Source organism: Pipistrellus kuhlii, unplaced genomic scaffold, assembly GCF_014108245.1.
Source record: "Pipistrellus kuhlii isolate mPipKuh1 unplaced genomic scaffold, mPipKuh1.p scaffold_m20_p_15, whole genome shotgun sequence".
Classification (NCBI taxonomy): Eukaryota; Metazoa; Chordata; class Mammalia; order Chiroptera; family Vespertilionidae; genus Pipistrellus; species Pipistrellus kuhlii.
In genome coordinates this window covers 39,697,799-39,841,977 of record NW_023425460.1, presented here as the reverse complement: position 1 = coordinate 39,841,977, position 144,179 = coordinate 39,697,799, and positions in this window count along the sequence as shown.

The window sequence follows — 144,179 nt, the reverse complement described above, 5'->3', positions numbered from 1 at the left end:
TGTAGGGTTTGTCTCACAGGCATTTTAGTAACATGCAGATCGGCTTGGTTCTCTTGAGGCTGTTTTTAAAGCTTATTTAAAGTCATCTTTACTCTGGGCTATCATAGTCTTATTACTAAGGTGTGACTCTGTTAGTGAGTGGCTGCCTCCATTTTATTGTTGGGTTAAAAAAAAATTAAAGGCATTCTTCACCTGTTCTTCAGCAGTAGAAGGCCTTTGTGGGTTCTGGGAGGGAGGCATAGTATTGGTCTCAAATGGGGTGTGTGCAAGTGAGTGTGAGTGTGTGTGTATGTGTGTGTGTGTATGTGTGCTCCTTCCCAGAACAATTCATTTTATACCCCCAAGCCTCCTCCTGGGTTTTTTGTTGTTGTTATTGTTTTAACAAAGTCTCCCCATTTCCCAAGTAGCCTCAAGCAACAATTAGTTCTGCATGTCATTTCTGAATCAAATGGTAGGTCGGGTGAGAACTGTGCAAGCAGTTGGGAAGCAGATGTAGCCGGAGGAAAAGTCACTCCCTGTGCTCAAGGAGAGACCCAGAAGGGGCAGAGGGGGCAAAGGTGGGTGTACGGCCTGGTGTATGGCCCAGAGCTCTGACATAGGAGCCAAAACAGTGGTGACCACGAGGCAGACAGAATAATGGGCCCTGAAGATGGCCACACCCTCATCCCCTAGCACCTGTGCATATGCTACCTGACATGCAGAAGGCACTTGGCAGACGTGGGTAAGCCTCGGGACCCTGAGATGGGAGAGTCTCCTGGCCTGTCAGGTGGGTGCAATCTAATCACAGGAGGAGCCTTACACGTGGAGAGCTTTCCCGCAGGTGGGGGGAGCAGGGCTGATGGGAGGCAGGTCAGAGAGGCGCCTTGCTGCTGGCTTGGGAGGTGAAGCTGGGAGTCAGGAGCCAAGGAACACAGTGGCCTCTGGAAGGTGGAAGGGCAAGGAAACGGATCACCCCGAGAGCCACAGAAGGAATGCAGCCCCGTGAGACCCGTGTCTGACCCCCGTAAGTCACTACATTTGTGCTGTTTTAGTTTGTTAGCATAGGAAACACATGCAGCCCGACTCCCACTCTGCCTCTTCGAGCCCTGCCGCTTTGGCCACACCACTGAATCAGGGTGAGCTTCTGTGCCTTCCTTGGTAACAAGGGGACCTTCTTATTTTTCTTAACCCTAAACCCTTCAGGCTGGCCAGCCTACAGGGACAGGTGAAGTCAGCACCATGATGCACCAGTGTGTGGCTGAGTCAGCAGGCAAGGCCTGCCTGCTCCCCTCTGGCCTCCCTGGAGGACAGAGGCCGCGGGTCTGCCCTCTCAGAAGCGGCCCGTCCCCTTCTTGCCAGGTCTCACACATCTGCTTCTGCTCAGCCCAGCGGAGGGACAGATACTGCTGTCCATCGGTGTCACTGCCGCTCCCGCATACCCCACACAGTGGAGCTCCGCCCTCACTGCTGGCTGGGATCACAGCCTTTTAGAAAACATTTCCTACTGATTCTAGAGAGAGGGGAAGGGAGAGGAAGAGGAACACTGATGTGAGAGAGAAGCATAGATTGCTTGCCTCCCATGCACACCCCAGCTGGAGATTGAATCCACAACCGGGAACCGAACCAAGGACCTTTTGGTGCATGGGAGGATGCTCAACCAACGGAGCCACCCGGGCCAGGGCCAACAGGGAGCCTTATAAGAACACAGAACCCCAGGCCCCTCCCTGGACCAACTGAGTCAAAATCTCCTCGAGGCCCTGTGAACTGTCATTTTGCAAAAGAATGCAGGGAAGTGTGGAGAGCTGAGAGTTTAGCCTGTATTCTTCCAACTCAGGTATGCCTCGTTTTATTGTGCTTCACAGGTGCTGGGTGTTTTAAAAATTGAAAGCAAGACCCGCCAGCAGCACAAAGATTACAACTCGCTTCGTGGAGGTGACCAGGAGCTGGGCTGCAGCATCTCTGAGGTGCGCTGGTGGTTATATCATTTCTGTCTCATCTGGGGCATGTCCTCTGATCTTCCTGGGCCTCGTGTTTCCCATGTTTCATCTGAAAGCGTTGAACTGGTGAACTCGAGGGCTCCTTTGATAACTGAGGATCTTCTGTGTACAATGGTGTCTTCCTTTTATTTTCTGAAGGTGCCTTGGGATCGTATCCCGTCTCAAGGCCATTGTCTGCTCCTGGTGGCAGTCAGCTGCGCTCTCTGTGCAGGGCTGTCATTGTAGATTGGGGACCTGGGTGGATCTGAACTAAAACGGTGACATGGCCCAGAATTCATTGTGAACTATGTAGACACGCATTTAATTCTTTAAAGGGTAAAAGAAAAAGCCATCAGACATTCTGATGTACAGCCAGAGGTGAAAACCAGTGCCAGGCGTGGGAGATGTTGGGGGGCAGGGATGGGGTGGGGTGGGAAACCAGATGACAGAAGAGTTAACCTGCTCCACTTGCAACAAGGATAAACCCAACCCGCTCTGCCCACCTCCTTAGGTGAGTGTGGACTCTTACCAGGCCAGCCTCCTAGGACAAAGTGGTCATGGTAAGAGAAAGATGAAGCCCAGAGAAATGTGACTCCTTCAAAGTCACATCTCAACCCCCCCCCCCCCCCCCCAATAACCAGAGTGTTTCAACCAGTCATGCCCATTGTATCAGTCAGGATAGGTAAAGTTGTGCTACAGTAACAAACAAACCCCAGGTTGCAGTGATCCTATATAATAAAGATGTAACGTGCAAATGGCCATTAGCCATGAAGCGTAAGGACCGGATCACAGATCAGCAGGAGGATGGGGCAGCAAGCTACAAGTCTGTAGCTGAGAATTACAGGAGGGGGCAGGGCAGCAAGCTATGAGGGAGGGGTGGGTGAAGAAAGAGGGAGGGCCTAGAAGAGGGTGGCAGCGAGCTACTGGCACACAGATTCGTGCGCAGGGCTACTAGTTCAAAATAAGCAGCTGCATTTGTCACTCTTTCTACACATTCATTATGGGTTGGCAGGAGCTTCTGTTTGTTGTAATCATGGAGGGACCTAGGCTGATGGAGCAGCCATTGTTTCAAATAATAATGGTGTCTGTGCCAGAAAGAGTGAGAGCTTTGGAGAGTCTAGCACTCTAGTCTAAAAGTCACACATGTCACTTCTGCTTACACGCATTGGTAGGAACAAATCAGGAGGCTCTTGCCAACCACATGTGACAAGAATATAAGAACATACAAACCTACCATGTGCTTGGGCAGCAGAGAGCTAAAAATACTTGGCAAAGAGCGCTATTGTCCATTTCGGCCATCCTGTAGGCCCCAGTGCCCTCTAGGCTACACCCTCTACAAAGCCTTTCCTCACTCCACAGACTGCATTCCGGAAAGTTCCATTTGACTGGCACTTTAGCGTGCCTTCAACTCTCATCTCTCAGCGTTTTGTACATGCCAGGATTGGCGCTTCGTCTTTGAACCTCTGACACCTAGCACAGGCTGGGGTGCTGAATCAAATGGGTACGGAATAAATTAATCCTGCTTCCAAATGCACATGACACTTTATTTGTGTAACAACTATAATGCGCCAAAACTATTTAAGTTAAAAAAATTATTTAATATTTAAAATATCCTTTAAAGTCTATTACTTTCCTCGATTTTATAGTTGAAGATACTGAGGCACAGAGAGGTTAGTCGCTTCTCCAGCATCACAAAGCTACCAAGGACCAAGTGGTAGACCAGGGACTTGAACTTGAGTCGTCTAATCCGAGAGTCCAAGTGCATAATGACTTGCATCCTGCTACGTCTTAGTCCCACTCTGTGATTCTAACCTCACAACTCAGTGCTCCGCAGGCCTCCACCAGGGCCCCCTCCTTTTGTGGGGAGATTCCTAGATTTTGTAAACGTCCCCCTTCCCATGTTCCAGCCCCTTCCTTGCGGGGCTCGCCCGCTACAGATCTGATAACTTCCAGGAGAGCTGGGAGGTGCCGAAGATCATTATTTTCCCGGTGACAGTTTTGCCCAAGGCTGGCCCTGGAGCAGATAATCCACCCAGAGCAGGTTGGTGGCTCCGGCAGCTCAGTGCTTTGCGATGCAAACCACGCACAGTCTACGGGGCATGTGGAGCAGCACCTTCTAGAAATCCGCCTCCAAGCACCTCGTGGAGTCTTCGCTTCTTCATTTCAAGTGAGGGCCTTCTAGGAGTAGTCCAGCACGCTACAAGATTATGGGTGAGATCCCACAAGCATCCTGTCCTCCCAAAGTGGTCACCTGGGTAGTTGCAGGTGGCTTTTCTACCGGAGCCCCCAGGAGGCTTTTGTCCCTGACTAACAAGTCCTCTCAGCTTGGGCTGCCTCTCCCAGTGGGAATGGCATCGAGCTTGCTTGCCTGTGAGTGGCACACTGAGCTGGGCTCCCGAGGACACTTTATACGCTGGAGACTGGCCTCACTCACTCTCAATGAAGTGCTCTTTCTAAAAAAAAAACAAAACAAAACAAAACAAAACAAAAAAACTTCCAGAAAGATTCCCAAGAATTCAAAAGTGCATTCGGTTGTGCTCTTTGCAGAAAGAAAAATTCCCAGTTCCAACATGAGTTTCAGACGTGACTTTGACTCTACTTTGGAGCAGGGGGAAGGATGTCAAAGGGCAGGGGGATGGGAAAGAAGAAAATGGGAACTTGGGAGCTTTTGGGGGACTGGTTTGTTGGAGGAGATGGCCAGGGAGCACCTTGCTCTTGCCTGCAGTGGCCACAAGGTGGCAGCATTTCTGAATGTTCCAGATAGGCCCAGGGGAGCCTCCCAGGGCGGAATGCCTTGGCATCCAGTCAGAAGCATATCCTCCCTTGTGTTCCGGAGGGTTAAGAGTCCCGACTGGGATGCTCTCACCCTCAGCCAGGGTCAGGAGAGAAGAGGCCCAGAGCAGCAGGCCTGGATCTCCATGGTGCACAGTCAGCTGTTTCAACACAATCAGCATTGAACCCAAGAGCCTGTTGGCCAGCAGCCACCATGGATGTTGGGCGGGATTGTCTTAGAAACAAATGCTTATTTGGCCAGATGTTGTGTGGCGGCCAAGGGACTTGGTAGTGATTTAGAAAGTCCATCCTTACAGAACTCAGTTTGCATGTTCTGGGAACTTTGTTCTGCAAAGCATTCAGGTTTTTACTCACTTCCTGCACCATCCTGCATTCATGCCATCATTTGGCATGAGACAGTAGACAGTTTTTGCTAAAACTCTTTCTGGAATCTGTCCTATGTAACCTCTTTTTCATTCCTTCATCAGTTGCAGTATTTATTGAACACCCTACTATGAGCAATGACTGTTCTGCCATCATAGAACTCACATCCCGTCCGGTGGAGAATTACTTAATCACAAGTATAAAAAGTGCTCTGTAGGGAACGTGTGTTATGGCAGGGATTCTGGGAATCTCCACCATTTATTTACTAGTTGCTGAACTTGGAATAGTGAGGCAAGGGTCTGTGCGTGGTCCCTGAGGTTTTGTATAGAATGGTTATGAAGATTAAAGAATTAACTTATGTGATGGTGCCTGGAATATTGTCAATGCCAAATAAATGCTGCCTGCTGCCTTTATTGCTGTATGCCGCTCCCCTTCCCCACTACACCCCCTCCCCCACTCCCAGCCTTCTGGTTGGAATGAGGCTGACTCCATTCACAGCTCTGAGCATGGGCACATGACAGGAGCCGACCAATCCCTGCACTTTGTATCCTGGAGGGGTGGTTGTGTCAGAGATGCTTATGTATCCTCAGCTAGAACAGTGGTCGGCAAACCCATTAATCAACAGAGCCAAACAACTACTGAAATTTCTTTGGAGAGCTAAATTTTTTACAAACACCCTCAAGAGGCCAAAGAGCTGTATGTGGCTCGCGAGCCGCAGTTTGCTGATCATGGAGCTTGACCAACAAAGAGTTGATCCTGAGGTTTTGCTGGAATTTGGAGACAACACACTCTCTTCCTCCGGAGTTGCTAAGCTGGGAGTCCATTGACCTGGACCCCCTGGCGGTGACCTCGCCCCTTGTAGGCAGAGCAGCCTGGGACTGAGGCCAGCACAAAGGAAAGCAGAGGAAAGAGATGGTTAGACCAAGATTGTTGGTGACATCTTCTCCATAGCTGGATTCAACTGTGGACTTCTCCAGTTGGTGCTTTTGTAAGATCAAGTTGAGTTACTGTCTCTGAGACCTGAAAGCATCTTGTCCAATGTGGAGATGATCCCAAAATACATCCGGAAGTTGGGTGCCGAGCACACAATGGAAATTTAATTTGAAATGTTTTTAACACTTAATATGGGTCATAATTGTTTTGTGTTATAAATTATTAAAGACAGAAGAGAAATGTTTTTAAAATAATATTTTTATTGATTTCAGAGAGGAAGGGAAAGAGAGAGAGAGAAACATCAATGACGAAAGAATCATTGATTGGCTGCTTCCTGCATGCCCCCTATTGGCAGAGCATGTGCCCATGACCGGAATCAAACTCGGGACTCTTTGGTCCACAGGCTGATGCTCTACCCACTGAGCCAAACCGGCTAGGGCAACATAAGAGAAATTATGCTATGCCTATATTATATCATGGGGAAAAGAAACAAAACTAAATAAATATACTCACAATACTATTTTTTAAAAATCCCAAGTATCTCCTTCTCTGGAACCAGAATGATCTGAGTTTGAATTCTAGCTCTTAGACAACTATCATAACTGTGATGAGCCTCAGTTTTCTCATCTGCAATATGGCGATAATAAGAGTAGCTGCATCATTGGATCATTATAGAAGAGTATCTGAAATAATAAGAATACTACCAGGCCTTCTTACAGTCCTATGAGGTAGAAACTGAGGGGCAGAAAGAGGAAGTTACCTGTTCAAGGTCAGTCAACTTGTAAGTGGCAGAGCTGAGATTTGAACTTGGGCAGTGTGGCTCAGAGCTTCCACTCCTGATCCCTATGTTTACTATCTCTTGAGGCTCAGAGAAGTTGACTAACTTGTCCAATGTTACACAGCTCATAATATTTTACACTAAGCACTTCTCGTGGAGTCTGATACACAGTAAATTTCAGTGAATATTAAGAGCACAGAAAAAGGAGGGTGCTAACCAGCTGATGGCATCTCAGGGAGGGCCATGTCTGCAGTCGGGGGTGGGGAGGATGCAGGAGTGGGATTTCAGAGCCCCGATTTCAGACTTTACTATCATTAACCTGACATGTGACCTTAGACTAGTCACTTGCATCTCTGGGTTTTGCTTTCTCCTATGCAAATTGAGAGGAGCAGATGATTGCTCACCAAAGGTTCTTCCATTGTCACCATCTACTGGCCCAGAGAGGCATTGGTCATAAGCAAGGTGATAAGGCTGCATGGCCTGAATATGGAGAGCTTTTTTTTTTTTAAGGTGGCTGGACTGGAAGCCCTAGTCTCCCTGCCCCCTTCTGTCACTCTGAGGGGCCAGGGCTCCATCCCCAATGCTCTGCTCTGCTTCCAGCTTGGGTCTCCTTTTCCAAGTTTTCCGTCTTTCTCTAACCTAGGACATTCCCAATATCAAGGGAGAAAAGTGACCAAAGTTGGCCCTTTCTGAACCAGAGCAAAAAAAAAGTCCCAGGCTGGTCCCTTAGCTTCCGCACATGTCTAACCCACAACCAACTCCCAGCCTCTTGACTGAGCATTTTAAAAGGCTTTAATCACATCTGAAAATGCTTCCCAAATAGCAAAAAACTCTCCCAGGAAAAAGTAAGTGTTCTAATGAGCTAAGTGTAAATGAATTGAAACCAGATGGATTAAATTTCCCCTGAAATACGCTCAGCATTGACCGTTAAGGACAAATGCTTTGGGACAATAGGGGCTGTGGGTGGAGGGGCTGAAAGCCTGGGTCAAACTTGAAACTTCCTCTCTCCTCCTCGGCAACGGAGCCATCTGTCCCCAGTGTGCCATGCCTAGAGTCCCAGGCCCCTGCACTCACACCAGTTTTCCACAAATGAACAGATCATCTTAGGCTGGAATTGAATGAGACCTCGCAGGGAAAATTCAACAACCAAGGGCATCTGTTTGGGCTGTTCTTGCTGTCAGAGTCTCTCTTCGGAAGGAGGAAAACTTGTCCACAGTGGTACACAGCCTAGAACAAACAAGTCAATTTGCTCATCCACTCATTGAATGTTCGCTGAGCACTGAATCTGCATCAGAACCTGCAAAGTCCTGGGAAGGAAAGAGGAATTAAACAGTCTCAGCATCTCTGTCCCCACTGCCTCTGCCGCGAGGTCCCCGGCCCTGTTGCTAATCCTTAGTGGGTCTCCCTTGCTTTTGATGACACGAGCTCTCTATTAGACCAGTTGGGGAGTATTTTCTCAAGGCTTTGGCTGAGGTTGGAAACATATGGATGGCAGCTTATCTTCTCTTAGAGCCCAACCATGTCCTGTTTATTTATTAGACACCATCTCCTGCCAAACACCAAGGCAGCCTCCTAATCAGTCGTCTTATTTATCCACTTCCAATCTGCTCTCCACCCAACCACTAGAACAATCTGCCTGGACCTCAGATCTGACCACATGACTCTACTGTGCAGAAAGTCAGGGCTCCCAAGTGTCTACACAGTTAAGTCAAGCCCCGTCGGATGGTAGACAAGATCTTCTACAAGACTTGGCCCTTACTTACTCTCAGACCTTTTTGTTTTACCTCTCCATGCTGGCAGCACTAGTGCCTGGAGCTTCCATTCCCATTTATCCCATGCTTTCTCATCTCTCTGCCTTGTTCATGCAGAATCCTCTTCCGTTCTTTGCTGCACTAACGGAGGCTCCTGTGTCGCCTTCCTGAACTCTGTTCTAAGAAATGCTGGCTCTGTGAGATGTTGGAAGACTTTGCACCATGAAATAAAGGGTCTCATGGCCACAAAAATTTTATAAAGTGCAAAGCTTGAAAAAAGTTAAATGGGCTTTTTCTTACAGGACTTCTCAGAGCCTTTCTGTATGCTAATGTGCACTATGGCTCTCCAAGACAAACCTCCTTTGACCCCAAAGTTCTGTTTGTCTCAAATATTTATTATCACCTGTTGTTGAAGGAAACTGTCCTAGGCAGGAACTCAGTCTGCAACCTTGGGAAAACTAGTGAGTTTGTTCTTTCAAAGAATATTCATTGAGTATTTGTGTCCAAGTGAAAGCAATGCAGAGGCAAAGAGGAAATCCAGTGCCTTCAGTGGAGAAGATCAGTTCTTCATGATGATACCTTCATGGCTTCTTGTTCTCAAGGAGCTAGCAGGAAATACATTGGACAAAAACACAGCATTTCCCAAAAAGCTGCAAAGGAGACTGCTAGCTTCCTGCAGGAGAATGCCTTTCTGGGTGACCTGGTTTGTATGGTGTGCACTGCACTGCCAGCAGCCTCGGTCATTGGGAGAATCTAGTGAAACGTGCCATCTCAAGTAGGTGGGAATGGAGGGGGTGACCTCTTAGAACATCTGTAACAGCTTGTTGGTCTTCTCCTAACTCTTTTCTCCCAAGTTGCATCTCTTGGAAGATGGGCTCACTCCCCGGGGGCTCACCCTTGGCAGGAGCAGGGTGGGTAGAGCTAGTGGCACTCCCACCGCCGAGGCCAAAGAGAGGCAAATCCGGGGTGGAATCAAGTCCCCGCGTTCTTCCATGGGACCCATCATTCCAAGTGGTACCATCATTCCAAGCGTCTACCACCAGCTCTGGAGCACCACACCCTTTGCTACAATTCACACTCACAAGCTTGACCCCCCAGGGATCATGTGTTTTGAAATTAAACGAATCCAGAGTTCACATATGTTGCCTGAATGTGACATTGTGTAATGTTTTGTTGTGTTTTTTCCTCCCTCCCCTGACGATCCGTACCACTACCCCCTTTAGAAACCCAGTCTCATTGAGTGGCATAAAAAAAAAACAAAACCAAAAAAAATTCCCCACGTCCCCTTAGAGGGGAAGTCCTGGGGAGCAGGAGCAGAGGAGAGGTTGTCGCCTGTCAAGTTCAGCAATAAAAATGACTTTCTCCTTTCAGTGGCTGTTTCCTGATGTGACTCTGTGATCAGTATCAAATGCTCGGTGGCAAGGTTTCTGTAGAGCCTTCCCAGCTAAAATAGATTGAACCTGCCCGCTGCTCTTTGTGAGGGAACAATAGACGTAACAATAAGGAGCTGCTATATTGTTCACGCGTGAATAGCCCTGACCGAGGTATTGGCTGTGGGGCCCTGTAGATTACCTGCCAGGAACGGCCGGCCCCCTCCATGGGGAAAGGCTGTGCTACAGGCCAGCGAGCCAGCGGTGCAGTCTGTTTGGAGGTAACGAAGCAACAGGGGCTTGCAATTCACGGCCTTCTTTCGGAAGGGTAGGGAGGCCTGCTTTTGCCTCCAGCCTAATTGCACAGCCTGCGGTGTCTCCTGTTGGAATGTGTCTGCTTTGGGCATGAACTGGGGGGTTAGGGGGCTGGAGGGAAGGGGCAGAGGGTGACAAGCAAGGTGGCTCGGGGGGCTTACTTGGGCAAGCTCTGAGGGAAATGAAACCCATGTGTGTGGTGCTTAGCATGGGGCTTGGAACCAGGCAAACAGCGGAGGCCAGCTGGAGGGCCAAGTGCTTCTTGGGAGTCCCCATCTCCAACGTCCAACAGGGGGGAGTCTCTTTTTCTTTATTTTGTTTTTTCTCTTATGGTTGACATTCAATATTATATTTGTTTCAGGCGTACAGCATAGTGGTTAGACAATGATATCATTTACAAAGTGATTCCCTCTCCCGTCATTCAAGGACCCTCCTGGCACAGTACACAGTTATTATGTTACTAGAGGCCTGGTGCACCAGATTCGTACACTTGGGGGGCAGTCTCAGCTTGGCCTTTTCCCTCTTGCAGTGCAGGAGCCCTCAGAGGATGTCCAAATGATGGCTTAGGCCCGGGAGCAGGTCTAAGCCATCAGTTGGACATCCTTAGTGCTGCTAGTGAGGCAGGAGGGACACATGCCATCACCACTGTACTAGCCAGCTGCGAGCCTGGCTTCTGGCTGAGTGGTGCTCCTCCTGCAGGAGTGCACTGATCACCAGGGGGCAGCTCCTATATTGAGCATCTGTCCCCTGGTGGTCAGTGCATGTCATAGTGACTGGTTGTTCTGCTGTTCGGTCAATTTGCATATTAGCCCCTTATTATATAGGCCTGATGGACAAAGATTTGTGCAAGAATGGGCCTTCCTTCCCCTGGCTGCCGCCTTTCCCCTTTTACTCCAGCCCTGAGCCCACACTGCTCAAAGGCCCGGAGCATCCCACCCCCAGCCACTCAGTGCCTGTGTATGCAAATTACCTGCCATTCTTAATTGGGTTAATTTACATACCCACTCCTGATGGGTGTTGTGAAGGTATGGTCAATTTTTTCATCTTTCTCTTTTATTAGTGCAGATTCCCTATGCTATACTGTGATCATCAGAGAGTCCTGCTATGTGGCTGTGGATTGGGTCTCCCAAACCCCTAGCTGGTACACAGTGGTGCTGGGGTGGGGGTGGGGGGAACCCCATAGGCTTCAGATCCAGTCCATCTGAATCCTACCCACTGCACTGTCACTTACCAACAGTGTGACCTCAGGCAAAGTACTCAGCCCCTCTGAGCATCCCTGGCTCATCAGTTAAACAGGGGTGTCATTACCTCCCTGCAAGGCTCCTGCAAAGAAAATATGTCCCCAGCGTGGGGACTCCAAAAACGAGTATGGCAGTCACTGCTGGTTCACCAGCACCTCCCCTCCCCTTCTCCCTCAGGAACACAATCCTGATTTTGCTCAGGGCGGCAATATATTCAACCAAGAAAACCCCCATCTCCCAGAGCTCCTTGTGGTTGGGTGGCTTTATGAGGTAGTTCTAGTCAATCAAAAGTGGACATCTGCTGGGTGAGTCTTCCTAAAAAGCTATCATTTTCTCAGTTAAAAAAAAAAAAATTTCACAAAGGTTTGGCCTTTGCCCCTGCCCTCTTCTTCCTCCCTGGAATGCAGCCGCAAGGCCTGGTGGTATGGGAGAAACCATGAGGACCAAGTCCACGTGGTTGCTCCCACAGAAGGTGTGGGACAGAAAGAGGTCAGGTGGAGGGACTAATAAAATTGTGGAGTGGCTGTATGTGTCTATACCACCTCTGGAGCCTCCTGCCAGGTGAGAACGATAAGTCTTCATGCTTTTACGCCACTTTTAATTCAGCTTCCCCTTATATCTGATCACAACCTCTAAAGTTTATAGTCGATGGAGCCAAATATCAACAGTACAACGATTGAAATTTCTTTTGAGAGCCACATTTTTTTAAACTTAAATTTCTTCTTACGCCACTTCTTCAAAATAGACTCGCCGAGGCCATGGTATTTTGTGGAAGAGCCACACTCAAGGGGCCAAAAAGCCACATGTGACTCGAGAGTTGCAGTTTTCCCACCACTGGTCTAAACGATGCGTGGTGATTATTACTTCTTGGGGCTGGCAAAACCAGCCTTCGGAAACTTCCTAAGGTAAGGGGAAGGAGGACACTGAAAGACAGGCCACTCGGTCTCCTATTTCTGGCCACCTTCCGCTTTACCTGTCAACCCACCTACCTGAGCTATTTATGCTCATGGTCTTCCTTGCTTAGTATGAAATCAAGGCTTCCGGGGACCTGGAGTTAAATGAAGGGAGATCAGAGGCAAAGACAGCCATGCTACCCTACCAGTGCCCATCTGCATCAAGTGATCAAACCCAAGAACAACAGCGGTGCCTGCATGAAGCGAGAGCCTGCTCGACTGGAGCTGGAGCTAGAGCTGGGGCTGGGGCTGGCTGCAGTCGCCTGGCCGAGCACAGGGAGTAAATGTGGGGACCCACAGGCCAAACATCATAATGGTTTGGACAGCTTCGCCCCTAATAAAGAAGCCTGTGCTGAGTTCTCATCCCCTGGAGAAATAGCCGAGAGTATCGGACTTGTCCAAGGGACTTGTGGGGACTGGGGAGAAATGTAGGCAGAGGCGTAGAAGATGTCTTAGCTGACATGGAGATGGGGCCCCTTGAGCCTGTCAGAGAGGGAGGAGGGAGCCCTGTAGTGGTCTCTGAAGGTCAAGCTCCTGGTCCGCAGCGCTGGGCAGCGTGGCACAGGGGCCATTTCCCCAGGGCAGGTCGTGGAGTGAAATGAGTCACAAATGAGCAAATCCCCGGGAATGTTTCGGCTGAAACTGCCAGTCTGACATCCCTCCTAATGGCTGACAAATGTCAGGGTGACTTGTGTGCTTTTTTTGTTAATTGAATTGGTTAATTAGGTCCCAGAGGCCTAGCTGCTAATTATGAGCTGCGGCCGAATATGAGCTTAAAAAAAGAAAGAAAAAAAAGAAAAAGAAAAGATGCAAGAAAGTTCAAACAAAAGAGAAAACACACACACACACCACACACACACACACACACACACCAACTCCTTTGTGTTCTTTACAATCTGTACTGTTGCCAGCTCTTCATTTTTGACCTGCCACATGCTACCACCTTCTTGATGTGTTCAAAAAAAAAAAAAGGAGGGCAAGAAAAACTCCAATTCCGTCTTTTCCCATAAAGAGCAGCTGCTCAGTCAGTACCACGTTCATTAATTTTCTGCCAATTAGCAGGAAACAAAAGGGAGCCGGGGGAGGAGGGAGGAAAGTCCAGATTCGCAGCCTGATGCGGTCCTTGTGAAGACGGAGTTTTCAGAAGTGACCCACACATCGCCTCCTGTTTGGGTAAAGAGGGGGTGACCGTCCACCAGGCCCAGCAGTGACTTGTGGATGTCTGAGAAAACTTTTCTGGAACCTTCCAGAACAGGCCCGGGACACAGAGCAGTCTGCACTGCCCCACTAAGAACGAACCTTCCTCAAAGGGAGATAAAGTGCCTTGCAGCTCCTGGAGGCCTCCAGAAACGGAGGGGAGTGCCTGCAGGAGAGAGTCTCGTCTCCAAGAATACCGCCCAACCCCCAACCACATGTGCTTGGCATTATCTTGGTGATCGCTTCCAATTAGGGGAGGGCATCGAAGAAAGTTGAAAGTTCCAGCTTCATCCGTCCGGTTCGCTCTGCTCCTGGGAGCTGGTGAGTCCCAAATTGCTGATAAACTGATTGGCATTCTTTGGTTGGTGGGGGCATGGACAGGACAAGGAGGTAACTGAGGCAGAGGGGCGGGAAAAGAGAGGGCCTTTGGAGCAGAGATATCTAGACGGGTAAGCTGCCCAGTATGGCGCCGCTTACTCTCAGAGTCTCAGGCTGGCAGAGTCTGGGATTTTGAAAGCATGTGGCCTGAAGCCTGAGACTTGAAGAATGTGTGTGACCAAGACCACATGGGGTCATCGTCCCCACGGATTTAGGTGAACTTGGCTTCCAGTCTGAGTTCCTCAGTCTGCCCTCCCAGCTCAGCCCCCAAGCCCAGAGCCCTGCTCTCAGTTTCTTCCACTCCCCAGCCTTCTCCTGGGGGTGAGGCCTCAGGTTGTCCCCAAGCTGGATTTTGGTCCCTTGCTGTTCCTCAGGCCTCCAATCGTAAAGGTTTTAACTTTCCCGGAGACTTGAGAGGGAGGGGCTGTGACCCACACAGCCTTCTGCCTTCCACTTGGCTTTCCTTCCGACACTCCAGCACCTTTCATTACCCCTTGCCCACCCCCTTCCTAGGACCCCTCAACATGTAGACTCTGCACCCGACTCTGTCTGACAGTCACTGAGACGCATGCATGGAAAGCTCCAAGGAAAGAGAAAATGTGCATGTTTTACAGTGATTCCACTTGAATCCCTGCATTTTTACCAGCAGATGTGTGTGTGTGTGGTGTGGTGTGAGTGTATGTGCTTGTGACTATGTGCATGCACCAGCCAGTGTTGAAACAGCATCTCTGATGGCCTTGTAGGAAATCGTGTAAAAACCTGTGGGCCAGTCGGTGAGGGTGAATATGCCGGGAAGGCATGTGGCATGCTGGCCAAAGCCATGGCTACTACTCTGATGGCCAAGGTACATGCACTTCTGGCCTTGACACCTCAAACCAGTTCCTTTAATGCCTTTGAAACTCATGTTTTCACCTCCAAAAGGCAACTAATAATACTAGGAGCACCGGTCTCCCAGGGCTCTGCTGGGGGAAGTGGGATCAGGTGGGGAAGCGGTGAGCGCCGCGCCTGGCATGCACCAGGCACTCAGAGCACCTGAGTTCATCCGGGCTTCACTCTCTCACTCTACTCTTTTAAAGTCTGAAGTCCACAGAAACATCAGCTACAGCAGGAACTTATCATCAGCATCTTCCACCTGGTTTGCTTTGCTTATGTGTAAATAATTCTAGAATTTCTTTTACGTATTTGGCAGAGTGATTTCTGCCATTCTTTCTCTGAGAGACTAAAGGCGTTTTTATGAGTCTGAAGCTAGAGAGAGATCGAAATTCTCTCAGAGTTACGTTGGGCGCCGCTCTACCCGCTCATGTAAGACTCAAAGGAAAAGAGGTTTGCGTCATAAGAAGTTGAAGGTCTGCATACCCTCTAGCGCTTTCTACAGAATCCAACCTAGGAAGGACCGGCCTCCTGTGCTCTCTGAGAGAGGAGCTGTTTGAGTGTCTGTGTTCAGAGCAGGGAGCCCAGGGCCTCGGTGGGTGTTCCCATGCCTCTCTGCTAGAGAACCCCCCCAATTTGTCCCATGTTTCTTTGCTTTGTCATCAACTGACAAGGAAGAAAATTTGACTACCCTGGAAAGTAGGGTGACACATGTGGTTGTGTGCCCAGCCCTGTGGGGATCCTGGGGACAGTCTTTCTCTGATCAAAGGAGGAATGTTCCAGGCATGTTGGCACTCCTCCTGGAAGGTAGGGTTTCAGTTGTTTATTTAGCAGAGTCAGGGTGCTTGAGGGAGGTGGTATCCAGAACCCCTCACAGGTGCATATGCTCAGGAAACCATGGGGCCTCTGTGTGCACTGACTGTGTACGTGTGGCTGGGGTCTCTGAAGGCAGAAGTCATAGAAACACAAGTTCCTCAGTCACTCAGAGCATGAGCCGTGGGACTCGATCTTTTGGAAGCTGGACTCCCATGTGGGAACTTTAAAAAAAAACAATATTTTAATGAAACTGGTATTTACAAGACTTAATACAAGGGAAAAGGTATTGTGTAGTAATGGCAATTCTTAATACAAATTATTAAGCATAGTTTATATCCATGTGAGAACTTTTTAAAATGAAGTCCTGAATGAACCACGCTGCTCCCCACAGATTACATTATGGAATACAGAGGGAGGAGGATGTATAAATGATAATAAAACAGAACTAAGCCCAGCCGGTGTGGCTCAGTGGTTGAACATCACCCCATGAACCAGGTGGTTGCAGTTCAATTCCCAGTCAGGACACATGCCCAGGTTGTGGACTGGGAATTGAGGGCTTGCAGGGCTTGCAGGAGGCAGCTGATCAATGATTCTCTCTCATCATTGCTGCTTCTCTCTTCTCCTTCCCCTCCCTTCCTCTCTGAAATCAGTAAAAATATAAAAGCAACAACAATAAATCCCATAGGGCTCTGTGACCATTGCCCTCCAGAGGCACAGCCTGAGTGAGATCAGCCATGTTCTCCCATCCTGACATCTGCTCCTGGGATGCTGCCCTTCCCAACTGGGGCACTTTGGAACCCAGGCCTGAGAACAAACTGCTAAACATGCTTCCTGCAGATTTGCAAAGAATACTGCAGAAAGAAGGGGGGTTTACATCTCTCCACAGAAGAGAGAAAGCAACAATGAGCATAAGAGAAATAGCATGCACTGAGCATCTAAAATATGCCGGTCCATGGATTGCACATTTTCACTTATTTCTCAGAGAATCTTGAGAGGTTGGTGTTATGAATCAGATTTTAAAGCTAAGAAACCAGAGCTCAGGAAGGAAATTAAGTTCCAAATTCACTCCGCTGAGAAGTGGCAGACCTGGCGATTGTAATAGTGATAAAACACTAATTTAACTAAAATAGCCAACAGAATGGAGCAACAGTTAATACGTATGTAGGAAGTGTTTCTTAGGTCCAGATACGAGGCTACAATGGCCTTAAGTGTTTAATCCCATTGAGTCCTCAAACAGCTTTCCAGGTTGGCATCACTACTAAGTCCATTCATCAGATGGACAAATTGAGGATTAGAGAGATGGTATGAACTGAATGAAGGACAGCCAGTAAGTTGCAGAACTGGAGTTTGAACCCATGTCTGTCTGCCTCCATAAACCATTGCACCACACATTTGACCCTTCACAGCTTACCAACACACTTTTGGACATGTTAGCACCTTTCACCATTGAGAATGATCTTTTTTAGACCAAAAAAGGGAGGCCAGGAGAGCTTCTGACTTGTCCCAAATCACACAGCTGCTAACACATTGCAGGCAGATCCTGAGGGTTCTCATGTTTTCTTATTACACATATTTTACATAACTGTTAAGGGCATGCCTTAAAATTAAATACCCATTCCATGTTGAAGTATGTATTACATGTCCTTACAAGCTAATATCTTTTTAAAGTATGATACTTTGTAAAACTTTTTTTGTCCTCATTCAATAGAAACTTATCTGGCCACTGGGTAAAGCTAGCAATAAAACTACTGATGTTCAGCCGAAACTGGTTTGGCCCAGTGAATAGAGCTCGGCCTGCGGACTGAAAGGTCCCAGGTTCAATTTCGGTCAGAGTCATGTACCTTGGTTGTGGGCACATCCCCAGTAGAAAGTGTGCAGGAGGTGGCTGATCAATGTTTCTCTCTCATAAAAGTTTCTGGTTCTCTATTCCTCCCCTTTCTCTCTGTTAAAAAAAAAAAAAAAAAAGAAAGAAAAGAAAAGAAAAAGAAAAAGAAAAGAATAGAAAAGAAAAGAAAAGAAAAAAAAAGAAAGAAAGAAAAAGAAACCCCTGGTGTGCAATGTGTTAAATGTGGGAGCCTGGCTGAAAGCTGACTCTAAGTCCTGACCCCAGGAGGGCCATGGCCCTGGGCATCTGCTGGGAAAAGTCATTCTTCCAACATGCTGACTTTCTCCTCGGTGAGGCTGCCACAGGAAGCTTCTTCCATCACCAGCGGGGATCGATCCCACAGGGGATCGCTGAGTGACTCAGAATGGGAAGGAGGATGGCCATCCTAGAAGACAAAGACAGGTGGGCCGAGCCCCTTCCCGCTGTGGCCTCCTCCCCTGGTCCACGCACATAAGCCTGGGTCTTGCCTGTGCACTGAATATTGACCTGCTCCTATTGATGCGACACCTACCGGGTTGCCTTTCCTTATTGATAACCAATGGTGGGGCCTAAAGTTCAAACGCAGCTGGGCGGCTCTCATGTTGGTAAACAGCATTGATGTGCATAAATGAGGACGCATCCGGCCCTCGGGATTAGACAAGGACTGCGGCTGAACATGTGGGAGATGAAATCCGGAAGCGGCTCATTAAAACTGGGCTGGGAATGAAGCTGTAAATGGTGGCCAATTAATCCAAATGCCTTCCAATCCTAGACACCCCAGGACCCCACATCAGGTTTTCCCAAGCTGGTGGCCAATAACGCTGCCTCCCTCATCCCTAGGATGAACGTGGTTGGAGGCTGCCCTTGCTTCACCCCCACAAAGTCTTATCGGCCAGCAATCCCGCAGCGAGCTCTGGAAGAGCAACAGTGTCTGAGAAGAATGGATGGTCCGTGGGAGAAGATGGACATCTGACATCACCATGTCCACCCAGCACCGTGGTTGGCAAACGACGGCTCGCGAGCCACATCTGGCTCTTTGGCCCCTTGAGTGTGGCTTTTCCCCAAAATACCAGGGCCTGGATGAGTCTATTTTGAAGAAGAGGCATTAGAGGACATTTGTTTAAAAAAATTTGGCTCTCAAAAGAAATTTCAGTCTTTGAACTGTTGATATTTGGCTCTGTTGACTAATGAGTTTGCCGATCATTGGCTCAGCATATTCTGATGCAGCCTAGAAAACACATGCTTAAACTTTCAAAACCAAAACATTAACAAGAAATGGAAATAGCAACGCTTCCTCCTCGACTTCATGAGGGTCAGTTTCAAAAACAAGACTAGACTTAGGAAGGTTCAAGGTCACTTGTCCTCATTACTTACTAATTTTGTTAAAAAAAAAAAAAAAAAAAGTGTGTTTTCCATTGTCAGGGCTCAGCCTCAGTAGGGCCATGTTGAAATGTCCCCTGACCCAAAGCAGCCCTGTGCCAAGGTCCCACTTCACTGTAGGAGCAACCTCGGTGCGATGGGGCAGCAGCCAGTGGCAGTTGGGATAAAGAACCTCTTACCCAGCTGATTCCTCGGGGGAGACACCTTAGGGGCCCTGACAATAGGGAGGTAATTCAAGCTTTTGGCCATGCCACTGTCTCTCCTTTTTACCAGCCTTTGCGTGGCTTCCTTCGAAGCCAATAAAAATAATGACAGACATTGCTTCAGGACTTACTGCGTGCCAAACACAATCTTAAGCACTTCGCATGCATTACCTCATTTGATTTTCATTAAAACCCCAAGTGAGGGAGCTGAGAAATAAGTAGGCGGTGTCTTTGTCACCAGGACCTTGTTTTCCTAAGCCATCTCAGAGGCCGGCGAGCAGTGTTGGTTCTGTTTTTTGAGACAAAGGACAGGAGCCTCAGGGGTGAAATGATTTGCCCACAGTCAGAGGGGGACACCTGCAGGGAGCCCTCTTCAGGGCACCCGGATGCCCTACTTTTGAACAGATGGGGTGGTCCCCAGACCCCATGTACTATCCTCATCTTCACCCATGGTCAACCAGGGTCCAACATGCTCCTGGAGAATATTATTAGACTGGGAGCGCTGAGGGGCTCTCCAACTTGAGATTGTGCTTTGAAGAATAAAACCAAGTGTTTGAAAGAGCAAAATGCTGTAAAAATGAATTGGGCTGTTATTCTGACTAGAAGAGTTTTTCCCCAAGACAGACCCCAAGGCCACTTTTTCTCTTGGCTGATCCCAATAAAAGCACCCTCCTGGCTTGAGGGGCAGGGATCTGTGTTTTTGTAACCACACGTAGGATTTCTGGGAGCAAGAGTGGGATTCGGAGAGAGAGAGCAGGCATGTTCAGAGAGTGAGTGGTATCATGTTCCTGGTTTTAGGTTAGTTCCAGGACTGGGATGCTTAACTCATGTGGTTTTTCAAGATTAATCATAAGTTACAACAAGCTACTCCCCCTTGGGGTATTTCATTTGCATCAATTTCCTCTCCCAGAGGACTGAAGGGAGAAAAATACCGCTGCACAGCTTTGGAAATGAGCTGCTTGTCACTCACTCGCTTGGAGTGGGATTTGGATCTAATGGGCTTCGCTCAAGAGCTCTGGACCGGGTCCCCATCAAGCAAGAGACGTGCAGCTGGACCAGCCCCGCCTGCCCAGGCACTGGAGTGAGGAAAGCCAGTGGAGGGCAGCTCAGGGGTAACATGAGCCCTGGCTTCTGAGAGCCATCATTTATCTACAGGTCTCCAGGCACCTTCAAAACTAGGCATGTAGCCCTCCATATGCACTTGAGGATGGAGAGTCAGCCGGCATGCCCCATTCTCTGTGGAAAGGAAGGCTTGTGGCTGTATCGTGGGGGAGGGAGCTATATGTGAGGTATTCAGGGTCCTCAGTAGTTCAGGTGGGGCAGCCCACTGGGAACAGACCTGGCTTGGAGTCGGTTGACTGTCTTTCTGAAGAGGAGCCTGTTGTCCAATTGGATGTTATGTACGAAATGGCACAGACTGAATGAGGTCAGTGTCCAGTGTCCATGGGAGCTGGATCCAGAGGATAAACAGGTTGCCATGGTTCTCCAGGCACAAGCTCCGTACCATCTAAAGGAGGACCTCAGCCAGAACTCGGGGGTGGTGGCTCATCAAGCCACAGGAACGGCTGAGGCTCAGTGCTCCAAGAGCAGAATGGCGGAAGACTGCCATGGGGACCAGGAAGGCAGAAGCTATGTCACATGGGCTTGGACAGGGTGAACACAGCAAGGTCAGGTCAAGGTTGGGCTCCTCTCCCTGGCCCCCCTCAGGTCTAGAGCAGCACAGCACATTGCTGTCCCCTCCTTCTGACTGGCCAGAGACTGCCATTTCTTCCTGACTTGGGCAGACTGACTCTGCCAGGATCTGGAGAGATGGATCATCTCCGGGGTACCCTGGCCTGCCAAGATTGTGTGCCAGTATCTGGGGTGCTGACTGAGGTGTCACTGCCAAGTGATGAGAAGTTTAACCAACAGAACTTCTTCAGGAAGCAATATGCTCAACTATGTAGCCAGGGGAAGATCGAGGGACTTCATAAAAGCCAACCTCAGGAAACAGCTCATTACTTTATTACTTACTCTCCCAAATCGACCATTTTCTGTGCTTCACCAGATTAAAGTTTGACCATTCACAAACCCCAAATCCACCAGACAATTTTTTCTCAGAAAGCTATTGCATTGCCTGCTTGTCAAAATGAAAGCATTCGGTGTTGGCCTATTATTCAAGAGCAAGGGTTCCTCTCATGAGCTGGCCCACACCTACCTTCTCCCACCATCTCCCATCCTACCTGTGAATAGAATCGGTGTACCTGCCAGGCCTCGAACACACAAGGTGGGGTCCCCCTCTGGACTTCTCTGATGCTACACACTTGCCTGAAGTATCTCTTCATCCCCATCCCTACTTTTTTTTTTTTTTAATATATTTTATTGATTTTGTACAGAGAGGAAGGGTGAGAGATAGAGAGTTAGAAACATTGATGAGAGAGAGTCATCAATCAGCTGCCTCTTGTACACCCCCTACTGGGGATATACCCGCAACCAAGGTACATGTCCTTGACCGGAATCGAACCCGGGACCTTTCAGTCCCCAAGCCGACGCTCTATCCATTGAGCCAAACCAGTTTTGGCCCCATCCCTACTTTTTATTTTCCCAATTTCTTCTCATTCTGAGCTAATTTGATACCACCTCCATGACCTTAATAAATTGAGAGTTGCCTTAGGTGTATTTGGTAGGGCTGCCATAACTAAGTGTCACAAAAGGGTTGGCTTAAACAATGAAAGCATATTAGCTCACACTTTTGGAGGCCGGGGGTCTGAAATCGAGTGTTGACAGAGTTGGTTCCTTCTCTCCTTGGCTTGTAGATGGCCATCTTCATGCTCCCATGGCATTCTCCCTGAATGCAGGTCTCTGTGTCCAAATTTCCTTCTTCTATAGGAACAATCGATGTATGGAGTTAGGGCCCACAAAAAATATTCTCATTTTAATTAATTCTGTAAAGACCCAGTCTTTAAGAAAGGTCGCTTTTGAGGTACTGGGGATTATGAATTCAACCCATAACAAGAGGCATTCCTGGTTAAGACTGTACAGCTTCAGTCCATGGTCAGAATTATTTGATTTGGTGCTAATCAGGGCTAAATGAAGAAGAGACCTGTGGGCTAAAATAGGCATCAGGGCACTTGAGCTACTTTCTTCTAAGAAAGCAAATGTTCTATTGAGGGCAGAAGGTCTAGATCTTGTCTATGGAGGGTATGTTTTGGAAAACATATCTATTAGAATAAACTAGGCTTTGTAGTGGTAACATACAGTCCCATAATTCCAATGGCTTATAATCACAAAGATTGGCTTTAAAAAATTACATTTATTGTTTAAAGCTGTGGTCAGCAAACTGCAGCTCGTGAGCCACATGCTGCTCTTTGGCCCGTTAAGTGTGGCTCTTCCACAAAATTCCATGGCCTGGGCAAGTCTATTTTGAAGAAGTGGCGTTAGAAGAAGATTAAGTTTAAAAAATTTGGCTCTCAAAGGAAATTTCAATCGTTGTACTGTTGATATTCGGTTCTGTGGACTAATGAGTTTGCCAATCACTGGTTTAAAGTATTATGTAAGTCTCCTGGTTTAAAGTATTATGTAAGCCCCCCCCACCCCACCCCAGCACATGCCCTCACCACCCTACTGTCTGTGTCCATTGGTTATGCTCTTATGCATGCATACAAGTCCTTTGGTTCATCTCTTATCTCCCCTCCCCTTCCTTCCCTCTTAGGTTGGACAATCTGTTTGATACTTCTCTGTCTCTGGCTCTATTTTTGTTCATCAGTTTATGTTGTTGATTATATTCCACAAATGAGTGAGATCGTGTGATATTTATCTTTCACCAACTGGCTTATTTTGCTTAGCAAAATGCTCTCCAGATCCATCCAAGCTGTTGCAAATTAGTAAGAGTTTCTTCTTTTTTACAGCAGTGTAGTGTTCCATTGTGTAGATGTACCAAAGTTTTTTAATCCACTCATCTGCTGATGGGCACTTGAGCTGTTTCCAAATCTTAGCTATTATAAATTGTGCTGCTATGAACATAGGGGTGCATAGTAGTATATCCTTTCTGATTGGTGTTTCTGATTTCTTGGGATATATTCCTAGAAGTGGGATTACTGGGTCAAATGGGAGTTCCATATTTAACTTTTTGAGGAAATTCTATACTGTTTTACACAATGGCTGTGCCAGTCTGCATTCCCCCCAGCAGTGCACAAGGGTTCCTTTTTGTCCACATCCTCGCCAGCACTTGTTTGTTGATTTGTTCATGATAGCCATTCTCACAGATGTGAGATCATACCTCATTGTCATTTTGATTTGTATCTCTTGGATGATAGTGATTTTGTGCATGTTTTCATATGTCTCTTGGCCTTCTGTATGTCCTCTTTCAAAAAGTGTCTATTTAGGTCCTTTGCCCATGTTTTGATTGGATTGTTTATCTTCCTTTTGTTAAGTTGTATCAGTTCCCTATAAAGCTTGGAGATTAAATTTAGGTTGGCTTCTTATCATGCTATATGTCCACTGTGGGCCAGCTGCAGCTCCCTGTTGTCCTCACCATGGGACCAATTGATGAAGCAGCCTCTATCTGAAATTTTGCCAGCTTTATGGCAGGAACATAGCTCTTGGAGCTTCTTCTTGGACAGAACTCACATTTCATTGGCCAAATGAAGTCACCTGGCTAAGTCTGGTGTCAACAGGTGGGAATGTATAATCCTCCTGTGAGGAGAGTCATTGCAAGGAGAAGCCCTGAATGTGGGCAATCGGAGGTCCAATCTACCACTCAAACACAAGCACCAAGGACCTCTCTTTAAGAGAACCTCCTTTCTGTGACTTTGGCATGTCATTCACTTCTCTAGCCCTCAGTTTCCTCCTTCCTTAAGTGGGAACCATAATACTTATCCTACCTTCCTTACAAGTCCATTGAGAACATTTACTATGAGACTAAATATGCAACTGCTTGGCATATGAATCTTACAGCACTCCAGGGACAAAAGGCAGAAACCTACCATGTTGGAGACAGCAAGAAAATTCGAGTTCATGTCATCTGCAAAGTCAGGTGGCCAGTAACAACCCAGGTCTTTCTCCTAAACTCCTAGAATGGAGTGCAGCCTGTTATGGTCGCCTGGTTCAGCAAGGCAGTGCCTAGACAACAGGGAGGACTTGGGAAGGTGAGCTATTTTGCTGGCATGTGTGCCAAGTCACCACAGTGGACACTCCTTTTAAACAGCCACCCTATCCATCCACCTTCCTGGTTAATGCAGGTCCAAACATTGGACCATATCAAAGGAAATAAATGGAATGACATGGCTACCTGCATTTTTGCAGCTGAGGAAACAGTCTTCAAGATATTAGGCAACACGTTCAAGGTCACAATAAAAGCATAGCATCACCTTTAAACACTTTATCTCCATTAATATGTAAATCCTTACAACAGCTGTATGAGGTGGGTGCTTTCACCATTCCCATTTCACAGAGGAGGACACTGAGGCACAGAGAAGTTAAATAATTTGCCCACCATCACACAACTCCTGAGTGGCTAGTCTAGGAAGAGCCCTGGGGTTGGACATCCTAAGATGCATTTTCTCCCTAATTGTTAACATCTCTGAAGTTGGGATGTATCTTTTACTCAATGGCATATCATAGTTGAAAAGTCAACATTTTTTTTTTCTTAGTGGGATATAAAAAAACGATACATCTTAAAATCGATGACATCTTACTTGGAATCGATGAAATATGAGACAGGATTGCTTCTCGACTTGCCCCTCTCCACTTCCCTTCATCCATTTTGAGACTTAAAAATGATTTTTCCTTCTGGATGGAGGGGAAATGAGACATAGATCCCATCATCATTCCTCCCCCTACCAACCCCCCTCCAGCCCTCTGGGTGAACATGCAGGTGATGCTGACAAAACTCAGCCAGTTGGAGCGCCAGGCAGCAAACGTGGCTGTGTAAGATGGGGTGTTTGGGAGAGAATGGAGCCATTCCAGCCTGCACTTCCTGAGGTCAGAGCCACAGTCAGAGATCCCGGCACATGGAGCCCATTTTTGCTCCCTGGTGCTGAACGCAAACCCATTCTCTGATGTGCAGAGATGAAGCCAGGAAACACGAGTAGGAACTCAGGGGCAAATGCAGGAGGCACAGTCTGAGGAGCTGCCGTTACTGAACAAGATGCGAATCTGTGTCCATTTCTTGGGGGGTAAATACTACCACATGTTCCTAAAACTCTCACATCATTTAGTCTGCGCTGACATGAGTCCCCTTGGAAGAGTTAGCATTTGGTTAGGTAAACGTTTCCCCTCTCCCTCCACGGTTCTCCATCAATATCTTGCAGATGTTGGAACAAGCCGATGACTGCCTCCTTTCCCACACTGGAATGCCGGTCCGCGGAAGAATGCCGCCGAGTTTTCTGGCCGCTGTGACCCTCAGCTAGACAGGCCTCCTACATTCTCTTGCTTGTGCATCAAGACTGGCTGCTCGCTGCCAAGTATTAAGTGCTTGTTCCACAAACCTGGTGTAGATTATCACTTCGCTGTATAGATGTATCTAATAGAATTAAATAGTTGGCTCCTGACCAGTAACAGATGTGCTACATATAATGCAATAATAATGAGATAGAAACCACCATGTAATATCGAGGGAAAGAAGGGAAGGTGACTTGCCTTTCTCAGGTTGGGAAGCCAGCTTGGAGGAAAAAGAAACTAGAGATGATGGCTGTGTGCGCCGAATGAGCTGGCTTTGTGTGGATCTGATTCCCCAAGGATGCCTTTTGCAGCCCCATGCACGACCATGGCATGAGAGGCAAACAGGATGGGAATGGGATGGTGCTGAAGGTGGATTTATCCAGCTCCTTGACCACCTGCTCACTCCCCCAACCTGATGCTGCCCAGCTTTGGGGGGCTGTAATGAGATCATAATGGGACACACTCTTATAGGTAGCTCCAGGTGAGGGATGGCCAGCCAAACCTGAGCTCAGGTGGTCAGCCACGTGGGCAGGGAGAGACGAAGTGTAGACAACGATAAAAGGAAATCAGACCACTGCTGGGCAGGCCCTAGTGTTCTCAGGTGTGGGGACTCCAGGACTCTCTCCTGATGGTTGTGCAGTTCCAGAACCTTCCTCGTGATTGGGATGAGGTGGTCTCCAGGACATCTGGTCTCTAAGAATTGACAACTCTGGTTCCTGAGATTGCTAATCAGGAGACCCAGAGGGCAGTATGTCTATAGTGGAGGGTAGCCAAGCTCCACCATGAAGGTCAAGAGGCAGCCCCAGGAGTGGAATTCAGGCTATAGAGCAGAGCTTAACGCGAATTCAGACTTGGGGTTTTCTGAGTGGTTTGATCTGTTGCCATTTCCTCTGTCTTCTTCCCCCACTGCCCTCCTTTTTCCCTACTCTTCAATGTTAATGTCTCTATCAATTGGTTATTGCTGAGTTTTTCCCACAAGTCAGTTCGGCAGATCTGAAGGGCCTCCGCTGATTTGGCAGGTCTGTAGTCACCTGGCAGATGGGCAGGGGACTGGCTGGTCTAGGATGGTCTTAGTCCTCCTCGCTCTTCAGCTCTCCAATAGGCAGACCCTGCTATGTTCTTATGGCAGTCTCAGAGTTGCAATGAAGGGCAAGTCCAATTGGACAAGAGGGTTGGTGGTAATAGACATGCACTTTGAAACTTCCACTTGAACCACATTTGCTAGCATCCCATTTGCCCAAGCAGGTCTCATGGCTAAGCTAGAATCTGGGTGAGAAGGGACTACAAAGTTACAGGGCCTCAGTGCTCAGCCCCTAAAAGAATGGGTTAGACCACATGTGTCAAACACAAGGCCCGCGGGCCAAATCCGTCCCGCCAGGCCTTGCAATGTGGCCCGCACCGCGCTGTCATCACTGCACTCCGCTGCGTTTCCATCACAATGACAGTTTATGACTGTTCAGTAAACCATTCGGCCCGCGATTTAGGCTGGATTTTAGATTTTGGCCCCTTCTCTGATTGAGTTCGACACCCCTAGGTTAGACACAGAAAATCTGGGTCTAAGAGCATAGCAGACTGACCCAGAGAGGCTGGGTAGCAAGAGATGAAAGATGAAGATGAAAAACAGACTTGGTACAGAGAGGAGTCCAAATAAAACAGGGGCTCCCATGCCCTGGTCCAGAGGTACAACTGAGGCCCAGATAAGATGGGGCAAACAGGTCCACTTTGTCAGAGGAACAAAATCATGAGTAGCATAGGCAAGCAGTCCTAACAGCACCAAAAGGATCAAGCTCAAAAAGCAAAAGGAAATCTGCTAGCACATAATTGCTCAATGAATATTTGTGGCCCAACTGGCCAGGAAACTATTATAAGAAACCAACAGACTCTCAAACAAAGATTTAGAAACAAGGGGAGTCATTGAAGCATGAAGCATATTTGTAAGAGTGGAAACAAACCAAATATTCAACAATGAGGAGATGATTAAATAATTTATGGCACATCTATATCATGGCAAATCATGCAGCTATTTAAAGTGATGTTTTAAATTAAATTTTTATGACTGGAGGAGAGGCTCACCATGTAATTTGAAGTGAATAAGCAGGTTACAAAAAACTGCATGCAATATGATGCCAAGTAGGCATAAAATAAGTGTGGGTTTAATAGTGGCTATAGATTTTTGTATCTTTATACTTTCTATATTTTCTAGGTTTCCCATAATGGGTCTATATTTTCTTTTGTAAAATAACTTTTTATTGGTTTTCATAGAGAGAAGAAGGAGAGGGGGAGAGAGAGAAACATTGATGTGAGACTGAAAGGTCCTCTATTGGCCCACTTTGGATCAAGCCTGCAACTCTGGCCATATGCCCTGACTCATCATCAAACTGGCAACCTTTCAGTGTATGGAACAATGCCCAACCAACTGAGCCACACTGGCCACAGCTATATTTTCTTTATGATTATAAAAATAATTGAAGTTCTGCAAAGAATGTGGATCTTAATTTTAAAACAGGAACCAAGTTATTAACTTTTTGTTAAGTTTCAGGCACTTTTTATGTACTCTCATTTACTCTTTTGTATTTTCCCTGGTAGCATTTTCCATGTGTCATGAGTAGTTGGTGGTCTCTCACTTCTCCCTCCCAACAGGAGGGCAGGGATTTTGCCAGTCTTGTTCACTGAAGTGTCTCTGGCACTCACCACAGCTGTATAGACAGCAGACCCTCAGGAAATGTTTGTTGAATGAATGAATGAATGAATGAATGAATGAGTTAAATCATGCATAGGAAACTCCTTTCCCCTTCTCCTGAGTCAGCTAGGATGTCCTGATGTATCAGTATTAGGAGCACCTTGATTGATCTGCAGAGAGAATTGTTAGGAGCAACTTTGATTTGTTAGCACTCACTGCCTCCAATGGTATGGATCACCTGTTGGGGACTTAGCATGGTACCAAGCACTATGGTGAATAAGATAGAGTATGTTGCAGATAGGACATTCATGGGAGCAAAGCAGGGAACACGAGCATACAACACAAAGAAAGGCTCAGTTAAATATAGCTGCTGCCTCCACCTTGAGATGTATCATCTTTGAGAAACTCAAGAACCAATAAAACTATTCTTGGCCTTCTATGTCATTTGGGCACAGAACCCAAAACCCCACACATACCCTCTCAACCAGTCTCCTTACAAAGGACACATGTCCCTGATTCCTGCTCTGCCTTCCACTTCATGGAACCCCATTCCATCTCGGCCTGTTCTTTGTCTCACATACAGGTCAAAGCAGTAACTGTTCTACTGTTAGTTACTATTCTAATAGTTATTCTATTCTTTCTTCATCCCTGTCTGTATCGCTCTTTTCCTGGCCCGTCAAGGAAACCTTTATTTCCATCTTCTTGTCTTTTTCTTCCCCTTGGTCCTATTTTTGAACCTCTCTCCTTCCCCTTAACAAGTCTCAAACACCACTGAAAAGCCAAGAGTCAGTGACAGGAAAGAAAAAAGAAAATGATTAGCAAAATTAGCCACAAAAAGCACACTCACTGTTTGAGGTCCTTGAAAGTCCCCCCAAGATTCACATCACAATCTTCTCACTGTTGTTTAACTCATCCTGCCTTTTCACACCCACCAATGCTTGAGACAAAGAAAATAAATATATTTGCACCAGAGGCTTAATTGGCCCCTTGTTTCTTTATAAGGAATCTTTCTCACTACTTTTTTTTTAAAGCACTTCCAAGTGGTATTTCACTTTGTAATAACAATGGCTCCTGTTCATTGAGCTCTTTCTGCTGCCCAGGCAGAGTGCCACCAACAGAGTCTTAACTGAATTCTTTTATCACCTCAACAACCCATGAGTGGGTGCCATCGTTATTCTCCATTTCTCACAGGAGAAAATGTAAACTCCAAGTGACCTCTTCTTAGACGGTCTGGTAGAATAAATACCATTCCTAGCATTATTTCTGTCAAGAAATATATATTCTTGTTCCAGGACACTAATACACATACACACACACACACACACACACACACACACACACACACAAACAAACACACACACACACACAAAATCTGCTTCTTAGAGGAAAGAAGAGTCAACATATGTGACACCTTTGTCACTGTGCAAGATTCCCATGCTGGTGGCTTCTGGTGGTAGCTCAATAGATTTGCCTCTGGGTATGTGCATGCTCTTGTCTCTCCCCACCTTTCCCACCCCTCCCCAAGCCACAGTGATCAGTCACAAGGTGAACCTGTAACCTAAGCTGGACCAATCAGGTCCTCCCAGAGGATTTACAAAATTGAAACCAGGTGGAAGTCCTCTTTGGCCCACCTCCTATATTATCACTGAAAGGCTGTGACTAGGAGGATGCTGACGCTGTGGAAGGAAGAGAGGACAAGGCTGGAGGACAGCGTGAGGCCAACGAGAGAACAGCGGAAACTAGCAATGACAGTGAGGGAAGGGAGAGAATGAACTGGAGTCCAGTTGACCCCAAGCTCTTCATTCGGTTTTGTGAGCTGCCCCCTTAACTGTTTCCTTCGTTTTACAACTGAGGAAACTGAGCTTGGGCAGGGAAGATACTTGCTCCAGGTTATGCATTCAGCCAGTGGCAAGGCACAGCCTGGAGCACAAGTCCTGGACTCCCCACCCAGCACACCCACGTTCCCCGGGGACACTGGGCAGGAACACACCCAGGGCTGAGAAGAGGGTCATGCTCTGTGCTTTTGGTTATGCCCAAGGCTTAGTCATCCGTGCTCAGCTCACGCCCCAGCTCCATGCCTGCTGCCTGCCTGGCTCAGTGGCAACCCAGGCAATGCCTCATTAACTGGATCCACCTGTGGGCGCTTTACTTAATTATCTCAATTGGAATGGACTCAAGACGCTGGAGTTAATATCCTTCCACTTTCTGAGAGCTAATTATCACCTGTGGCTTGGCCCCGGGCGCAGACCGAAGGAGTCACCAACCATACTAGAAATGTGTTGACTGGGGAGAGCATTCTCATTTGGATGGCAGAGGTGAGTTAAACATGACAGAAGGTCAGAAAGCATCTGGGGTCCAGTGCCTGCCTCCAGAGATTAGAGCCTGGAGCCCCGGGTCACCATTTCCATCAGCCGCTCGCTGGGCGTAAGGCAGTGCCCGGACTTCCGGGCCTGGAAACAGTCTGTGCCAAGCCCTCCTCGGCCATTGTGGCAGCTCTCACAGCTCTGAGGGTATTGTCACCTGCACTTCTGCCTGGGGAGAGTCTGATGGCTCGAAGGTGAAATGACCTGCCTGCGTTTCACCGGGAGGTAGCTGAGCTAGGATCCAAACCTGAATCTGGTCCATGTTGCAGTCGGGTTTGTCCCTTGCCCCCTCTGCTCAAGATGGGGAAGCGATTACCTCCTGCGTGCCAGGCACCGTGATCTGTTTGGGAAATATAGAGATCCATTTGCTTTGTATCGATATCTATTTCCTTCATGGAGGTCACATAAGGTGTTTTGCTACTGAAATAATTAGATTGTCCTGATGTAAGAGCAAGGTGCTGTGCCTTAGCTGGGTGGCTCAACAGGGTCTAGGGTTCAATTTCTGGTCAAGGGCATGCAGCTGGGTTGCAGGTTTGATCCCTGGCCAGGGCACGTGCAGGAGGCAACCAATCAATGTGTGTCTCTCACATACTCTCTCTACCCCTCCCTCTCTCCTTCCACTCTTAAAAGAGTAAGGTGCTGTGGAGAGCATGTAGAATGTGGCCTCAAAAGGTGTGGATCTGATTTCCAACTCAGCCCCTCCCTAAACGTGTGATCTTCCATAAATTGCTTACCTTTTCCAAACTCGCCCCTCCCCACCAATCATGGACCATGGAGCATGAAACTCGTCCCATCTGCCCTGTCTGTTTCATGGGATCTCCAGGAGCTGAAGTCAGATAACATATGTGAAAACTCTGTTTGGAAATGCATGGCTCTGTTTGTTGTAGGAACTATTGGTATTGGATGGACTCCAAGATTGACTTACTCCTTAAGGGGACAGAGGCTTGATTTTAGCATCATTCACATGTGAGAGGTCCCAGCTGACAAAGTGAGGCCCAGAAATGGGAAGGGGGCCCCTCGCTTAGGAATTCTGTCTTCTGCCTTCCACAGTCCCAATGGTCAGCAGAAAGAGTCCCTCTGTACATCTTTAAAATGACCTGCTGGTTCATAAATAAGGAAAATCATAATTTACTTACAGACTTTGTAGAGCTAGGATTTAAGACGATGTCCTCCTGTCTCTGCTGGGAGACAGTTCCAAGGGAAACTCTTGGTCTTTTCAGTAGCATGTGTCATTGTTACTCATTTCATCACTTATCATGTGTCAGGAGAGTATTTGGGGGGTGCCCTATAGGCAAGAAATCGGATGCGGGTACTTCGTCTTACAGAGACAGAGCTATAGGTACCAATGTCTGTTTTTCTGCAGAAGCTCTTGACATAAACACCTAAGGAGGCCACTCAGTCAGACCACCTATACTCAGGGTGACCAACTGGTCCCAGTTTGGCTGGGACATTCCTGGTGTTACCCCTGGAAGTCCTGCCCCTCAGAGTCTTTTCAATCCTGTCACACAGGGACGGTTGGTCACTCTACCCACACTTCCTGCCTCTGGGGCAGACAGCACCATGGGGCTGAGTCGGCTCTGATACCCACCAAGTGCCCCAGACCTTCTCTGTCCTGTGGGGTGAGTTATTTATCTTCTCTGAGCCTCAGTTTCTCTATCTGTAAATGGGGATAACAGCAGAAGCTGCCTCCTAGGTCCTTGTGAGGAAGAAATGAAGGCATGTGGAAGGTACTCCATACTGTGCAGGCACATGGAACTACATACTTCATTACTGTCACTTTCTGGTGCTGGCCTTCAGGAGCTCCAGTCAGGGAGACAGGACAACTGTCTTCAAAGGCACTTTAGTTCCTTCTCCCTCGCCTCTCTGCGTCTCCCTTTCTGGTTTTACTTCTTGCCTCATGGCTCCCTGCTCCCTAGCTCTGCCCCACTGTTTCTTGTTCTTCATCCAAGGATGCATGATGCTGTTTCTCTCTCAGCGCATTATTCACTTCTTGGCAGAGAGCACCGTGCTCATAAGAATTAACATTTGGGTTTTATTTACTGGCTTACAAAGTGCCAGAATTGCATGGGGGATTCAGTTTCACAAACTCTTCTTGATGGGAAACCAATGACAAATTGAGAAGAAGGGGTCTTGAGGATCAAACAGCAAGCCCTTCCCAATCCTCGTTTGAAAACTTGGGCCCGGCTGATTTATTGCCGTTCCAGGAGTAGTGCGTGGGAGGGACCAGGTCTCCCTCCGGGGTCCCCTCGCTGACCACCAGATTGAACAGTGAGCCCCATTCCCAGCCTTACATGAGATTAGTCACAGGATATTTCATTTTAAATCCAACGGAATGTTTTCCGAAATCAGATGAGACTCTTTCAATGTTTATGGCTATTTTGCTGGAATTCTCTTTGGCTCTGGGAGGGATTTGAAAATTAAATACATTTCCTTTTGGTGACCTGGGGCCCGAGCTGGAGGGAGATGAGGCCCTAGGCTTGGGCCAGCGGTTACTTGTCAGGCTTGTTCCAACAAGTCTCTCCCATTGGCCAGCCTTGCCAAGCACCTGCAGCTCACCCCACGGCCAAGCCAGATTCCCCTTCCATCATCCAGCCTGCCTGTATCCCACTGAAGACACACACAAATGCTTTGCAAAATTAAAAAAGGTGGGGTGAGTCCCAGCCATTTGGCAGAGGAGTGGAAGGATCACATGGGGCTTCCTTTTCACTTCAGAACTTTCTTTTTTTTTTTGCCTCTGTAGTGGATAAAAATATAATTTTTTTTTAACCAAAGTAACTGTGGTCAGAAGTTGTAGAATTTGTTTGATAGTAGATTATTAATTCACTCGTTCTTCACACAGATGAAGAGATGAAAAGGGAGATGGTCATGATGGAGAGATGAGGTTATGAAGACATGAGATGTTGGCCAGAGAAACATGAATAACTGCCTGAAATGGACCCTGTTCTCCAAAGCCAGCTGTAGCTTCCCTGGAGGTGGATGAAATCTTAAAGGTGTGTTTTTCCCCCCATTTTATGATTTCAAGTGAGTTCTATTTTAATTGCTCATTTCTGGGTCTTCCCTTATATACTTGTCATCTGTGGATTGTAGAACCACCTCAAATGAGAAACAATTCAGACTCTGAAGCCAAACTCCTTGGTTTGGAATCTAGCTTCAGCCACTCAGTAGCTGTGCATCTCTGGACAACTTACTTAATGTCTTTGATCTCAGTTTCCCCAAAAAATGTAGATAATGGCACCAGCTACTTCATGGGGCTGATTAGAAGAATAAATAAAGTATGTAAACTGCTGAGATATGTCCCAGCAAGCTCTGGGAAAGAGACTGCTATTATTAGACCTGATTTAATCCAAAAGGTTGACATCACCACAATTTGCGTTTCCTGTAGGGTTCTATCTACATAAGACTGAGTGCTCCTGGGAGCATCCTAGAAGCAGTTAGATGAGCAGGAATTGGGCTTAGATGAGTGTGTTCCCTCTGAGAGGACAAAAGCTCTGACAAAGCCAACCAGAGATAGAAACATTTGAATAAATTCTTGGTTCTTTTTTATCAAGTGTGTCCATTAGGATGTGGTAGAGTCCAAATAATATTGATAGGTAACTCCATTCAAACAGGCCTGAATACTTAAAGAATGTTATATCCCAAGTGCAGAAAGTCCAGAATTAAGTTGGGCTTTCAAGTTGATTCTGGCCCATTAACTAGATCAGTGGTCAGCAAATTCATTAATCAACAGAGCCAAATATCAACAGTGCAATTATTGACATTTCTTTTAAGAGCCAAATTTTTTAAACTTCTTCTGATGCCACTTCTTCAAAATAGACTCTCCCAGGCCATGGTATTTTGTGGAAGAGCCACACTCAAGGGGCCAAAGAGCTGAATGTGGCTCTTGAGCTGAAATTTTCTGACCACTAAACTAGATCATCAAGAACCCATGTACTTCCTGCCTTTCCTTCGATCCCTATGGAGTTGGCAGCATCCTAGGGCAGGCTTCTCTCATGATTGCAATACGGCTGGCAATAACAATCAGGGTGAAGTACTTTGCTTCTGTGTCTATTAGGAGACACTTTCTAGATATTCCCCATTAAGATCTTCTTAGAAGCCTCCAGTCCATCTCTTCCTATATTGCACTGTCTTCAATTGAGTCACATACTTGTTCCTGAACCTGTCACTTGCTAGAAGGATGGGATTACCCTTATAGCTGTGGTCATCACAGAACAGCACTACTCTGACTCAGGGGTAAACTGAGTAGATGTGAATACTGGGGAGTCAGCCTCATTATCCACTATTCTGCAGGTTAGGTGCCCCCCACATTAGATGGTAATTAATGTTCAAAGTTGTAGGACTTTCTGTGAGTTTCAACAAGTTCCATGTTGTCAGTTAATTGTATAGAATGCTCTTCATGGTAGAATTGTTAGGAATGAAGTCCTGAAGGGGAGATTTTCAAAGATATTTCATGGTGAACATGAGATGCACTGTGTGTCCTCTCCATCCCAAAGCCCACAGTTTTGGCATAAATATCATCTTGGATTAGGCAAAATATTTTGACACCCTTCCCAAATTCTTCCTCCACATGGACAGTTAAGAGCAGGGGTTACTTTTGCCTAGTTCAGTGGTTGGCAAACTCATTAATCAACAGCCAAATATCAACAGTACAACTATTGAAATTTCTTTTGAGAACTGAAAAGGGACTCCTGTGCATGGGGCACAAAGTTCCAATTGCACTGTACGTGCACTCCGGCACGCGGTACTTTGTGGAAGAGCCACACTCAAGGGGCCAAAGAGCCCCATGTGGCTCGCGAGCCACAGTTTGCCAACCACTGGCCTAGTTCACCATTGTATTCCATGCTGCCTGGCCAATGACATTTATTGTACATATGAACAACGCCCCAAAAATTCTGGGCGAGCCATTTTTTAAATTTGTTTTGATGCTCTTTGCTCCTCTTGCTCTGAATGTTCTAGCTTGTTCTTTCTGTTCCTTTAGACACCTTGAAACGACCATTTACTCTAGTACTATAATATTGTTCCATTCTTGAATAAAAGTTTTTATTCATTTATTGAGCACTTACTATATATCCTGCCTAGTGCAAAGCACTTTACACGTATCACTTCATTTAATGTTCACAAAATCCTACAAGATAGGTTTATAGGTGAAGAAAACGACATAAGAAAGGCCACATAATCTATAAACAGAAACAGAAGAGAGACTCAAGCCCAGAGGGGCACCAAAGCCTGGCATCCTAACCATTCTCTGTACACAACCTCTGTATGCCTTCTCAGACTTCCAGAGCCCACAGATCCCACCTCCAATGATGTTCCCTTGGCCTGGGCTCTCCTATTATTTCTAATATCCATGTGTAAGTCTCACTCCCTACATACCATATACTCTGAAGACTAGAGGACTGTTTTTATACACTATTGTGTCCCCTACAGTCATCTTGGCAGAAATCCTTGTCTTAAGTCATTTGCATTAAATTGCAGCCTGGGCCTTTGCCCTCTGGATGGCCCAACTGAAGCCAATGTGTGGAGCCTGTGAAGGTCCCTCCGGGCCCAGCCTGTGTATATTCTATGACTTGGCCAATCCAGCTTGGAGCCAGCCACTGCCGCAGTCCATCACTACAGAGCAAAGCTCAGTGTCCATCTGAATAAGCTTGAAGTCAGCCATGGGATCTCAAGATGACTAACTTAGCTTGGTTCTCTTCAACATAAGCTCAGGGACCCTGGTCTCTTGGCCTTACTTTTCTGCCTCATGCTGTCCATTGTATTTATGTGTGCATATGTCTTTCAAACTAGGGAGAAGCACCCAGGCTATCAAAGGGCATCAGGCTACTTTCTCCTCCATTAGTCAAAGAATATACATGCATAACCCATAGACACAGACAATGGTATAGTGATGGTGAGAGGAAAGGGGGGATAGAGGCGAGCAAAGTGGAGGTAGGGGAGGTGCTCAAATAGGGATATCTGTAATAGAGTCAACTATAAAAATAAAGCTAAAAAGAACTGTAGAAAACTTGACCTCTGGCTAGAGGAACAAGAATGAAACCATTTACAACTGCTTATTATGGGTTGTGCCTTTCAGGCACTGTTTTAAGAGCTTCAGGCTGGGCCACACACACACCCCACCCCCACACACACACACACACAATCTGTTCAGCATAGGCCTGACCACTTGTTCCCAAAGCCCAGCCAAATTTAGGGCAAGTGTGTGGCCACTGATGTATTGAGCCAACCATTAGAGAATCTGGCAGAGCTGTGGGCTGGCTGAGTCTTCTGGAAACCAAAGCAGTTGCTACCATCAGAAGACTATGGGGCATTAGCCATAGTCTTGGGAGAGAAAAGCTGATAGTAAGGGCAAGGGCAGAATTACCAGCCATAAGGATGGAGAAGGCAAAAATCTCTCTGTCACCAAAGCAAAGTCCCCAGCTGGTGCATCAATTGAGATTGTGAAGCTTTATCTGGCTCTATCTGGTAGATCTCTAAGTGAGTTACTGCCACCTTCTCTGCTGTTTGTTCTCTCTGATCTCATCCCTTACCCATTCCCCCTATTTCTATATGGGCAGAAAAACCAAGGGTACAACACACCATTCTCTTCTTGGGTTAGTACCCAGGTTCCTTATGTTCAATGCAAAGCAAGTTGAGAAGATAGAAAAATATAAATAAATAAAAAACAACACAAAAGAAAATGGTTTCAATAAATCCAAACAGCTGAGTGATCACAATAAATATGAATGAGTCAAAGCCACACATTAAAGGATAAAGACTTTCAGATTAGATTTTTTAAATATTCTATAAACTGGCTTTTTGGTACTTAGGAGCAATACCTAAAATAAAATAACACAAGAAGGTTGAAATGAAGGAGAGATAAAACAGGCTCACAGACAATGGGGAAGTAGAAAACAGAGAAAGGGTGCCTACCAGCCGTGTTCCAGCTCTTCACAAAACAATATATTTAGGAAAAAAAAAATCTTCAAAGTGACTTGAAGGAAAGCATTTTGGGAAATTGTGTCCTATTGGGATCTCCAGGATAGACTCCCCATTAAAACTACTCCATACATCAGACCTGTTTCAGACCATCACTCTAGAGAAAAACTCAGTGTTCATATGAATCAAGCATGAAGTCAGCCATGGTATCCCAGGATGACTGGCTTGGCTTGGTTTCCAGTAAGCTCGGTGACCTATCCCATCCAAATTTAGAAGTTAAAAGAAGCACAACATCTCTTGGGTGGACTGTTCTATTCATCTCCTCTCTTCTTCCAAACAATGGTGAAGGTGTTAAATTAAAAACAAGTTGAGAAGTCTCTCAATGCTTCTTCCCAGTACCACCCCAGAAAATAGCTTCCAGCTGGCCATTCTGTGTAATTCTCCAGGCAAAAAGGTCATACATGGGCCATGAGGCCAATTTTGTGAGTGGGCCAATTGGGCTGTCTAGTGAAGCATCCAAATGAAAGCAGCTCTAAGAAATTTGGTGCTGACCCAACAGAAGAACTAGTTGGCCAATCTGTGTGCATGAAGGTATTCCATAGATAGGTCTCAAAAGGTTTGGAAAAACCCCTTAATATTGTTTGCATATTATGATCCTATGAGCTCCCCCACTCTCCCCGCCCTGGCTCGGGAACAGAGTTCATAACGTCCAGCACATTTCCAAATGGATTCATGACCTCAAAATGTTTCAGAACTATTAACTGGTATAGTAATTTCAAAATTGGAATGAGAGTCAGTGCCCTGCTTCCTGCAAAGGCCCACATGTCAAGACTTGGAGTCCTACTGCAGTTTATGGAGCAGAAGTATTCCCAAAATTGGTAAAACTAAGCATAGAAGTCAGCCCTCATCAATAGGGGTCAAGGGAACTATGGTAAGGGTTTGAGGAAGGTGAGGGCTGATGCAGGCCTCACAGCAAACCAAGCCTGGATTGGTTTTTCAGTGGTCCCCTTCCCAAATCACTCATGGGAAAGCAATTTCAGGCTGCTCAGTTAAACCAATTCCATAAACTTCACCTTGAAAAAATGGGTTCATTGGTAGATTAAATTTGGGAAATGCTCATCATTATTCTCCCTCAATGAAGATTCACAGTATACATTTTTATTATAAAGGCTCTGACAAAGCCTTCAGTAAAGAAGAGCATTTAATTGAATTTAACCCAGCATTTCCAAGAGTTATTTGTTCAGACTTTTCTCCTCCCAGAACCCCTCTTAGCATGGCACTTAACTGGAATTCTACTGCACATGCTTGGGGAAATGCAAAGAAAGTAAAAAATCTAGAGCACTTCTTGGCTTTCTAGATCTACCTTCTGGCTCTTCTTTTCTTCCCTTCTAGCCAAACTTGGTGTCCATTTTAACCCCATCACACCTTGCCCTTCCCCAGTACCACTTGCCTCTTTTAGCACTCTTTCCGCATCCTCATGATGCTCTAAATTTTATCCATTGTCAGTCCCAGTCCACATCCCTCTTTCTTTCACAAAAACTTCCCAGTAAAGAGCAGATGTCAAGTTAAAAACATGCTTGGTGGTGGGAGAGGCCTCGGCTGAATTCCAACGAACCCCAGATATTCAACAAAAGGGGCACCAGACATTGAATAAGGTACTGGCACCCTGAAAAGTTTCCTAGGTACCCAGGAAAACTTGGGATGAGTCCTGTGTTAGCAGAGAGATCTGTGGTTGGCCAGGACTCCAACTTCAGAAGAGTCCTTTGCTGCAGAAACCATAACCGCCTCTCCCTCCACAGCCCAATGGCACAAGACTTTGTTTCTTAATCTTGGGATTAAAGAGCGGGCACTAACACACCCTTGGGTCTGTAAGTGTCTCTTGTCTTAAGAGGACCCAAAGCAGCATAGCCTAGTCCTCAAGGTAGTAGCATGGCAGCAAAAGATAGCAAAAGGAGTGATGCAAACCCAGGCTCATGCCCTGTCTTGACCACTTCCAGGCTGTGCAACCTAAGGGAGGTTACTTAATCTCTCTGTGCCTTAGTTGTTTAGTTTCTAAAATGAGCACTAACAGCATTGGCATCATAGGCCTATTGCAAACATTGGACGAAATATAAATAAAAACCCTGCAAAAGTGCCTGGCTAATATAGACACTTGCAAGTAGCAATTGCCATTATTGTTATCATCATTATCTATCTACATCTATCTGTCTATCTATATCTATCTATCTATCTATCTATCTATCTATCTATCTATCTATACTAGTAAAAGGCTAAGTGACTGGCTACCCAGACATCTGACTGACTAACCAGCTGGTACATATGACACACTCTGGCAATTTAAAAATAAATGTTGACTTGCACATCTGCGATACATATAAAGCTCTCACTGGTGCCAATAGCATGCATGTGTTTTGATCTGTCATTGTCGATCATGAATTTGGTTGTTTTTGTTAACATTTCTATTATAGAGAAAAGCAATAGCGATATTAAAATAATTCTTCTAATTCATTTCCTTTCAATGTGCACAAATCTGTGCACTGAGTCACTAGTCACTATATAATGCCCTGGTTGAGAGTCAGAATACCTGAGTTGTAGGGCCAGATCTACAACTAATGTTCATCCTGGGCTTGGAACCCACTAGATCTCAGTTATCCCATCTGTAAAATGGGAGTTCTACACCTCCTTAGGAGAGTGTTATAGATTCAAATGAGATATTGAAGTACTTTTGACAATGAAAACCTCTAAGCATTGTAAGACACCATTAGGACTGAGCAGGCAACCCCCATATGCTATGCAGGTCACCAGCTAGTCTAGACTCATCCTCAGCTTCACTAGTCTTATCTCTTTCCAGCTTGTCCTTCTGGCTGAGATTCTGGATTCAAATCACTTGCACCAAAATGTCTGATATGGCTGACAGGACTTCCTTTGCTGTGGCCCAGCCTTGGAGCATCCTAAAGAGACTTAAGAGATGACAGAAAATATTCTGTTTCCAGAATATTGGAAAGTTTCATTTTCATTAATTTCATGTTGTGAGCTGAACACTAGGGTCTTTAGAATAATTCCAAAAACCGACCTTCTGAGCAAGGCATACACAAGAACGAGAAAAATGCTTCCTATAATTTATTATTATCATTATTACTAATGTCTGTTGTTCTCATTCTTAGCAAGTATTATGATTATGATCACAACAGCAAGCATTTACTGGGAGTCAGGCACTATGCCGAGAACCAAGCAGGCATTTATACATTTATTCTTTACAACAGCTTTATAAGGGATACTGGCATCATGCCATTTACAGGTGGTGAAAATGACTCTCAGCCTGATACTGGCCCCATAACAAGGTGGGAGAGAAGGGGCCACAGTCAGAGAGGAGAAAGCAGGCCCCTCTGATGCTGTCTTTCTCCTCCGGAAGGTGTGTGCCCAGGGAGCTAGGCTTCTGTTTTCTCGTGGAGGGTCCCTTGCATCTGGACGTAAAGCAATGGCAGGGAAGGACTCAGGCTAAGCTGGTCATCTTAGTGCCAGGACACCACTTGGGAGATTACCGAGGATTGGGAGATTACCAAGATTACATTGCTTTTGTTATATCCTTTACCCTAAGGATAGGGTGTACAGATAATCATACTCTTCAGCTCAGGGCACATCATCAGATTGATTGATTCATTCTCTGGTTTTAGTTCTTTGGTTTGATCCTGGTTTTCCATTTCCATGCCTCTCCTCCCATAGGCAGTTCTTCTCATTGTTTAATGTGATCTTTTTCTTTTCCAATCTATGTTTATTTTTTGTGCATCACAGCATCTTATCTAACTTCCTGCAAATTGCTTTTCTTTCTTTTTTTAAAAACTTGGGATCATATTTTTAAAATCCATCTATGTTGATGGATATATACATACACTGAGTCCATTCAATCAAAAAACTGAACAGTTCCCATGAGGAGAGTGAAGACAAATTAAAGGGCAAGTCAATGCAGGAGTTCAAGAGAACAAAGAAGAAAGTTCTACCAAGTGGAGCAGCTCTGTGTCTTCTCCCCAGCTACACACCAACCTAGAAACCCACAGACACCATATTCAACATCAACCAGAAAAAGAGGAGGAAGGAAGGAGTGAAGGCCAAACACAATGGACACTCACCCAGTCCCTTCTGCTCTGACAAACCTAGCTCTTCAAGGACGTCTATGGTGACGGGCCTCACACAGTCCCATGCAGGTTGCACTGCAACGTTGTCAGAAGGCACGTGTGGCTCTGTGGCTGCAGGCCACTTCCCCAGAGAGTCAGAGGAGAGTTCTCCTCACGCCCTGGGCATAGAGACTTGGCCTGAGGAACTGCTGAGGCCGGAGACAGGGTTCATCAGATGTCACCCAGCCTTTGGCAGCTCTTCTTGCCTTCTCTATATCTACACAGAACCAGAGGAATGGCTGGCTTTTTAATAAATCAAAACCAGTTTCATTCTTTAAATTGAAATTTCACAGGTCATCAGCCTATCCTATGGCCCGCTGCCCTCAGAGACGATGGAAAAATAATTGGAATCATATGAGCCAGTTCGATTAGAAAAGTGAATGTGGTTTGGAGTGAAGGCCTGGATTCCCTGCCCTTGGTCAAGTTAGTTAACTTGACTCCCTTCCCCCTTCCCAAAGCCTAAACTCTTTAGAGATAAAGCTGCCTTAGTGCCCAGGGACATTATTCCAATCTAAGAGGCAAGAGGTAGCCTGCCTCCCCAGAGACCAGGACAGCTGAAATGTGAAAAAAAATCCAGCCACATAAGGAGTTGTTTCCATGCCTTTGACAGGTGGCTACCCCCTGCCCTCTACCCCAGCCTCACCCCCAGAAGTGACCAGTTGTTTGGGTGGGCTGGAGACACAACAGTAGACAATACAATTCCATTAATGACCCCCAGGATCAGAGTTTGCCATGATAAACAATTTCATGTTTACAAAGTAGCTCCTGAAATGATGGTAAAGGAGACATGGGAGAGATTGTAAAGGGTTTCCTAAGTTTCTCTGGACATTTTCTGGGAGATCTAATGTATGGACCCTAATTCAGCAGCGACTGTGTCCAATCAGTCAGGATATGGGGAGCTGTTAGTTTGCTACGTCCCACATAGATAGGCAGAACCCCAGAAATCCTCTCTTTGACTAGATCCTACACACTCTTCTTGGATATCCTAAGCTAACACACAAAGGAATGCATGCCAGTAGCTAAGAATGAAACGATCATGACTCCTTTTGTGATGTTTCATCCAAAAGGTTTGGAACTTCTGCTTTGGAAGTTGAATGAACCTTTAATTTGAGTGGCCTTTTCTAAGTTCTAAGATATTCTTCTCTCTCCTGAGACTCAGCTACTTACAAAACTCCCTCCCCCGCCCCCCTTTCTCTAACCCTAGGAACCCATCTATGTGGTCCTGAGGGCTTGAGTGGCAACCCTCCTTCACTGACAAGAAGAGATTCCCCTGAGACTCGGCATCTGACTACATAGGAAAACAACTTGCCTTCAAAACAATCACAAGTCAAGCATCTTTAGCACCTTGTAAACCTGAAATCAGTTGGTGAGTAGCCACAAAATTTGCCCCCTAAACTTTCCTGATAATCTCGTATGACCCAACAGCTATTCTCAGGACCCTACTGAATGCAGGCCAGCAATGACCTCTAACAACATGGATCTTCACAGCCAATGTGTCTCAGAGCCATGAGTGGCTTATGCCAGATGTGCATGCAAAACAGAGGTGGTAAAATGCTGAAGGGTGTTTTTTTATAGCTCTTGTTAAAAATGTTTTCCCCAAGACCTGGAGCTATCTATTGCTTTTTTTTTTCCTTTTGCTTTTTTCTTAGGCTTAGTGAGGTGAACTGCCTTTCCCCCATAGACCTTTCCTGCAAATTGCTTTTCAATAATCCCAACACAACCCGATGGCAGCTGTATTCTACATGACAATGCAGCTCACAAATGCATCACCTGCAATTATAACTCTGGCTTTGATGTAAGACCAATTTAAAGATAGAGAATCTGGGTCTAATTAAGGCAGCTCCAGCTCAGACTGATAAGGGCCACCTTCATTGCAGCTCACAGGAACTGAAAGCCTTCCAAACACTCAGGACTCGGTTGGGAATATATCCCCGGCATTTCAAAGCACATTTCATTGTAAAACAGGATTCTGGCCTCTGCATTGACTTCCATGGACTCATTAGCGATTTTCCCTTTCTATATTTTGTCCATGCAAAGTGCATTTTCCCAAATGGGCAGGGGCCTGGTTTTAGAGGGTTCTTGTAGGATCCTAATCTGTCAGCAGCTATCAGTTCAACCCTCCCTCCCCCACCTCCTGGCAGAACAATCAGCCAGGAGACCTCCCTGCAGAAACATTCTCGGTGTTGGAAAGAGACAATGACAAGGGGGAGTCCCATATTGGAAGATGGTTGCTCCGGGACAATCCTAGGATGTCACTCATGCTTAAACTCTCCAGTGGCTTCCACTGCTTCATCGTAAAATCCCCTATCTTTGCCATGGCCATCAAGACACTGAAGAGCTTGAATCTCATCTGGGTGTTCTGCCGTATGTCAGCCCAAAGGCCTTATTTCTTTTTTCCTTCTTTTCCTCCCATTTTTTTTTATTAAGGTATTATATGTGTATATATCTTACCATTACCCCCACCCCACCCCACTCCCATACATGCCCTCACCCCCCAGCATTTTGCATCCATTGGTTATGCTTATATGCATGCATACAAGTCCTTCGATTGATCTCTTATCTTCCCCACCTCTCCCTAACCTTCCCACTGTAACTTGACATTGTTTGATGCTTTACTGCCTCTGTATCTATTTTTTTGTTCATCTGTTTATAATGTTCTTTATTATCCACAAATGAGTGAGATCATGTGGTATTTTTCTTTCATTGACTGGTTTATTTCACTTAGCATAATGCTGCTTTCCAGTTCCATCCTGATAGCTGTAAATGGTGAGAATTCCTTCTTTTTTATGGCAGCATAGTATTCCATTGTGTATAATAGATGTTCCATGATTTTCTGATCCAGTCATCTGATGGGCACCTAGGTTGTTTCCAAACCTTAGCTATTGTAGATTGTGCTGCTATGAACATTTTTGTTCCTTGACCCCAGGAGATTGTTTATATTTGCTGTTCTTTCTGCCTGGAATCTTGTTCTCTCTGTTCTTTCCTGGATGGGGCCTTCTCATTATCTCAGACCCAATATCACCTTCAGGACAGATCTCCCCCCTCACACTGTATTTACAGTAAACCCATCCCTCCCCAATTTCTTCCAGTTTCATTCCCTGGGGCCATCTTGTCATTCACATTTCCAATTTGGGAGAGTTGCTCTCAGTAGAGCTCCATGGGAAGTTCCCTGGTACCTAATGCAGCATTAGTAGACACTCAATAAAAATTTTTTTTAAAAATGAATGAATGGGAAAAAGACCAATGGCCCCTAGTTAATGGGCTGGTACTTTTATGCAAAGCCACTATTCCCAGAGTTGCATAGAGTGTAGGGGGTTGGAAAGAGGGAGCTCAGATGTCCCTGGTCATGCTACATCCTCCTATCTAAGGTCATAAGTGATTGTTCTCTTGCCAGGATGTCACCAGTGATGAATAGTCTCATTGGCCATAAGAGCCCATTTTCTGCAAAGCTGTTTTGAGTCCTCATGAGAGGAACTCCAGAAGAGATATTTCTCCAAAGCGCTCATGGCAGTGGTTACTCACTTAACCAACCCTCCCTGGCAGTGAGCAGGATACAGGGGAGGCTCCTTCTACTCAAAGGGTCATGAGGTCAAATTTAGAGGCATAATGAAGAAGCTGATGCTGGTGACCATATCTGAAATTTATTGAATACATACCACGTTACATGCGCTGTGTCAAATGCTGTACATGCCTTATTGCCATTTAGTCCTCACAACAACCATAAGAGGTAGGTACCTAGGAGGTTGTATTCCCATTTTACAGACAGGGAAATGATGCTCAGAGAGGTTAAGTAACTTGCCCTGAGTCACACAGCTAGCTCAGCTAGCTCTTTGGTAGTCCAAGTCTGGTTCTACCTCTACCTGCTGATTCACTCATCCCTATTTTGTCTCATGTTTAGTCTGCAGATCGCAGAAGCCAGGCATGGATTTCCATGGTTGTCAGAAGGAAGATTCCAGAGCCGAATTGGATGTTTCTGCTAATCGGTGAGCATACGATTAATTTGCAGGCATCAGGCAGTTTGGTGCCCTCCCCTACCAGCGCTGTGCACACTAATGAACTAAGTCTGAGAGTAGAGGCAACGATTATGAAGAGACGGCTGGGTGGCTGGGCCTGAGCTGGGCCTGGGGAGCCCGTGGCTGACCCCGGCAGGCCTGCTGTGCAAATGATTTCACACTTAGGCAGCTCAATCAATTGGGTGTTTCTCTGCTTAAAAAAATCACTGGGATAAAATGCCTCCTTCTCTATAGTCACGGCATGTTCTAGGCCCTTCAGGGGGCCTTTGAAAGGGCTGGTTTTGTATTTAAGAGTAAAGCGTTGTTATCAAGAATTTGTAATATATTCTCCAGCCATTGAGAGATGACACTCCTCTCAGAAGCTCCTGAAAGAGATGCCTCTGAAGGGATTTAGAGGCGCCCCAGGGAGGTGGGGGGGAGGGGAGTTCAGGCTCTTGGCTGAAGAGAGGCAACTCTGTGATGGGGTGGGGGGGAGGGGGTGATGTCAGAGGGTGGAGGGTTGCCTGGATTCAGGGAAGTAGGAGGGGGCAGAGCACAGAGCAATGGGCTCCCAAGGGGGTGGGGGGGAGGGGCTGTCCCCAAACAGGAAGCCCAGCTGGTGAAGACTGTGTTGTCAACTGGGGGTACCTGTGGCGGTGCTTCTCCCTCAGTGCCCTTAGGGCATCCTACCTGCCTTTGCAAAGCCTTTTGCAGGTCCTGACTCAAGGACAGTGTGGCCTCCAAGGCAGAGCTCTACAGAGCAGGACTCAGGTAGCTGACCGTGATGTTTTAGGGGGTGGGGTGGGCATTGTTTTCCCCAGCGCCTATGTGGGAGGTGGGGGTACACAGGCTGATTTGTCCTCGGGTGTACAGGGCCACCGACACCCAGTTCCTCCCTGAAGCACCTTCTTCATGGACTCGAAGGGAAGGAGCCAAAGTGACTGAGCCTGCCAAGCTGTGGCCCCTCGGTGAGGGTGGAGGGGAGATGAGGGCAGAGGGGAGGTGAGGGCAGTGGGGAGAACGGGGTGGGGAGATCTGGAGAACCCAGGGCCCTCGTCGGAAACGTCCTTATGTTTCATCCCCCAGGGCTGTGGTTGGCAAACTGTGGCTGGTGAGCCACATGTGGCTCTTTGGCCCCTTGAGTGTGGCTCTTCCACAAAATACCACGGTCTGGGCGAATCTATTTTGAAGAAGTGGTGTGAGAAGAAGATTAAGTTTAAAAAATTTGGCTCTCCAAAGAAATGTCAATCGTTGTGCTGTTGATATTTGGCTCTGTTGACTAATGAGTTTGACGACCACTGCCCCAGGGCACTCGGAGCTGACCCACCTGTGCGTAGCCGGAAAAACCAATTTGGGCAAATAGCCAGTCAGTTAATGGTGAAGACCCAGACAGAGTTAAAATACTTGTTTTCCTGGAGATTCTACTCAGTGCAGTCAAGGTGATTAATTCTCCTTCCCGAAAGGGCTATGGGAAGCAGCATCCTATTTGTGAGGTGTCTGTGTTTCTGGAAGTTTCCCCCAGCCATTGTCTGCAGGGGAAGCACTGTATTTCCCACATTGAAGGCAGCGGTCTATTCTTGCTTCTTTTTTTTTCTTTTTTTTTTTTTTAGCAGAAAAACTTAGAGAGGGGGAAAGCCCATCCGAGTGCCACCGCCCACCTCTTCTCCAAACTCCCTCCACGCCAGGAAGGAAGCATGGGCAACTACCAGTTTTTCCGCACGCTCCGAGCAGGTAATCTGATTGCAACATTTCACACAGTGACCTGAACCCCAAATTATAGTTTCTGATCTTAAGGTCCATCACTGAATTGACTGTAATCTTCATTTAGAGGAAAATAGTGGTAATTATATATTTCAATTGAGTTTTTGAAGAAAAATATGACTCACAATCATTTGAAAAGATGAATCTTTGCCTTTTTAATGTTTTTATCTACTTAGTGAATTTTCCAAATGAACAGCTCATTTCGTGCACCTGCACAAAAAATATTTAATAACACATAGTGAATAATTGTAAGGAAATATAAAGACAGGAAGTAGATATAATCATCCCACAGATGGTGGACACTGTGTTGACATAGGAGCAGGGCTGTGCCTTCCTCTACAAAGTGAAATAAGTGACACAACTATCTGTGTGTGCAAACCCCTCTCCAATATTCAGATAATGCGAGCTGCAAAGTGCATTTTCCCAAATGGGCAGAGGGCCTGGTTTTAGAGGGTTCTTGTAGGATCGCAGTCTGCCAGCAGCTGCCTGGCTCCCAGTTAGACCCCCTGGCAGAACACTCAGCTGGGAGCCTTGGCAGGGTGGGGGTGGAGAGTGGTGGGAGAGTGGGGCTGAGGGGGTGAGAGCTGGCCTCAGAAGGTTATTGATGTCTTCTGTGCATTGGAAATCTCTTCAAAATGTCTAATGCTTCCTTTCCAGGATCGTTAGCTGAGTCTTCAGGAATATTCAATACTTTCAAGGTAGGAGAGAAAAGAGCCAAGTCAATGCCCTTGTCCCAGCCCCTATTCATATGGAAACCTTTTCAACACATAACCACGTTGTAAATGACCCCTCCCGGCCAGGGCCCTCCCCCTGCATGAAGAATGGAGCCTGCCTGACATTCGGCCCCTGCTCTACATGGGCTTCCCTCTGCCCCGGGAGGTCTGCTGTGCTGAGGGCAGCAGGACACAGTGCACACAGCACGCTTACCTGATGTGTAGTGTCATGCAGCTCCTGAGCCCCACACTGGGCAGAAGGTTCATGGTGTGAGTGACACTGAATTCAAGATATGTCCTTGAGAACTTGAAAATGCTCAGGTGCCACCTGTCCTCACCCTGAATTGGCCCTCCATGGTGTGTTAGCTATTCTACCCCAAGCTCACTGACTGTGCATGAGTTTGGACCTCATCTTCCAAGTACATTTAGGTAAAAGTTTCCAAGGTGACCCCAGAATTTCCCTTCTATCAGACTGTATTAGTTTCTAGTGGCTGCTATAACAAGTGAGCGGCTTAATTGGTAACAATTCTGGAAGCCAAAAGTCCAAAATCAAGGTGCTGGCAGGACCATGCTCCCTCTGATGAATCAGGTGAGAGTGCCCACCTGCCGGCAGTTGCCAAATCCTTGGCCTCCCTGGGCTCCTACCTGCATCTGGGCTCCTACCAACCTCTGCCTATGCCCTGTGTGTCAGTGACTCGGCCCGAATTTCCTCTTCTTTTAAGGCCAGTTATTGGATTAGGTCACCCTGACCCAGTAGGACCTCATCTTAACTTGATTATATCTGAAAAGGCCCTGTTTCCAAATAATGTCACCTCTATGTTGTTAGAGTTTAGGACATTAGTATCCCTCAAAAAAAAGATATCTTATTCAACCCAGTACAGTGACTACATTTTTCTTCCATGGAATTGTGGGTTTTCGAGCAGAATTTGGCACTTGTGTTGACTTCAAGGTGACCACAAGCAACGTTAAACTTGTGCATTTTGTCTTTCAGGCCAAGGGGAACATTAAGACACTCCTGCAGAGATTTAGGACTTCTACCAAAATCAGTGAGTAACCTCGGACAAAACTGCCACCATTCTAGAATCTTCTTCCGTCCTCTACTTGACAAGGTGAGGAGTAACTCACTTTTACATAGCTCCGATGGGAGACGCAGGGTCACTTGGGGCTCGGGCACTCAGCTGGCCAATCCTGGCTGTGGCACCTTGAGCACATGGCTTCGTCCCATGGCACTGGGGATGATGAAGATAAAATAGTGCTTGTCTCATAGCGTTACAGTGAGGATTGAGTGAATTCTTAAGCAACAAGTACTGTTGCGTTGTGCCTGGAACTTAGTAAGGGTTGATGAAGTTTAATAATAAACCTCTGCTTATATCGGAGGTTATATTGGGTCTGAGAGCATGGCTCAGTAGATTTCTGCAAAGTTGGATTAATGTTATGACCCCAAGACACATCTAAGAAATTGGACAGGCTCTGCTGCCCATAAATTTTCTGAACACTTAATGACATTCAGTGAGCACCTTCCATGGGTCGTAATAAGAGAGACAGCTCCCAGCTGGTGTCGAGTGCTTTGCATTCCTCATCTCTCTACACAAGAAACCTAAAAGATAGGTCCCAGTTTTATCCCCATTCTACATATGTGGACACTGAAGCCCAGAACATTTTGGAAACTTGCTCAGTCATGCAGCTGACCCTGTCGCCCTAGGCTTCCACTTAAGACAAAATTAACTCTTTTTCCCAAAGTTCTACTGCTGTGGGATCCCCAACCTAAGATAGAGAAATTCTTCCCTTGCCTCAGGAGATAAGATGACCATGCCAAGAGCAAAAAAGTTCGGGGCAGAACCCCACCTGACACACACACCTGAAGGAGAAAGGCCCAGGTGCCATGAGCTCTGCTTATTCCTCGCTGGGAGCTTGCTCTCCTGCCTCAGGGTCAGTGGGCCTCACTCCCCATTTCCTTTCCCAGTCTTCTCCGCCAGGGAGGAGCCGAAATCATTTCCAGACCCTCCTCACATTACAGGCTCGGGGGCACCTGGCAGCAAACAGAAAACATACACACAAATAAGAGTGACAGCTCCCAGCCTGGAGAGCAGGCTTCTCCCGTTCCCAGGCAGAAACACGCAGTGGTGTAAGCTGAGCCTTCCGGGGTCACAGTTGGCCGTTGGGTAACCCCGGACTCTGTCTCCTCCCAGCTCCACACACAAACTTTGGCACTGCTGGAACTAATGGCCCGAACGCCAGTCAGAGCCTGGCAGCCATCTGGGGTGTACACTGTCACCACCACTGGGAAGTCTGTCACCCTTCTCTCTGGCAGCCACAGAACCAAGGAGGTGGGGGAAGAGGAGGCCACCCGTCTGCAATTTCACCTCAAACCCAGAGATACCACCGCGTCTGGCTGCCCACCCTCCCGACCCCAGCATGCTCACGCATCCTTGTCCTTTTTGCCTGGCTGATGGCTTTGACATAACCCCACCAGAACGCTCAGGGTCTCCAGAGGCAGGGCATATGCTACCAGGCAGTAGGGGAGGTACCTGTTCAATCAAGAGGTTGGACTTCCACCCAATGTGTTGACTGTTCTTCTGCTGCTTGGGCAAGTTCTCAAATATTCTTTAAGCATCAGTTTCCTCATCTATTAAATGGGTATAGTACCATCCTCCCGGCATGAGAAGCAAAAAAGTGCCCCTAAAGTACTCAGTACAGACCTTGCCACACTCTAAATCACATGTGTCAAACACAAGGCCCTCGGGCCAAATCCGTCCTGCCAGGCCTTGCAATGTGGCCCTCACCGCACTGTCATCACTGCACTCCGCTGCGTTTCCATCACAATGACAGTTTATGACTGTTCAGTAAACCATTCGGCCCGCGATTTAGGCTGGATTTTAGATTTTGGCCCCTTCTCTGATTGAGTTCGACACCCCTAATAGACATTATTTTCATCATGATCATTAGAAGATTAATCAGTGCTCATGAACTTGGAAAGGCCAGTTGGCTGCAATTTGGGGGTGGGAGACGGAAAACAGGGCCCAAAGAGCCCAAAGACTCATCTTTGGTTTCCCATGACTTTTCACTTTTCTGCTCTGGGCTGTGTGGGAATGGGGACATTATAGCACCTGGTCTGGGAATGGGAGTTAAGAGAAGATGAGTATTAGAGAGGAAAAAAGAGAAACTGAACTTCCTCAAGGCCTGGCTGGTGCCAAGTGCTGAGCTAGAAATTAAGATGCTCTTTCATTTAGGCCTTAAAAGCCCAGCAAAGCAGTAAGGTTACTTTCGTTTTGCAGGAGAGCCACGTCTCTCAGCTGGCTCAGTGGTTGTGCTGAGAGTTGCACCCATCTCTAGCCAACCTGGGACTTTCACACTATGAGGTAGACACAAAGGTGGCCGGGAGAAAAGCTACCTCCCAGATATAAGCATCAACAAAGGTCAGAGTTGCAATGTGTTTCTAGCAATTAATCTAATGCTCCTTTGTTAGAGAGGTTAAGTGACTTACCCAAAGACACACAGCGAGCTGGTGACAGGATGAGGACCAGAGCCCAGATCTATAGCATGTTGAGTCACTTCAGAGACTCTTATCATTCAGGAATACAGATCTGGTTTGGAAGAAAAAGAGATCTTTGAAATGTGCAGGAAGAAAGATCCAAGGCTGTCTTGGTGAGAAGTTGAGGGGCACTATCCTTAACAGGCTCCTTTTTTATCCAGCAGCAGGAAGCATGCCCTCCTGGAGAGCACCTTCCTCCCTCTGCTCTCCACGACCTTCTTCATGACCTTCACAGCCCACTCTGACAGCGATGACTGTTTCCTGATCTCAGTTCTTCGGAGAGAAAGGATCAAACACCTCACTTTCAGGATTCATGAACCGCTGTTGAAAGGGTAATAGACCCCTGAAAATGTAATTTTTCAAGAAACATTTGTGCCTTAGAAATATACCTTGTGTCAAGAGGCCACATCATTTGAAATAACATTCTTGCTGATCCGGAAAGGGTTTTGGTAGCTGTTGCTGAGAGCTGTGCCCAGAGAAAGGGGTTGGGTTAAATGCTCCTTATTCAGCTCAGCTAAGATCCCAGCCTGGGTTTGCTTAGCTGCCTTCAACTTGAATTGTTATTGTAATGATGACAATTCTTCACAGTAGTAACTATTTTTGTTTTTAATATGGAGAAGGGACCGTGACTTTTCTTTGATTTTCAAATCGTCTGTGTCACACACACACAAAAAAAGCAAAAATCTGAGAAGCACTGCTTAGGTCTTGGCATCTACAGGTGGTCTTCCCCCCCTTCCTCAAGCACCCAACCCAGGACTTACATGGGGTGTCCTGCCGTCTCACAGAAAAGGTGCTGGACTCCCTATGCACCTCCTCTGGGCCAGGACAGCATGATTCCTCACGAGTTACACATACTGCCACCTTGCAATAGCCACTAGAGCAAGAAAATCACCTTCAGGTACAACCACTATGAAAAAGAGTATGGTGGGGTTCCTCAAAAAGTAAGAATAGGGTTGCCATGTGACCCAACAGCCCCTCTATGGGTATCCCCTTAGAATTTTAAGAACATTTATTCACAAATATATATGAACCTCTATGTTCATCGAAGCATTATTCATGGTGGCCAATACTTGGAAACAGCCAAAGTGTCCTTCAGCAGAGGACTGGATAAATATGTGGCACACATACACAATGGAATACTACTCAGCCCTAGGAAGAAATGAAACACTGCCATTTGCAACAATGTGAATGGATCTTGAGAATATCATGCTAAGCGAAATAAGTCAGTCAGGAAAAGGTAAGAACTGCATCATTTCACTCCTATATGGGATATAAAACTGAAACTAACAAGCAAACAAACAAAACAAACTCATAGACACAGATGACAGTATGGTTGTTACCAGAGGGAAGGGGATAATGAAGGACAAATGGGGTCAAATACATGGTGAAGTAGAAGATCTGATTTAGGTGGTGGCCACACAATGCAATATACCAATCGTGTATCACAAAATTGTGCACTTGAAATCTTTATAGTTATTAATCAGTCACCTCAATAAATTTAATTTTTTTAAAAAGAGACAAAGAATCATTCCCTCTGCTCCCTCTGTTGAGTCACATGGCTGCCCAGAAGACCACAAACTTTCACTGATTTGACCAAGTAGGTGGATAGAGTTGTGGATCCCAGAACCACAAAGTCTGGAGGACAAGTCCTCAGCAAAGGTCACAGCTTGGTCCCAGAATCAGGGGATAACTTGGTATTAAATGCAGAACCAAAAGGGTGTAGGAGACAGAAGTAGACAGGAAGCATCCCTGGCTTTTTGTGCTAAAGGGAAACATGCCACAATCCACCAAGGTACAGACTGGTCCTGCGGATTCTTGCTGAACCTGTGGACTTCTCCATTTTCATCCCCAACCACTCAGCAGATGATGCTAATGAATGGGTAGGTTTCGAGCTATAAGGAGGCAGACAGCGTGTCGCCCGTGGCACTTCCTTTTTGGCTTCTGCTGCTAAAAATGTCCAGCCTAGGTCACTGCCCAAGTTTGAAAAATCTACTAGGCCACAGTTCCAGAAAGGAATGACTCTCCCCCACCTTGCTGCCCACTTCTATCAGATTATCTTGACTTCCTCCTTTTATTGGGCCAAGCTAAGTCCTTTAAGGCATAAACTTCCTCAAGCCATTGAGGGGGAAGCTGGGAGCAAACTTTAAACTGATGGTCTATTTGTAATTTTGTGCATTTAAAGTCTCCAAGAGATTGACAGGAAAATGAGTTTTCCTAGATGGCAGAGCCACCCCTGGGGACACAGAAAGCCCAATATAAAAGGAGGCTTCTAGCCCTAACCAGTTTGGCTCAATGGAAAGAGTGTCGGCCTAAGGACTCAGGGGTCCCAGGTTCAATTCTGGTAAAAAACATATACCTTGATTGTGGGCACATCCCCAGTAGGGAGTGTACAGGAGGCAGCTGATTGGTGTTTCTTTCTCATCGATGTTTCAAAGTCTCTATTCTTCTCCCTTCCTTTCTGTAAAAAAAAAATATATATATATACATATATATATATATATATATATATATATATATATATATATATATATATATATAATTTTTTTTAAAGGAGGCTTCTTGGCCAAATATTGGTTCCTTCGCCCCTGAGCCATGGTCAGGTGTGTGTGCCAACATGTGACACCTGTTTATGCTTAGAACTTGGTGAAAATGGTTGGTTCTTCCTCCCCCAAGAGTTAAAACTTATTTTCAACTTTTCATTAAAAACAACTTCCTCTCTAATGTCCTAATTATCTGAATAAAGGACGAAACCCATTGGTATGTTTATACCAAGTGAAGATCATAATGAATCACACTAAATTCTTAAAAATACTGGTAAGAAATAGCTTGTTCCTGGATGAAAGAAGAAATTTAAATATGAATCATGTAAATTGGGTTTCTAACTGGGTTGAGATCTCAACATGGGTACCTTTATCCCTGTACCTGCCCCACCAGCATTAATTTGGACCTAATCTTGCCTAGCCTAGGGTTTCCATTCTGATAGTTTGGGATACCTTTTCTAGAAAAAAAGAATCTGGAGAAGGGATGTTCCCAAAGATGGCATTTCTGCTCCATTCTACATGTATCTTTTCTGTGTTTTTTTTTTTTTCCAGCATTTCCTTCCCGGATGTGAGACAAAACACCAGATGTTAGCACAGACCCCATTCCTGTCCAGAAAGCAGGCTGAAGACCGTGACCTCTTCAGTGGTGGTAGGAAGCGGGGTCAAGAGACCTCAGTCAGCTTCCCAGGATAGCCTAGGATCCCAGGGCAGCCACGCCCAATGCAACCAAGCAGTGAGCAAAGAGAATGCAAGCAATGCCAGGCATATTCTAACACTTCTGGTTTCTAGAATGCTCTCAGATGCAGTCTGGCAAGGAGGCACAGAGCCCAGCTCTCACCTGAATGTTTTTTGTGTTTTTTTGTTTGTTTGTTTGTTTTTTAATTTCCCTTTACTTCATGTGGCTCAGCGAGTACCTCCCAACTCAAGTTTAGGGTTATGGGTCTTTATATCTATGGTCTCAAGGTTTGTGACCCCTAAAATAGAAATGTTGAAACCCTAAACCCCAAAGCAAAGTTATTAGGATGGAGGGACTTTGCAGGTGCTCGAATCATGAGGGTGAAATCTCATGAATGGGACTGGTGGTTTATAAAAGAGATTCCAGAGCAATCCCTCAGCCCTGCCATGTGAGGATACAAAGAAAAGTCTGCAACCCAGAAAGGTCCTCCCTGGTCTATGCTGGTGCCTTGGTCTCATACTTTCAGCCTCAAAAACTGTGAGAAATAAATTTCTGTTGTCTATAAGCTACCTTCTCTGTACTGTTTTGTTACATCAGCCCAGTTGGACTAAGGCATTTACTATCATAGCCTACTGAGTTATCACCTCACTTTGTAAGCTGGTCCCCAACTTGGGGAGTGGACTCCTCTAACATCCTCCTCATAACACTTGAAACTTAAAACAAACAAACAAAACAACCAATAGCAGTTTATAATACACATTGAGAAGTCTAAAGGACACAGTTCCATTCCCCAGATCCCCAGTCTGAGGGACGCTAGAGAGAACAGACTCTCCACTAATCCGCTACCCACACAGGAAGAGCCTGCCTCCAAGTGCCAAAATAGAAAAGAACGCGAGCACCCATCATCCCCCAACTGGGATGTTTCATTCTCCCCCAGCTTGATTCCGGGTGTCCGGAGCTCAAAGCGATGTTGATTATTTCTTTTGTAGGACAAAGTGGCCACAGCCACTTCCCCACAGCTCTGTACCCAGCCCCCCAAGGCACCGCCTAAATATTTATCATAGCGTAACATGGGGTCGTTTTGAGTTCACTAGTTTTTCTGTTGCTCACCGGCATTTGATATGAGGAGGGAGTGCCGTGAATGCTGTAAATATTTACAGAACGATTGGATCAGAGAGCCTGGCTGTGGTTCCAAAGGGCTCTCACAGGCAAGGCAGACACCCGCGCACAGACATCGAGTGAAAACAACACAGGACTCACTGGAGCGGCTACCACAGACGAAGATGGCCACTCCTAGAAGCTTAGCTGCATTTCTATCGTGGAAGCTCCTTTAATTATTAACACACAGGAGGGTTTACCACTATTTAGAGTATTAAAGTTAATCATTTATTTAGCACAGTCGCTCCCAAAGAGTTCAAGATAACCTTTATAATGCTCATTAAGCAGCAACTTGTAATAATTAGTACTTGTCCCCTTTATGTCTTCCTGGCTGGACCATGGACGTCTCAAGGGCAGGGCCAGTATCTGACTGGTTTGCTACTCCTACTGGTGCCTAGAACAATCTTTTACATAGAAGGCATTTAATACAGATGCATAGATTGAACACATCCACTTAGACCTTTACTTTTTATTTGACTTTCAAAGATACACAGGCCAGATATTAATTTGAGGTTTAAGCTTAACTAGGTTACGGTCCTTAATTTTAATTATTACCTTCAGTTTTCCTCTCAATGGTCAACTTTGGGGTCTTCTAGAGAGCCTCAAGCAGAAGGTAGGAGGCCTGGTACCCTTTCTGTCACTCGGTGTGACTTTGAAGAAACACTTCCTTTGAGCATTTACCTAGAATTCTTTGTTTGGCGTCTTTGGATCCCCTAGAGATCCCTGGGTGGGCTTCAGGGTCTATGAAACCCTGACCTGTCTGTGCAAATGTTCCTTGACCCAAATGTGCACTTTGGTCTGATGAGAAAAAATCTATAGCTTCACCCAGAGTCTCTAAAAACTCCATAAAAAAGAAAGTTAAGAACTACTCTGTTTCTTTAATAATTGAGGGTGGTGGTGGAACAGGTTAGTTAAATCAGGCCTGCTTGGCATGTACTAGTAAGTCCAGGCCGCTTGTACATGTGCCTCCACTCCTAGGCCTGGACACCTTCTCCAGCCCACACCCCTTCCTGAGGTTTGCTCCCACCCTGATATAGAAGACCATCCTCTTCTTCCTGCTTCATCCTCCTATCATCCCTCCACACAATTTGATGACTATGTGCTGGCTAGGACTAAGAACCTGTGGATTGGTCATCACCATAGGCCTTTCTAGTTCTTAGTTCAAGTCTATTCCCAGCCTTTTCTTTCTCACCTTTATCCAAATGCATGGTATTGTACAAACTTTTTTGCTACATCCTAAAGCAATATTTTCTTCTATCTGGACCTGCCTTCAATGCTGGCTTTGGAATTCTTTTCAAAAAAAGAAACACAATTGTGTCTCTAAGATTAAAAGATTAGTGAGTAAGGTCTACTGCCTCCTTCTGTAGAGAGCCTCACTGAGTAGAGTCAAGCCCGGGGCCCTCTCAGCCCAGAATTCCAGCCAGGAATTAGGTGATGAAAGGGTTGGGGGACACATTAGCCCCATTACTAGTAGCTTCTAGTGCCTGTATGAAAGCATCCATTTGGTAAAAGTAGTGTTTATCTTGACCCTTCTGCCTGCCAATCAATCATTAGGGCATATTTCCTTTAAATCCAGACTTCCATTTTTAAGACCCATTTAATGGGACTGCATCAAAATTAAAAGCTTCTACACAGCAAAAGAAACCTTCAACAAAGTAACAAGAGAGCTCATATTGGGAGAACATATTGGCCTATGGGTCATCCGATAAGGGGTTCATCTCCAAAATTTACAGGGAACTCATACAACTTAACAAGAGGAAGACAATCCAATCAAAAATGGGCAAAGAATCTAAGTAGACACTTCTCCAAAAATAGACATACATAAGGCCAAGACACAAATGAAACAATGTTCAAAGTCACTGGTCAACTGAGAGATGCAAATCAAAACAACAATGTGAGAATGGCTATCATCAACTAATCAACAAACAACAGTGTTGGTGACGATTTGGAGAAAAGGGAAACCTCCTACAATGCTGATGGAAATGCAAACTGGTGCAGCCTCTGTCGAAAAACAGTATGGAGTTTCCTCAAAAAATTAACAATAGGACTCCCACTTGACCCAGTGATCCAAATTCTAGGAATATATTCTAAGAAACCTGAAGCGCCAATCAGAAAAAAAATAAATAAATAAAATAAAAAAATAAAAATTATATATATATATATATATATATATATATAGAGAGAGAGAGAGAGAGAGAGAGAGAGAGAGAGAGAGAGAGAGAGAGAGAGAGAGATTCCTATGTTCATAGCAGCACATTTTACAATAGCTAAGATTTGGAAACAGCCTAAGTGCCCATCAACAGATGAGTGGATTAACACCTATGGTACATCTACAGAATGGAATACTATGTAGCTATAAAAAAGAACTCTTACTATTTGCAACAGCATGAATGGACCTGGAGAGCATTATGCTAAGTGAAATAAGTCAGAGAAAGATAAGTATCACATAATCTCATATGTGGAATCTAATGAACACCATAAAATGGTGAACAAAAATAGAGCCAGAGACATAGAAGCATCAAACAGACTATCAAATGTCAGAGGGAAGGCAGGGGATGGTGGGTGGGTGGGAAGAGATCAACCAATGAACTTAAGTGTATACATGTATAGCCCATGAACATAGATAATGGGGTGGTGAAGGCCTAGGTTGGGAGTGGGGGTGGGCTGTGAGAGGTCAATGGGGGAAAAGCGGGACATGTGTAATACTTTTAACAAATAGAGATTTTTTAAAAAGAATACATGGTTAACAAAAGGAAAAATGCAATGACATTACAATGGTGGTGGGGATTGGGATTGGTGTGACATTTTTAAGATTATCAGCTAACACCTTATGTAAATTAACGCTTTAACAAGCACAGGAAAATCTGCTACTTAGATTTCTTGACTTCTGTGGACTTTTGTTTTCTCATTTCTAAGATGAAATGGTTGGACTGTATTAAACAGATAGGTTCCTACTCCAATGTAACTCTGGTTGCCAAGACCCATGCTTCCCAAACTATTGTATATATAGATGATCCAGACATCTTGTTAAATGCAGATTCTGGGATTGGACTTGAGATTACACATTTCTGTCAAACTCCCAGGTGATGCCAATGCTGCTGTGCATGGGGCACTTTGGGGAACAAGTCCTACTAAACTGCAGTATTGCAAAGATCCGAGGCAAGTCAGGGCCCAGGAGGAAAGACGGGAGAGATTTATTAGTGATGTCTGTCCAGGAAAAGAGGCAAGTAGAGAACTGGCTGTGGAATGTAACACTCCTACTAGATGCTTCTTAAACCATCAAAATCTAACACAGTCATTTACAAATTTAATCTCCTGACCAGCAATAGTATAACCTGAGAACTTGTTGGAGGTACAAATTCCTGGACCTACTGAATCAGAAATGAGGTCCAGCGATACGGAGGTTTACATGCCCATAGGTGATTCTGGTGAACATGCAAATGTGAGAACCATTGATCCAACATACAAATCTTTTCTAGAAATGCAGGCTATCGCCAAAGTCAGCAATAAATACAGGTTCCATATACTTAATATATGTCAATATGCATTGAACACCTCCTATATAAAAGACCATGTTCTAGCCATGTGTGTCCCAAAGGAGGAAAGGGGTCCAGATAACAGAGTTGTGCTGAGGCCCCAAATACTCCTTCCTATATATCCTGTTATTTATTGTAGCGCTCTGATAAAATCATTAAATGTCTATTAAGAGAGTGCTTCAAGTTTATTTTGTCTCCCCTAATTAAGTTTATCTTCCAAACAACCAAAAGTATATCTGGTCCATGTTCATAAAACTGACCAGGATTTAACACAGTAGCATGATCTCCTTGTCATTCTCACACCCTTAGGAAATGGACCAGATGAGCCTTGAACAAAATTCTGTGAGTTAAGTCTCCAGCTTGACCAACTGTTCTTTCCTGGTCAGACTGTTTCCTTGTTGCCTAGACATGTTACACAGCTGGCCCCAGAGAGAGTTGGATGCTAAAACCTTGGGATCAAAGTAGAGTCTTAGCCCACAGGAGGTTAACCATAATAGTCCTACTACCAGGGACTCCTTCAAGTGAAGAAGGAAAAATTGTCTACACATCGAAAAGTGGGAAAGAGCTCCCTCTCCTTCTACCCCATCTCTACAACTCTGGGAAAAGTACTAAACATCAAGTCAAACAGCACTCGAGTGTGAAACAGATTATGATTCACAGCTGGAGGCAAATAAGTTGCAATTCTATCCAATTACACCAATTTAATTGGGTGTTAAAAAATCTAAGGTCCCCCAGTAGTTTCCTGGCCAGACGGTATCTGCAACATGGAGAAGCAACACCTCTATTTGTTAGGAATTGTGATTTGGGGCCGAGGAGAGAAAGCCCAACATATTGCTTAGCTGAGATCGGCAGCTTTTGACTTTGAGGGTGAATTGACATCTGGTTTGGGGGTTGAAGACTTCAGGGTTCTTCTCCTGGCCTTTCAAGAGCACAGTTTGAAGAAGGGGTCTGCAAGTTCTTTCACTCCAGTGGTTATTAGGAAAAGGCCAGTGTTCAGACTCTCTCCCTCACTTCTTACAAGTCTAAAACCAACCCCCAAATTTGTGAAAAATTGGACATAACCTGAAGGCCCAACTTTAGGAGAAAGATTGAGTGACTTTTACATTAATATCAACAATGGCAGCCAGAACAAATGCTCATGAAGAATTACTAATAACGTGGGGGAAATGCCACAATATAATGTTAAATTTAAAACATAGGATACAAAACTGTGGAATGGTATGCGAGTCTAAAACAATGCCCAAAAGGCATAGAAAAGTAGCCCACACTAAAAAGTGATGTTCACTTAATGATTGATGGACAGGCAATGGTTTTTTTCTTTATTTTTCCAAAATTCCCACAACTTCATGTATTATTTTTATATACTAAAATAAAAACGATTACATTTAAAAAATTTCTCCTACTCAGATGTGCCATTTTTATCTATTCTCTGTACTTGCCTTGTTCATTATTTCCTACCTGATTGCTCCAAGCCATTCCCTTCCCCTGGCACTCTCCCTGCTCCTCTCTGCTTATCCACACCTCCTCCACCCTTCAACCTGTTGGGTTTTCTGTTCCTCCATGGAAGCTACTGGGACCATCCCAGTCATGGAGTAGTCCCCTTCTGAGCACCTGTACCGCTATGCCATCCATACCATGCTTGAAGCCTTGGAGCTTTATTGTCAATATGTCATCTCCATGCCCAGTCCATTCCCTAGACCAAATACCCCCAGAATCTCAGCTCATTAATGATTCCAATGTGTAGCCAGGAGTGAGGACCACTAGTCAAAAAAGTCACCTCTTATACATAAAGCAATTATTCCTATCTTGGGTGACTATTACTATTAATATAGAAGATATATATATATTCATATTCAGCCAACCAGCAAACAAATGCACTAGGGGACTTACTGCTACCCAGACTCCAACTAGCCTTTTGGTTGTTATCCTGCCACTTCTGATAGAAGCAGACATTAAAGAATGGGGAGGGGGCTGGGGGAAAACCTTCTGTGGGAAAAAGAAGGTGAGATTCTTCTAGAATTTGAGATTGAAGACTTTCAATGCGGCAGATCTCAATTGGTAGAATTTTATGCAAATGACAGCCAAGTGGCCAGCTTTTGTAGGAAGGTTTTGTGCCCTTGAGTGTGGTCCCCAATCCAAGTGGAAATGAGTGGCCAGGGTCACTGCAAACACCTGGGTCTTTGATCAGCCCTGAGTGCTGGAACCAAGGGCCAACACAACGCTTGTGTGTCGCTCCTTCAAATTCCTGCAGGTCAAAAACCATGTTTCTCTCAGTGACTGTTTCTACCCTGGGGCCATTCAGGATCACCTCGTCTGATGCTGCCCATAGCCAGCCCTTCTGGAATTGCGAGACACTAACTAGACTTGATTTTTCGGTTTTTCAAAAACTAGTTTGAAAAATATCACCTGGGACAGCCCGAGAAAGATTGCCAGGCTGCCTGCTCCCTGCAGTCCTCAAAGAGACAGGGCAGCCGCCAGTCATTGTCAACTCCCTGCTCAGTCTGTGACAAGCCACAGTGTAGGGCGGAGAAGGAGGGCCACCCCAGGCATGGGGCACTCGGTTTCCCTGAAGGTCCCAGTAGGGAACTGAAAATGGGGCCAGAAGAGAAGAGGGGACATAGGAACTGCAGGGACCAGCAGCTTCAGGTCTTTCCTCTAAGTTCAAGTTCTGCTTCAAGATCCTCAGATTGTAGGGAGGCAGTGGGGTGAAGAAAGCCCAGCCCATCATGACACACGCAAAGCACTCTACCTCTCTGAGTCCCAACCCTCTCCTCTGTGAGATAGGGACAGAATCCTCCTTGCAGTGGTTGAGAGGGTCAAAGGAGGTCACAGATGTGAAAGCGCTCAGCAAACTGGAAAGCACTGGAGATAACCCACGGATGACTAGCATTACATCTCTCTCCGCCGGGACAATGGCTCCACCCAGATGTTGAAGGAGCCAGAGCTCCAAAGAGCTCCGTGATCTCTCCACACCTTCCTCAACTTAAACCAGGAAGACAGCTTGTGAGCCCCTGATAAACAATCGCTGACGGCCTGATTCATTTCCCCACCACGTGCTGGAGTTCTTTCCCGGTGTCTGTTCTGTATCAGGGACGATGAGGAGGGGTGGAGGGAGAGATCAGTGGCTTGATCACCTTTAATTGTCAGGCTGAGGAGCTGGTTGGGCTGGTGACAAAGGACGAGTTAGGTGCGGAAAGCCATCCTGTGTGCTAAGCCCAGTTCAGAAGTGGGGTTGACCTCCTTGGTCTCTTCACTTGATGCACAGTCAAATGAGGTGACAACACACTGCAGAGGGCAGACAGGGGCTGGTCTGTGCTTTCCCATCTGGTCTCATTTGTTCATTCTGGGGGGTTGGGGCCTCCAACAGACACACAGAGAACAGTCCTGTCGTCTTGAATCAGACAGTGGGCCACACTGCGCCCGAGTACGTGTGAGATTTCACACATGGTCACTGGAGGAGAGCCCTCGGCATATTCACATTCTCTGAGAGGGTTTAGACTTTTAAAGGAGGGAAAAATAGACATTTTTCAGGGTGTGTTATAAAGCAAGGTTGGTTTTCCACCAGCATGGTATTGAAGAAGCACCAACAGCTGAGGCAGGAGAAAAATCCGACTCAATCCACCAGGGTTGGGAATGCCCACCTGGTTCATTCAAGAGGTTCTCTTTCCTTACTCACTCTGCCTGCTATTATCTCACAAGACTTCCCTCAACAAGACTCAGCGCAGCATGGTATCCATATGCTGTTTTTTAAAACCTGCCCTGGGTAATACAGAGTCTATAACCCACGTTCCAAGAATAAAACAAAGTAAGTGCCTTGAAACAGGAAGGTGACCATTCAGCAAAGATGACTATTTGTACTTTCTATGTTACTTAACTTTTCACAATAAGCACAAATTGCTTGACAAAGACAATGAAATAATTTTTTAAATGGACACATATCTATATCAATAATGATAAAGCAGCTGGGGATAAGAGGTTTAGATGAGAGCCAGAGTAGATAGCTTTGTAGGGAGGACAGCTATCATTGCCCACTTCCTCCCAACTTTGACCTGTGTGCGTTCTCTCATTCCGTATTATTCTTCTCAGGGGTCTCAGCCGGCTTTAGCCATATTGAAAAGTGCCACTGTGAATTAGCGAGGAGGCACTCATGAAAATGCTAGAATGTGCTAGTGTTGACCAAATATTTCCACAGATGATTCCATTTAACAGTTCCTGCAACCCTGTGGGTTGGCAATTATTATCCCCTTTTATATGGGTTGAAACTGAGACTCAGAAATTCAATTTCCAGTTCTTAAAGTAGAGAGGATCTAGAGGAGCTAGCCTGGTAGTGAAGCTTGCAAGCTCTCTCTCAAGGCTGTCTAGGTTCAAGTCCCAGCTCTGATACTTGCTTTTCTAACCTTGAGGAAAGAGACTCAGCTCCCTCATCAGTAAATTGGGGATGATAATAGTAGGACCCACTCAGCAAGGTCATCATAAAGACTGAATAAAGAGATACATGCAAAGTATTAGTCTAATGCCAGATGCTCAACATATGTCAGCTCCCTGAACTTGGGGATTATTAAGTAGAAATGCAGTTCAAGCTGTTCATATTTTCCATTCTATTTGGATTTTCTGATCTAGCTTGTTTTTTAATCCACATATGATAGAACCCAATAGTCACGGTATCTCTTAAAGAGTTCTCTTCAGACCAAAACCTGTCTTTCTCAGGGGTGAGAAATTGGGCCCAAACTTGCTTTATTACAATGATGTAAAAATGCCTTCTAGTGTATCTTACACAGCTCCTGGGAAACAAGCAAAGGCCTACAAACTCCTCCAGATTTTTGCAAGATCTCAGTTAAGTGAAAGGGGACAATGTGGATGCACCTTTGTGAGTGGAAGAAAACACTATTTTTAATAATTTCATCACTGGGGGAAAAGTGTGAGAAAAAAAAGCCTGAACAGGAAGAGGGCATACACACTGTGACTAGTAGTTTTGCCTTGAGCGTGTGGGTGGGAAGTGAGGATGGAGATTTTTAATATTTGTACATTTCAATAATGTTTCAATGTCTTACCACAGATACGTATTATTATGTAACAAGAAATTAAAAGGTGGCCCCATTCCTAAGCTGGCTTACAGGATGTATCCTATAGAAACAGCCCTTAGGCCCTTCTCAACATAGAAACGCTAACTTTATCCTTAAAAGTCAGCTCAAGTTCTTAAGAGAGTTGATCCTGAGTTCTCATCACAAGGAAAACAACAACAACAACAAAACAACAACATCAACAACAACACATGGTTTTCCTCTCTTTTTTGGTATCTATGTGAGATGATAGGTATTCACTAAACTTACCATGGTCATCATTTTACAAAATATGTAAGTCAGGTCATTATGCTGTATACTTTAAACTCACACAGAGCTATATGTCAACGATACCTTGGCAAAACTGCAGGGAAAAAGCCCCAGCTCAACCGTAAATTCCTTTGGGAAGCCCCTCCAGATAGAAGTCATTATCTCTTCTGTGATCCAACAGCCCCTTCCAGTGTCACCGCACTTCATTCATTCAGCCTTTCATTTGTTCAACCACTCGACAGAGGCCCTGTGCACACCGCCCCGTGGGGAGTTCTAGAAAGCAGAGATCAGCAAGACAGACGAGGTGCGCACTTGCGCGGAGCATGTTCTGGGAGATCAGCAGTGATCCCTGCCTGTCCTGGAGTCATGAGCTGTCCTTTGGTCCTGGGCCCTGATGAAGGCGGGCCGAGGGAGCGCATATGCTCAAGAGACTGACCTAGGCCAGTGGTCAGCAAAACCATTAGTCAACAGAGCCAAATATCAATAGGACAACAATTGAAATTTCTTTTGAGAGCCACATTTTTTAAACAAACTTCTAATGCCACTTCTTCAAAATAGACTCGCCCAGACCGTGGTATTTTCTGGAAGAGCCACACTCAAGGGGCCAAAGAGCCACAGGTTTGCCGACCAAAGGCCTAGGCCATGAGGCCTGGGAAGGTTTCTCTGTGTGAGGGACCTTTCAGCTGGGAACTGGGAGGTGAGGCGCAGCATTAACTAGGTGAAAGGGTGGGAGGAAGACCAGTTAGTTGCCTTTGGGTCTAAGCACCCAGGCAGGCACTGAAATGAGAGGGAACAGAGCTCAACAAAGAAACTGGAGCAGCCAGAACCAGCCTGCCAGTGCATGAGACCCTGGAGAACGGGCTAGGATGAGATCAAAGGAGAGGCAGGGGCCTGATCACAGGATGCTTTGCAGAATATGAGCTTTCAAACCTTACCCTAAGAACAGGCAAAAGCCATAGAGTGATTTACCCCATGGACTCATGGGTCTCCTTGTCTGTCTTTGTTCACCTCCACTTTGACCAGCTCTTAGCTCAAAGCGCCTTGAGAGTGTGGGTGACAAGGATGGTGATTTTAATTATTTGTACATTTCAACAATGTTTCAATGTCTAGCAATTAATGGGGGCCTAATAATTATCAATGGGATGGCTGAGCCAAGTCATCCTGAAGAGGAAGATCTTGCAAACAAAGCCCGTGACTGTGCATCTCACCTCCCCCCCCTCCTCCCTTTTGCCACCACCCAACGCCCCCAGCTAAGGCCTGCAAGCTCAGAAGTTTAAAATCCCCACAAAGAAGGAGCAGTAGGACATGAGATGCAGAGCTACGCCATTCCTTCCACTTCACAGGCCTTCCAAAATGTTCCCGACTGGCAACAGATGTCATTATCCTGGCTTCTGAGACAAACAAATGAACCGAAATTGGCGACTCGGGCCGGTAAGCAATTGGTGAAGGCCACCCAGCAAAGCCACGGCTGCTCTGAACATCACCTCTTGGCCAGTTGTCAAAGACCGACTCCCCCCACCAGCCCCCTAAAATATGTATTTATGGGCTTAATTGTGTGCACTTGCTTTGGGCTCCAAGAGAGCGGGTACAGGGGTGCCTTTTTAGTGCTGCACAAAAATGAAAGGAGACTGGAACCATCCTGCCCTCAAACCAAATGTCAAAGCAGTTGGATTCCTCAGCGGCAACCCAATACTTTTTATAGAACGGGAAGCCAATTGAGAAATCATTTAAAAAAAAAAATTAGAGTTGGGAAGGACCCCTGAGCTCACGAGGGTCAAGTCCCAGGAGCTGCGGCAGGATTGTTCCCTGTGGTGAAGGGTCTAATGTTTTGTCCGCTCAAGTTTTAAATATATCTCCCAACAGCTCCCCCCTGGGGACGCCTCTCCACAGGGCCATAGATCTTGCTGTCAGGGCTCTTTTCCTGCTATTCAATCTCACTTTTCCTTGCCTCCCCTCATCCCATTTGTCTTCAGCAATGATTTAGACAAGAGCGTGCTGACGTTTGAAAACAAAAAGGCCTGTCTTTGCCTTCAACTTCATTTTCCAGACCCCTCTACCTCTGGAAACTTCCAGATCTGGGAGGGAGAGAAAGAAGGGAGGCAAGCAAACCAGCTGACATTGGTTCTGGAAGAAGCCATTGCAAAGGGCGAAACCCCAAAGCCTTGAGCACCCCCGCCCCCGGCGGTGGGCACGAATAGAGGACATTCATGCGCCCCCAGTGTGCGGGTGACTCAGGCCTGGCTCTCAAAGGTGGAGGGGACCCGTCACCGGTTTCCTGGGCAGCCCAGAGTTTAACAGCCTCTTGGCTGGGACAGAAGGTGGCAGCAGAGCACCAGGCTCTGTGGGCCGAGCATCCTCCTGGATCAGGCAGCAAGTCCCAACCATTTGGCGTTGAATGGACAGCCAGGGGAAGCTGCCCTTGGCCAAGGCTGAGCTGTGGATCTGGCTGGTCTTTTAACACAAACCCCAAACAGTCCAAGTTCTGTGAGCACAATCTATTCTCTCCCGAAGAACATCCTGCAGCCGAACTTAAGTCCAAGGCATCACTTCAGTCCTAAATAGGGGATGCTAGTCCAAGCTGACCGAAACGCATGAACTTGGCGGCTGGTCTGGTGTGAGCGGAGAGCAAACTGCTGCAGGTAAAAAAATGTGGGGGGTGATGCATTTCTGTCCTTTATTCTCCTTAGCACTGAGCTACTTATTTCTGCATTTGTGTCCAGAGTTCCGGTTTCTCTTCCTTCACTCGATTTCTGACTTACTGGGCCGTGATGGCAGGTGGGCTTTCCCAAGCAGAGACCTAGAGAGTAAGGAAGCATTTCTGACTTGAGCTAGATTCCTGCTGGGGAACCAATGAAATGTCTTACCTACCAGGGAGAGAGTGATATTTTTTATTACTTTTAATTTCAGGCCCTGAAATGGCTTCGGTGATCAGAACATTCTTCTGCTTAAGAACCTCAAGGCACCCATGGAATGATGCTTTTGATTATATTTCATTTATAATGGGCCCTACTCATCAACTGCCCTCCAAGGATTTCCAGGGGCCTCAGACTCTGGGGAGGGGTGTGAGGGGGGGGGGGGGCGAGGGGGGGAGCAGCACAGAGAAATCAGCAAGGAAACTTTCTCCCCACTTTTCCTTATCATTCTGGAACCCTCCAGCTACTTTGGTGAAAAGTCTTGCTTTGAGAAGTCAGTAAACTGATGACAACAACAACAACAAAAAGGGCTAGAAGAATTATAACAAAACAATTTCACTGGATTCTCAGTCTGTTTAAAGCACAACAGTAAATCCCAACCATGCCTCTTCCTCATTATGATGTGGGGATAGTAGGGCCTCCAAAAGGCTCATGAAGGCAACATGAGAGAGTGGGGTTTTATCTGTAAATGCAGCCGTGGGAACCTTACCCAGAGTTCTCACTGCAGTTTGCTTCCTGCCTCCTTCTCTTTTTTAAAAGAATTAGCAGGAGGCAGAAAGGCTTGGAAAGGAGTTGGGGGTGGGAGTCCAAATAGGTTCTTATGGAGAAGAAGAAAATAAAGTCCAATTCTCCCTGAAATACAATTTATTTATCTTTGCAACAAGGACAGACACCCAAAAACCCAGAATCGCTCTCGGTTGAAACCAAATACTAACAGGCCAGCAAAAGAGCTAAAAGCTCAAATTAGGAGTCGTTCCAATTCCTTCCCACTTGCCATGGGGGTCTTTGCTGAGGTTTATTTTTTATCCTCCTTTCTTTTTTCTTTTCTTCCCCCCCCCCCCCCCTCTGGCTTGCTTGCTTAGCCAGAAGGTAATTCTGAATGTTTATCTGAAGCACCTCCCTAATATTCTGAGGGGACTTTTCTCTCCAGCAAAAGTTCCCCTGAAAACAGGGGTTATTTCAAATCCCATTCAATAATGCCTGGCATTGAGTCTTTTACTAATGCGTGGGCTTTTTTAGTGGGACTGATAAAAACTGACATGTAAACCATTCTCAGCAACAACTTTTGTAAAGCATGGTTCAAAATCAACATTCATAATTTTTTAATAAGCCAGCTACCATATTTGCTATTATATGAATGTCTGTGAAAATAATCTTTCCTGCTTTTAAATAGTCCCAGGAGAGCAAAAATGTTTATCTTTATTGTTTATAGCCTGGTTAAATACCACTTTATCATATGATTCAAAATTCAACAATATAATTTAGCGGTCGGCATTTATTTATTTAATGAAATGGGAAGCGTTTCTTCAGAGTTTGTCTAAATTTAAATTTGCTAAGCAACCTCTCTTCCTTCCTTCCTTCCTTTCTTTCCTTCCTTCCTTCTTCCTCCTTTCCTTTCTTCCTTCCTTCTCCCTGCCTTCCATTCATTTAAAAACTCATGAACTGAATGATGTTGGGTTTAAGAGGACTATAAAAATTCAATTTCCCTTCAGGAATGGAGTCGTATTATTGGAAATGACCAACTTCCTTGGCAGGTCTTCGGGGAGAATATCTACGTAACTTTGACTGAAAACACAATGTCCCAGATAAAAACATAGTCCGTGTCTGCACTGGCAAAGGGAATCGAACCTATTACACCATGAGTAGAAGCACGGATGCAGGAATGAAGGAATTCACAGGCAGACACGAAGCAGATTCAAAACACTCAAAGCACCCAGTTCACCGAGGCTCTGAGTTACCCGGACAACTGTCTCTCTTGTCCCCGAGAAACTCATTGTGCAGCTTCTCCCCTCCTGCAAGAGGACAGATTGCTATTCTCTGGGAAGCAGCACTATTTCAACCAACAAATTGAAACAGCACGTTGTGTTTCACGGTTTCTAAACTGAACACAGGATCCAAACAAAAACAGGGGCAGGAGTGGAACTATAATAAATGCAAAGGACAGTCACCTCATCCTTCCGAATATGTGATCAAAATTAGCTGCCTTATTTGCCCTACTCTCATGTTTGAATGTATACTACCAAGTCGCTAACCTGTCATTATGTGCCTGCAATGATCAACTTTTCAAGGATTCTCGTTTTAAATACAGGAGTGGATGGAGTCCCAAGGCTGGGAAGTGAGAGGGAGGTGCAGAGGGCAGAGAAGATTTGCAGGTAGAGCTCAGTATCCCTCCTTGCTACCCTCGATTGCTAGAGCAAGGGCTGTGCGTGGAAACAGTGCCAGTTTGTCCCTTGCATTGAGCAAAGCTAAGTTTTTCCAGGCTTCGCTGAGGCATTTTTCTCCCCAATATCTGCACGAATTATGAGGCTGACTTCTAACCAGATGTCGGGCACTCTGCCCTTCCTGTTCGCTCTCAGTGCTTCGATGTTTAACTCACCATGCCCCGCGTGTCTGTCTCGTTTTTTAACCCATTCTCATTTGGGGGTTCAAAGGGAATTGGGGTTTCTTTTTAAGTCACTTTGATTTTGCACAGTTTCGATGAACAAATCCATGAAACTCCAGAAAGAATGTTGGTAGAATTGAAGCAGGGAGGGAAAGGAAGAGCGGGGAGAAAGCAAGGCAGATGATTAAAAAGGAAGCCGAAGTACAGTTAATGACGAATTTTCCCGAACAGACTAACGGCTGCTCACCTAAACTGAAACCATCACTTGGGGAATTCTTGGGGCAACGCCTCCTGGGGTGCTCACTCTTGAGGAGACACATCCATGAAGGGTTTTGCAGGAAGCCAACTCAGTGTTAAAGGGAGACACACCCCGACTTTTCACTTGAACATTCTTATTAAAAATTTCCTCTATCATCTTTCACATATACAATTTCCCAAGACAAAGAAGGACTTTTTAGGGTCGCTGGGTGCCCATAAAATTCTGTCTCAGAGATTTTATGAATAATCATAAAAACATCAGTATCCATCAGAATCACGTTGGAAAGGGAGAGGCAGTTTTTCCTAAGAGCTCATTCAAATAGTCGGAGATGGATGTTAAAATAAAAAGGCGGTTGACTTGAGACTGATGAGGGGTTGGGCTCCGGGCTTCTCTCCCATCCACGGCCAAGGATGTGCCATCTGGAAGCTAGTAGGAATTTGCTGGGCAGAGGCAGGTACCCACCACCGGAAGCCAGAAGCAGCTCCATGCGACGGATGCATTCTGACCTTCACCATTGCAGGCTGTGCATTCACCCATGACATGGAGAGCAGGGATGGGATTCGGGGTTCAGCACAACTCCCATTCTCATCTGGGGGTTCAAGCACTTCATAAAAATGGCATGAAGATAGGTTCCTTGGGACCCTTAGCAGCTTAGAATGAAGTGCTTAAAATGACTATTTGTTCCCCAGCCAACTGGAAGCATTGGCCCAAGAGCCCTCACGGGTTGATTGTCAGTTAAGAGCAACCAAAAGAAGGAACAGTGAAATAATGATGGCTGCACAGGGATTTGTAGGGCATTCTCCTTGGCTCACCTTTCAGAGCAGGTTGCGTGCGTGATCATGATCTTTCTTCCCTCAAGTGCCCCCCTCCCCTTTTCTTTTCACATCATACCTTACACCCTGCAGTCAGGCAAAACGTGGATCAGAGAAATTCAAAACTCTGATGACCAAAATTTTACGAGGGATTTTGAGCCATAGAGTATAATGTACAAGGCAATGGCCCCACCCAATAGGAGAGTTACTAAGACGTAATCCATTGATCTAATAATCCACCAATATCCAGGCAGCATGGGGTGGCCATGAGGGCATGGGTCCGAAGTCAGAGAGATAGAACTCTGTAGCCATTCTGTTATCTCCACTTTCTCAACCTTCTGGCACCTCACTTTCCTTGTGTGCAAACCATAGAATGATACTGTCTTTTTTAATGGCTTACTGGGCTTTTCAGAATCTAATCATGGAAAGCACCTGACATAGAGCCTGGTATCTAGTCAGCCCTCAGAATATGCTATTGTCTTCTCTTAATCACACTGAGAAGTGTTTTGTGATTAGTTCCTGTAACAAAAATGGTTCACTAACGTGGCTGAAAAACAACATAAACTGGGGAAACACATATCCCCAGGTGCTTTGAGGAGTGAGACCCAGAAATCTTCCCCAGGTCAGCCTAATGCAGCTCACCTGACCTAGGACCGCAGACCACTACTCTGCCCCATCACTACAAATGATGATGATGAAGCATTAAATGCAATCCCTGTCTCCAAGGGGTTTGTACTCTGGTTGTGAAAACCAATACACATAAACTATCAGCATAAACTATGCACAAACAATGTGAAGTAGGATAGAATTGAGGAGTCACTTGTAGGACATCACAAATAGGCACTGAAGAATTTCAGAGAAAGCAGAATCCTGTTCATTGGACTATAGCAGGAAGACCTCAGAATATTGGGAATCCTATGGTGTCTTCTATGGTGAAGATTCACAAAAATCAATGCAAAATTTGGCATGTGTGTGCATGTCTACTTTTGGTGGGAGTAGTAGTTTTGGTGACCTTCCCAAAGTGGCCCATGACTTTCCAAAGTTGAACACTGTAATACTTGTGGTTGACATGATTGACTACTTACTATAGCCAGCCTGCCCCATTTTACCTACGTTATCTCGTGTAATCCTCACAAACATCCCTGAAAATTGTTATCTGCATTTTACAAATAGAGAAGGAAAGGGAGGACCAGAGACATTAAACATCTCACCCATGATTACCTAGTGTTTTAGACAGAATGCTTGTGACCTCCCCCTTTCCCCTTGAAATTCATATGTTGAAATACTAACCCCAATGTGATGGTAGTTTGGAGGTGGAGCCTTCAGGAGGTGATTATGTTTAGATGAGTAAATGTCATGAGGGTGGTGCCCTCATGATAGGATTAGTGCCTTTATAAGAAAAGACAGATTTTCCTTCACTACAACTCTCCAGGTGCACACACAGGAAAGGCTATGTGAGGACATGGTGAGAAGGCAGTGATTTTCAAGGCAGAAAGAGAGACTCATCAGAACCTGAATCTGCTGTGGCCTTGACCTCAGACTTCCAGCCTCCAGAACTATGAAAAATAAATGTTTATTGCCTAAGCCACCAGTCCAAGGAATTTTGTTATAGCAGACAGAACTGACACAGATTCCCAGCTAATGAGGGACAGAACTGATTCACCCCTCCAGCTCCAAGGCTCATGCTCTTATGGACTCTACTTTCATGCAACATACTGTGATTTGATACTCGCTCTATTTCTAGAACCTCTGAATTGTATGGCTCGGACTTGGAAGAGGAAGAGAGGAAGGACCAAGAGCTACTCTCACTCCTTAAGAACCAACACTCCCTGAGTTAACAAGGCCAGTCTGGGTGCACTCACATCTCCGATTTGGGTTTCATTCATTCACTTGGGATTCATTCATGTACAGAGAAATTTATTCTTACAATAAGAAGGCATATAGTACTTCTCCCAGCAAAGTTTCCCTGTTATCCAATGTCCCTTGAGCTGTGACCACAAGGTCAGGTAAGCAAATATATTCACTGGACAAGTAATTACTGTAAAAGTGGTTTGCCCAAAACTGTTCTATAGGATGTAAGTTCTTGACAAAGTTTCTCATTCCCAACACTTTCTCAATTGCTTTATTTTGAACATCAAGGAAGAGTCTGGGGAAAGACATATTAGCCTGAAGTGACCTCAACAGATAATAGTTGGTGGGGAAATGGAGACCGGAGATCAATTTTAACTTAATCTGATAACATCAAGTGAAAAAATAGAGGTAAAAATATTTAGCACAGATTTGGTTGTTATTTCTGAAGATATGACTTCATCATTAAAAATACTGAAGGTATTTTTAACCCTCACTTTAAAAAAAAAAGCATATTGTAAGTGGTGACCTTGTAGAGATCATAAATATCCAATTATAGGACCATTGAAAAAGCCTCTGGGGCTCAGAATAAAATTTTCAGTAACAGTATCTCACATGGACTTAAAGTGCTGTGTCATGAACAATTTAGAACTAAAGGTGATATACAATAAGGAACTGTGTTTGATGCTTCAAAAATGGCTTCCGTGACAAAGGCAAATGATAAACATGCACTGCAAGAATCCGAATATAATTATTTCATGACCTGTACTTAAGAAAAAGAAAATTGGGGAACATGGTATTTCTAAGTGTTGATACTATTTTATTTGCTATGCAATAAATGCCATTAAGCATGGAAGTAAACATCTTACTATTTCATTAAAGCTCATCTATTCAAGTTGGTTTTCTCTTTGGAAAGAGAAACATTGACTCATCTCTGGGTTTGCCTTATACTCAGACATTCGCTCAATTGAAGTACCTACTGTTTTCAAGACTCTGTGAGTCACTGTGGGTAATCCATGAAGCACATGCTTCTGATCCTTGGAGAGTATGTGTTCTCTGGGGGAGATCAGACAGAAGAAAGAGCAGCAGCTTTCACAGAATTCAGTGTAATCTGGCCCCAGGTAAGTGGTTCAGATGATGTGTTGAAAGGAGGCAGGACGAACTTGGAGGGATGCCTCCAGATGACCTTCTTGAAACTCAAATCAGATGTGTCACTTCTTACTGAAATCCCTAACGTGGTTTCCAGGGCCACCATGGTCTGGACATCTCCCTCCTGCCACCCCCTAGATTCACCTCTTTTTCTTCCGATCCCCATGCCTTGTCCATGTTTTGGACAGCCTCACCCCCACCTCCAGCTTTAACTCCTCCAGCTATCCTCCCCAGCTTGGACTGTGCCTTGCCTTTGTTCCTGCTCTTCTCTTCACCTATCCCTCTGTCTTTGCAACTTGTCCTCGCCTCTCTACTTCCCTCACAAGCTCCCTTCCATTCTTCAAACTTTAGCTCAATCCCCACATCTTGAAGCCTTCCTAGACCCCAGTTTTGGTCAGGTTCCTTAGTTTCAGCTCTCGCAAAACTTTGGTCTTTTCCTTTAAAGTATTTCTCTTCATTTATGCTTATGGAATCAGCAGTATCGTGGTTGATTGACGTGTCTCTCTCCCTTAATGCTCTAACTTTATTGAGAACAGAACCTTCATCCTTTCTGACTCCTCATGGTATCCCCAAGGCCTGACCCATACTACATACTCAGTGAATAGTTGTTGAGTCAATCAACAATTAATTGAATGTGTATTTGTGACAACCTTCTAGCCCGAGGCTTATTATTACTATCTGTATTATATAACAATAGCTAAGATCCAATGGCATTACTATAAGTTAAGCACTTTGTGTGTATTATCTCATTTAATCCTCACAAAACCCTATGCTCTAAGTTGTTGTTATTATTACCCTTGTTTTTCATATGAGGAATATGGGACTCAGAAGATAAGTAGTCTGGTTAAGGTTGCATGTATACTTACTGTGTGGAGAAGCTGGGTCTAATCCCTGTTCTGCCTAACTCTAGAATGCTACCACTATCCTATATAATAAAAGCTTAATATGCTAAAGTGTCCAGTCATCTGGTCAAGCAATCAAAGCATAGTATGCTAATGGCATGCTAAGGCTGCTCAACTGCTTGTTGTGATGTGCACTGATCACCAGGGGCAGACTCTCCAACTGGTAGATTAGCTTGCTACTGGGGTCTGGCTGATTGGGACTGAGGGAGATGGGCTGGACATGCCCTGGAGCCCTCCTATAGTCTCTCCTCAGCTATCTAATCTCTGATGTCCCTCCCTGGCCCCGATCCTGCACCAGTGGGGTCCCTCAGCCTGGCCTGTGCCCTTCACAATCCAGGACCCCTCAGGTATGTCAGAGAGCCAGTTTCAACCTGATCCCACTCAACACAAAAACTCCCCCCTGGTGGTCAGTGCACTCCCACAGGGGGAGCACCACTCAGCCAGAAGCTGGGCTCATGGCTGGTGAGTGCAGCAGGGAGCCGGCCTAAGCCTTCAGTCAGACATCCCCCGAGGTTCTCCTGGACTGCAAGAGAGTGCAGGCTGGGCTTGAGGGACCCTCCCCACCCCGAGTGCACATATTTATTATATTATATTATATTATATTATATTATATTATATTATATTATATTATATTATATTATATTATATCTCATCTATGATACTCATTTGGAGTCTACACATACAATCTGGTATAAGATCTACTATCTCTAAAAAGCTCTTCATCTTCACCCTCTGCCATTATTTCAACTGGCTTCCCATCATTTGGTAATTGATGTCCTGGCTGGCAAAGTCATTCCTATTATTTATAAACATATCTAATATATTCTTTATATTACTCCCTTATTGAGTCTGAATTAAAACTCCCCCACCCCCAGGGGCAGGAAATGCATCTTTAGATTCTTTTAAATTAATGTATAGTTAACATGCAATATTATAGAAGTTTCAAGTGTACAACATAGTCATTTGACTTATATAGCTTATGATATGATAATTATGATAAGTCTAGTAACCATCCATCAACATACAAAGTCAATTCCAATATTATTGACTGTATTCCCTATATTATACACTACATCCCTGTGACTTATTTATTCTATTTCTGGAAGTCTGTACCTTTTATTTCCCTTCACTTTTTTCACCCACCTCCCCATAAAGGTAGAAATGACATCTGGCAAGTGCTGGACTCACAGAAGAGACTCACCTATCACTCCTGTATTGGTTGATGACATCCAAAGGATTTCCTTAGAACTACTCAGAATTGAAGCATAAACCAGGGCTATATCTTATACACTTTTAATGATTTTACTTTCTCCAGAATTTCACCCACCTCTTGTCTCTAATGGGCCATACATATTTTTAAAATGCCATGCGCTTCCTTTCAGCCACTAGCAAATATTTGCTGGGTGCTAGGTGCTGGCCAGATCCCACCCCTTTCCTTCACCTAACCCCACCTGTAGGCTGTAGAAAGAGACTCTGGTCCAGACGGTCCTCCATCTTGGGCATGCGAATGGCTTCATTGTCTCGCTCAGGCCACCAGGGGACTCTGTAGGAAGCCCCTCCTTCATTAACTCCACTAAAAGCACCGAGTTACCACAGCCATTAGCCTTTCAGCCTCACTCTCAGATGCCTCCCCAAGACATAAGGGAAACCCAGGAACAAGGCATCTTTGCAACTACAGAGGTTTTATGTGAGATCAAAATAGCAGCAGCACTTCTTAATTGTAAAACAACAGATCAAGAGAAGAAGAATCAAATAAGAAATGGTAAATATTCCGTAAAGAGCACGATTAGAGGAGTTCTTGGGCAGAGAAAACCTACAGCTATCTTTATACCTACTGAAATTAGGCAGAAGCTCTAACCACAAGGATGAAATGAAATAATGGATGCATTATTTCTAGTGGGACTTGCATCGCTATTTGGCCTAATTATTCGTGATGTTTCGCCCATCGTCTAAGAAGCTTCTTCAGAGGGAAGAAATAACAGTTTGTCTCCTTGAGAACAGAGAACAAAGGGCCTCGGTGCTCTCCAGGAGCTCGCCTATCATTAGGAGGAGAAAGGATCTGTCCATTAGCAGGAAATCCCCTTGGAAATCTTGACTATCTCCCCAAATAATCTCTCAGTAAACTGCAAATGCTCACAAGAAGGAAGACAGAGAAGCCAGCGGAAATAGGAGAGAATATGCAGTTTGCATAGGCCAGAGAAACATCCCTCCCACCCTTGCTCTATGGTGACCGGAGCGTGTCTGAGTATGTGTGTGAATATGTGTGAGTGTGTATGCATGTGCACTATACCTATAAAATGAGAAAAGGAAGCATGTCCCCACTGTTGCTTTCCTAAATTCCCTCTAGCCACTGGAGTCTAGTGTAAAGGTCTTGGTTTGGTTAAGAACAATAGAAAACCCACAATAACAATGGTCTGAACAAGTCAGTCTCTCTTCCTTGCAGCCAGACGAACCTTGACAATGACAATGTCTCTGTGTGGCCGTGGGTCTGAGCAGGGGAGGCAGTCAGCTCCACGGTCTCCTTCTTCCCCTAGCTTCCTGGACAGGGGCAAAGCACATCTCTCCTCAGGACTGTTACATCCAGGGCTAGAAAACCCATTAGGTCGGTTCACTTTTAAAGATTAAATTGTTCTCCTTCCCTTGCAACACATTTTCATTAGATCTTGGCCCACCCAGGGGCCCCACACAGTAAAGGAGGGACTACTGTTGGAAATTTTGGATGGCAAAGCAGGTCCTGGCAGAGATGTTTTGGAGCTGGTGGGCTATCCAAGTGGCCCTCCAATCACCCCTTGATGTAGAGTTAGACTTGGTGAATAGAAATCTGGGAATTCCTGATATCATAACTTGCTTGGTGGTAAAGGAATCTTATCATCATGATCATATTTCTTATGTAAACAATTTCCACCCACAAAATGAGGGGCTAGAACTTGAGTACTAGATGTTCCAGCTGTACCTGGGATTTTTTTTTTCTTTCTTTCATGTATTTCAAATACTTAACACCTGAAGAAGCCACTCGTGTGTATCAAACCCACTGGCCATGAGTTTGACATGCCTGCACCAGATGAATGCCTCTAATTAACAGCTCACCTATCTAAACCAGGATTCTGAGCAAAATGATCTAGATTGATCTTTTACTCTCTGGGCCTCAGTTTCCTCTTTTGTAAAACAAAGGGGTGGTATTAGAACTCTCTTCCAACTTGGAGGTTGTATGAATCGAATCTTCACTTTCAGAGAGTGTAGGATCACCTAGGGTAGGGGTGATGAACTCAATCAGAGAAGGGGCCAAAATCTAAAATCCAGCCTAAATCGCGGGCCGAATGGTTTACTGAACAGTCATAAACTGTCATTGTGATGGAAACGCAGCGGAGTGCAGTGATGACAGCGCGGTGCAGGCCACATTGCAAGGCCTGGCGGGACGGATTTGGCCCGCGGGCCTTGTGTTTGACACATGTGACCTAGGGGTTACTGAAGACTGAGGGAAAGAGTTCAAATGTTAGCACTGCCACTTCCCAGCTGTTTATATCCTGGAAATATACCTCTAACTTTACATCACAGTTTCTAATCTGTAAATGATAGCACGTACTGGCGGAGGTCTCCCAGGGGCTAAATGATCATCTTAAGCGCTTAGCACAGTAAGCTTGACACGTGGTACGTGTGCAACGGGTGTTAGTCATCCAGGCGCTAGTGACCTCAGGTCTCCCTGAAATGCATCCATCCTGCAGAAACTAACATCCACCCCCAACACCACAGGACACACTCGCAGACTGACCTGTCATCTTTGATAAATGTTGCTTTTATTAATTAACTCTGTGTGAGGAAAACGCTAAGGCAAAGGAAAGAGGGAGTAGGAGTGGGGGTGGCTGAACTGTGAAAAATTCCCAAGTTATTTCCCAAATAACCTGGCTTGGCTAAAAGAAAGGGGGAAGAGAATCCCTTCGCAAGCACATATCATGTTAATTTTCAAACCCGAGTGCGCATTTTGATAAAAATTTAATCCGTATGTTTCTGATTCTTTTGCACTTAACCTATCAAAGCATTTGTTTGAAAATTATTATTTGATGTCCAATAAACAGTCTTTCCTGTTGGTTTTCCCATGCAGCCACCTGGGTGACAGTTGCCTTAAAGGCAAGTGGCTCCAGTGGAGACTCAGGTGCCTCCTACCTACAGTCCTGTGGACCAACAGTCAGCCTTACACCCTTCTCCTCCCAGCTAAAGATGATTGGGCTGGGGTGGATAACTGACCTGGGTGGCCATACATAGGCATACTGGCCACCTCTGAATGCTGCTGGCCTTAAAAAGATGAGTTTATCTCTCACCAAAAAGAGAGACAATTTATCCCTCTCTTTGGAATTTGAATGAAGAGGGACAGAATGAAGGTGCCAGTGAGCATTGGGTCCTAGAGCTGCATAGCCATGGAAACACTGGGCTAGGGCCATTATGGACTGTTTTAGTGTATTCCCCAGAAGTAAACCCTGAGTCTATTTGGGAGTGGTTCCAGTAAACACTGGTCAGGGAACGGGAAAGAGAGAAGGAAAGGGAGCAAGCCAATCAATCACATTTCCATGAAAGGCAACTGGAGTTTCATCTTGTTGGGGGCTCAGAGAGCCAGAGTAGTGCAGGGGCCTCATGTGTCTTGGCCAAGAGGTGAGGGAGCTGGGAAATTTACCTTCTGACTCCTGTCAGTTATTGATTGAGGACTGATCCCTAGTACTCTTGGTCTACCCAGTAACAAAAAGTCATGGGTGCTAGAAGTTGAAACATGGACTATTGTGCCCAGAAATGTTAAGTGTTGAGGGTATTTGAGTAGGGCAGACAGCATCACAGCATGGGCTTGCCTGCAGGCTGAAGTTATGATGGACAGGTAGAAAGACAGTAGAATAGGGTAGAAGCAGCAAAGGCATAGAGACAGGATGTGTGAGAGATTGTGTGGAAGAGAGAGTGGGGAAGCAGGCATGATGCAGGACATCACAATGGGTTTTCTGTGCCAAACTCACAAGATGATATACATCCAAAGGCAGTGTGATCAGACACTAAGGCTATGTAATGAGTCATGAGATTTAAGCTCTAGAGACATCCCTCTGGTGGACTGTGGTGGATGGATCCTGAGCGCACTGTGGGAGGGGTAGTAGCCAGAGGTCAGTCAGACCTAGTGCACTGTGCCAGGAGCTATGACGAGGGCTGGGTTAGCTCATGGCTTAGAGAGATATTTGGAGTGTACAATTTTCAGGACTTCCAGCTTTGGGGAGTGGGAAGAGGAAAGAGATAGTACTCATGGAGAAAGCTCACAGGGTGACTCATTGGGTGCGATTCAGCAGTAATTGTAAGACTTTTCTTGGCCTCCATTGTGGAAATGGTCTAGTCCATTCTTTCATCTGGAAACAGTGGTCATACATAGAGCCCCAACTTGGTTCTCAGGGCTCAGCCAAGGAATAGAGTAGGTTGGGAAGGGTCTCAGGGAGAGGAAGGGGTGAAGCAGGATCCAGACATACCTGACTATGGAAGTGTTCAACCTTTCTATGCTCTGCTTTCCAGACCTCTTAACTTTCTGGTCAGAACCTTATAAAGACAGATACCAATCTAATGCATCGGCTTGGTCTCCTATCTCATCCCCATTCTATGCATACATTGTACTCCAAACTAGACTCATTGCTTTTCTACTTCATACATCTTTTTCAGGCCACCCCTACAATCCAGATAGCCTTCCACATCCTCCAAGTTCCAGCCCCATCTCCCTCCTCCATGAAGTCAGGCAGATAGCCTTTGGGAAACATAATCTTGGCTTTCCTTCTGAGTAGCCTGGGAAGTATGGTGAAACAGAAAAATCTCTGCTCCTCTAGAGGCCCAGGAAGTAAGTGCAAGAATCTGGAGATACAATAGGTAGCACCTACTGGGAAAGGCTCCATTCAAAGTAGGAGAGAGAATCTGACTGCCATTTTGTCTGGTCCTGCCTATATAAGAGGGCAACCAAGGAATAAGGTCATAAAGGAGGTGGGCACCCAGACTTACATCTTTGCCTAGATGTCACATAATGGGCAGAGGTGGGGAGGAGGTAACACTTTCTAAGAAACCCAAGGAGCTGTATGCAACCAGAAGACAAATGTCTCCGGTGGTGAGGAATGGGCTGGAGGTTAGGTCTGCCCAGAGGACTTCAGGGGACCAGAGACCACCACTTGTCCATGTCTCATTGTGAAGCAATGCACAAGGGCTGCATTGCAGGAGGCTCCAAGGCCCCTTCCCGGGCCAAAGTGGAGCAGGGAGGGTGGTTTCTTATATGTTTCCAGCCTTGCTGTGGACAATAGACATGCTCAGCTTATTCTGACTGGGAGCATTTTCTGGGAAATCACACAGATGATCTTTCTTGCCCACTACAGGATAGTCAGAGCAGGATGAAGTAGAATTGAATACAGAATTGAAGGTTAGAGGGTCAGAAGACCTGGTCTTGTCTTCCACCATCTAGTTCTATGGCTTAAGGTGAGTCTGTTTTCTCCTGTGTAAAACAGGCATGCCAAATCACTCACCTGATTCACTAGAATAGAAATAAGTCACATTTTTAAGTGTGATAAAAAAAAGACATTGTACCAATAGATCTAGTTACTGACATTATCCAAATATGTGTGTGATTATAACTAACCTCTCCCCACATTTCTCTTGCAGAAAACATATGTGTGCATGCATGAATACACCCATATGTATGTGCATCTATGAGGACACTTGCACATGATACCATGAAGGTTTTTGCATAACCACTGATGTGCTTGGGTTCCAACTGAAAAGTATCCAGCCCTCCAAATATCTCCCCAGGGCACAATCTGTTGAGGAGTAAGGCTGAAAGTTTTATCACTCTTCCTTTAGCAACCTAAATTTCTTTGGGCCTCTCCCAAGTCAAGTAAAACAGTCAGAGTAAAATGCTGGCTCAGCATTTTAGTTTCTGTGAGGACATGTGCCAACACACTATGGATCACGCTATGGATGCAGGGAAGTTTTCAAACCAATAATGCAAATGAAAATAAAATAAGTTTGGGCAAGCAGCCTGCTATGTTAATATTACATTCAATGTCATGACCTACCTTTCCCTGAGAATTATTGCCCTTAGAGGTACTTGTTGGAAAAACCCAACATCGCTCTCCTAACTTGGAGATTTTAATCCTTGAGCTTGAAATCTACCAGATGCAACATTTTCAGTGGGGCTTCTTCCAGCCTTCATTTGAATGTTAATTGCAGTCCTCTTTGCTTTTGTCTCACTTTCCCTTCCACTTTTCACCATGTCTATTCTATTTTCCTGGCGTAGATTGAAATGTCTGAACAGAAACAATTGTTCTCTGTTCAGGGGTGTCTAAACCTGTTAAAACTCTTTCCAAATTGTAAAATCTCATCTTGCTCCCAACTCCAGTCCACCGTTCTGGTGCAGTAGTCCCAGAACAGGTTTTGTGAAGGGAAGCAGGCAAAGACAATTAATTAGCTCCTAAATGCATTTAATAGTAAACCTGGGAGGAAAAGTGGAAAATAATTGAAATGGGTGAGGACAGGAAAATGCTCCTTCTTTGGGACTCTGGTCCTGCTCTCAGGAAATCATGGCAACATCACAGAGGGACCATGTGATAGCAATTCTGAGTGGACTTAATAAAAAAAGAGCTGATCACTACCCCCCCCCCCCCAAAGAAATAAAGCAAAACAGAACAAAAACATAAAGAGCAATAAGGCTTTCTTTCCCCCTCTGCAAGAGCCAATGAAGTGGCACCTTCTTGGTCAGGTCTATCTGACTGTCCTTGAAGACAGCTCTATAACAAACCACCCCACTTAGTGGCTTAAGACAACATTTTATTTAGCTCACAGTTCGATTAGGTTGGCTGAGAAGTCTGTAGGGAGCTGGGTCAGTTGGTGTGGCTGGTGACTCCCATGCACTGTCATAGTCAGCTGATAGGTCAGCTGGTGGCTGGGTGATCTAGAATGATCTCTCTTACATGTCTGTCATTGACAGGCTATTTGCTGGGTCACCTTGGTTCTCCATGCAGCCTCTCACCCTCCAGTAGGCTAGCTCAGGCTCATGTGCATACCAGCCTCGGGGATCCAAGCCCAGCAAAAGAGAGGAATATCCAACAGGCAAGCAATTTTCAAGTCTCTGTCTGTTGCACATTTGCTAATGCCCCAAGTCTAAGCAAGATTCAAAGAGCGGAGAAGCGGACTACCTCTTCCTGGGACATCACAGGGCAGTGGACATAGAGAGGGGAAGATTTATGGCCCTTTGGACAATTATCAGATCATTTCCATACAACTTACCTTGCTCGATTGTCATGGCAGCTCAAAGAAGGAGCATTCATTTTCATATTATGACACTCACAGTCATACCACTGACAAGTGGCAGAACTGGGGTTTGAACTCAGCCCTGCCTCACCCTAATGCCTGTATTTCTAATCATTAAGCTTCGTGCCAAACCCAAGTACTAGCTGGTTGCTAACAGGTTGCTCCTCTGAAAGCAAGGCTGTTTGGTGTTTTTCTGTTTGTTTTTTTATGTGGATAAGCAGCAGCTTCAGTCTATGTTTATCAAATATTTTCAGAATATTTTGCAAAGATTATTTTCATTACCAGTTCAATAAAACCTCAGGCCCCAGATGTGGTTAGCCAGGCTCTCTTCTCCTGAACTTTTAAGCCCCGAGGCACTTTATGGTAATGTAACCTCAACTCCTCCGACTCCTTAGTGACATTCCTTCCCCCTTGTAAAGAGAAAGGATCTCCTTTTTGAAGCCACAAAATTCTGCAGCAGGTTCCTCCCTTGGAAGAGACAAGACTCAGAAAATGAGCCCAACTCTCCTTTCAAGACCCACGGGGCGCTCAGGGCCACATCCAGGATGCTGCCTGTTTGCATAGATAAGTGGCCCTGAGAGCCCTTTGCGTTTCAGACAGATTGTGAACCTTGCAAAAATGAAATCAGAGCCCTGGCGAGCAGTGCCTTAGAGCTGGTCTCAGCCAGTCCCTGCCTGCCATCATGGGTTCTCCCCATTTCTGATTCCAATTCCTCCTCCTTCCTCCCGTGGTCCTCCCTTCCTCACTGTGCCCTCTCAGCAGCTCTGACACCCACTCTTTTCTTCATTAGAGAATCCTTGCTTCTCATTCTTCCATTTCCACTTCTTATCATCCAAACATCCTCTACTCCTCATACTTCTTTATTTTTTTGGCTGAGGAATGCCATTTTGCAATAGAAATGAGCCCCAAAGATGCCTTTGGCTGCAATTTGAAAAGATGAAGGACCCACAAGGTGAACTCAATGTACTTGATGAATCTGGGAACTGTTTAATTTGAGGGAATAAAAACATTGTTTTCCTACTTACATATATTCTAATTCTACTCTGAAGTTTCCCATTGAATAGAAATGAATTTATCTTCATCTGACAATTTTATGACCCAAATCAGCCAGCTCTGCCCATTTATCTGATTTAAAATGCAGCCAGAGTACAGGACTGCTTTAACAGAAGTCCAAGTCTGGCTGACAGTGTCTGCCATCAACATCGATTTTTCATAATATGTGAGCTTCCCCAGCGTGGCTACCCCGGCCTCCTGGTTAAGCTTACATCTTGAATGACCATTACTCAGCAATAGCAAATGATTCAGTAATGAAAACAAGTGCTTGGTGCGTGTTTTTTTCCTTTTCAAAGATTTATTAAAGCTCCTCAGAGGCTGTTTTTATAAGACCCAGCCCTTCGAGTGGCTGACCTTAAAAATGTGTTTATCTAAGCTATATTCTCCAAAACATCGACCAACATGATAAATAATTTATTTAACGCTTCCTTAAATATTACTTAGTTTGGTTTAAACCCAAAGTAGAAACTTCTTCTCCCCAAAAGGAACACTGTCTCATTTTTGTATACAATGGAAACATTTGGGGACAAATAAAAGAAATGGAGTCTTTTTCTCAAATTCGGGCTCATTGTGTGAACGCTGGTGAACCCAGGGGCTGCAGAATAAATGCTGTGAGGTTTAGGGGGTTAAATTAGAAGCTCGGACTTCATCAATGACTCTATGCTTATTTCAAGCATTTCCTTATACTGGTGGGAAATAAATACCCACAAATAAACACAGCAGGTGGGGCACAAAGGGATGACCCACAGAAAAACACCCCCCACCCACATGAGCAACATATTGTACTCACATTGACAAAAGTTCTTTCCCCCCCCTCCCCCCCAGAGGTTTTGGTAAATGCTATGATGGAAGCCTCCTGGAGGAGAATGTGCTAAATGTTTTCACTCCCTCTGCAGAATTATCCTTCAATCCATAGGACTAGCAATCCCAGAATTCCTAGCCTTGGGCCACCAAGACAGTCGCCCACCAAAGCTAGACAATCAGATGCCACTCCCTGGGACCCTGATTGGTCACGTCGCAAGGGGGATCAACCTGGGGGGATTATAATCCTTAGGCATTTTTTAAAAGAAGCAACAGGAAGAGGATGGACATCATTCTTTGAATCACAAAGTTAGACTCATAACGGGCTACCCAGAAAAAAAGCCCAACTATAGAGGAGGAAAAGGAGCCCATGGAGAAGCAGAACTGAGCCTGGAGACGGCGATTTCTGACAATGCTGTGTAAGCTCCCGAATCCAGCCAGACCTGACCATAAATCCCCCCTCTTGCTTAAGCTGGTTGGAGCCAGGGTTAGTATGTCACCTCTAATAACCTGAAGAGTCCTGACTAATCCAGTGATTCACCGATGAGACAAGAGGGGCCCTCGGGGCATGCTTGTTTGTTTCTCCCCAGCTTTCTGTTGGTAGCTTAGAGTTATGTCTTTCTTAAATCCTAGTTTTAGGGCTGCATGTGACTTTTTACCCTCTCTTTTCAGTCTGTATGTGTGAAAAGTTTCCTATAGGATAAGGGTGGCAGGATGCCTGGCTAGATTAAGCGAAGCATGATGACTACATCCCATAATGAGCGAGTCCTAAAAGCATTCTTGATTTCAGAACTTATCTTCAGGTGAACATTAAATATGGATGTGTGCTCAATGACCTAGGAATCCCTCACTCTAAATACAACTATCAAACTAGTCCATGAAGGTCCATTTTGGGTCCGGCTAAAGTTGTACCTAACACCATAGCATGGTTACCCTTGGAGTGACTGTTGGTTGCGGGCTTTATATGGACAGTCTCATTAAAGTCTCTCAAAATCCTGTGTGCTGGACACTGTTCCTATCGCATTTCACGGTAAGGAAGGGATGCTCAGAATGGCTCAGAAATTTGCTCAAGGTCACACAATGGACGAGTTGTGAGGCTGGATGAAATTCTAGGTCTGTGGTATGCTATGTCTCTTGCCCCCAAACCTTGGCCACTTTGCCAAGAAAGTAAAAAGCAGAGGGGAAAGCCAGAGAAGATGCCAGCTTTACCATCCAAGATTCAGGAGGTGCTTCTGGGAAGAGTCATTGGTGAGCAAAGAACATTGGATCTGGACTTGGACTATTTTAGACTGACATCATGGTTCTGTCACTTTCTCCCCATGTATTCTTGGATACATTTTTTTTTTAACTCCTCTAAGCCTCGTTTCTATTGTTGTAGAGCAAGCTAATTGTACTCTAGTAGATAATCTCTAAATACAACTTCCCATTTGTATAGGCACCTGTCATTCCTCAGATCAAGAGGAGAAGCCTATTTCTCTCTCTTGGACTACGGGGTGAACTTGACACTTGTTTGGACCAACAGAATAGGAAGGAAGTGAATTCTGGGACTTCCAAGACCACACCTCAAGCTTCTGCTTCTTGTCCCTTGGAGCCCAGACTCCATGCCATGAGGAAGTCTGGTGAGACTGGTGAATGATTAGGAACATGGAGGATGAGCGATCATCTTGAATGTTTAAGTCCTGACCAAGCTCCCAGCAAAATGCAGCCTCGTGAAAAACTCTAAGTAAAACAGAATAATCAGTGGAACCACAGAACTGTGCGAAATAATAAATCTTGCCATTTCAAGCCATTACATTTGGGGGTGCTTTGATATGCAGCAATGGAGAACTAACAACCCTACCTCCATGGGTTGTTGAGAGGATAAAACAGGCTCACATGTTTAAAAGTAAGACACCTAGAACAGTGCTTGGCATTCATACCTTCAGAACACATTTCCTGGGCAAGAACTTTGTGCCCAACATAATTTGAGGCAACTGGGATGCTGAGGAGACAAAGTCCCTGCCCTCTTGGAGCTTACATTGTAAGAGGAGGGATGATAAATATGCAAAAATAAGGGATCTCATGCTAGGCATGACAATGGCTATGCAGAGTTGTTACCTAGCAACTGTGCATTGTTTGTGTGTGCTGCTAACCGCCGTTGGTTCATGTGCCATCAGTTCATTAGAAGACAGTGAAGCAGGGTCAAAGGTAAGCCTGAGAGACAGAGGCTGGTTGTAGATGGTGTGAGCCACGCTGAGTGAGAGAGCTGAGCACACATCTGACAGGTATGGAGCAGAGACTCTTCCCCAGTGTGCCCATGAGTCCTAGAGCTTGCACCCATCCCCACAGTGTATCTGTTTTCTGTTTTCATCTTGTTTTTCTCTCATTGACCAAGAGCTCTCCTGGGCAGATGGAGGCATTTCTCAATGGGACCCTCTGTACTTTGGGCAATTGTTGATACCAAGTAGGTGCTCAGGGAACATTCACCGATTGACTGTATGAATACACAGTGTGACTACCCACTACTCAAAGCCTGGTTAAAGTCCCAGAACTAAGAAGCAAGCCCAAAACATACTCTCTGCAGGAGACATGCAGAACAGCCCAGCTCTCGGCTTCACAGTAAGTTTGTTGGTGACTCGCCTGTCACATGACCCCCACACTCATCCTGAGGAAGCCTGCCTTACTGGGACCCAGTTTCTGGGAATAGCCACCTTCCTCTCACACATACCTGGGCTTACCTCCATAACCATCACTAAAAGTGAAATACCTCCACACACCTACAAAGCCCACTGAGGTGTAGGATGGGGATCTCTAGGGATGGGAAACCCTGGGGGACAGGGGCTCCTCCTTCACCAGACACCAAACTGCAAGTCGCAGAGAAAAATCAGTGGGAAGGAAGCCTGAGAGTGGAGGTTTCTCACTGACGGAAAGCCCCCACCCCCCAAACCCCCTCATCTCGCACTGGAAACAGCATCCCAGTTTGCAAAACACCACATCCCATTTCAAAGACAACACCTTGTGTGTGCACAACCACAGGCCAACAGGGTGTGTGTCCCCTTCTTCCCTTCGCCCCAAACCCCTCTCCATTCTTCGAGAGACCAGACATGTCCTCCGAGTGGCAGCACACTCCTCCAAGGGGCCTTGCTGTCGGCTGCTCTGGGAGAGAAAGCCCGACGGAGCCCTCTGTCTCTCCCTCTCTCCCCGCCTCTCCTCCAGCTGCTCCTGGTTCAAGCTGCTGCCTGCCCCGGCTAATAATGCCTTGTCACGCAGCGACAGAATTATGGTCTCACACTGGTTTCACATGTCACAAATAATCGCGCTCCTTGCGCATCATATTGAAGTTGTCAGGACTCTCTTACGCCTGTAATTTGTGTGAGTTGATCATACTTTGGTAAATCAGCAGGTCACGACCTGCGCCCTTTAGCCCCAGTGGCTGGCTGAGAATGACCTACAAATCTCGTGACAGGGACAACAGAGAGGGGATGAACTGTTCAATTGCTCGTGTCTATCAGCTGCCAGGGAAAAGCGTGCTTTCCTTTTTGCCATCGCTTTAAATGAACTAACGTGGCACCTGATGTCATCCTGTCTTAATTTCTCCACATCTGTTTTTTGCCACCCCCACCCCCTACATTTTTTTAAGCACTTTGGGATATTCCTAATGCTTTTTTTCTTTACCACAAGACATTTTGGTGCCAAACCCAAGTGTCTCTCGTCCATGTGTTTTAAATAAAAACCTCCAGTGCCTGCGATCAAGCCAGTAGACCTCACTCTGTGTCCAGACCAACTGCACAGTGTTTCTCTCTTGCTCTCGCAGCGGTTCGGCCCCGCTGGCAGCTTTATGAGCTCCTTCGCTAACACTTTATTGGGTAACACGTTCACAAATAGTATTCCTGAGCCTTTGTTTTCATTAAAGTACAACGTGTATCATCAAGTTCATTTAATTCACTGTTTCATATTTTATATGCAGTATCGCTGACCGAGACCTTCGGTAAGTAATACTGGAAAGAGGCTAATGAAGTTCAAGCTGCTTTTTATTACCTGAGATCTTCCATAACAGGCCTCTAAAAACAAGTTAGTGAAAAAGAAGCAAGATGACCAAGTTCTGGCCAGGCTGATGTTCTGCAGATACACCAGTGAGGTCAAGAAAAAAAAATGGTTTTGTGAGTCTCTCTCTGGGAAGCTATTGTATGTTAGGTGCCCAAGGACTGGTTAGCTCTCATCTTGGTTTAAGAAAGAGAAGATGGCATGGCTGTAGAGATGAGTGTCTACTCAGATGCCTTCCCTTTCTTCAGCAAGCTACTTCCTCCCCTCCCCCCACCATAGACAGTAGGCTGGGAGCTCCAGAAGGCAACATTTGATTCCCATCCTTAGATGCCAGGGAGTGAGGACCATGCCATCTGCTGATGCAATAGCAGGTGTAAAGGCAACGGGAGAAATGGAAACCAAATGAGAAAAGCTCTCAGTCCACACAATACAAGGCATGTGCCTTTAAATTCTGAAACATCGACTGAGGGGACATGGACCAAGGACAATTAGCAGCACCTGCAAACAATACAGAGTTGCTGTGGAGGACACAAAGGCAAGCTGTTCCACTGTGTTGGTCACTTCATCCCTCACTTCAGTCGTCTGGTTCGCACACCAGGAATGGCTCTCAGCACTGGAAGGCACTTCACTTCTGGATTGATTTACCTGCTAATCATCAGGTTGGGGCAGGGCATGGGCTGGGAATGGGCTGGGCCAAGAAATCATAGTGTTCAGGGCATAACTGTAAAAAACCGAAGGCCATGTTCATAGCAAGTCCAACGTGAATGTGGGTGGTCAGTCATAGGCTTTAGATTTCCCTTTCAGCTCCTTTGTTGAAAGGGTTGAGTAGGAAGGGTAGACAGATAGACATTCAAATCCCAGCACCACCTCCAACCAGCCTGGTGACCTTGACCAGTTACCTAGACTCCCTGGGTCTCAGTTTCCTTATCTGCACAGTATTTGTCACATAGTCGGTGCTGAGCATATCTTAATTTTGTCTTAGTCCAGATTCTCATTTGTGAGCAGAGGAGCTTACTGGCTAACTTAAGCAGAAAAGGGACTTATGAGATGATCTTGGGCAGCTCCCAGCATCTACAGGACACCTGGGAGCTGACATGAACAGTGAGCTGGAACCACAGGAGGCTGTAGAGCAAATAACATAGCTGAGGTCCTGCCTTGGGCATTTTCTGGTTACTTGTTACCCTTGGCATACAACCATTGCCCATTGGGTGCCACCACTTTGCTCCAGACTTCTCTAGGGACCTCTGCTTTGCTCCCTCCTCATTCAGAATCCCAGGTGGCACCTCTGAATGGCCAACCCCAGGTCACATGGCCACAGCTGAGCTGCCAGAGGATGACAAGAAGAGAGAATATACTTAGAAACCTTGTAAGACGCTCACCATGGCTCAGTGAATTCTTAGCCAAGTATTGGCCTCATTCTCATTTTCTGCATGGAGCTGGGGAGAAGAGAGTCCAGTTTGAGGCTTTTCTCCCAACCACTTTAACATAACACACTTTTTGGTTTCCTTTTCAACCGAGGAAAGGGGCAAGCCTACAGCCAAGCAGTCTGATGGGCTTGGCCAAAGCCACTTAAGAGTACAAGTAACTGGGTTTGAAATGAAAACCCACGTAGCTCTAATCCCCATTAAGGGGTGTCCATACCGGCTCATGGAGTGATGCTGGAAAAGCTGCAGGGGAAAGAGGAGAGCTGTGGCTTCCCACAGGAGCCGTGAGCACTGCCTACCAAGTGCAAGGTCACATGTGTCACTGTGAGACAGCGCTTTCAAGAAGTGCCTTGGCTGGAGAAGCAAAATGGCGATGTGGCCAAGTCCATGAATAAAAAGGAAATGAAAACGTATCTGGAAGTCACAGTTGCACACTTCATTACTGAGCGGTCATGTTCGAGGCACCAGGCTAAGTGCTCTCGTGGCATTATTTTACTTAGCAGTCAAAATAAATCAGCGAGATGGCTATTACTGTCCCCATTTCACCAATGCGGATGTGGAGGTCCGGAGGTTAAGAGCGTGTAACATAACATGGACACAGACATGGCACGAAACCTGGGCTCGAGCTCTGCCTTGAAAGTAGAAATGCCCACAGATGTCTCTGGGTGGTGGACTATGTATGAGAAGACGCAGGAATCTGAGGACACACTATCATGGATACTCAAGGCATGCCTGATGATCTCATAATCTCAAAACCGGTATTGTTTGGGCTGAGGGATCAAGAGACAAAGAGCTGAGGAATATTTCATGATCTGGAAACTTTCAGTTCCTTTAATATGAAAATGCTCGACATTAAGTATTAAAGATGTAAGGATTCAGAGGTTGCAGGAGGCCAAAGAAGATTAAGAGCTGCTTTCCCCCAAATGAAGTGCACAGTGTATCCATTACAGGGCACGGAGACTTCCCCTCCTCCACCCCTCCTCACTTAATAGAGAAAACACTGAAAACTTTGAAGAAATGCGTTCTTTGTTCTTTAAGTTCCATGATTAATTAGGTATAAGCCATGTTTCAAAACGTTTCGTCATTTATTTGTAATTCTCCCCAGAGCGTGTACAGTAACTTGGCTCAGAGTGCATAGATTACATTGCAAATGCTCCTCATATGCTGGAACTTTTTATGTTTCCTTCCCTTCCCTTCTCTGCTTTCCCCTGGAATACTGGAGTCCAAGAACAAAGCTGGATTTAACCCGAGAGCACAGCCTGCTCTGTATGGGTCCCCTCGGCCTATCAGTAACCCCCAGGAGGGGCACTGGAACTGGAAACAGCCAGGGGGCAGCCTTGTACCCACGCATGGGTGGACGCTCAGGGTTGCTCTGGCCCCCAATCAAGCAAAGATGTGCATTTGCTGCAAGACCACCTTCATCTCTCCATTTTTGTCCACATTCCTCTCCTCAGGACTAGCCCCCCAAGTATAAATACTGAGCAATGTATGATCACGTGGAATCCAACTGCGGGGCCCAGACTCAACTGTTGGAGCTTCATTATTCTGATTTGTACAACATGGGTAATAATAACCTCAGTCCATTGGGTCAATCCTAGGATTTAGTACACTGCTTCATTCAGAGCGCTCTCTCCATGGATGTTTGCTGTACATTATTATTGTCAATCAGGTCCAACTCCCTACCCAAAGCTCGCTCGCTCTCGCTCTCTCTCTCTCTCTCTCTCTCTCTCTCTCTCTCTCTCTCTCTCACACACACACACACACACACACACACACACACACACACACAGGCTGTTTCTTCTTGCCTTCTGTCAACTCACTATTGAGGCAACCGCTCACTTTGGAATATCTTTGTTTCCATATCTTCCCTTCCCGTCATTCTTGTCAAAAAGAATCCTCCTCCTTTCATGCTCAGATTAACTACCCTCACTTCCTCCTGGAAGCCTCACTGGTGGTGCCAGGAAGAAACAGTTGTTTACCCTGTGTGTGGCATCCTCACTTTGCAGACTATTAAAGCTAATTAGATGCCTTGGTCACTCTTATGGGCTTTGTGTGGAAAGGCAAAGTCAGCCTGTCTTCAAGCATCATTGTTTTCGGAGCTGCCAGGGTTGAGAACAACTGTACTAGACTAAACATAAAAATAACCCATGCACTTTCCCCTGGTCTAGCCTGAGAGGCATTTTTGTTTGTTTGTTTGGGGACTTACAATGTACTCGGGGTGTTTAAATGACTCTTAAAAAATTAAACCGATCTCTTTTGTAGAATTCTATAAAGAGTAAATATAGAATGTTAAAATTCTCCAGATGGCTGAAATTAAGAGTATACTCTCTTAAAATGTGCAGCCGTTGCCATATTGCTGGACTACTTTTGCTAAGACCCACTCTTGCCCAAATGGAGAAGTGTAGATGGGCTAAGGTTGCAGTCTCACATAGCTATAAATGCCGTGGGACCCAAGAAGGAAAGACTTTATAAGTGAAGATGCCTTTGTCAGCTATTCCCATGGTGGTCAGAATATTCTAGGCTTATGTTTGATCTGGCTGGATGGCTCAGCATGGCATTGGTAATTGATTGGTGCCTGGTGTTTCTACCAGAGAAATGAGAGGGTGTACAAATAATATTGTAGCCCCTTTTGTCCATAGTGAAATGTCCCGAGATGTCCAATGGATGCCTGAACTGCAGATCCTACCAACCCATATATATTCTAGGTTTTTTTCTATGCCTAAATACCTATGACAAAGTTGAATTAATAAGTTAAGTATAACGAGAGACCAACAATAATAACTACCCTGTTTCCCCCAAAATAAGATAGTGTCTTATATTAATTTTTTCTCCCAAAGTTGTGCTAGGTCTTATTTTCAGGGGATGTCATATCTATCCATGCACTAGGTCTTATTTTTTGAGGATGTCTTATTTTCGGGGAAACACGGTATTAAAAATATAACAATTATACTATAATAAAAGTTAGGTAAATGTGGTATCTCTATGTCAAGATATTTTATTGTATTATATTCATTCTTCTTGTGAAATGCTACAATGCCTACACAATCAGATGAAGTGAGGCATTGTGATGTAGGCATTGTGACATAGCACTAGGTCACTATTAACCTTCTGATTATATGTCAGAAAAAGGATTAACACTAGCCCAAATTTCTTTTTCTGTCATTACAATTTCACAGATAGAAGATTTCTTCTTACCATGGATCTTAGCAATCCAGGTTATGATTTTTATTCTTTCCTTAAGAACTTTCACCTTTGTACTGTACAGAAGCACTTTATCACTTCTCTTTGGCATATCTGAATGGCCAGCAGCACTACTCTTCCACTTTGGAACCATAACTAAGTAAAGTAAGGGTTACATGAACACCAAATTTACTTGATACAGTCTATCTGATGGCCTAGATCAGTGGTCGGCAAACTCATTAGTCAACAGAGCCAAATATCAACAGTACAACAATTAAACTTTCTTTTGAGAGCCAAATTTTTTAAACTTAAACTTCTTCTAATGCCACTTCTTCAAAATAGACTTGTCCAGGCTATGGTATTTTGTGGAAGAACCACACTCAAGGGGCCAAAGAGCCGCATGTGACTCGCAAACTGAAGTTTGCCAACCAGGGGCCTAGATGGCTACTAAGTAACTTAACGGGCAGGTAGGGTATGCAGCTTGGATACATCAGACAAAGGGAGGATTCATGCCCCAGGCAGGACAGAGAGGGACAGTGCAAGATTTCATACCCTACTCAGAATGACACGCAGTTTAAACTTATGAATTGATTATCTTTGGAATTTTCCATTTAATATTTTTGGACCGCAGTTGACCTCTAGTAACTGAAACCATGGGAAGCGAAACTACATGTAAGAGGAGCAACTGTATGCAGACACCTGGAGAGAAATGAGCCGTCCACCAACCAGACTTTTGGTGGGATAGCTGGAGCACTGATAATAACAACTTGCATGAGTATACTATGCATCCGATGGTTATGGTAGCAATGTCCTTATGACTATTTTTATTTTTGTACCAATTGTCTAACTGCCAAAATCCCATTTTGAATATGGGGCTACTTGAATGACCTTCTTCCTTGCATCTTAGATATACTTCTACAAGGAAGATCCTTGGGGATCAAATGCACCTCTCCGGGGTGTTTTATGAAAGACCCTAGAAGGAAACAAGATGCCCGAGTTGGTGTTTCAGTCTTTGGAGAACTGAGAACAAGTCCTGAGAAACAGCAAAATGATGCACATATAGGCCCTATAAAGGGAATGGAAAATTACTCATTCTGATCAAGTTCAGTTTCTTATTTCAGAGGGAATTGGGGGTAGGGGGAGGGGGAAGAGGAGGAGGAGGAGAAGAAGGAGGAGGAGGAGGAGGAGGAGGAGGAGGAGGAGGAGGAGGAGGAGGAGGAGGAGGAGGAGGAGAAAATAGGATAGCCAGTTAGGACTAATTGCACGGGTAGTTTCAGAGCCTACAAACCCCAGGGATGCAAATGATACTCAAAGCTCTGAATCTTCACTATAATGCAACCGGTCACACCAATAATAATTGACTGATTGCCACAAGTCTGCCCTCGGTTTGACTGCCCTGGCCATAGCAGAGATGGGCCAACAGATGGGAGAGGAAGGTACAAGCTTTGCCTGGGTCACATGAGTGCCGCTGGTGAGGTAAGGAACCAAGGAGCCCGCTTCTGCCAAGAAGTTGATCGCCAGTATTTATTTGGGTGCAAACCAAAGTAGAAAAATGGGAAAGGAGGTCCTTCATGTAAAAGAACCTCCAAAGCTTTACAGACTGAATTAGGTGTAATCCTTATGGGATCCCTAACAGCTCATAAATAACTTTTAATGAGGTTTCCAGCAAGTTAAAGAGCACGTGGGGGAAAGGTATTCTTTCTTATTTTTGTTATTTTGTGTTCAATAAAGCACATGCTTCATATCACTGTTTTCCAAACCCATAACCGAAAGAAGGGGAACCATTTCAATAAGAAGAGATTAGTACTGAAACTATTTAATTAACTGATAGGGACAGGAAACACTTGAGTATGTCATTGAAAACTCTTGACATTGACCACTAATCTATGGAAACTTATAGAGCTGAGTCTAAAGCATGTTCCGGAGTTAAGCAGAGAAATAAATCAAGGTTTGCAAATGTCATTTAAGTTTTCACCTGTCCCACGATTCAAAATTATTGGCTTCCCAATGAAAAGCATATGTTGTGTCCCTTGCCTGGGGAGTAGTAATGAAGTGAGGCAGACACTCTCCAGCTCTCCCTCCCATCGTGCCCCTCTTGATTTCCCATCGAGTGAAAATAATTACTGTATCCTTAAGGGAGCGCTTCCCCGCGTCTGGTCTCCCGATAAGCACTGCCATGCTGGCTCCCCAAGCCCTGCCCCTCTTCCTTGAGGGACCACGGTTTGATTTATGAGAAAATAGTTGGCAAATTGCGATGTCCATCTTGATGGATGACATCATTTGGACCATTTTGCTGATCATGTATGACTACCTTTTTTTTTTTTTTTTTTTTTTTTTGGTTTGTTTAGCCTGGATGCAATTGATCCGCAGCTCCAACAGCTGAAGAAGGTGGGGGTGGGAGGTTGGGGGAGGGGGGGGGGGATAGCAATTGCCTGTTCTTGGAGAGGTCACCAGCAGAAAGAGTTCTGGCCTTTGCTGTCTTGAAAACCACAAGTGATGTTCAAGCCCTTTACAAAGAACTCTTATAGGCCTTATCCTAGACCAGTGGTCGGCAAACTCAGTAGTCAACAGAGCCAAATATCAACAGTACAAGGATTGAAATTTCTTTTTAAGAGCCAAATTTTTTAAACTTAAACTATTTAGGTAGATACATTGTAATTAACTTAGACTACCCCTAAGCTGGCCTTGGCTAAAAACTTGAGGGGCCAAAGAGCCGCAGGTGGCTCTCGAGTCATAGTTTGCCAACCACTGTCCTAGACCATCCAAACAAAAGCTCTTAGAGATCGGCAAGGCAGGAATAGTTTTCCTCATGGGTGAGAGGGAAAAAAGTGAAGTTCAGAGAGACTGAATGCTTTTCCCAAAGTCACACAGCTAGTCAAAATCAGAGTTCCAATCTTGGCTTTTGACTCTAAAGAAAGTGCTCGTTTCTCTTTGTATTGCTTCTCAATGGGGCACAAATGAATATTTAAAGACAAAATCAAACTCCTCTGTATTTGGGCTATTAAATTTCTCCCTTTCTAAGTTATTGCAGTAGCTTCCTAACTAATCTCCAGACCTTTGCTATCTGCCTTCTCATCTCTCCTTCCAGTCTTCTCCTTCCAGCACGATCATTCTACACAAACAAATCCAACATGTCACTGCACTGTTTAACAACTTTAAATGTCTCCCATTCTTTATAACTAGCCTCTCAACCTCCAGCTCATCCCCTCTACCAGGAAAGCTAGGGAGGTGTGGGCTGGTGCCCAAAGTGGTCTACTTTGAATTTCTTTAAAACCTAGCACATTATCTTAAATTTTAACATGAATTTTTTTTTTTATCCCACTCAATACAACTTTGGCTTTAAAATTTTTTAAAAACAGTGACTTTTCTCTAAAATTCTTTGAGTACAGTTGAGGCCCAAGGAAACTGCCTTCTCTTTATCCTCCGACTTTGTCCTTCATGCCCCTCCCAGTTGGAAGAGCTGGGTCCCAAGGGAGCAAGTCCAGGGCTTCGGCATCCTATATAACAAAAGACTAATATGCAAATTAACCGAACGGCAGAATGACTGGTCACTATAACACGCACTGATCACCAGCGGGCAGATGCTCAATGCAGGAGCTGCCCACTGATGATCAGTATGTCCCCACAGGAAGAGCACCACTCAGCCAAAAGCCCTGAGCCGGACTCATGGATGGCAAGCACAGCAGCAGTGGTGGGCAACTCCTACTTCCTTGGCAGTGCTAAGGATGTCCAACTGCCAGCTTAGGCCCACTCTCCCACAGAGAGCAGACCTAAGCTGGCAGTCAGACATCCCCTGAGGGCTTCCGAACTGTGAGAGGGTGCAGGCTGGGCTGAGAGACTCCCTGAATGCACAAATTTTGTGCACCAGGTCTCTAGTAGACTATAAGGCCCTCATCAAGTTGGTCCTACCTTTCTCCTGGCATCCTTTCTACTTCTCACTTCTTACATGACAGCCATCCTGATCTTCCATACCTCGGTGTCTTTGCACATGCTATCCCCTCAACCTATCAGTCTCTCTCCCTTTACCTCGAAGCCACCCACATGCATGGCAGTCCTCAGGGCACCTTTCCCTATGCCCTCAGGATGAGGCTGTGGTTCTATCATCTGCACCTCATTCATGGTTGCATTTAACTCTTTGAATGCTGGACATTTATGGGTGTGTCTGTATTTTCCCACTAATTAAGTACTGTCACCTGCCACCTCCATCATCACATACCAGTGGCCAGTATACTTGGCACAAACAAGGCAGAATATAAATGCTTATAAATGAGTAAAATATATTAACCCATTTCCCACTCAGAGATTTGCTTTTAGATGATAGCCTAATCTCATTTGCTTCTATTATAACTTTATACAAGCTTCCATACATTATAAACACTCCTTCCTGCCTTTCTGTGTGTACGCCAGGAGTGTGTTATTATTTGATCTTCATGTTTATGTCATGAAGCAGGCAACACAACTCCAGCTTACTCTATTTCCTTTACCATAATTTAGGGATGAAGTCCAGACTTGCACTTCCTGGGCCTAAATAGCCCCCTACTTACTCTATGTGACCTCGTTTCCTCATCTGTAAAAGGGGATGATAATAGTACTAGTAGAAGCAGCATATTATGGTGAAGGGCAGGAGATCTAGAAACAAATCAGCAGATTGCGCCCATGGACCAAGTCTGACCCAACACCTGATTTTGCATGCACTGTGAACTTAGAATACTTTTGATAATTCCAAATGGTTTTAAAAACAAAGGATAATAGATTGTGACACATGAAAATGATATGAAATTTAAAATTTAACATTGGCAACGTTTTATGAGAACACAGCCCTACTCATGTGCTTATATGTCTGTCACTGTTTCTGGGCTTCAACAGCATAGCTCAGTAGCTGTGACAGAGGCCATTGAGCCCACCAAGCCTCAAGCATTTAATACCTGACCCTTTACAGAAGTTTGCTAATTCCTGATCTGATTCCTGTTCAAATCCCATCTGTGCCCCTTATGAGCTCTGTGACCTTGGGAAAGTTAGATAACTTCTCTATGCACAGTTTCCTCTACTGTAAAAGGGGGATAATAATAATAATCTCTGCCTTACAGAGTCTTATGAGATTAATAAAGTGCTGGTCAGGCCCCAGGAAATGCTAGTTTCCTTCCCTGTGGGCTGGAATTTGCCAAGAAGTAGAATCAGGGTGAGAAGGGGGTGCTGGTGCCAGCTGTGTGGAGAGTTCCAACCCGATGTAACTGGAGAGGCTGAGATTCAAGAAGTGAGCCAAAATGAGTTAAAGGAGAAAACTGAGGGCCAAGGGCCAGACACCTGGGAGAGGCCAGGCAGGACCAAGCCTGGGATCACAAAGTCAGGAGTTCCAAATTAGGTTTATACGGGACCAAATCAGAAGCCAGTGAGGAGCAAGCAAGGAGTGGGAGTAGAAGGTTCTGGAAGATCCCCCAGGTCCCAGGCAGAGCTCCACGGAAGGGCTGGCTTGGAAGGACAGGCATGACATTCCCATTTACCAATGAAGACAGACTCACTGAGTAGTTAAATGTCTTGCCAAACATAATACAACACATAAATGCCTAAATCCAAAATGCCAAGTGTCCAGACCTGGAATCTTCCCTGTCAACTTCCTTACCCAACGTTTCACATTCAAATCCTTTGGTGCCCTTATGAACATCATTGAGTCTAAGGGGAACCTCATGTCTCTGTTGTGTTCTCTTGCTTGCCAAGAACATAAAGTTGTAATTTTTTTTAAGCCATCAAGCACGAATTAATGTATTTTCTCCCTTTCCACAGTTAGATTCCCCGTTGCTGGGTGCAGCAGGCTCAGGTTTTTGACAAGGTCTCTGACGAGACCTCTAGCCTACAGGACCTTTATCCTCACATACTTCAATGACAACCCTGCAAATGGCAAATTGTTTATGATTTGAGCGTGGTGAGGATCCAAGGTGCATTGAAACAAGTTGGGGGGAGAGCAGGCTAAGAAAAGCAACAAATAATTCAACAATATGGGCAACACATCAAACTATAGGTTTCAATAGAGACTTGATAAAAATGTCTTTAGAATGTCTACATGTCTTCAAAAAGCCCCTCCAGATCCACAGCTTTTATTTATTATTCCTAACAAACGTGATGGCCGGAGAAGGCTGAGTTCAGAGAGGTGTTCTACAAGGCCAGGGATCACAGTTTTTGCTTTCGGGCTTCACAGAGTGTTTTTTCTGCTCTGTCAAAAGTGGGGATTCTTGTTTATTTGACGATTTTTCTTCCTTGGACATTGTATTTAAACAAGTGTCTCCTTTTGGTCCAGTGTTTCTTCAAATTTATTTATAGAAGAACTTTTGCTTCCCCCTTCTAATCTGTTTTTCATATTTTGGTGAAAGGGATAATATATAAAATTTTACAAGAGTTTAGCTTTTCTTTACATTTCCTAAATGTGGGCATCTGGTGTTCCCATTAAGCAACTGATGTCCATTCATGGACTCACCCCATCTTTAATTCATGTGAAAGAGCAGTGGAAATTTGAAGAATACACTGCCTTCAAATGTCTTTTAGAGAGTTTCTTCTTTAATTTTTTTTAAATCTAGCATTCTTTAGTTAGTTTATTCTACTAACATCTTTAATTTCCAAAGTTTACCCTTTTAGTCTCTTTTCCCAAATGGTAAAATACATAGCATTATTATTTTCTGGATTCTGCCCAAAGCATGCTTTTTCTGTGCTATAAGTTTCTCACTAGGACCCATATAAGTTTTGGGCTTTTAGAACTGAGGAAAGAGTGAGAACAAGCTAGCAGACTGCAACAATAGTGTCTCATTACCCATTACAATGAACCTTGAAATACTATATTCCTGCCGAGGGCACCTCAGATTTTGTCAGACTTTGGAAAGCTCGAATTAGAGTTTATAATCTCCTGAAAGTGATGGAAACCCAGAGGTTGGCTGAGTTCCTGTGATGTCATCAATACATTTAATTATGTGAGAAAAATGTTTGGATAGGATGCATGGAAACACACGCACACACGCACACACAAGAGCACACAATTGCATGCAAAACACAATAGTTTAACCACAGTCTAAGGGTTGAATGCCAATCATGTTAAAGAACAAGTGGTGTCTATAAACTCTTTATGATGCTTTTACTATTATTGTTAGTTAACCATAATAGTAGTTTGGGCAGAAAATACTGTTGTTCCTCACTTGATTTGGGTAGGGATGGTATCCTCAAATGAGGCTTTGGGTAATTTGCATTTTTCTAATATGCTGGTACTCCAAGTTTCTCCTTAAAAGTTCTCTGTGTGTTGGAATGTTACTTATATACAGAATCCATTTGAATTGACAAGCTGATGAATGACCTGCCCAGGTAATACAGATGACTGTGGGTAAACATATTGGGTGTAATGTATTTTAATGATGTCTAAACAGTCCGATGCTGGTCCACCTAGCTGGAGAGGGCCTGTTGAAATTGAACCTGCTTGTTTTCTCCAAGTTTATTTGCAGTAATTTATGAGTTTGAACGTGGTCTGAAGGCTTGTATTTCCTGTGGGGGGGCCTCCCTTAGAGTTGGGGCTCTGCTCCATTAGGCTGGCAAACAAGTTGTCTTGGAAGTGGTATTACTAAGAACAATTAGGTCCCACAGAATCAGAGTGAATCACCTACTTTCCTGATGCCCCTGAGACCCCCACATACACCCTGGGAAGAGTCCTTAGGGGGGAAAAAAATACCATATTTTCTGGCATATAAGACCACTTTTGAAATGAAAAAAAAAGTCAACCGAAAATTGGGGGCAAAAGACCAAAATTGCACAAAAATTACCTGCAGATCTTGACGGCAAAGTAAGTCTTTTCTTTGAAGTGGGGGGTAGTCTTATACAGCGAATATAGGCCTAAACCTATGTTTTAAATGTAAAATTAGGGGGTCGTCTTATACGCTGGAAAATACGGTAGTTCAGTAGATCAACTATGTGAAATGATAGTGGTGCAACATCAAATACATAGCATCGCTTATGCTGAATTGTAGCCCAGTGTGCATAATTGAATACACCAAGCCTTTAGACATAATATCCAGCTTACAATGACAGGGAATAAAGGAAAACACTAAATAAACCCCACCACAAGGAAGCAACCAGACAAATCTAGACAGTAGGACATTCCACAGTGTCTTTGGCCTGGACTCTTCAACAGGCAGTGGCATAGAAAGAGGAGATCCTAGATTGAAGAGCTTTGGAAACCATAGCAACTAAATGCAATGTACAGTCTTGGTTTCAACAGAGGTCTGAAAGCACCTATAATGGACATTTTGGGATCATTTAAATATGGCCTGGCTTTAAGAAGAAATGAAGCTTTACTAGTATGGAAAAGTAGAGATTGCTAACAGTAGAAGGTAGATTACGAAAGAAGATGTAGTATAGGATTTCATTGGGGTCAAAATAAAAAGTGCGTGTGCGTGCATGCGTGCGTGCATGTGTATCTGGAAGGTTATGGAACATATACTAAATGACATTGGTGATCTGGGGGAGGGAGGGCATGTATTGGTTTCCTATTTCTGCTGTAACAAATTACCCACGGGATAGATTGACAGCTTTTCTATGCCCCCAGCCCAGGCCACATCACAAGGGTAACTTTTAGGCTACCCTGTTTCCTACAGACATTATCAGTGTGGCTCTGATGCTCACATTCCTGTCATGGTATCATGGATCCGGATGGCAATGATCTTGAGGGTATCAGTGACAATACCCCAGCCCACCAAAGGCAGCCAGAGTCTGCACCAACTCTGCTGATGTAGGAGGTAAAGCCAGTGGCAACAATGACCCATTCTCACCAGACTGCTAAAACCCTTAGCACCATGGCCACTGACCCACTGGCCCTAATTCATGGCTCTCGCTTCCCTTTTCTTAGGACAAGCCGATAACCAGGCAACCTCTAAATTCCTCATAAAACAGACTTTGGAAGAGAACAGCCCACCAGCCTCCCAACGGACCATGCGTGCCTGAATCCTAGAGCGAATACATGCTGCTATATTCTATTCCACAGCATAAGCCAAGAACAATTCCACTGACAATACTACAACTAACCCACACGTAGTCAGAATACCACAGTAAAGCAAATTCCTTCTTCAAGGCTCCACTTCATAATTTTTTCATTAGCCTTTCTGATGTTTGTTCATTTGTAGCAGGTAGCAGGTGTCAAAGGTGTCAGAGAAATGCGTGGGCAAACGCCCAAAATTGAGAAGTTTCTTTCAAGTAACTGAATGCTCTTCTGCAGATCTGGAAAAGACTGTTCTTCCTCCATTTTGGGGAGACAAGTTCCAGGGTTCTGGCAAGATGGAACTTGACATCGTTTCCTGCATTTTGCAAATGAGGAAAATGCCCACTAGAGAGATGAAGAAATCTCCTAAGACTTTCTAGAACTCGGGTAACTAGCTTCCCTTGCCACCACACCTCCTCCCGACCCTCATTCTCTGCTCACAGTTCTATCTGGCAAACAAACATCTACCAGCCAGGCTGGTTGCTGCCCCAGCACCTCATGCAGTCCACTTTGTCACGCAGCATGCCTTCCCAATGATGGCACAAAACTCCAAGCTTGTCGAGAAGTGCCCTGTCCATATATTTTATGTGTGGAAAAGAAAAAAAAAGAGAAAAAGAAGAGGAAAACCATACCCCGATCTTTTTCGAAAATCACTTCCAATCAGCTGGAAGGTATTCGGTGAACTTTGTTTTACAGCGTTTTGTGGCCAGTTACAAATTTGGGTCATGCCCTGCAATCAATCTTCGCCGGGAACTTTCACTGAGGCCGTCAAGGGAATTAGAAATCAAATGTGAGAGGCAGGGATCAAGAATGCACAGATGAGCTGGAGAAACTTGTGACCGGCTCTCTGGACGCAGGATGAAAGAACAGCTGGATAACTCTGGTATGAGACCCGAACCGGGCTCGCATCCAATGTCACTCAAAATTCAACCTGAGCGCGTTCTGCCCCTGCCCCCAACCCCACCCCCATCTCTGATGGCTTGGAGGGTTTACTGACTTCAGGACCAAGACCAAATCATCTCTCTGTGATTATTTTATTGGCTGCAAAGTATGAGAAATAATGGTTCCAACATGAAACTGTACAATGTCTGGGAAAATCAGGGGGATCGCCAAGCCCAAAGAACGTTCTATGTCTCCTTGGCGAGTACATCTCTTTGCCAGGGAAGCTTAGCACATTTCTAAAGGAATGAGTGCAATTTCCCGCAAAAATCTGGTGAGGGAGATTTTAAAGGGAGACTCTCTTTAATAAGCATTCTTCTGTAACATGAAACTGGTTTTCATCTCTAAAAGGTGAGAGAGAGGAGCAGGGTGGGAGGAGACACCATTCTCATTGTCTTTGGAGGGCCACAAAGATGTTTTGAGTTCTTCCTGGGAGCAAGTTATTAAAATGTGGAGCTCCTCTCCCCTAGAGAGAATCTAACAAAAATTGAAGTTATTGTCCAAGTGCCAAGACTTCCCTAAGGACTTAAAGGGAGAAGTTCACCCCTTAAACTCCCAGAACCTGGAGGAGAAAATTTGATCCTCAATACCAAGGTCCTTGACAATATTCCATTCGGGAAGCAACCTCTCTGGTTTAAAAAGAAGAACATTAAGCTATGTGACTATTGGAAATAGTTATCTGGGTCTCGTCTTGGATCCCTAAAGAATGCTTCTAATCTTGTTCCTGCTGGTGAGACAATAATATAGCAGTTCTAAGCACAAGAAACAGCTATCATTGGTTGAGTATTTATGTGCTAGGCAATGAGCTAAGTGCTTTGCATTAAATATCTCCTTTAATCCATACAAGAATCCTACAAATGAGATAGTATTGTTAGCCTTCTGTTACAAATAAAGAAACTGAAGCTCAATGAGGTTAAGTAACTTGCCAAGTATTTGTGTCACGGAGCTGGGGCTCAAAACTGCTCAGTGTGGCTTCAGAGCCAGTTCTTGCCAGTCCTCAGAAGGTCCTCAAATCTGAGAAGGGAGGGAGAGAGTCTAGTCTGACTTTGAAGGGCTGGGGAGAGTTCCATCAGAGAGGGACGGAGTAGAGAGTGAGAAATAGAGAGGGAGGGTTCTGTGAAGAGTCCCACTAACATAAGCAAGGGGGATGGCAGTGGGGCCCCATTTGGAGAAAGGGTCATGGCAGGAACAAGATTAGGAGCATTATTTAGGGCAGAGGAAGGGGAGAGGCCAAATGACCATAGACACCCAAGAAGACTAAAAATATTGTGGTCACGAGCAGGGTGTGAGCCCCCTCTAGAGATATGCAGATTGGGTGGGATTCCTGCTTCCTCCTGGGACTCTCAGACAGCTTGACAAGCCTGTTATTGGACCTAGAACAATCGAGAAATTAAGTCTAGGGCCCATTGTTACCCATGGTGATGGTTGTTGCTATAGTGACGTGTGTTATTTTGGATCCTCTGGGAAGCAGACTCTAAGACAGGAGGAGGCATGAGAGGAATTTAGTGGGGAAAGTGATGGAGAAAGGGGGATCCTTCAGACTGCTTTTCCGGTCTGACCCCAGGGAAGGAGAGAAGGAAAGACTGGGAGGGAGGGTCTCAGGCTGCAGCACAGTTTCAAGAAAAGTTTGAGAGGCTCACAGGGACTCTTTAAAGCAGACTACCTGTGGGAAGAGTCCGGATCTCCCAGAAATGGGCCTCTGTGGCTACCTGAACACAGCCATCGGCTGGGAGCAGCGCACAGGAAGCGTGACCTCAATACGACTTCAGTGGTGGACAGCAACAGGGGTGCTAATCCATTACGCTCCCACAGCAGGAAATCAGGGTGGTGCCTTCTCATGGTCACCCCAACTAGCTGCCCTCTTGCTGGCTCCAAACAGGGCAGGGCAACTCCTTGGGGACCATGAGACCATCAAGCACATCAAGTCTCTGTGCAGACTGAATGGGTAGAGTGTCAACACCTACCAAGGGATTGGTATCTAAGAAATCCTAAAAGATGGGTCGCTGTCATTTTATTAAGTTTAGGAGATGCTAGAAATCTTAGTGGGGAACTGCACGCGCCTCTCGGTCCCAACCGGGGTTAACTAGTTATGTTCTTCTGAGAATATTTCTGCAGCATCAAGAAACTCCATGTCTGTCCCCTCCCTTCCTCCTCCTCGGCATTCCCAACCCGCCAAGGCGAGAGCCAGGCTGAGTTACCCGATGCTCCTTTGGAGCACAGAGAGAGAAATCAACCCACCTTCTGCTTGACCTGAGCCTTCTGATTAGAAAGTCAAGCCACCCTCCCTTTGGAGCAGAATTTCTCTTCTGCATGTAAGCTGAACTCGCTTGGTCTTTTCGAGATAAAGACCCAGCTTGTGAACAAAAAACAACAACAACAAAAAATGGTTTTGATTATACAATGACAGCTGACTGCTCACCAGGGAGATGTGAGATCTGGGGCTTCACCACCAGGGTCCGGGAGGTCCCAGGCCAACCCTATTGATTAGCATGCAGGTTAAAGAAAATAGAGCGTCCTGCTCTGTTGACGCCCCCGGGCAATGCCATTCTTGCCCTCCCTGGTGACCGTTTCATTTAATTACTTGAAGGCAGGGTTTTATGGACTATTTGCCAGACCTCGTGTTTGTCCGGGGCACCTCAAGTTTCAGACGTTTACAGGAGTTGACTCTAGTTAAAATTCTTTTTGTGGCCCATGCATTCAGTTTTGGGGGGACCAGAGCAAGGGATAGAAGAAAGGGGATACCCCAGATAGACAGGCACTGAAAACACCCCTCATCTAGAAAATACGGAGGGTATGTGGGGAGAACTTCAAAAATGACAAAGAGATCTACTCACAAAGACTCTCAAAACTTGGAGGGGTCTGTCCCTAGAAGTCAGCAGTCCCCTCAGATGGCATCTGAAACACAAACATTTGGAGACATCATGGAAAGGGTCTCCCATCACGGAGCCTGACGCTGCCTTCCTGTCCTGCACCGAGAAAGAGCCCAATTTTCTGGCATTTGAGAATGAGTAATATTTAAAGATTTAGGGAAAATTAGGCAAATGCACCTTGATTATAAACACATGTACCCATTTCGTTTGGCCGCTTTCAAAATGTGGGTTTTAAGCAGCTGCCATTAATAGCAAGTGCGCAGCTCGACTGTTTTTCCTTCTTGTAATAGACACGGCGAAAGGAAAAGAAATATTTAGCCATTTTTGGATCCCTTTCCAGAGCAGGAAGAATTATTGAATATAAATGGTATCTTCCTATCTCGTGAAGCAAACGAAACCTTCTCAGTGAAATGAAAGGAAAATTAACAATCAGGATTAGGTAAAAAGCATTACATTTCCTTGGGGCTCCAGTTACAAAGATATGTTTTCGTAAAAAGAAAGAAAGGTCAGTTACCACTATTAAACTTGTATATTGTTTTATACTAAGTCCTTTCAGTGGCCTCTCCGAGGGACCGTTTAGTTTGTATTACACTCTAATAAACTCCAGGTGCGCAGGACAAACCGAATAATCAGAACCCGATGGCCCAAACTAGTTAAAAATAATGTGGTACATTCCTGGTCCTCTGCATTTAATTTATTGTTAATCATTGTTATTACTTACATTTATTGGGTAGTTTTTCCAGATTTATTAGGCACTACATTTAACAGTGTTATCGCTTGTAACTGACCATCAGTGGAATCGAAAACATATTTTTGTAAAGACTCTTACCCTAATTAGTAAGTTGTTTCCCTTTGAGACTAAACAGATCCCTCCCAAAAAATGACTGTTATTTTCCCCTTGAGTCAGAGGGGAAACTCTGGTATGAAAACCCATTCTTGCTAAAACCACCTGTTGGAGGAGAAGGGAAGGGGTATTATTCTAGGACACCTTCCGTTCAAAGCAGAAAAAGGCGGCATTTTATTCGACAGGTCAGGGGTCGTCCCCCTCTCGTCCATGGGTGTGACCCCGAAGATGCCACGGAAGGACAGGTGGGGATCCTGTTCTTCCACCTGCCTGGATTTCTATCATCCAAAAGGGTGCTTGGGGGAAATGGGAGAAGTAATCCTTTGAGTAAAATTCACACTCAGGTATAAATGACTGATAAACTCTTTTTCTAAGAGTTGTTTTGGCAATAGGGTAGGAGAGAGAATACAGGATACCAAAAGGAGAAATATCAGAAAGAGGGAGAACTGAATAGCAGCCTTCTTGTCCCTGATTTTGCTAGTTCCAGTTGGCAAGCCTGGAATCAGAATGGAGTGAAGCAAGTGGCTCAGCCCAGAAGACTAGCCCCCAGGGATGGGGTCATTGCTTTGGTTCTATTCACACCACCCTGTGAATTTAGCTCAAGAGCTGGCCCCCAGGGGGCGCTCCAGACTTAGTGAGCTCTAACTGTCCAGCATGCAGCAATGAGGCACATCAAGAATTCACTGGCTGAACGACTGAATGATGCCAATTCATTTTGCCTTTAGTTGAAGCCTGTGGGGTAGAGGAGGAAGCAAGAATCTTGGGGCTCTGGTCCTCTGTTCCACTGAGTGACTGTGGGCAAATCACAGCCCTCCTGTGAAACCTAGTTTGCTCTGCTATAAAATGAAATGGTGTGGGGGTTGACTGATTGTATTAAAGATCCTAATTCTTCGACAGTGTGCGCGTGTGCACACACACACTAAATCCATGCTCTTTGTTAAGTGACTTTGCAATTCCTCTCACCTAAGAGTCCATTTCCTCGCTCTTGGAATCAGAGCTGGTCTTATGACTCACTTTGGCCAGCAGAATGCACCAGAAGTTCTAAGTGGAGGCCTCATGAAGCTGTGGTGTTTCACTTCCTCTCTAACCTAGCATCATGGAAGGTGAGAGACACATGTAAGAAAATGTGTAACTTAGCCTGGCTCTCGTCTTGGTCAGTCCACAGCCAGACAACCCCCAGACCATATGAACCAAGTCCAGCCAAAATCAGCAGTGCTGCTGACCCTGGGCATAACAGCCATGAAGGCCTATTTTTTTTGTGCCTCCCCAGTTGGTGGCTGTTTGTCACACAGCAGTATGGTGACAATAGATAATTGATAGATGTTGCCATTAGGTGATCTCTAATATAGAGCTGGCAGCTCTATATTCTGCCAGGTACTTAGAACCTAACCCAGCATATGGGCAAATATCTGGTCCCAGTTGTATTCTCTCATGCGATATTGATGGGTCTCTTTACAGCTCTAGCCCCATTTTAAATAGAGACTAATTCTTGTCCTCCTCTCTGTATACCTCCTAGGCGGAGACCTCACAGGGGCATTTTCAAGGACAAGTTGGAAATACAATATGGAATCACTTTAAACCATTCAAAAGGCAAACTCTGTTGGTAGTTAATTCTTAGTCATAATAATGCTACCTCTTGGTAGGGATCTCAGTAGGAAGCCCCCTAAAGTGCCATCACTTAGAGGACAAGCAGAAAATTAAGATGTTGTTTAGAAACCCATTTGGGTCTCTCACAAGGTATTCATATTAAATGCTCTAAATGAGTATTTTTGTTTCCGAGCAATGGTAGAGCGAGCTCCTTTTGATGCCTCCGACAGTATTTCTTCACTCTTTTTATGTTTTTGATCCAAATTATTTTGACCCATAGTTGAGCTACATGGAACTAAATGAGAATTAAGATAAATTGAAGGGGCAGTGAAATGGAAGAGACAGGAAGGAAGAGAGAATTACTCCATTCACTCATCTGTTCATTCAATAAATACCTAACAAGGGGAGATTATGTTATAGACCAGCGATTTTCAACCAGTGTGCCATAAGAATGTTAAAAACATGCAATGACTGACTATTTAGTCAGGGGCACTAACCTCTTTTCCCTTAGATTGTCAATTTTTTTTTTTTTTAAAAAAGGCAACACACCAATAGCCATCTGGTGTGAAAGAATCAAAGTCAGACTTTTTTTTGTCAGATTGGCAAAAAAAAAAAAAAAAAAAAAAAATATATATATATATATATATATATATATATATATATATATATATATTTGGCATGCTGCAGAATTTTAGTAATTAGTTAATGTGAGCCCTGAGATAAAAATTGCTATTACAGACCAGTGTTTGACCATGACCTTGCTCTCATAGGAGTCGGGGGGATACATGTTAGAAGATGCCAAACAATTAATTACAAGAATGTTAGGGAGCAAAATTATTAATATGAAATCTAGCAAATAAAGGGAAAGAATCAATATTCTTCCTTTCCAATATAAGTTATATCTTTGGGTAACTAAAAATTGAGGGTAACTTTCTCTTTTTAGAATTATTCTAACTAATAAACAAAGAAAGAAAAATGAATTAGAATGTTACCATTTTGCAAACCTTACAATGAATGAATGGATCTAGATGTTGAGCATCAAAGATCATAAACATCAAAGACAGAAACAATCAGATATTATACACCTCCTGATGGAAGAAGACACCACACTACCATATATATATATATAAAAACTAAACATTAAATAAAAATATCTAATCAACCCGTAAGAGCCAACTCTAAGTTTAGAGATTTTTTGAGGACAGAGAAACATGTTTAATACACTCAAGGGATCTGCTCAGCAAAGTTCAGACTATGGGGATCTCTACAGAACAAACAAACAGAGTTTTTCACAAATAAATTTCAAGGCAGGGGGAGGGGGTGCGGAGAGAAAAGAAGAACCTGTAGATAAACAAAAACTTAGCAGACAAAGCTAAAGGATCTAGGGATGCACACCCAGGTAACAGAACAAAGGAGGAAGAAGGTAATGAAACAAGGAAGAGATGAGATGGACATAAACTTCAGGAGAGTGGTGACTTTTAAGAGAAAGCACCAGATCTTTAAAGAGCTTCCAGATTGACTGGCACAAGTCTATTTCTTGACCTGAGTATTGGTTACATGTTGTTTACCTTATAAGAACCCATGAAGTTATACTTTCCTTGTAGATTTCTGTGTCTGTATGATAATTTACAGGAGAACACTTAATTTCATACATTTTAAAATACCACAATTGGTATAAATGCTTCTAAGTAGAAGTTTCAGGGACTGGGTGGGGCTTAAAGGAAGACTTTCCCTGGTCTGGTGGAGGAAACAGCTTAGCAAGAAGATGGAAGAAGAGCTCCAGGCAGCAGCAGTAGCAGGAGTAAAGGCCTTGAGGTGGGAAGGAGCATTGAACATCATGGTGCCTACCATAGAATCTGGAGATGATTGGTAGGTCTTCCAGTAGATGCTTGTTACATGGATGAACAAATAGGCCTGGGATGCATTCACTGTAGGTATTCTTTTTCTATTGCTGCTATAACAGTTTACCACGAACTTAGTGGCTCAAAACAACACAAATTTATTATCATAAGTTCTGTAGGTTAGAAGTTCAACACAGGTCTCATGGAGCTAAAATCAAGGTGTCTGCAGGGCTGAATTCTTTCCTGGAACTTCTAGGGTAGACTTCATTTCCTTGCCTTTTCCAGCTCCTAGGGGAACCCGCATTCCTTAGGCTGGGACTCTCTTCCTCTATCTTCAGGAAGGCTGAGTCTTTTTCACCTCTCAGCACTCAGACCTTCTCCGCTGCCTGCCTCTCCTATGTGTAAAGACCCTCGTGATTACATTGGGACCAACAAGATAATCCAGAGTACCACTCGTTTGAGGTCAGCTGATTAGAAGACTAAATTCCATCAGAACCTTAACTCCCCTTTGCTATGTAACATAACATATTCACAGATTCTGCATGGGGACTAAGACCTAGACATTTTGGGGGCCAGTAATCTGCCTACTACGATGAGCAAACTTTATTGAGCAACAACTGTGTCTGGGTGCTTGTGATAAGAAGAAGACCAGATTAGCTCCTTATGCTTAGGGACCTTGAAACCCAGAGTAGGGAGACAGCATATAGAGGTAAACAAATATTTAAATAGTCCCAATTGGTTTGAAATAAAAGTGGGAAGAAGGATGAAACCAGGAAAGCCACTGCCTTCAAAGATATTACTTGTTAACTGACTATTTTCCAACAACTGGCACTAAAGCCCACTGTCTCCATTTATCTAACCCCCAAGAGTACTCTTGGAATTACTTTTTTTTTTAAATTAAGAGTTAATTTTTTAAAAAATCCTCTTGTGCTTATCTCTAGAATCCAATTTGGACTGATTTTTTTTTTTAATATTCTAAAGCATGCCTAATATAAAACTTTTCTGCTTCTGGTTTGTAGTCAAAATTTATTATTTGAGGGCAGACTTTTAAACATGTCACTCTTTGCCAGCATGCCTCAGGGTACATGTACAATAAATAAAGGGTATATTGAAATAGAATATTTCAAATAACTAGCAGCATCATTAAAACATCAAATTAAATGAACAGAAAACAAACCGATTTTCCTTGTATAATCAGATATTCTTTATTAAGGGCTCTCGAGTTGATTATAAACAGAAATGCCAGCTATAGCTTCCCAGTTAAGTATTCAGTTTACCAGCACCCCCCAAAAATATGGTGGAGGAAATTGGGGGGAAACCACCTCAGCCTCACCACACACCCAAAATTTACCCTGGTTTTTCCAAAGTTTTATAAGATCTCTGAAGGCAAAATGAATCTTCAATCTGAATCTAAACCAGGCTCTCTTAGTACAGTCAACAACCATCAATATTTTCTGGTCTCTCTTAAGAGAAATGCCTCCCACTCAGTATCTAGAGTTCACACTCACCCAGTGGCCCAGGGTCTCAATGATACTCTTGGCATTTGGGGTGGGGCAGTTCATCCATGCATGCCGGATTGTTAGCATTCCTGTCCCCTCTCCCCACATAACAGACACACTACATGTTAGTCTCTGGGCCAAGCCAAAATGCCTCCAGACATCTCCAAATCCTCCGCTGGGATGGGAGGTACTACACCATTTCCAACAAAAGACCTTTATAGCAGCCTCTGCTCCTAATGAATTCCCTTGCTCTGTTGCTCACAAGTTACTGAGCTGACTCACCACCCACACACTGCGGATGTACCTGGCTGCCTGTGGTTATGTGTCCACCAAAGTCTGTGATGAAACTCCTATCCTAGCCCGGAGGATGGAGTGGGATCTCAGCTAATCGCCTAAGGGGACTGAGGTGGGGGGACGGGTGCTCAGGAACATAGGAGTCAAAGGACCTGGGTTTAAATCTAGGCTCTGCCACTTTCTTGCTGGGTGACCTTGACTTTACCTCTCCAAGCCTTAGTTTCTTCACCTAAAAGTAGAGTAAAATCTCCATTTGATCTCCCGGGCCATGAGAAGACTAAGTGAAATAATCTATGTAAAGAAAGCACTTACCACCATGTCTGACACTCAGCAAACACTCATTGAAACACTGTTTCAAAAATGACATCTTAACCAATTGCCTGTTTATTCCATGTACAATAGATGCTCAGTATGTTCTTCTTTGTGGTCTTCACTTCTTCTTAGGAAGGAAATCCCTGCCAGGTCTCAGTTCACTGCTTTTTTTTTTTTTTTTTTTTTTTTTAGTTTACTGGAAATGTAATACCATGTTGATGGAACATGAAACCAAAAGGTTCGCCTATTACTGGTCCAAGAAAAGCAGCGTACCGAGGATGGCACCAATGCCTAAAGACATGATCCACACTCAAAATTCCATACAGTCCTCAAATCTCCATTAATGGTGGCACCATCTACACTTTCACTCAAGCCAAAAGCCTGAGACTCATCCTCAAAATTTCTCTTTAAATTTTTTTTCTTTCCCCTTTTCCCACCAAGACATCCAAATTCCAACCCATCAGCAAGTGATATCTCCAAATACATCTTGAATAGGTCAACTTCTCTCCCATTCTATTGCCACTACCCTGGTCCAAACCACTATTATTTCTCACCTAGAATTTTGCAGTATTTTTCTTGATGGATCCACTCTTGCTACTCTATAATACATTTTTCCTTAAAGATCAGACCAGGCCCTTAATTCTCCTACTTAAAATTCCTCCAGTGCTGTCATTGTGCTTAGAATAAAATTCCAAGTCCCATGGTCATCTAGCTCCAATCTACCTCTCCTGACCTCATCGTCACCTACCATGTCCTCCATGTGTACTCTGTTCCAGCCACACTGATCCAAAAACAAAACAAACAAAAACAAAACACAAAACATAAGCTCTTTCTCTTCGTAGGAGCCTCTGCTTGCTGTTCCCTCTGCCTGGAACATTCTGCACTCAGATCTTTGCATGTCTGGCTCCTTCCTATCACTTGGATCTCAACTCGGATGTCACCTCCTCAGAATGGCTTGTTCTCTGCTGTCTTCCCAGCATCCCGACAGATAATACCTGGCACACAGTAAGCGAATATTTATGGAGGAGTGAATGAATAAAGAGCCAAAACAACTGGACCATTTTGTATGAGATGACAACCACCACACCCTAAGTAAAGGGTGACAAAGATCATGTTTTCTATGATTTTTTTTTTTGTGTGTGTGTGTAGTTTAGGGAGAGATCAAGCCACCCCCTCAAAACCCCCAGCCAACTATGCCAGAGAAAAGCAGAACGCATGATTCCTCAGAAAAACAATGAGCTGAGAGTTGCACTTCAGCAGATGAGCCGTACCAAATGCCTTAGATAGTTTTTAGACTTAAGTAACCACACCATTGACAACAGCCAAAGAAAATGCTCCAGCTCATACCAAAAGAGTATCTGCAGCTTGCGCTGACATTTTAACACAAATTGGATTATTTTGTCCTTCCTGGAAATGCATGATCTGGTCGCATAATGGGACACTATTCAATTAGCAAGGTTCCTGGTTGTTCTACGTTTATAGGAAAAGTGTTTGACTTTTAGAGGGAGCCTTGTGACACAATGGAATTTGACTCCTGCTGCCTAAACTAACCCTAAGCTCATCTGTCCCAGAAAAGCAACTAAATGACATTCTTGACAACTGGACTGAAACTCTTTTTTATCCCTTGGTCAGCATATCATCTCCCCCAAGAAGGAATTTCCTGGGAGGTCTATTTGATATCAGAATGTTTCTCACTGAGTGTATATAATTGGCATTCAATCGATTGAGCTATTTTAATCCCAGTATTAATAGATGACATCTGTATGGAGGTATTAACTGAAGACATGGAAGAGGATTAGGAAGAAATGTCAGAGAAAGAGGTGCATGGAGGTGGAGGTGGGGGACAGGAGGCATCAGAGTAATCTAAAGAGGAGGCAAAAAAGAGTGGTAGAGTACCTCAAGGGCTTCACCTGAGGCCCTAGAAGGTCAAGTTTTCCTAATATCCTTCCACCCCATCAGCACTAGACAATAAGTTCTTTAGAAGCCAGACATATCTAATTCACCTTTCTATCCTTTCCTAGGCAGGGATTACCTGTTCACTGGTCCTCCGGACCCTTCCTATAGCTGGTTTACAGAACAGCAGGGTCTACAACAAGGGATGGGAAGGTGGGAGGGGGGTAGGCTGAGATCCTGGGACCACATATCAAACCCTACTAAAGTCACACTGTCAGCCTAATGAATACATCAGAAATCTAAAGAATGGAGATAAGAATTTAACGTTTTCTGACCTTCACATTGCAACAGCTCAGCTTGACATTCAGCAGAAAATCAAATGCACCCAAATAAGCAGCATGTAGAGGCCATGTGTGCCTGGACTGCTTCTATCTTGTCCATCTTAGGGGGAGGGCAGGGCAGGTCCAAGGGCTAGACGATCAACTTGTTCCAGTTTGCCTGAGAATTTCCTGGTTTTTGAAGTAAAAGAACCCAAACAGAACCCAAACAGAGCTTTCAGCCAGTATTGGCTAAATGACTGAAAGATGTGACTACCTCACAGAGCCATTGGAAAATCAAAGAAATCATGTCTGTGAAAATGTTTTGAGAATTCCTAACTGCATCCAACTGGAAAGTATCACAGTGTTGAGTACAATTGGCCTGAGGTTTTGTGCTGAATGGCAAGGAGGAGCAGCACCTGCAACTGACTTTGAGGGCCAGGCACAGCTGTCCCCTGGTTCTCGGGACCCTTTCTGGAGCTGGTTGATGTAATGGCAAATCCGGATGAGGGATAGGGAGGTGGGAGAGGGCAGGCTATGATCCTTGGGCCACATGTCAAACCCCCTTCATGTTAAATCCTCAGCCAAGTGCTCACTGAGTCTATGTTGGGATCCAAGAGCAGATAACAAACTCACTTTGCCACCAAGGCCCTCCAGCCTTAGGAGGTAATGAGGGGAGTGGAGCTGACCAAGAATTCTTCCTAACCAGTCAAATCAAAGGACCTTCTCCCACCATCCCTGAATCCAAGTCCTGTACCACCACTGGGAAGATCTTTATTGATGCCCTTTTCTCCAACTGCATAATGGTGGACATACAAGAAGAATTCCCAAGGGAACAAAATAGTTTCATATAAGAGTTGGGTGGTGGTGGGGGGTGGTCAGTGGTGAGAGAGAGAACTGGGTTGGGTTAAGGAAAGGCCACTGGAACAAGTATGGTGTGTGATGCAGGAGCAATAGGCATTTTTATAAAGATTTATGTGGGTAGTGTGCATTAACGTATCCCCTTGCTGCCCCTTTAAGAAAACCTGTCTACAGTGATTTACTCTTTAACATCTTTGAGTTCAAAACTGTGCTGCTTTGAATGTGCCAAACCAGTGGTAATAAAACAGGCCCCAGTTTGACTTTGGGGACAATTTCCATTATACCTGGCCAATGAGAGAGGAAGCTGGGATTCATTCTTAGAAACATGACAAAGCCGTGGCTGAAAAGGGAGAGAGTGAGGACCAGAGGACTGAGTCTGCTGTATTCAAGATGGGGAAGGAGAAGGAGCTCTTGGTGGGAAGCAAGCAAGCTCTGCCACCTTGACCCTGAACATGACCAAGTTGTTTTTCTCAGGGGAGCATAGGGAGCATCTCCACCAAACCTCATCCCAGTTTTATGTTCTTCTACCTGTGAGCACCCTTATGTAGACACAGAAATTGCCCGAAAGCCATCAGCACGCCTAACTAACAGCAGGGCCTCTCCTGAAACACACAATAGCTGGAATTCTGAGTGCCTGTGCTCCATAGCATTCCAAAGGCTTCAAGCACATTATCTTACTGTTTCGGACTGTAACCCAACAAAGGAGGCCGATAGGATCATCCCCATTGAGTTGTTGAAGAACATGATCCAAAAAGAAATCAGCCTGAAGTGACCCAGCTGGCCTGGGCCGCGCTGATATGAAACCCCAGCCTCTTGGTGGCCTCTTTCTGCAAACCAATGCCTCCCCTTTCCAGATAGACAAAACAGAGGCAAAGGGCACAGCCACAGGGCCTGGGAATCTGGCTGTGCACTTGGAGCTGAGCTCAGCTTAAGGCGAACACTGATTCAGGATCTGAGGAGCAAGGCCCTGTGGGCTTGTAAATGTGACGTTGGGGGCTTGATTCCTACCAGTAGTTTAATAAGAAATTTCCTTCGACTCTTTCTGCGATAGCCATTAAGAGTGTGAATGCAGTAATCTGGACCTTCACAGGGTTACTTGGGAACTGTCAGCAGGATCCTTTAAACCATTCTGTGAAAAGGCCGAAAATATCCTCCAAAATACCCAAACTCCTCAGGGACAGGAGAATCAAAAGGGTGACAACTAGCCAACTGAGAAGTGCTGAGGAAAACCGCTGGGTCATATTTTTCTATAAGCGTTGTCACCTACTTGAAAGTCTGAGTCATTTTGCCAGCCCCAGAGGGGAGGGTGAGTCACACTGATGAGAAGGCTACTTTTTTCCTTTAACCTACTTCTCTAACCTTTTACATGGGCATGCATTGGTCTGCCCTGCTCTTAAAATATCCAGATGGGTTGTATAAGATCCAGCATCACAACTGTTCATACAAGGTCACTCCTTTCATTTGTGAATTTGAGTCTTTTATTGCTCAGAATGAATGTTCTCACTTAAAAAAAAAAAGGCAGCTCAACCCAAGAAGTTCTAATAGCAAAAATAATTTCATATCCTCCTCCTACAGAGCTGGAAACTTCAATTCGGTGAGGGAGGAATCAGAACTGACAAGGACTAGGCTGGTTTCCCAGTCCAAACTGAGCAAAGAGCTAAAGGAAAGAAGAGGGGGGTTGGGGGGGAATGAATGGGGCTGTAAGACTTCTACTATCTCCAGAAAACAGAAGTTACCACAGTGATTTAGGCGAAGTTGTGCTTTCTTAAGTTTTGTTTTTAATTGTAGGTGTTTGTGGAATTCATTGACACAGTGAAGAAGAGAAACCCCCAATTCTTCCCTTTCTATCAAGCCCAAACAAACACCAACAGAAGGAGGAGAAAGGAGGCAAGAGAGAAAGCTGAGACATCCCTGTGAGCGCCACCCTGAGTCATGCTTTGGCATTAGGGTGGTGGATGCAAGGTGCTCTGTTATGTAGCTTGATAGCCAAGGACTGTCTCCTTCAACATCAAAATCTTGGAGGGATCCTGGGAGTAGCTCCCCAGGCTACCCTTGTCCATGACTCCTGACCATACCTCTGAGAAGCCATTTCTTTTCCAGTATCCTACAATGAAGAGTATGCCCATCATGGCAGCTAAGTGGCTTTCTCTGCAGGTTTCCAGTCCATATGGTAAAAAGTAGAGACCTAAAGGTTGTTTTACATCTTAAATAATCTCTGTCTCTTTTATTCGGGCTGGTGGCATTTCTGGGGCGTGTGTGTGTGTGTGTGTGTGTGTGTGTGTTTAATCAATTTGATTCCAGGAATATTGACATTCATCTTTTTCCAGATTTGTCTCTTTCTAGAAACTTAATTATGGGTGCTTTGAACTTATCAGGTCTTTGTGGGACTATCTTAGGATCCTTTGGCCTGAAATATCTGTGTAAATGCAAGGACTTGAAGGGGAGACCTTAAACCAATCACAGGCCATCACAAATGCATGATGGCCAAGATTTTAAGGTGTTCGTCCTCTGGCTGTGTCTTAATTTGAAAATATTTTGCTGGCTGGACATACATCCTTTAATTGCAAACCTGGGAGTTGCTGGATGCTCCCTGGTCCCTTTCATCCCTGCAGAGAGGGGATGTTGTTAAAGACGCCTTCCTGGGGAGGTGGCCCTACATTGAGTCCCGAAGAAGTAGGAAGTAAGCAGCTGACTGCGGCAGGAGGGCGGGCATCTCAGCAGGGAGAAGCCAGGAAGGGGCCTGGGAGCATTGGCCGGGAGCACAGTGCTGCTTGAGCTGGGCACGGGGGAGGTAGAAATGCAAGGAGAGATGGGGCTGGCAATCGGCAGGGTATTGTGCAAGATCAGAAGGAAGACGTTCAAGTCACACATCAGAGTTGAAGGCGCGATTTAAGCAGTTATGCTGCATGGTCAGACACAACTCAATGTGAGCTGCCTGTCTTTGCATAAAGCATATGTCCAAGGATACCTGCGCCTCATCACAGCTATACAAGGCCTTCTAGCTCTGTTCTTAAACCTCGTAAGCAAAGCGCTTGGAGATGGCTGGAGAGGACAATCTGCTTTTTCGGGTGTCAGAAAAGGACAGCCTTTCATGCGAAGGAGAGAAAATCTGGCCTGCAGGGTGGCCTGCTGCTCAGTTTTATGTTTTCCAAAGACTGCGCTTTACTCTAAAAGCTTCCCTCTTCCTTGGGCAATTCCAAGAGCCCAGAGTTCAGACCAGCAGGCACGGGCAGGCCGCTCATCATCTTACAGAATAATAAACCTCGAGATGGCATCTCCAAGCAACTTCCACAACTTCTCAGTTCTGACTTGTGTCAGCAACACGCTGTTTCTCCTTCATCCCGGGGACGAGGAGCTGCGTGTGTCCATGGGATGCTCTTGTTTCTCGCTTTCATTTCCTTGTGTTTCTTCTTCCACTTCATGCCCACAGGCCTGGAGAAGAGTGCCCCGCCTCGCTTCCCAGACCCACGTCTCAGTGCAACAGAACTGCTCCGATAGGATTCTCACCACAAATGCAGAACTGAGCACAGGGGTGAGGTCAGGCCTGGGCCCTGCAGATGCGGTTCTCTGGTCTCAGCCCTACCTCCTTGTTGTGCCTCCCAAGGAAACTCACGCTCTTGTGAAGAAAATGAGAAAGCTGGGCCATGTGACCCTCAGAAATGCTGACTGACAAAGTCTGGTTTTTTTTCATCATCTTTCCACAGACAATCAACTCAGGAAAAGGCCCAGACCACCTTCAGGGATTGAAGATAAATATACCCAACTCTACCCCTTTCCCCAGGTTCTGCCTTGTCATTTTTTGTTTGTTGTTTTTTTTTTTTTAAACTGAAACACTAGATCCCATTTTTTAAAATGTTATCTTTACTGTTGAAAGTATTACAGATGCTGAAACCAGTTTGGCTCAATGGATAGAACGTCGGCCTGCAGACTGAAAGGTCCCGGGTTCAATTCCTGTCAAGGGCATGTACCTTGGTTGTGGGCACATCCCCACTAAGGGGTGTGCAAGAGGCAGCTGATTGATGTTTCTCTCTCCTCGATGTTTCAAACTCTCTATTCCTCTCTATTCCTCTCTGTAGAAAATCAATAAGATATATTTTTTTTAAAAAAAAAAGACTTATCCTTTAAAAAAGAAAAAAGAAAAAAGAAAGTATTACAAATGTCCCCTTCTTTCCCCCCACTTATTCCCTCTCCCCTGTTCCTGTCCCCTCTCCATGCCTTCACCACACTATTGTCTTCATCAATGGGTAAATGCATATATTCACATACTAGGTACTTTCGCATTAAAAAAAAATTTTTTTAGAAGTCTTTTTTTTTTAAATATATTTTATTGATTTTGTACAGAGAGGAAGGGAGAGAGATAGAGAGTTAGAAACATCGATGAGAGAGAGTCATCGATCAGCTGCCTCCTGCACACCCCCTACTGGGGCTATGCCCGCAACCAAGGTACATGCCCTTGACCGGAATCGAACCCGGGACGCCTCAGTCCCCAAGCCAACGCTCTATCCATTGAGCCAAACCAGTTTCGGCTAAAAAAGTTTTTTTTTTTTTTTTTTCATTTCAAACAGGAAGAGAGAGGAAAAGAAAGATAGAAACATCAACGATGAGAGAGAATCATGGACAGGCTGCCTCATGCACGCCCCACATTGGGGATCGAGCCCACAACCTGGGCATGTGCCCTGACTAGGAATTGAACTGTGACCTCCTGGATCATAGGTCAACCATTGAGCCATGCCAGCCAGGCAATTCTTTGGTATTTTTAAGATCAACCCTTGATACCTAAGTATGTCTACCCAGAGGTAAAACGTGGATCCACTGGAACACTAGCATGATGGAGATGTGCCTTTGGGTTGGCAAGAATCCTAACAGAGTACCATGGAATACCCCCCAGAACCCAATAAGAATGCTTAGTAAATTTTGTCAGATACACCACATATGTAATGGAAACACTAACGAAGACAAAAAAATATGTATTGGAGAATAAATATCTCTCCCCCAATAACCAAAAAATAAAAATAAAATAATAATAATAATAATAATAATAATAATAAAAGAGAGCATTGGAAAACTTCAAAATAATGTTAGGCCACAGTTTTGAGACTTGCTATTAGCTTATTTGTAGTGGTCATAACCTGTTTAACATTTTACATATGTGAATTGCAGTCACAACTAAAAATCAACAGCAATTTTCTCTCCTTTTACGTAGGAATGACATCTGCAATGTTACAAGAGTTGGCCTTTAAATATCTCGCAATGGCATGACTGCAAAAGTGAAATTCAAGTGCCCCCAGTTGTCGAATTAAAGGTTACTTCAGACGTGGCTTGTCAGGATGTTGTCTTTTAGGAGAGGAGAGTATAAAAACATAACTGTAACAAATTTAATTTTACTAATAAATAAATAATCCTGCCTCGGAGTTTTTCTTTATGTTAGTAACATAAAGCAGAGTCTTCATGACATCCATAGATTTTACCTTAGCCATCACCTTGTTTTTATTTCATCAAGAGAAGTGAAACTTTTGATGGAATTGCTGGGCTGCCTATATCCCCTCTCATTAATGTCCCCATCCCTGTCACCCAAATGAGGAGAAAATAAAAACTACCAATAATGAAGAGTCTAATTTTAAGTTCTACCCAGAAGAATCCAAGGAACCAGGAATCAGATGGAATGGCAGATGTCGGGGACTTAATTTTACCTTCTTACTGTGCTTTCTTTGAAAAACATTTTTGTGTGTGACCTAGGGAGAGGAAAGGCAAAATGAAAACAGACAGGAACAAAAGAACCGCTGTGAGTTTTTAAAAATGTACACTCATGGTTGGTGGCAAGAAACTTCTGGCTTTTACAGGGAGAAGAAAAGTCTTGATGCCTAGAGCAAATCAGGATCTTGACAGGGTTTCTCTCTGCAGTCTCTGGAAAAAGACTGGAAAGATGAAATGATAGAAGAAGCACAGAGCTCAGTTAATCCAAACACAATAGGAAGAGACCCAGAATGAGAGTGAGAGACAAGTATTCAAGCCTTGTATCTCCCACCAACTGATCACGTGGCTGTCCAAGTAAAACAAACCCATCATTGACCATACAAGGGACAAGCAGACACAGAACAAGATGATCTTTGATTGATATGAAGCTTCAGTGAGTTCATCACACTTCCATATAGCTTCTAAAGGTATGTCATTATACAAACATGGGACCTCAGGAAGCCCGTCTGCCGTGGGTTTGAACCACAAAACTCCTTGCAAGTGACAAATGCAACACTCCTTGTGATTGGTTAAAGTATCTTCAAGATGTCCTTTCTTAGCATCTGCCATGCATCATGAGCTTGGAGCAGTCAATGGGAATCATGGCTTCAGCACAAAGACGGTGATGGATGTCAGAGAACCATAGCTCTGATCTCAAGTTCATTCAGCTCAACTAAAGCAAGTGCAGGCCTGTATCAGAATGGTATCTCAGTCTGTGAGCTCGAATGAGCTGGTGCTTGGGCTTGGGTGCGACTGCATTAGATATACAATGGAAGAAGGGACTACCCAGAACCACTTTGAGAAGGGATCTGCCCCACTTTCTCTTCCTAGCATTGTTCCCAGGGTCAATATGGATTTCCAGTCCATGTGCCTGAATCCTTTTGCCCGTGGTGAACCAAAGGGGTACCCCCTCATACACACACTGCAGGGTTGGGTCTCAAATGATTCTTTATCAGAGTTCCCATCCTGAGACTGACCACTGAAGACATCAAGATTGTGCTAATACAAGACCTGAAAGAGGATCCAGGAGCTGAGACAAAAGACCAAACACTATTGCTGACTTAAGGGGGGCCCAGAGCAGAGCTGCACATGGGAAACAGACTATGTTGTATGTTCAGGTTCAGAGGCAAGAAGAGGCATAATCATTATAGGAACGACTCAGGGTCAGTACAATATCATGAACAGCCTTGGCAGGTCTCTACCAGCCTTCAGCAGGAATAAGGTGAGTGGGCTTATCCAAAAGCTTCAGTTATAGAGCCGAGGAGAACAGCTTTCCTTCACAAACTGCTTCAAGATTGGAAGCAAAATAGGTCACAGGATAGAGGAACTAGTAACCTTTAAATGTGAGGTATAGCCCTAGTTGGTTTAGCTCAATGGATAGAGTGTTGGTTTGTGGCTGAAGGATCCCAGGTTCGATTCTGGTCAAGGGCATGCCTGGGTTGAGGGCTCAGTCCCCAGTGTGGGGAGTGCAGGAGTCCACCAATCAATGATTCTCTCTCATCATTGATGTTCCTCTCTCTCTCTCTCTCTCTCTCTCTCTCTCTCTCTCTCTCTCTCTCTCTCTCTCTGAAAGCAATAAAAATATACTTAAAAAAATAAATGTGAGTTATGTAACTTAAACAAAATGAAATGATCACTGACTCTAAAAATAGGTAGTTCCTTGACAATTTGGACAACTTTAATTGTGCAGCCAGCTATTTATGGTACCCATGTGTGTGCCTGCATTCATGTGCACACAGAGACAGACAGACATACATACACACAATGATCTTTCAGGAAATAAAGTAGGTGAACTAGATCCTTCTCAATTCTAAATGTGCAGTTAGATTGCACCACATGGCCTGAGTTGTTTCTTTTTTTAATTTGGCTTCCAGGAAGCCCAGAACTAAATTGTCTACTTATTATAACACTATATATATATTCTTACACTATGATTTTTTAAAATTCTATTTCTTTACTTCCTTCTCTATTACCCCTTTCCACTATAGTCTACCCTCCAGGTTCTAATTTATATTTGCCATAGTCCCCATGCCTTCTATTTATTCCCATTTTTCTTTTACTGGATATCTTTGTTTAATTACATGTGTGTACTTCCCATTGGACACCTCAAATTCATTCTGAAATGACAGTATCAACAGTATAACAGAAAAGCCTAAACTTTGTTTTCATATGGCAAGTATTAAAAAGCTTTGTATATATTGTAAACAGAGTAGAGACAGGTATCATCATCCCCATTTTATAGATGAGGAAACTGAGGTATAGAGAACCACTTGTACAAGGTTAGGTGGGAGTCAAGTAGTCAAGTTTGACTTTTGACAGTTTTACTCTTGAGCGAGTGTTTGACAGTTTTGCTCCTTACCTGCTGTGCTATTGGCCTTGATAGATGAGCTGGAGAGTTAGCCAGCTAGTACACACAAACACACACATGTGTGCATGCACACACACACAGAGACGTATACACAGACACACACACTACAGACAACAGGCTCCTCAGAGGCAGGGCGCAGCCTCCCGGCTATTTCTCCAGACTTGGAAACAGGCTAGGCAGCATGTGGGATGCCAGTGAAGAGCACAATATATAAAAGAAGCCTGAGGAGGCTCTTAGCAAAGGCCAGCGGGAGAAGAAGCCTAGGTTCTCCTTGACCCCAGGGGGTCCTTCCTCTGCTAGTTCAGCTCTCCACACTGTAGACAACAGCCATAACACTGCTGTTGAGTGGAAAACAATCTGACCCACACCCCCTGTAGCTGGCGACTGAGAGCGAGCAACCCCACCAGGTGAAGGGAAGGCCCAGAATCTGTACATTGATATGCACTGTACAAACGCAGGCTCAGAAGTCAATGTCTGCTTAACACCTGTGCAGTATCCTCTTGTGTGCTACTAGTTGGGCTCCGCAAAACATGCTTTTTCCTTTTCTTACAGGTGATGAGTGGAAAGGAAAGCAAGATATGAGATAGAGTGGACCCAGCAATATTGGGAACTCTTAATTGATTTCTAAGTAGTAGAATTTGAATCCTATTATAAGAATTCCAGAACAATGCTGTGTGGGCAAGAAGCTGAGATTTGTAGTATTCCTACCTACCATGCACGCAGTACTATGCTAAGTAAATTTTTATGGGTGAGTAATTGATGTAATGTTCAGGGCTGATTAGGGGGTCCTCCTTGTGTTTTGGGGAAATGCCTGGGCATTACAGACCTCCCTACCTGCTTTGTCCCTTCATGGGAGGAAGAACTACTTAACTAATGGGGGTGAGGGAGGACAGAACACGCATGGCTCTGTCCCTTTCGCTCTTCTGGACCCACCTGCTTGCAGAGAATCCCCCTGTAGCTCTGCTCTTCCATTTCCTGAGTTGAACACTAGGCTCCACTTCTGAGCGCTAAGTGGAATGTGCTCTGGACCTCAGGCTTGTTGTGTCTGAGAGGTTAAGTCTGTCTCTGCTAGACAGGTCATTGAAAGTAGAGACAGAGTAGAATCCTGCTCCCTTGCCATGGATCCACGTCATCCTCCAACCTCCCTAATGAAGGTGTTTTTATCTTCACCTGCCTGTCTCCTATGTCTATTTCTCAGTCAGTATTGAACACAATTACTAGCAAACTATCTATGTGGCCCTGGGAAAACCTCCTAAGCCCCTCTGAGGTCATCCATCCTGGTAGCATTACACACCTATTCAATGAGAATTGTGGGAGATAAAGAAGAAACTGAACTCAGCCTTTTCCAATGGCCCATTGCATAGTGGGAGAGTCACAAGTACAAAAAAATACAAGGTTTATATTGGGTTGGAAGATAAGAGTGCTGGGATGGATTAGTAATGTCTGCCCTGTGCATGGAATATGATAGTGGTATTTGTCATCCCTACTATATGGGATTAGGTTAAAATTAGAGAGTCTGTTTCCTGGGTTCTGTTAAATCTGGTGGCAAGACCTTTCTACCTCCTTGTTCAATGTAATTTAATTCAACAGATGTTTGTTGGTTGTTTTCTGTGTGCCAGGCATTTGTATTCAAAAATTCTTTAATTCTTATGACATGCCCATCTGGCCATTATGAACATCAATCTTGACTCCGTTGAAAGGTACATTTTGGAGGATTTCAGAATGAACTCCCTATACAGGGCAAGTCCACATGTTGTATTATAACCTCTAATAACTCAACCCAGAGATTCTGACTCTGTTTATGAAACCTGGATTATTAAAGATGTGGCTGAGAAACACCCTCACAATCATCCCATGACCGTACCCAATGCCCTGCCAAGTATGAAGCTAAGCTTTATTACCCTGTTTCCTTGAATCCTCAGCACTACCCAAGAGGCCGCCTCTATTGCCATCGCCATCATTCCCATTTTTCAGATGGTAGAGTCTTATGGAACTTCGTGTGTAATGTACCTGTGTCCTATATTAATTTAATAATACTCCCTACTTGGTCATTTGGTTACCATTTTCTTCCAAAGCTAAGCGGGGGAATTGTTTTCTTTCCAGGTCATTGCAAGTAGAGACAGAGCAGAATCCTGTTTTCTAGCTCCCATGCAAGCTGCTGCCTTCATCAGCATGAATGTATTCTAAATGCAGTTCTTGGCACCTGTGTGTTGAGGACCTGGTGCTGGATTACATTTCTAAGTCAAAATGCAGTCAAATTCACGTTCGGAAGAATTTCACCCTAATCCAATAGCACCTTAATGGGCCTTTAAGCCTCAGACCACATTTTTTAACCCCTAAATTCTCAGGGAGGGCTTAGTCATATCATTTTTCAATAGAAACATTTCATGGTTTATTGATTTTACTCAAGAATAAGAAAAGGCACTTATGGGGGAGGGGGGGTGCAGAGAATTTGGCTTAACTTGTAAAACTAAATGAATCTTGAGCTAGGAGGTTTAAAGGAGCCTTGCATGCTAAGCACCACACTGAATGAACTGCATATAAACAACTGGGGCTGTATGAACAATGATGACTGTTTCCTTTATGTAAGATCGCAATAGCTGCACTTCACTGAGGACAAGAGTATTTCTACTTTATGAGCAGCTAAACTGTAAGATGTCCCATAACCTTGTCTTTTTAAGTTTTTGCCAAAGCACACAAGTTGATCCTGAATTGCCTAGGGCTAAGTAACAGACCACACAAGTCCTCATGAGAGTGTTGAATCTTGGGGAACTGGAGGTTATTGTCTTTGCTGTTTTGAATTTATAAAGAAAATGAAGAAGAAAAGGGAAAGGTGGGGGAGGGATGAGGGAGAAAGAGAAAGAGAAGAAAGAAGAAATATAAGAAATGCTGTATTCGTGGGTGTAGATGAGTTGCTTAATGGGCTCTCATCTGTTTACCTGGCTTGCTTTTCCCTTGGATATCTTGGTCATTTAAAAAATATGTATGTCCTTGCATATAAGTACAACCAATAGACATAAAACTCTGGGGAGGGAGGGTATGTATGGGAAGGAGGGAGGGGGGCAAAAAAAAATCAATAAATATATTAAATAAATAAATAAATAAATAGATGGTTAAACAAACAAAAAAATATGTATGTCTTTACTGATTTTAGAGAGAGAGGAAGGGAGAGGGAGATAAAAACATTGATAAATCAACATCGTTCAGCTGTCTCTTACACATCCCTGCTGGGAATCGAGCCTGCAACCAAAGCATGTGTCCTGACCAGGAATCGAACCTGAGACCTCTTGATGCATAGCTTGATGCTCAACCACTGAACCACACTGGCCAGGCCTATTTGGACCTTCCTTGATTAGATGAAGGTAGATCTACCACACAAAGGTGGTGATAGTTGATGAGAACTTGGCCTTGGGAGGAACATTTAGACATCCTCATTTACAAATAAGAAAACCAAGGCAATTAAAGACCAAGAGGTGATGTGATTGCCTAAGCCGCTCTATTTGGAAGTGGCAAAACTGAGTCAAATGCTGATCTACCCTTTCCTAGGCTGCCACTTATTCCAGAGCGTCTCACCATAGCCCTCCTATAATATACCCCAAGGCCATCCTCTTCCACTACAAAATTCTTAGGTGCCTCTCACACAATTAAAGTTCCATATAGGAGAGATTTCAGATTCTGACAATAAGATGAACTGAATTGAGAAATGAGGACCAAGATACTCACTGGTGCTCAACTACTAGCATTATTAGCAAGATACTCTTTATTAAGTAGGGTAGGTGAAGGTCAACATTACATTTTATCAAAAGAATCCAATATTTTTGAGCACCTGCTATATGCCATGGGAAGAGACATAGACAGGGAGAGGAGAAGGGAAGCAGAATGGAGGGAAAACAGGCCTGTTTTCCAGGCCCCACAGTTATGTAATAGCCAGAGTTCAAACCCACAGAGACCCATGGTGAATAATACGCAGTCTCACCATTACAGCACACGAGCAACGGATATTCCTACATCCTGACAGTCATAGAGGAAACCATACAGGAAAGGCCAGACATCTGCTAACAAAAAAAAACATGGTAAGCAACACCCAAGTCAAATGTTCAGAGATGTGTTTGTATAAACAAAGAGCAGAAATCCATAGAGAGAAGTCAAATCCAAACGACTAAGGTTTGAAAAACTTGCACCCACTTTCTGATTCAACCAATGTGTTTTCAAGGCCCAGTCTACACTGGGTTCTGCTGCCACTCTGCAGGGAGCAGGAAATAAGGCCAATGAGTTCCAGGTCCTCCTGAGGCTTCTAGCCTCCTAGGAAACACACACACACAACACAAAGGTGCCAAGAGAGAAAGCTGATGGCGGTGGGGGAGGTGGCAAAGAGGATCTAGTTTAGGCCAAGAAAGGCCCTCCTAAGGAGTGACAGTGCATGTGAGACCAGAGGCAGGAGCAGGTGCCATCCCTGGGGAGATGCAGGCTCATCCCAGGCAGCAGATCGAGCCAGTGGAAGAGTCTGGAAATGGGAGCAACTTGGTGTGGTTGGAACTGAAGGAAGGCTAGAGGAGAGGGAGAGGCCTGGGACAAGATGAGGCTGGAGCCCTGAGGGCTGGGTGGGGGGCCGGGGCTTTCTTCTGCGCACAATGGGAGCCCATTGAATGGCTTAGTGACAGTCAATAGGAAGGCTCACAAAGGCCTGTGTGAGGGCTCAGGCAGCCCTAAGCCCCGCATTCAGGGCCTCACTAAGCACTCGCTGCATTGTCTGGATGGACTCCTTTCACAACAGGCCCTGGTCCTGATTTTCTCAGCCCTTTCTCTCCATGGTTTCAGAATGAACCGGGACAAGGGAGAAAGAAAAAATGAAAAACACCCCCAGTCGCTAGGGGCCTGCTAGCCTGCCTCACTGCCTGTGCAGAGAAGGGAGGCACAAGGAGAGCAGCTCTCTGTGGGCAGAGGCGCAGGATGATCAGAAGATAGCCCAAAGGACAAGGTTGAGCACCTTTGCAAATACCAGCTTCCCCTGGATCCCTGGAGGGAGGGAAAGAGAGGCAGCTGTGGGGAAATGGAGGCACTGAGGCTAAGAGGGGTCCATTGGCATTTGCCTCTGGGGCTGGAAAGAACTTAGGATATGGGATCTGAAAAGCCTGGTTGAAGTCCCAGCTCGGGCTGTGTGACCATAACTATACTGAATAGGCTCTGTTTGCCCCAGGGCACTCTCCCTCCATCTCAGGCACTGGATCTTGCTCTGACTTCCTCTTGGGTTTGGCCAGTGGAGGTAGGAGTTTAGAGAGTGCAGGACAGAAAGAGCCTGGTATTAAGCACCATCCCTCCTCCCCCACAGCTCCCTCACTCCCTGGCTGTGGATTTTTGCTGATGTTTTTTTTCTGCAGGTCTTGGGTCCTGCCAGGCAGCCCTGTCCTGGTCAGGTGTGGAATGTTCTTGGTACAGCCCCACGAGGTCCATGACACTTATGAGAATTAAGAGGTAATCTTTGAACTCAGTATGTGGGAGATGCTTAATAATTAATCACTATTAAATTATTATGATGAGGTCATTGTAACAGAACCCTGCATTTGCATGAAACCTTCCTGTCCATTATAATGCTTAAGCTTTCAGATTTCCAGGCTTCAATATTAGATAGAAAGGATTTACCTCAATGGACAGTTGAGGAGACTGAGGCAGAGAGGAGAAGCACCCTACCCACATGCATGTAGCAGAGGCAGCCTGGAACCTGAGTCATCTAAACCAAGGCTCAGAACCTGCAACCCCAGCTTCCTGGGTGTTAGTTTGACCCAGAAAGTTGCTAACATGAAGCAAGTCCGGATTGGGGGTATGGCCCTGTTCTAGGCACAGGTGAGAGTGAAGGGGGCAGGAGGGCTGGGCAAGATTCCCTCAGCTTGACAGGGGGAGACCGGCCCCCAGGCCTGTAGAGTGAGGTGATCCCTAAGCACAAAGGCACCAAGGAAAGGGGCGGAAGAAAGAGCTGGGCCATTGCTATCTAAGAAGATGAGGTCCTGACAGCCCAGGCTTTACCTAACGGGAATCAGAACATCTGGGAAATCAAGTCCTGGGTGGACGTCCAGAGGGAAATACATTAAAATGTGTGCTCTCACCTCTCTGCCCTCCACTGCCCGTCCCACCCGAACACAGCTCCCCATTCCACTGGTGGAGAGGGAAGGCGGTGACAGCAAACATCATGACATTTAGGAAGCAAGGAGCCTTTTTAGGATGATGACCCTCTCAGGAGACACTTTTGAACCCAGTCTACACTTCCAGTCCTTTATTTCCTTTCTCCCATGCCATATCATTAAATGTTTAAACTTTTTACTTTTGAAATGGTTACTAACTAAAGGAAATTGTAAGCATAGTGCATAGAATAGTCCCATGAACCCTCCCCCTAGCGTCCCCCAATGGTAGTATCTTATGTAACTAGTACAATGATCAAATCTAAGAATCTGATGTTGATGCAATACTGTTAACTAGGCTGCAGACCGTGTGCAGTTTCTACCAGTTTTTATATGCATCCTGGTGTTGGGAGAAGGGCCAGTTGTTCAATGCAATTTGATCCCCCATGTAGATTTGTATGACCCCCACCGATAGGATCCAGGCTATTTTATCGCTCCCTGGGGCTACCCTTTATTAGACTTCCCCCTCCCCCAGCTGGCCCCTTTCTCCTGGCCACCCCCCATCTGTTTCCCATCTCTATCATTTTGTCATTTTGCATATGTTACAGAAATGAAATGCAGTATAAAAACATTGGAAGTTGCCTCTTTTCACTAAGCATATTGTCCTTTGCCCATGTTGCTAAATGTTTTGAGTTGAATTGTGTCTCCATCACGTTCCTGTGTTGAGGTCCTAAGCGCCAGGACCTCAGAATGGGAGCTTTCTTAGAAATAGTCATTCCAGATGTATTCGGGTAAGATGAGGTCATATGAGATGTGTAGGTCCCTGTGGCTGGTGTTCTTACAAAGAAGAGAAATTCAGTCACAGACACACAGGGAAAATGCCGTGGTAAGACCGGAATTCTGCTGGCCGTAGCCAAAGGAGCTACCAGAAGCTAGGAGTCTGGGAACAGTCCCTTCCCCGGCATCTACTGAGGGAGCCTGGCCCCACGGATACCTTGGCCTTGGACTTCCACCCTCCAGAAATGTAAGACAATAAATACCCGGTGTTTAACCCACTCCATTTTGTGGTACCTTGTTAAAGCAGCCATAGAAAATGAATACATTGCCTGTCTCAAAAGCCTGTTTCTTTTTATATGTGAGCGGGTGTTTAAGCATTCACCCTTTGGAGGACTTCTGGGTTGTTTCTAGTTTTAGGCAATTATGAATAAAGCTGCTGTGAACATTTGAACATTCATGTACTGGCTTTTGCCTGAACATAGGCTTTTTATTTCTCCGGGATAAATATCCATGAGCGAAACTATTGGGGCTTAAGGCAAGGGTATGTTTAGTTAATAAGAAATTGCCGAACAATTTTCCCATATCATTAATTTTTATGATGCATGAACTCTCTCCAGCCTCTGATAAGCACTCCTTCCATTTTTAAAGAGTGCAATGGACTCTCAGAGGGAAGGGGGGAGGGGGGAGAGGAGAGCTAGAAAGCATACAAATATGATAAAAAAAACCAAAAAAAAAACACACATGGCATTATGATCACTTATGCTGCTCATAAAGGGAAAGGGCACTAACAGAGCCACAACCTTGGTTCTCTGAATGAAGTCAGCAATTCAGCAAGCACTGACTCAATACATCCCACAGGCACCAACCTGGAAGCTGGGAGGACCACCAAACTGGGATGGAACCCCGTTCCTCGGAACCTCCCTGGGTAAGAAGCAGGCAGGCACACAAAGAACCTCCATACCACCCAGTATGACTAGCAGGGCAAGGGATTGGGAGACACACATGATGCAAAACAGCAGATAAACCCTAATTTATGAGCCCTGAGTCCTGAAGTGCATGAAATGATCTTGCTTCCTTCTTAACTTTTTCCTTCACGTGTTATTATTGTCTGAGACATGAGTAGCCAGCTTGGAGATTGGGCCAAGATGAAAATTTAATTCTGGACAAAGCAGAAAGTGAACACCGAGACTCAGAACACTTTGGGATGGTTTGAACTCCTGGAAATGGGGTATGACAGCTGGATTAGCCACAAAAACAGAAGTGTTTTATTGGATTATCTGGATCATCTGTCTAGCGGAACCCATTCACTCAAGGATGGCCCACCTCTCATGTTCCCGAAGGCGTCTTTGTGGGAATGCATTTACTACATGGATGCCAGCCTTCCTTGTCAATCTGTCACTTTTTCCCTCCTCCGTCTCCTGCCAAGGAACAAAACCCGAGGAATTCAGACTGGGCCTTGATTAAGGGATTATGGGCAAATCCATGGCCTTCACTGTCTCTTCTCAACATAGAAAAATTAAGGCCTAAATGGGGACTAACTCAGCATATAATACAATCAACAAGTAAACTGAGTAGGTCTCCATTGCCCTGCCCTGAAAAGAGGAATTTTTATTGGTCTAAAATATCCCATAAATGTTTTATCCCTTCACTTGTCTTTTGACAATTTTAGTTTGGGCATAGATATGATATTTAGTTTTCTAGCATTGATGTTATCTTTTGTCCTGGCGTCCACACAAGAGATGGGGAGCCCAGGGCTGAGCCAAAAAGAAGAGTCATTACTGTGATATTAGCCTGTGGAGACAGACCTCTGAGATCACAAATCAAAAATAGAATAGGGTTAGTGACGACTAGTTATCTGAATACCCACTGACTTCTGAGCCTTTGCTGAACATGAGAACCAGCTTGACTACATTTCCCAGGCTTCCCTGTAGCTAGATTGAGTCACATGACTAAGCTCTTGCTAAAGCACATGTGTCAAACACAAGGCCCTCGGGCCAAATCCGTCCCGCCAGGCCTTGCAATGTGGCCCGCTGCGTTTCCATCACAATGACAGTTTATGACTGTTCAGTAAACCATTCGGCCCGCGATTTAGGCTGGATTTTAGATTTTGGCCCCTTCTCTGATTGAGTTCGACACCCCTATGCTAAAGGAATGAGAGCAAAAATGATGCCTGCAGCTCCCAAGCCATAGCCTTCAAAGAAAGGATCATGTGCTACTGTCTCTCTTCCCATCTTGCCTCATGGGTAGTTGACATTGCAGGGAGCCACTAGAAAGCATGTATTCAAGAACAACGCCTCAGGGATGATGGAAGAAAAAGGACATGAGATTCTTTCTGGGTTATCACCTCTGTGGAGCCACCTTATCCACCACCAGCTGATTCTTGGACAATCTCATGTACGTGAAGTTGACTTTCATCTTTCTTGCTTAACCAATGTTATTTTGATCTTTGAAATAGCACCTGACTTTGTATTCTGTCAGTACATGGAATAAATCCAAGGGAGGGAACCAACTAATATACCATAAAATAGAAAGAATTGAGAGAATAGAGGAGCAGTCAAAGGTGGACCATTGGATGGAGTGTGCATAACCAAGCATATAGGATGACTTACAATGAAGCGTGTAGTAGCCTCTCAATTAATATGTGCAGTTAGAAAGGTCTCTCTTAGAAGTACATCATTCAAATGCAACAGCCTCTCTCTTGCTTGCAGGCCTTTGCCTGTGCTTTGGGATCCTGGTCACACACCTACCATCCCCAAATGCCTGGATAAATTCTACTCGTCCTTCAGATTGCTGTATCCATGTAGCTTTCCCAAGGAGAGGCCTTCTCCAGGTCAGGCACTTCTCCTTGTGCTTCCTCAACACCTCCCAGCCTGTCACACCTGCCTGTTCATTGTTCTGGCTCCTTCTCCAGACTGAGAATTCTTGGAGGGCAGGGACCATATTTGACTGTGAGCTGTGGAATCCCTGAACAGATGCAGGATGCTCAGCGATCCTGGAAAGAATCACAAAGCTGGAAGCAGGCTTTCAAAGGTGTAGGCCAAACAGCAGTTGCCTGGATCCTGCCTTCTGGGGAGACCCAGCCAGTGCCAAATGCCTCAGTTGGGGGATCCCACCCTCCAGCGAGGGCTGCTAACCACTGCCCATCCTGACCAGCCTTCTCCTCTCTCAGCTTCCCCCTTAGTCAGGTAGCTACAGTTGAGTCGGGGGTTTGTTGTTCTCACTTTCCTCCTTGGTGTTTACTTGCCAATTGTCATTCTGCTGTTTAGGCCTGAGCACTCTCCTCACAGCTCTCTGTCCCCCTCCTTGTCACCTCTGTCCCCAAGCCTGATGGATCAACTTCTCCAAAAGCCACTTAGATTATTCAAAAGCAACAATAGGGGAGGAATAACAGTAGCTAAATGGCAAAAATGATCTGGTGCACCCCACCCCTTGGTCTCAGGCTGTCACTGATGGCCATGCACATTGCAGGGGGTGGGTGAAGCCTCGCTAGGAAACAGCCCGTGTCCTCCAGCACCGGGTCACCCCACAGCCATACTCCTCCCAGGAGCAAGGTGACATGTGTGAGCTGCCAGCCCCATAGCCTGTGACCTGCACAGGAGCCAGGGCTCACAGGGACCTGAGCCTGGTTTAATGCTCTGCCGTCATAGCCTTGAGTTTGTAATAACCTTTGAACGAGGCCCAGGTTTCCATGTGCACTGGTCCCTGCAAACCAGGTAGCCTGGCTGTCCTTTGACGTCAACTCCTGTGAGTCACAGCCACCTTCCCCCACGCCAGGGTCAGGGCCTCCGGTGTCAGGAGCACCTCAGCATGGCAAGCCGCCAGCCTAGAAAGCATCATGGGACAAGGGTGATGCTGGGTTTGAAAACCACCCTGCAGTGTACTAGCCTTAGATTAATTATCACAGCCTGAGCCTCAGATTCCCCATGTGTAAAACGAGGCAAGCCTTACCTTACCTCGGAAAGTTGTGGGGAGGATCAGAGGAGATAAGTTATGAGCCCACGGCATCTGGAAGAGACTGGGCTTTAAATATTTGAGATTGGAAAGCAGCCACTTGGGGAATTTATGAGGGGAAATGAATTTGTGTTTGGAAGGGACACTCCCTTTAAGGATGGCCACATCACTGAGCCATTTTGGTCCCACTGTAAGATCCATCCTCATCCTAACGTGCACCATGTCCAAATGTCAACTGGAGTCTCCAGTGAACCTCACCGTCAGAAAATCTTTTCCTGTAAAATCTTGGAATGTTAGTGTCCAGTGCCTATACAATTGTGGCATAGTCTTGGGAGATTTAGTTTGTTTGTTCCAACCAAAAATGAGCTCATAAATGATCCAGTGCAAATATCGACCCCCAAGAGAAGGAAGATGCAAGCTTGGGCCCCCCAAACACTGGCCCAGGATGCTGAGTGCTCCTGTGGACTCATCCAGGCTGAAGAAGCCGGACTTGGTGAAGCTGGGGACTGTGATGGGGTCTGATAGGGACCTGGAAGGTGGGAGGGGCCTTTCCTCCAGGGAATGAAGTCCCACCACTAAGATTCCTAGGATTGGATGGGTTCCTGCTGCAGAGGACAGGTGCACCTCAGACTGGAAAAGAGGAAATGCTTTCTGTGTCGGGGAGCGGCCTGAATTCCACTTGCTGGGAGGCCAAATTTCCTGCAACGGGGTCCCTGAAGCTGTCGCTGAATATTTAAAGCAAGACCCCTGTTTTTTATTTGAATTAAATCAAAGGAACTTCTTTTTTTTTCCCCTGCAACCAGCAATTTCTGGGCACAAGTCACCAGAGGGAGCAAGGCCTTCTCCATTGCACCACCATGCCTGCTTCCTCCCTCAGGATAAAGACAGATTTCTTGGTTATTAACTGGACCCATCCAGGTATTTTGTAGTAAAATGTAATTTTTTCCCCTATCCTCATCAAGTGGCAGATGGGACACAATGCCCAGGAATGGCCCAAGTTTCTATCTAAAGATCTAAGTAGGAGTGGTCACATGACACCCAAAAGCCCATCAGTAGACACCAGGCCAGGGTAGCACTAATGCCAGCTAGAGGACCAAGGAAGCTTTTGTCTGGGGCCTGGCAGAGCTCCCTGCTCTGGACCAGATGCTCAGGTTGCAAATTCTGACTTCAGGTGATTCCCAGAAAAGAGAGACTCCTGCCTGCAGTGGCCAAGGTCCATGAATTATTTCCCTGCTAGGAAACAGGTTACTTGGCAGCAAAGTGGCTGGGGAACTTCTCAGCATCTGTGAGAGAGCTGGGCCTGTTGGTCTGCGGCCCTCTACGTGTAACAATGCACTGAACGCCTCATCGGCCCAGGTTCTGCTGTTCTGAATCTAGGGCCCTCAACACAAGAGCAACTTCTCCAACTTAACAACAGTAATAAAAGCTGAGCGCCTGTCAGTACCAGGCCCTTTGTATGCATTCCCAAAACAACCACACAAGCCAGACACTATCACTATACTTTCCAGATAAGCAAACTGAGGCTCTAAGGGAGTAACCATTTCCCCTGAAGTCACTCGGCTAGTACATGTTGGAGCTGGGATCCACTCTACTCTGCCACTGAAAAGTCAGCATTTACTGAGTTCATCAACTCTTGCTTTTCTATAAAACTGAAGCAGGAAGAATGGGGGGAAAAAATAAATAAATAAAACAGGAGTCCCCTAAACTTGCAGTGGCCTTGGCCTGCCTCAACACCATTATAATGGATTATGTTGTTAGTCAATTACAACATAGAAGACTGCCTAATTCAGCCAACTGTATATAGATTTTTTTAATTCATTTCCCCCATAAACAAGAGTATAAGTTTAAGCACCAAACCACTCAAAATCTTAACCCCAACCCACCTTATTTGCATTTTTTCCTACAGAGCTTACATTTTTTATTTCCTTAATTGGACAATTTTGAGCAGGAAGTCCAACCACCAGCCGGGTTGGGAGATAACATCCTCACTTCATAGACATATTCACCCTTTCTCCCCATTTCCAGAATGAAAGGAATGTCTAATGGCCACAGGCCATATCCAGAGCTAAAAGAATATTCAAAGATGTGGGGCTCCATTGCAGGGTCAGGACTGACAATACAAAGTGACAATACAGGTCCCCAGGTCTAGTTTTTGGCATCCCAAATGGTTGCCAAACATCAGGGCTCTTCACTTCCTCCTGCTTTCTTTCTGGGAGACTCAGAAAAGCTCTTAGAACCAGACAAAAAAAACTAGAGGCCAGAAGAAAACTCAGTAGGTCAGCTACTTAAAAAATCCTTCAAGCATCTCCCAAATTGTACCCTCTCCCAACTCTCTCCTTCATTTAACTAATTTGTCTTACAAAAAAGAGGCAATTATGACCCAAAGTTTTCAGGCCCAACTTAATCCATTTCCCTGCTGACTGGGTGATAAATTAATGAGGATGTGCTTGTCATAACAAGTGGAGATGGCAGATTTAGACTATAGCAACTTTCTCAAGGATCCTCTGCCTGTTCGCATTTTTCTGACTTTTTGTTTGTTTGGTTGGTTGGTTTTTGTTGTTGTTATTTTTAATCTACAGAGTTCTTGAAGAACCCTTCTTCAGGGAAAGGTCGTTGGGGGCCTTTAATGTCAGGGTAGCCTTGCACTTAACGTGCAGCCACGAAACCATTCAAGATCAAAGAGGCAAGAAGGAGTTAATGAAAGAGAATTGTTGTTTCTCTATAAGAATCTCTAAATGTTAACCATCTTTGACCATGTGTCAACCCCTTCCAATTTCATTCATCAGTAGGCTCTCTTGAAACCTCATGGATTCCCCATGCCTAAAAGCTTCTTTTGTTTCTGTAATGAGATGAAGAGAAATAACTTCCACTGAAATAAGTTCCAATTAATTATGCCTCTGAGTAAGTCTTTTGGATCCCGGTAAGTGGCTCACTGTAGGAAGGGCCAGCTCTCCTGGAGCGTGTGTGCGTACACGCTGTTGGTTTCTTGTTACTTCTTAGGAAGTAATAAAAATCAGGTGACATTTCAAAACTGAATGCAGTTAAATATTTTGGAGAGTGAGCCATGATTCAGAAGATGAGACTGGTATGCCTTCAAACCTTCTGGAAACATCGTTTGGCCAGAAGGAATTCAGCTCATTATTTTTTCTGTTAAATTTAAATCCTCTGAAATTACCCACATATAGAGACTTCTGGTGGAACCTGGGGGACTAGGTAAAGGGCAGGGAATGGGAGAATAACTAACTTGAAACAGAAATTCTGTTTTTTTGAGGTCAAATAAAAGGTGTTTTTTTTTTAAGATCTAGGTTTTATATTTTTTTTCTTTATTCATTTTAGAGAGAGAGAGAGGAAAGAAAAGAGAGAGAAAAAGAATGAGAAACATCAATTTGTTGTACCACTCATTTATACATTTACTGGTGGATTGTGATATGTGCCCTGAGCAAAGATTAAACCTACAACTTGCCATATTGGAGCAACACTCTGACCAACTGAGGTACCAGCCCAGGGTGAGGTCAAATACAAGTTTAATTATAAGTTTGGATTTTTGTAAGTGAAAAAAATTCATGATCAACTTAAAAGTTATTTGATGGCTTTGGATACAAGTTGACATGAGTTTCAAAACTGGGATATTATTGGCCACCAAGTAATAATCTGAAATTTACAGAAGTATCATATACACAGATTATATATGAAGCCAGTGGTGGGGGGTAGCACTCAGCCAGTTGAGCAAAATTCTCAACCAAAGAGGCCAGAATAAAAAGAAGAGGGAACTCTGGGGACACCATCACTTAAAAGGAAAGTTGAGCTCTAGCCAGTTTGACTCAATGGATAGATTATCTTCCTGAGGACTGAAGGGTCCCAGGTTCGATTCTGATCAAGGGCACATGCTTGGGTTGCAGGCTCAATCCCTAGTAGGAGCCTTGTAGGAGGTAGCCAATCAATGATTCTCTCTCATCATTGATTTTTCTATCTCTTTCTCTTTGAAATCAATATGTGTGTGTGTGTGTGTGTGTGTGTGTGTGTGTGTGTGTGTGTGTGTATTAAGTCCACATGGAAGAGACACAAAGAAAGGTAATAGACTGAGACTCAACAGCCACCCTCCATTGAGAACTCCATATGTGTTAAGTATAGAGCTAAGAATGTCTCAAATCTAGATACTAAATAGACTTATTTTTCAGAGAGTGAAATCAAGGCTCAAGGTCAAATACCAGTACACAAAGAAGCCAGGATTTAAAGCCAGACCAGCCTGTCTCCACAGCACACGCTCTTAGCCCCTGGACCCTGCGGCAGACTGAGGCAGAGGACACTCTGCAGGGACCTGGGGAAGGGGACTGAAGAGGCAAAAGCTTCAGCCATACCAAATGATATTTTGATTGAAGCATGCATGCCATCTGATTGGAAAGAGCAGGAGGGTAGGACAGAGAGCCACTCAGGAGAGGGGCGAGGCTTTGACAGGTGCAGTTAGCATTATCCTTTGTGGGAATGGTCCAGCCTGCCTGCAGTACCCTAAAAGAAACCCCTGGCCCCTGGTGCCAGTGCTGGGGCATGTGCATGTGTGCATTCACCTCTCCCTGTGGCTGCAGCGATGCTGAAATGCAGGAGGCCAAGAAGAGAGCACAAGTGACAGCCAAGCCAGTGACAAGTTAATTCCGTGAGGATTTGAGCCCCTCTGGCCCAAACAGGCACACAATTTGCCTAATTTCCCCTCAAGGGAATGTCTTCCCTCAAGAAAGTCACTAGGAGTTTCTCACTCGCTCTTGTAAACAACGGTAGATAATGTGTTCCCATGATCTCTCTGCAGTGCTGGCCTTTGGATGCTCATTTTCCCTAAATTGCTGACAGCTTCGCGGGGTCCCTGGAGGCCTGCACCTGCCTGGTAGGCAGCCTTCCTCCGTCCGCTCTGGATCTTAGCTTTCCCAGCGCCCAAGCAAAGGGCAGACAGAGGGGACCACAGGCTGGAGGGCAGGCTCTTTATAAATCCTCCATGGATACGGATATGGGGTTTCTAGGACGAGGGCCACTGGGCAAGCAAAATCAGGGGTAGCATGCAACCTGGTGCAAATCCACCTTCAACCTTACCGCTCAGGCACTTGGGAATTAGCCCTGGTTTGAATCCCACCTCTGACCCACACCAGCTATTGACAAGGGGCTTTTGAGAATACACATCCCCACCCCACCCCACCCCATTCCCCGTCCAAGTTTAGCTACAAACAGGAATGAGACAAAGTGAGATGACGGATGCAAAGTCCCAGGGACAGAGCCTGTGAAACAGTAGGTCTCCACATCAGCTCCGATGAGGCTGACGACTGAGGCATGACCTTGAGCTGGAAGACTCCAGGATGGGGAGGAAATAGGAAGAGACTCAGCCTTCAGAGACATTTTCATCCCAGACCTCCAATGCTGCCTGGACAAGAGTTCTAAGAAGCAAGGCTCAGGGCACCAGCGCAGGCAAGAGGTGCTTCACAGAGGGGGTGGCATCTTGAAACAGGAGCATGATCCAGCGGAGAAGGAGAGAGGAGCCGCATGAGCAGAGGCCCGCAGCCCAGCCCAGCGAGGTGTGTTTAAGCTGCCCCAGAGGAGAGAAGCCCCAACCAGCCAGAGACAAGACGCCTGGGGGCAGGGCGGGTCAGACTGTGACAAGTGCCCAAAGCAGAGGTGGGGAATGTCCAGCCCACGGGGCCGTATAAGGCCCGCGATATAATTTGGTCTGGCCCTGCCAAGGCATTAGAGGCAAGTTAATTCAATGTTTGACCAAATAGAGCAGGCTGATTTTTAAATTGATAATTTTGGATGGCCTGCGAATGATGTTATAAATATCCAAATGGCCGTTGGCTGAAAAAAGTAGCCCCATCCCTGGTCTAAAGCGAGGCAGATGATGCTATATTACACAGAGCCTGTAAAGGCCCCTGAGCTCACACCGAGAGGGTGAAATGATCATTGGAAGAAATTAGTGAAGGCCGTATGTGGATGGCATGAGGGGAAGAGGGAAGACATGTTGGGGACAAGAGAGAGCAGTCATAAGGCCAAATCACAGTAGATTTCATCAGAAAACAACACAAGTGTTTTTGAGGAGGAGCCTTCAAAAGCAAGCAAGCAAACAAAACCCTGGCGCCTCCCTGGCCCATCAGCTGTGATCCCTCCCTGGTGGCGGAGGGTGCTCAGGCCGGGGAGGGACTGGGATCGCCGCTCTAGGCCATGTGAAATGATTTAATTTTTACAAGATTGCGTTCATGCGTTACTGTGTAATGAAAATTTAAAAAACACACACGCAAATAAGCTGTCACCTTGCCAGCCTTCTAAAAGAAGACTCCGCTTAGGGATTCGTTTATTTTTGTGCGGAGGTTTCCACAAATTAGCCAGAGGAAACACCAACATCTCCGGGAGGACCTCTTTCTGGGAAGGAAAAGCTGCTTCCCCCCCTCCTCCTGGGCAGCTAAAGAGTGTGTACGTGTTTGTGTGTGTGTGTGGGGGGGGGGGGGGGAAGGCTTTACTGAATGTTCATGGGAAATGAACGCAGCAAGAAGCAGAGCTAGGGATTCCCTCAGTCTGGTATCTCAACTCTTATCAACAGTGGTCTCCAAGGTTCCTGGCTCCCCATCCTGCCTCTGAAATCACATTTCCTCCAAGAAACTGTGCTCCCTCCTGTGACTAAGTCTCAGCTAGACTACCGGGGTGGCAAGCTTTCCCCCCCAAATAAAGGTTCACACTGCTGTTGTCCATGGCATCCAAAGGAGACAGGGCCTCTCCCACACTGGAACCCAGAAAACCAGTCGGAGCCCCAATCCTCACTCTTGTGTCCCGTTCCCTCCTCCTCCCCTCACCCCACCCCCCGAGTTGTCAAAGGTCCCATCTGTCCTCTCTCATCATCAGGAGAGAACAGGCAGAAGGCTGCGCTGGCTGGGCAGTGCTGAGCAGCACAGAGACGCCCAGGGGGAGGAAAATACGCAGCATGAATATTTAATGCCCCCTTTCCATTTTCCCCTAATAAGCTGAGCGCTGTGGCGGGAGAGCTGATTTATTTTGTCAGCAGTGGAAACATTTCAAGTGTGATGCATGTCACCGGGTCACACAGAACTCAGCGCACGGAAACACACTCTGCAGAGACATCCAAAGGAAGACTCTTCTGGACTTGATCTCAAAGACTTGAGGTTTCAGGAAGTCTTGCAACCAGCAGGAGGTTTCGGTAAGAGCTGGTTGCAGGGCAGAAGTAGGATGGGCTTTAGGCCACAAGTCTGCCCTCAGTTGACCTGAGGAACGTGGAGGAAAGAGCAAGAGCTTTAGAGGCAAGTAGCATGGCTGTCCCACACTATGGCCCAGTCCTTGGCACCAGCAGCTTCCTATTGCAAGTCCATCAGCAGGGCAGACTAGAAGCAGCAGCTAGTTAGCTAACACCTAGGAAATAGCCCTAAAGCTGTGGTCAACAAACTGAGGCTCCAGAGCCACATGCGGCTCTTTGGCCCCTTGAGTGTGGCTCTTCCACAAAATACCACGGCCTGGGTGAGTCTATTTTGAAGAAGTGGCATTAGAAGCAGTTAAGTTTAAAAAATTTGGCTCTCAAAAGAAAATTCAATCATTGTACTGTTGATATTTTGCTCAGTTGACTAATGAGTTTGCCCACCACTGCCCTAGAGCAACATTGGGTGAGAGCTGTGGGGAAATAGTACAGCCTCTCACCCCTCCTAGATTGGCTCCCCAGTTCCCCAATGGGATTGAATCCCAGCTGGCTGGCAGCAGTAACCTGCCCATTAGCACACCTTGAATTGGCATCCTCCACCTCCCTGTCTCACTTCTCCTCTCCCTTCCCAGTTCTCTCTGGAATCACTGCCTAAATAGAACTGCACTCAGATTCTTGTCTCAAGGCCTATTGGGCAAACTATTTCATTGTGGATTCTCCTGTGTGCATAAGTGCTGATAGCAGCAACCCTCCTGCTAAGGATTTTGAGAGTCAAATAAAATAATGCACAGATAGCCCCGGCATGATGTAGAGTTGACACATCAAGACTCACTCCTCCCCAGTGAGGATATAACCCTGGTGCCAGATATAAAATAAGTTCTCGCCCTAGCCAATCTGGCTCAGTGTTTAGAGCATTGGCCTATGGACTGAAGGGTCAAGAGTTCAATTCCAGTCAAGGCCATGTACTTGAGCTGCAGGCTCGATCCCTGGCCCTAATCAGGGCACATGCAGGAGGACAACCAATAAATGTGTTTCAATCACAACAGTGTTTCTCTCTGTGTGTCATTCCTGCCCTTCCACTCTACCTAAAAATCAATGGGAAAAATGTCCTCAGGTGAGGATTAACAAAACATAATAAAAAATAAGTTCTCACTCCATGCCTATGTGAATATTAGCCTAATCTTAGTAGCATCTCTCTCATTGTTCTCACCACTGATGAGAAGAATTGGAGCAAGTGCTACAAAGATGATGGGAGAAAGGCTATCTGCCTCTAAGCCAAGTGATCTGGGTGTTCAATGGGTTGAGTGGTGGCCCCCCCAAAAAGATATGCTCGAGTCCTAAACCCTGGTACCTGTATGTATGACCTGATTTGGAAAGTATCTCTTGTAGTTGCAATAAAGTGAAGAATCCTGGGATGAAATTATTCGTAGGGTGGGCAGCAAATCTGATGATTAGTATACTTATGATAGAAAATATTTAAGACACAGAGACACAGGGGAAAGCCACACAAACAAGGAAATAGAGATTGGAGTGATGCATCTACAAGCCAGAAAGGAAGCATGGGACAGATTCTCCCCCAGAGCCTCCAGAAAGAACCCGTCCTCCAAGACCTTGATCTCAGGTTCCTCACCTCCAGAACTGTAAGAAAATTCATCTCTGCTGCTTTAGCCAGTCATTCGTGGTCAGGTGTTACCGCAGCCTTAGGAAACCAGTACACTGAGGAAGACCAGGAAATGGTGCATGTCACTTCTGCTCACATCCATTGACCAAAACTCACCCACATGGCCCCACATGACACAAGTCTGGGAAG